The sequence below is a fragment of the Cibotium barometz genome, chromosome 32 (genome assembly GCF_041138505.1).
Source record: "Cibotium barometz isolate CiBa-2024 chromosome 32, ASM4113850v1, whole genome shotgun sequence".
Lineage (NCBI taxonomy): Eukaryota > Viridiplantae > Streptophyta > Polypodiopsida > Cyatheales > Cibotiaceae > Cibotium > Cibotium barometz.
This window is the reverse complement of record NC_141077.1, coordinates 35,365,692-35,509,870: the sequence shown is the minus strand read 5'-3', so window position 1 is coordinate 35,509,870 and position 144,179 is coordinate 35,365,692. Positions and strand designations below refer to the sequence as shown.

The 144,179-nt window shown below is 43.1% G+C and overlaps 1 protein-coding gene across 1 annotated transcript; it reads left to right on the top strand.

Annotated features, from left to right (window-relative positions):
- Positions 1-27,145: 27,145 nt before the first annotated feature.
- On the top strand, positions 27,146-105,886 carry PUM23 (pumilio 23). Its single transcript, XM_086772328.1, has 10 exons — positions 27,146-27,756; positions 47,841-48,222; positions 48,326-48,622; positions 49,589-49,759; positions 50,005-50,148; positions 103,296-103,415; positions 103,499-103,681; positions 104,513-104,661; positions 104,808-104,990; positions 105,259-105,886. Exons 1-10 carry the CDS (start codon positions 27,338-27,340, stop codon positions 105,497-105,499), a joined length of 2,289 nt encoding a protein of 762 aa, XP_086628454.1. The 5' UTR covers positions 27,146-27,337; the 3' UTR covers positions 105,500-105,886.
- The last annotated feature ends 38,293 nt before the right edge of the window (positions 105,887-144,179 follow it).

Here is a 144,179-nt window from a genome sequence, read left to right as displayed (position 1 = left end):
TCAAAAAGGAGCATTTAGGTGCCTATTTTATCTTGGTAGGCTATTCTCCATAAATTAATACTAATATTAAGTTGGTTTCAAGAATTTTTCGTACTTGTTTGACCCCCCCTCCCCAAATTTTTTTTATCTTTTGGAGCATAAACCCTAGGGTTTTTTAATTTAAGGAAATGTGCTTGCTCTCTCTCTCTCTCTCTCTCTCTCTCTCTCTCTCTCTCTCTCTCTCTCTCTCTCTCTCTCTCTCACACACACACACACACACGAATTCACACACATCCATTCTCATTTGTGATGTCAAGGAGATGGAGGGTGCCCTTCCTGTTGATGGGACGAAGGGGTGGTATTGTGGGAGATGCCCAAGGGGCACGGGCTATAGAGAGGAGGATGGTTGTAAAGGGGGTGTCATAAATTTCAAATCTTATATAGAAAAACTTTTAGTATTTAATGCCATTTAGTTACTTGGAAGTTTATTGTCTTATCATAGTAAAAATTTCAAAACTTAAATTTTTTAGAATTTATTTCCATTTAGTTACTTGGAAGTTTATTATGTTTTAAATCTCACTTGCAGTCCCTAGATTTAAAGGTTGGGACGGCCTTCAAAGACATTTTTACCTTCAAGCCAAGGCCACCATGAAAAATTCGGTTTGGATCGAAGGTCATTCAAGTAAAATTTATTAAGCCATTGGGTTTCAAATGGGTATAAATCAAGGTCAAGGTCCTTTCTAGGCTTGAATTTTCAAAAATATTATGTATTAATTTAGCTTATGGACATAGGCACGAAGTTGTTTAAGTGATTATGTTAATGAGAAACCTAGGAGGATATTGTCTTATCAAAAATTTAGAGAAGGTAGTGTTTATGAATTAACAATGAAAGTAATATTAACTCGATTTATGATTAGATAAATATAAAACAATTATATTAGGCATATGTGTGTGTAAGAGAGAGTGTGTGTTTGTAAAACACACATACATATCTATATCTATATATATATATATATATATATATATATATATCTTATGTGTGTGCATACATAGAAACGCGATATGTAAAAGACATTAAGAAATGAAACGCAAGCCCAAATACAAAGGGTCAATTGCGAGGAGAGACATAAGCTGCAAGAAAATGAGTTTCTATTTATGTGCATACACATAAGATATCTCTATATCTCTATATTATCTTAAAGAAATATTGAAAAAGCACATAAGAAGTTTCACAAAGCTACCAACCACTACGGCCCCCACCGCGCCGCGGCCAAGTGAAGGCTCGACACCAACAGGCCGTTCCGAGTACGGCGATGGCGGCCTTTATGGCATGTCGGTGTTGAGTTCGTCTGCGGGGTCCGCTGTGTCGAGCGCGGCCGCCACGCGGGAATCCACCCTACCCTTGTTTCGCACGCTCGGGCGCCCATGATGGCTGGTGAGTGGATGCAGGGATCCCTTGCTTTTGGGCAGTCATCACAAGGCCCCCGGCTGGGGCGCCACCTGATTGCCGCCGCCGCCTCCGCCTCCGCCGCCCCCCGGGGTTATTTTACCTTTTAGAAGAAGAAAATTAAGTAAACGCTCTTATGCCACCACATAGAACCTTGCACTTACCCATTTAAATTCTCATAACGACCTTGAATCCTTTCAAGTCTTTTCCAAAGCTCTACCCTTTCAAGTGCCATGTATTAATGAGTTCACACTTACGTTTAACTCTCAATTGACAATACTACTACATCTTCTTATGGAAAATTGGTAATTTTTGTAAGTAGCTTTGGTTTATCCTATTTAAGAGTGTGACATTAATTGTTTGATGGACTATGAGACTAATTGTTGGGCTCTTTCACTTTTCAATGCTTTGTTGGTTTCTTTCACTTTTCAATGCTTTGTTGGTTTGAAAGTGGACAGTTGAAAAAGTTACCATGGCCAGATTTTTATTTAATTATGCGAGATAGTTAAATATTTATTAGTGATGGAGTTCAGTTTTATAATTCCATGGTCAAAAGTGAGCCATAAAGTTTCCATGTGGACAAGATGGTCAAAAAGTTGAAAGGGCCTGAAAGAAGCCCAAAAAGTCTCACGTCTCCATCTTTAAGTCAAATCTTAAATCTAAGTATATGAGAATTTTTTACTCTTTTTTATGGGAATGTAGGGTATTATTTTATTTTGTTCAAGGCCTTCAAGGTTGAAAACACCCCCCACCCCCCCTCGTGGACATACTCCTAAATCTTGGATTTTCTTAATCAATGAGAAGATGCTACCAAAACAGATATTTGTGCTCATAAACTAAGATTTTACTATGAAATGGTTAGAGCTTTGGTGGGGAGGTTGGCATGCAACAATGACCATATATACTAATGTGGCCAAGGCTAAGTGTGTACCTTAGTATGTTGTCCAAAGTCTCTTAACGTTGTAAGTTTCTAACATTAAAAAACTTACAGACTTGTATTTGAACGTTCGTTGCTTAAAGTCTCAAGAAAAAGACTCCTTGCACCCCTTTAGTCCATGAAGATGCTCTTTTCCAAAGAAGCAAAAAGTTTTCAATAAAATGCTTTTCTTTTCTTTTTTGCATATTTTAATAGCAAAATTAAGAATTTAGCAGCTCCACACTTAAGTTGCTCTACTTTGTATAGAACCAAAATTCATCAGAAGTAGCTACCTTCCCTCTCTTATCATGCCCAATTTCTTGCCTCTAGCCATGGGTGATGACTTATTTATTGTTGATAGCTTGCAAACATAATTAGAAAGCAAGATGCACTTCCGTGACATTGTGTTTTGCATGAGTGGCTATGGGGCTTGATGAGTGAAAGGCTTCTTCGAACGCGCCCAATCATAGTTGCTTTTTGATGTGCGTCATGCCCATTTTTTTAACATTTTGGTTGTAAAATCCTTGCAAAAATTTAAAATTCTCTTCAAAAATTACACTAATATACCAAAAAACTTGATATGTTTCACCAAAACCATCAATTTTTGAAGGGTAAGGGTGCTCGCAAAAAAATCAAGCTTGCCCTAAGGAAAGAACAACTATTCTTATGAAGGAAAATGCACCAAAAGGATAAAGATGCCAAAAAAGTCATGGACTTTCTGGATTTTCAAAGATCAACATCAAAAAAATACATATTTATAAAACATGCTCATTGCTATTGTTAAGACTAAAGTATTATTTGTGTGTAAAATAATGAATGCATTTACAGAGTTTTGCATATTTCCCAAAGAAAGGAGGATATAATCGGTGGAATTTGAAATTAAAATTAGACACATACTTTCATAGATGGATACACTCCAAAAGCAAGTGAAAATTGTGCTTTTGTTAGGAAGTACATGTATATTTCTATGAGAAGCCTCTGTTTGAGATTCATTTTTATACGTTTTTTGGAGTCCTTGAATTGTATTTTAAGAGTTCTCATGTCTCTTTCTATGTATCCCACTTGCTAAGTCTGATGCTTGTTTTATGTGCGTCCGTAATGGTGTGACGAAGTATTTATAGCGATTCCCGCCTTCAAGAGCATGTGGTAGCAAGATAGGATGAGGTCCTAAGTGATGTACTTCATGGATATATTATGAGAGTAGTCATTGTAATAGCATTAGGCCTCTTATGCGCCTAAAGTGCCCGGTCGGCCGTCACAGTTTAAGTGAGTGTGAACACTTATGGCCATGTATATAAGTGAATTTATCTCATAATACAACATACTCTCTCATTGTGCAATTGAGTCTTGCTCTTGCTAATCTATCTCCCTAATGTATGCTAGTGAGTGTGTGTGAGTGAAGTGAGGTGAGAGGAGGGACAAGGATCCATAGTGCAACGCGACGGCGGTGTGACAACGCTCGTGGCACGGGAGGCGCAGTGGAATTGCTTCTCAAGGAGTTGTAGAGCTTGGAGACCTCAAGGGTTACGAGCTACGAGCTTGGAAACCTCAAGGGTTATGAGCTCGGCCATTGGAAAGATCCTCACGACAATTGAGGTTCACCAGAGGTAATCTCTTTTTGGATGTGTTTCAAGGAGGGTTAGGGTGAGCCATAACATTTTTGGCATCGCGCTGCGCCGGGGAGCCATCCCTTGGCTTTTTTCATCGTTTTGCCTCTAATCTACGTATAACTCATTGCCCATTATCTTAATTAATGGTTTCCCATGAAAAAGATGTGGGTTTGATGGTAATTTGTGTGAGATTTGGTGTAGAATAGCTCTCTTTTTTGTTTTTTGAAAAGATTGTTTTTTGTTTAATTTTTAGATTAATTTGTTGTTTTTGTTGTTGCTTTTATGGTTTTTCATGTTCTTAGGGTTTGCACATAGTTTGTATTAGGCTTAGTTTGTATCCATTGCATCAAACAATGCAATAGAATGTAATTTTTAGTGAATGTTAGCTCTCTTTAGTGTTAAACATAGAACTAAGATCATTAATTTTAGTTTAATTGTGTGTTTGTTGTTGAAATTATTTGGATTAGAGTGTTAGCAAGCATAGGAGTAGGTTAATCTTTCAAAAAATTTCTTAAAACCATCAAAAAATCCTTGAATTTGACTAATTTCTTTTAATGGATTGGTTTTTGTCATTAAAGGTGATTAATCTTCTTCAAGAGGCCAAAAATTTAGATAATGTGTTAATTGGGGTCTAAATTGATCATATGAGTAGTCGAAATTGGTGATTTTGAGTGTTTTGAGAGCATCTAGATGCATCAAAACACCTAATCACATCAATGTTTTCATCAATTGGAGAAATTTGCCTCTCTTTGCTTAATTTTACCTTAAAAGATGAGACCATAATTAAGAGTCTAATTAATCTCCTATTTTAGATTAATTTACACAATTATTGATGCACAAAGATTAGCATTCCTTTGCTCTATCCAATGATGTGCTCAATTGTGGGAATTAATTAGAGATTAGTGATGGTTAATTAGAGTCCTTGATTAGTGTAAAAGAGGGATTGATTAGTGAAAAGATTAATCTTAGATTAATTCTTAATCACTTTTTTACATAACTCATTAAGGCTAATGAGCATTCATCAATGAGTAGATGCTCATGAGTTGTCAAATTGTCCATTTTGGGAGTCATTTATAAAGGGTGTAAGGGGTGTCATTAAAAGGTTGACTTTTTGATTCCCACTTACCTTTTTGTAAAAATGCCCATATCCCTTTTATTTTAAATTCAAAAAATATTCCCTCCCAAAAAGGAAAATTCGTATTTTCCACTAGACTCCAAAAAACCCCCAAAAAAATCGAATCTAATATTCTGTGAAGTCTGGTTTACGGCATGAAAATTTTTTCACGCCCAGATTTTTCACGGCCTAACTTTTCATAGCTTGATTTTTAATGGCCGGATTATTCACGGCCTGACTTTTCATGGCCTGACTTTCACGGCTGGACTTTTCACGACTCACCTTTTTTTACAGCCTGCTGACTTTTCACGGTCGCGCCAAGCTAATTAGGGCGAACGGACACCCGTTTGATCCAACAAAGAGTACACCAAGCCTCTTGAGGCTGGGTTATGGGAGAATATAAAAAGCAAAAAAAAAACTGTGATTACTCATTAAGGAGCATTTAGGCACTCTAACATAGCCACGATAGAGATATTGCCAAGGATTACACAAGGATTGAACCCAATGGCTAACATCTTTGAGCCATTGAGATCTATGCCACAAATTCACCTCCCAATACCATTGGCCATGCCTATAACAAGCGTGTCATTAGGATTTACACCCCCTATCCCTTCGATTCCACCGGGCTTTGGTCCCTTACCTAACATTCCCCCGCAAATCCTATAAGTACCAACCCTTTCCTAGATGCCCACACCCTGGACATATACTGACTAGTCTAGGAAGAGGGTGGCCCAAGGACTCAGTGAATCTCTTCCAACAAGAGCACTTACATACGGCCTCAGTGATTCGTACAAAAATACGGCCGTAAAAATTTCTAAAATTATGGGCAAATATGACGGAACAACAGACCCTGTTCAATTCATTTAAATGTTTGAACAGAGATGTGAAGTCTTTGGAAATCCCAACTTCCCGACTAAGTTACATGCATTGAACTTATGCTTATAGGGAAAAACTAGTCGCGATGGTTCATCGCATTTGATACCGGCAATCAAAACCTTGAAATCAGCCTTTATACAGGGCTTTTCCAGACAAGGCGATCGGTGGAGTGCAGTAACAGAACTCTATTCAACGTCAACCAAATGAATCCATTAAAGATTTTATCCTAAGGATAAAACTCTTGGACTCACATTGTGAGTCAAGGGAAAAATTAAACGATGTTCAATTGAAGAGATGTTTCATGATGGACTTGAAGAATAACAGCTTACACAACTTGATCATTGTATCCAATTTGAAAACATTTGATCAATGTTGTAAAGAAGCAATACGTTTAGATGACAACATGCTAGAAGATGATCATGCTACGAGGTGTTCCTCATCTAAACCAAGTGAAGCAATGGCAAAAGAAAGATTAATCTCAGAATTGACATTCCCATAATTTTATGCAGCCTTGCTTAAAACCTTACAGCCAACATCTCTAAGAGAGGATGAAAACCTTCAAAACCAGACATCCTTAATGCCTCTAAAAGTGAGGAATGAAATGCCTTGTGCTGAGTGCAATTACTACGACCATCCCAATCCTCATTGTGCATACAAGACACCTATTCTTTTATATTGCATATATTGTAAAACCGTTGACCATGATACTAAAAAGTGTCCTGCTTCATCACAATGGACTCAAAACCTACATCTCTTGTGTACCAAACAGAAACAGTCCAAAGGGTAGAAACTCCTCATGAAGTAGTTAATTGAACACTTCGGTGTTTCTATTGTCGTGGACCTCACAAGGTGGCAAATTACACAGTTTGGAATACTTCCATGCCCATAGTCACTGACACCTTGCGACCAATGTGGCATTAAACACATGTTCCAAGATTGCCCAAGAAGACGAGTTGCTTCAATGTAACTTGTCTCACAAAATACAACTCTTAACATCTTAAGTATACAAAATGGGCAACTGGCCATAGTGCCATTGAAATGTGCTTACACATTTACAAGCCAAGGCACGACAAACAGTCAAAAAGAATGTAAAAGACAACACCTCAACATGGGTAGAAGAACATGCTGTAAAACAGAACCCCAAAGAAGGAGCAAAACCTTCTAAAACCAAGAAAAACAAAGGACAACAAACTGTCGAAGCCAAGGTTGAATTAAAAGACAGGGAAAAGGAGTCTGTAGAGGACATAAACCCAAAAGGGGACATAAACGCAAAAGAGCCAAAAGCTATACATGATGCAGAAGCATCCACCTTAAAGACCACCACACAAACCTCGGCACCCATATGTGCGGCACAGGATACCAGAACCCAAAAGAAAATTCGATCTCGTCACATGGATAAACATAATGAAAAACTGACAAACCAAAGAAAGTCAGAGAATGAAACAAGTTCTAGTACATCACTAAGTGAGAATAAAACAAGTTCTTACTCTTCGCTCAGTGCACCACATAGACCAATCAAGAAACTAGAACCCACCCAACCACCCCAAATGGATAATAATGATCACACGACATATGCGGAATGCAAAAAGCAAGCTCAGGAGAGCATGCTTAGCTTGGTTGAATGTCTTACTTTTACAGGGTCACCGATTGTGATTTGTGCCTCATAATGCCAATCCTAAAACAACAAAGCCCAAAGGAGTATCACTTCCCCTTTCAAGAGGAAGACATACTCTCTACATATGAGTCATTTGAAATAGATTGTACAAATTATACGCTTGAGAAAGCATGTAAGGAATTTGATAATTCTCTTATAAAATTAAAACAGTCTCAAAACCTCATTTGGAGGAATGCTCTTCTCTCATGATAAAGCCAGCATCACATCAGCATTTGCACCTTTAAGGGCTCAACCTGAGTTATACAAGGACATAACAAACTCCATAAAACAGGACTGTGAGGATTCGCAAGTTTCCAAACAGAGCTCATTAAGAATTGTCAGAGGGCCAAGTGTGCCAGTGTACACATTAGGTACTTTTGAAAAAGCCGAAAGCCAAAATGAGGATGAAAGTGAATGGGAGTATGAAACAGAAACAGGATCTGAAGCTGAGTCAATAACCGAAACATCCATGGTTCCTTTGGAAGATTTTATTATGGTCTCGTTGGATTTCCCTATAGGGAATGATGTTAAGTGCAAACGCGCATTGATTAGTCCTCGAGCTAGTCATAACATCGTGACAATAGACACTTGGGTGTCATTGGGACAACCTAAACTCATTCCTACAAGTAATAGTCTTGCAAGAAGAGCTAATGGACAAAACATTGAAGTTCTAGGTTACCTTAGATACACAACTCAAACAATCGATGGCAATATGGAATTTACATTCCATGTTACCCTAGATTCCCTTTAGTATGATGTTGTCCTTGGTGGCGGAACTTGGGTAGGTGAATCGTTGTATTCACTAGATGAATCCATGCAAACAGTCACCTTGAACACTTCTGCACAAGCAATTTAAATTTGCTATTACGGGAGGAAGAAACCTTGTAGGAGCTGGAACTTCCAATATATCTTTACTAAAAAGATCCCTAGGATTTTAGTTGGATTGGAAATTGTAAGTAAAATCACCACAGCTCAAGCACAACTTTATCCAACACGAGAACACAATCTCATGACCCTCAAGCTATGGGATTTGTTAGGTCAACCAACACTCACGGCACATCCTGAAAGGATTACCTTTACACAAGACTTGAACATGCCATGTCTAGGGTACTTTGAACATACAATGTATATTGAAACTAACCCCCTCACTTGCAAGTTTTTTGTGGTTGAGTATGTGTTAGAAGCAGATTTGATCTTGGGGCATAAATGGACTATTGCTGCCCAAGCACCACGGTGCTTTGCTAGCGATAGAGTCATCATGATGGCCAACGATAAAAGTTGACAATACCATACTGCAAGGAAGAGGATCTAACTTTAATGGATATCTATGATGCTGAACGCAAAAGGATACAAGCCTCTTCCACAAAAGCCCCTCTACATAATGACCTACCATCTGCACCAATGACCGACTTCGATAAAGCAGCTACTCCTTTAACTCCATCCTCACCTACGAAGTTTGATGCCAAAACCACGCAATTAGCAGCTATTCCTGAAGAAGTTCCCAGAGCCAAACCATCTATCTCTAACAAGGAAATCAAAGGAAAGACCTCAGAGCCTATGCATCTTCATCGACAAACCTCACCAAAGGAGACAACCACATGCCGTTGATCGACAGCCACTCCACAAGAGACTCTAACCTCATCATCATCAACAATGCCCATGAGTCTCAAACTTACAGCCTCAGTGCCAACCAAAGTCAAGGAGGGCCCCAAACCTTCCACATCAACCCAAAAGAAAACTCCACCAAGACTACCACAATCACGATATCTTAATAGTATCAAAATGTGGGTGGAGAAGTAGCTACTTGTAGCTCAAGGTGTCATGTGCATGGATATGCCATGGACATTCTCAGAGATTATCCAAAAGAGGGCAGCCAGAAAAAGACAGTAAGAACTAGAATTTTGGAGCACAAGGCAAAATTTTGGACTTGGAGCATGGCATGGAAGAGGCTGTCGGCTGCAAGACCAAGGTGTCGGCTGTACCAGAAGAAAGGGCTGCAGGTGTTTCACCGTTTGTGGAGAACCAACATAGTGAAGATGGTCGACCAGCATTTATGGAGAAAATAGGCCCAGTTGACTGACCTACTATAGTACTCTTATAATCCAAGAGCCTATAAAAGGCATAGGGTGCTCATTGTGTTAGGCATTCAACTCATTAGGGGTTGGGTCTTTAGGGTCCATATCAGGACTAGAATTTTGGTGATGTTCACCCTTTTACGAGGCAGCCTAGGGCTATGGACTGAGTACCTTTTTGTACTATATTGTACTATATTAATATACTGAATTTCCAGCATCTCTCTCTCTCTCTCTCTACTCTCTCTTCATATCTACATTTTGCATCAGCATGTTTCCAGGAGTGTTTAGGGTTGAAAGAAGACCCCCCAGAGCTTCTGTGTGTTACATTGGTAGTATCAGAGCATCAAGCTCAGTAAAGCTAAACACTGATTCAGTCCCATGTGATGGTGTATAGGTCCAAGGTACAGGAAAGTACACGGATGCGAAGCCCAAGGCAAGGAACACAGAATCGAGAAGAGGTCCTAGTAGGTTTGTTGGTGGTGTTCCACAAAGCCAGAGGGGATGGCAATCCTGTGAGCCAGATAGGTTCTTGGGCAACGGTCCCAAGGGAGGATTATCCTCCAAGGGGTGATGTGAGAGTGCCAGACTCATTTCTCAGGAATGAAGACCAAGACAGTGTTCAGAGTCCGGGCAAGAATGGATTGGGGACTAGATGGAACAGATGCACAGATCTCAATTTGAGACAAAGTGGTTTTGGAGACCGGGCCGGGCTTTCAGAGAAAAGGGTTGCCACCAGGGATGGATGGATGGATGGATGACAGAGGGACTCTAGGAATAGAGTGGAATGATAACAGTCATCCAAGAACAGGTTGGATTCCCGTCATCAAGTTTAGCAGAGGGGGATGTCATGTGCATGGATATGCCATGGACATTCTCAGAGATTATCCAGAAGAGGGAAGCTAGAAAAAGACAGTAAGAACTAGAATTTTGGAGCACAAGGCATAATTTTGGACTTGGAGCAGGGCATGGAAGAGGCTGTCGGCTGCCAGGAGTGGTGCTGTCAGCTGCAAGACCAGAGTGTCGGCTGTACCAAAAGAAAGGGCTGCAGGAATTTCAGCGTTTGTGGAGAACTAGCATAGTCAAGATGGCCGACCAGCATTTATGGATTAATTGAATGTCACTCAACATCAGCACCATCGACAAATCATAACAAAGATGGAGAATAATATTGAACTACAAATGTGATACATGACAAAGCCCCACAACCATGTGCTTCCCACACAAAGGTCTTCAACGCGATCACGCAGACATGATCGCCATCAAGAGGGGGGGGGATGCTAATCCAATTCTAGGAATAACAAGAGCTACTGCCATTATCTTACATCAAAGAGTCACGAAAGATACACCAACAAGGGTCATACATTCAAGATATGAAGCAATAGTGTCCAAAGCTACAACTTGGAAGGGCACCCATAATAGTGTGATGGAGTATTTATAGGGGTGATTCCCGCTTCAAGAGCATGTGGTAGCAAGATAGGATGAAGTCCTAAGTGATATACCTCATGGATATATTATGAGAGTCGTCATTGTAATAGCATTAGGTCTTTTATGAGCCTAAAGTGCCCGGTCAGCCACAGTTTAAGTGAGTGTGAACACTTATGGCCATGTATATAAGTGAATTTCTCTCATAATATAACATACTCTCCCATTGTGCAATTGAGTCTTGCTCTTGCTAATCTCTCTCCCTAATGCATGCTAGTGAGTGTGTGCGTGAAGTGAGGTGAGAGGAGGGATGAGGATCCATAGTGCAACGCGGCAGTGTGACAACGCTCACAAGAGGCGTGGTGGAATTGCTTCTCAAAGAGTTGTAGAGCTTAGCAACCTCAAGGGTTACGAGCTCGGCCATTGGAAAGATCCTCACAACAGTTGCAGTTCACCAGGTAATCTCTTTTTGGATGTGTTTCAAGGAGGGTTAGGGTGAGCCATAACAATGCACTTCCAACCTTTATGCAAGCCCCACTATTTGGGGAACTTATTTTAGGAAACATATGCACATCCTTTTCACTCTTTCAAAAATCTAGAAAAAAAATATAACTCTACTTTTGGATAATTTATAGCATTATTGCATTTTTCTATAGTTGTCTCAATTGCTTTTTCTCAACTGGCTTTTATCCATCATTTTTTCAAAGTGAGGCACCTATTTCCCTAACACTTGTGAGCCCCCTTGTGCAACATGAATGTTGGACGGCCACATCACATTGGTTTGTGCTTATGAACAACTGGAAAATCGTGGAATTAATAGTAAAAAATGATTTGTCTAAGAAAACAAGCTAAGATATTAAAATACAATTGTAAAGCATTGTAAAGCTCAAAATGATTTTATAAAATTATTTCAAAAAGGAGCATTTAGGTGCCTATTTTATCTTGGCAGGCCATTCTCCATAAATTCATATTAATATTAAGTTGGTTTCAAGAATTTTTCGTACTTGTTAAAAATCCCCCCCCCAAAAAAAAGCCAACCTTTTTTTTCTTTCGGAGCATAAACCCTTAGGTTTCTTGATTTGAGGAAATTTGCCGGCTCTCTCTCTCTCTCTCTCTCTCTCTCTCTCTCTCTCTCTCTCTCTCTCTCTCTCTCTCACACACACACACACACACACACACACACACATGCTCACAATCTCGGTGTCTCTCATGCTATTATAATGAGTCTCTCTCATTCACACACACACATATATGCTTGCAACTTTGATCTCTCTCTCTCTCTCTCTCTCTCTCTCTCTCTCTCTCTCACACACACACACACACACACACACATGAATTCACACACATCCATTCTCATTTGAGATGACAAGGAGATGGAGGGACGAAGGGGTGGTATTGTGGGAGATGCCCAAGGGGCAGGGGCTATAGAGGGGGATGGTTGTGAAGGGTGTGTCATGCGTGAATAGGGAGGGATTCACATGTTGAGGGCAGTGCGAAGAGGGATTTTAGGATTATTTTTAAATCTTATCGTAGTTAATTGGAAGTTTATTATCTTATTATATTAAATTTTTTAAAACTTAAAATTTTTAGTATTTATTTCCATTTCGTTACTTGGAAGTTTATTATCTTTTAAATCTCACTTGCAATCTCTAGATTTGAAGGCTACCTTCAAAGACATTTTTACCTGCTGCTGCAAGCCAAGGCCACCATGAAAAATTAGGCTTGGATAGAAGGTCATTCAAGTAAAAGTTATTAAGCCATGGGTTTCAAATGGGTATAAATCAAGGTCAAGGTCATTTCTAGGCCTTGAATTTTAAAAAATATTATGGCCATCATAGACAAAGAAGTTATTTAAGTCATTATGTTAATGAGAAACCTAGGAGGATATTGTCTTATCAAAAATTTAGAGAAGGTAGTGTTTATGAATTAACAGTGAAAGTAATATTAATGTGTGTGTGTGTGTGTGTGTGTGTGTGAGAGAGAGAGAGAGAGAGAGAGAGAGAGAGAGAGAGAGAGAGAGAGAGAGAGAGAGGGAGGGAGGGAGTGTGTGTGTGTGTAAAACATAAACGCACCCACATATATATATATATATATATATATATATATATATATATATATATATATATATATCTATCTATGTGTGTATGTGTGTGTGTGTGTGTGTGTGTGTGTGTACACATTTATATAAACTAGAAATATGAGTGAAGGGACATTGATTAGCTAGAGAAGGTTGAAAGTAATATGAGAGTGAAGGGACATTGATTAGCTAGAGGAGGTTGAAAGTAATATGAGAGTGAATGGACATTGATTAGCTAAAGGAGGTTGAAAGTAATATGAGAGTGAAGGGAAATTGATTAGCTAGAGAAGGTTGAAAGCATCAAAAGTCGTAAACTTGGGTGAAAGTTCTGAATAAAAAATAAAATCATAATTATATCAAGATGAGTGGGTAAAAGGACATGGCCAATAGAAGAAGGAAGTGTTAAGCATTTTGGACCATAATAGAAGTGCAAAAATGAATGGCCACTCTATAATCAAAAACCAAGAAGGGAGAGAGGGGTTACAGATTAGGGGAGGGGTGACATTAAATTAAAGTCATATAGGGCATAGAGGGATGGCTTAATTCAATCTCATTACTTTTGAAGAAGGGGATTTAAAGCAATCATCATTACTTTTTGGAGAAGGGGATTTGAAGCAATCACCCCCATGAACATTCTCTTTGTTCTAAATTTAACAAAGGATCTGTTATATTGGTGGCAGAGCCATCACTGACCATGAGATGGAAGTTTGAAATTCTTTAAGAGGAGCAATTATAATGGACAAGAATGGCAAGGATATTGACTATGCAACCTCTTTGAGACTTTTTCTTTCATCACATAAACTGACTTTCCATTCAATAGTTAAGAATGGCAAGGAGATTGACTACACAACCTCTTTGAGATTTTTTCTTTCATTACATAGACTGACTTTCCATTCAATAGGCCTTGGCACAAAAGATTAGCCACTTATACACACACGCACACACACACACACACATATACATATTGTTAAGCTAAACTCACAGGACTAATGGATAATCTAAACCATTGTACACACAAAGAAGTATGTCAACCACAACCAAAACCAGTGAGAATTATGTCAAGTGCAATGCATGTGCATGGATCAAAAACATTATATATTAATTTATCTTATGGCCATGGGCAAAGAAGTTGTTTAAGTGATTATTTAATGAGAAACCTAGGACGATATTGTCTTATCAAAAATTTAGAGAAGGTCGTGTTTATGAATTAATAGTGAAAGTAATATGAATTCGATTTATGATTGGATAAATATAAGACAATTATATTAGGCAAAGGTAGAGAGGATGTGTGTGTGTGTGTGTGTGTGTGTGTGTGTGTGTGTGTGTGTGCATGTGTGTGTGTGTGTGTGTGTGTGTGTGTGCACACACACACACACACACATATCTATATATATCTATACACACACACACACATGTCTATACATATATCTATCTATCTATCTACACACACACACACACACACACACACACATCTATATAAATTCGTAATATGAGAGTGAAGGGACATCGATTAGCTAGAGGAGGTTGAAAGTATCAAAAGGCATAAAATTGGGTTAAAGTTCTAAATAAAAAATATAAAATCATAATTATGTTAATATGAGTGGGGAAAAGGACATGGCCGATAGGAGAAGTGTTAAGCATTTTGGACTATACTTGGAATGGCCACTCTACATTGAAAAATCAAGAAGGGAGAGAGGGGTTAGAATCCATAGTTTAATACACGAAAAATTGGGGGAGGGGTGACATTATATTGAACCCACATGAGAAGGGTATTTGAAGCAATCATCGTTACTTTTTAGAGAAGCGGATTTGAAGCCATCTCATAACTTTTAAAGAAGGGGATTTGAAGCAATCATCATTACTTTTTAAAGAAGGGGATTTGAAGCAATCACCATAACATTATCTTTGTTCTAAATCTAGAGAAGGATCTCTTATTGGTAGCACAACCATCACAAACCATGAGATGGAAGTTTGGAATAGTTCAAGAGGATCAATTATGCTGGACAAGAATGGCAAGGAGATTGACTACACAACTCCTTTTTGAGATTTTTGCTTTCATTGCATAGACTAACTTGCCATTCTATAGGCCATGGCACAAAAGATTAGTCCCTTACATAGAAACACAAATACATACATATTGTTAAGCTAAACTCATAGGACTAAGGGATAAGTTAAACCATTGTACACATAGAGAAGTATGTCAACCAAAACCAAAACCAGTGAGAAGTATGTCAAGTGCAATGCATATGCATGGGTCAAAACAAGAAAAGAGTGCCTAAATGTATGCAAGTGCTAGAAAGGTGCAAATGCCTATATGCTTCACATAAAAGAGCAACATGATGTGCAAGAAAAGCATATAACAATGTTATCTAAGTAATAGGTCATACCTTGGACCAATGTTACCACTGCCAAATTATCCCCATGCTTTAATGTACCTAGATGGCTTTTGATGTCAAGGCTTCTATCCTAATAGGATGTGTGCATAGTGCAAGTGTGGAGTAGCCATTGGTGAAAATTTCTAATAGTTTTTCTTCTTTTTTTTCCCCTTTTTTTTTCTTTTTTAGAAGAGTACAGAAGCATGAATGCTTATGCAAGACTCAATGCACGACTATGCTGTTGTGACCAAAAAATCTCAAAAGACTTTAGACTCATATGCCAATGCTTAGATCGACGACTTTTTCATGCCTTTAGAAAGACAAGACTATACCAATGGTCAGAAAACCAAAGAGAAACTATGTGTGCAAAAAATGGAATTTTTTGAGAAAAAGACTATGCCTTTAGCCCAAGAAGACTGACGGCGATGACACACTTTTAACTCTTATACTGGCCAACTTTAGGCAAGGCAACATGGACTAGGACATTGATCCAAGAAATTTTACAAGAAAGAGGTTACACATCCTAATAATCATTACATGGAATGAACACAAGGGTGGACTACCACCATGGATCCTTGAGCCATAGGCTTCAAGTGAATGTTCAATACAAAAAAAAGTCATTAAAAAATTATACAAGCTGTCCCATAAGTGACTTATATAGTCACTTACTCCCAATACTACTCACACATGGGCTCCCCATAAACCCAAGTCCTATGTACCAAATTATATGCCTAAGCCCTCATCCCACATATACATGGGTATTACATCCAAGCACATAATTTCCTACATTGACCATCCTCTCCTACAATGATTTTTTCCTCGAAGTCAAAGGGTAGTCGTGCAAAAAAATAAAAGCCAAAATTGGTTTCATCCTTGAAACCCATACGATAGATCCATGGACATCTTCTTGAGTGTAGGAATTCTTACACAAGATCATGAAGCCGTAAATCATCCCATAGATTATTGCATCTTCGGAAGATATCAAATATCTAGGAATGGTATCCACAATAACATGGCTATATGAGAGCGAAACTTTTCCATGAGAGCATGGGAATAATACATGGATGAAAATTGTATATAATGTTGTCACTCAATCTTAAATGCATGTCCCATGTATGCACATACTCCTTAGGAAGCTTCAAAATGAAAGGTATCCAAAACCACCAACCATAAGGTCTTCAAAACTATGAATCCAAGAATTTCCAGCAACAAGTAATCACTTCACATTTGCCTCCCAAATTCACCATAGAGGCTTCCACAAAATCCTCATAGTTTTTCTTTCATCATGAGTGGTTACCAAGTAATCTTGCATGGATTGCATAGCCTCCAGGATCAAAATGGAAATTGGGCATTACCATCATAAAAATTATAACCACCACTGGAATCAAATGGATACCCCCTACGTGCACAATGCTCCCATAAATGTGTAACCACTTAGATCAATTACATATACAAGTAGATCCATGCTTGCATCTTATATCGCAATGCTACTTGGGTCAAAGGGAAAACTCAAAAGCCCATCCTTGCAACCATAGTACTGATCCTCATCAACATCCACAATGTCATGAGCATCCATATTAACCACATCAATGTCATGGTCCAAGTAATTCTCAACATCAAGACCACTATCATGATGATCCCCATATACATAAGCATCATCAAATGTTTCATGATCATCATGTACATATGCATCATCCAATGCTTCATGAGATCATTATGTGAATGTTATCCAATCCATGAAATGCCTCCATATCACCAAAAGTAACATCTCCAAGAGTGTAAATAGATAAAGAACCTAAACTCACTTCATTCGGTAATCCATAAGATGAGTCCATGGATGTAGGCCTAAATGAATCCATGGATGTAGGCATTATCATAGATGTTTCACAAGATCTGCATGACAATTCAATATGGCAACCCAATAAAGATCACATCAAGGCAAGTAACTCCATATAATGCAAAGATGATAGCTCCTTACAAAAATTACACCACTCATATTCTTACCTTGTAAGTCATCACCACAAAAGTCATGATTGTCAGCATCCATCTCAACAATCCCATGAATTGTACTATTATTTGGCACCAAGTTATGATAGTTGAACGTGCATCTACAATGGTCCGATCAGCCCCACTAATGCACTATGATCTTGAGATTTTTCTCCACAATCAATCATATGGGAATAGTGTCCATAAGTGATGATAAAGGGTTTGATTAATTTTCAACACATGCATCATTTTAGTCTTGGATTAAAGTGAACTCCCATTTTCACATCCTCATTGAAGATATGCCCATCACATGATGTAAAGGTTCTAGCATGATCTTCACTTGCATAATCTTCACATGATGTAGATACATGGCATTCCATCCCATCCTTAAGGTTCCAGAATTTGTGCAACATAAAATCCCTACCAAGAGTCCAAACCTTTGGCTCTTTTGCATCAACACCACAATCAATGTCATCATATTCATCCCCCTAATGGTAAGCAAATAGGCCATCCACATTTAATGACCACTGGCGATGTGAAAATCTATGGCATTTAGACTTCATAGAAATCTTAGACTTTGGGTTAGCCTCTAGGCTTGATGTAGTGGTGGTGAAGTATATGCATCAAACTCACCATCATCCTCCTCATGGATGTTATTACCATATGAATGAGTCTTCAACTCTACCATGTGTACATTAACTTTAGTCACCTTTACTTCTTTCTTGGCATCCAAAAAATGCTCATAGTTATAAGTGGACCATCCATGTATGCTCTTCTCCCTTTTGGCCCTTTTGTAATAAGTAACCGGCATGAAACCCAATTCCTTTTCCAAAACATGTACAATAGGTTTCTCAAAGACCAAAAGTAGACTGGACCTCGCACCATTTGCATCATCCTCATCATCACACAAGTACCCTTGAGTATTTCTTACTTGAGTTTTATGTTGTCCACTATTCCGGCAAATAGCAGGACTTGTCTAAGTGTATAGTTGTTAACTTCACCAACCATACTTTGCACTACATGATGGAGATTCTCATGAAAGGAAAGATACCACAACTTTTTAACATAGTCTTGGAGATTCCCACTTTTCACAAGCTTCATACATTGATCCTCCAAAACTCTTCCTTCATACAATTGAACAAAATGTTGCACTATGTAGTATGATAAATTCTCCCAATCCTCTATCTCTTTCACATCAACAAACTCTGTGCCACAATACTTTGTCCCAGCATATCTTTGCATGACCATGAAGATACCTAATTTGACATTTTTGGATTCCTCATTCCATTGTAAATGGTCAAGGAAGAAAATCTTATCCCGCTTCATTATCCAATCTTCAACAACTTTTGATGAGACTCCTTCACCACCATCAAACCACATTTGTTCCTTTGAAATTACCACATGACATGGTAGCTCCTTTTGCATCCACCTTGAGCATACATTTTCATACTTCAAAATGTCTATGAAATATTAAAATTTCATAGGTATTTGCACCCACAAAAGCATGTGCTTATATGCCCCCTCATACTCATGGAAGATGTCATCATCCAAACCATAAATATTGAGATAGTTTCAACCCTCATCAACACCTTGCATGCTTGTAGAAACATAAGATAGATACATATATTGGTTTTCTTTAATTGCATCCATTCTAGGAATAGAGGTACCCACATCCTTATCCACCTTGATGAGACCCTTATGCATCAAAAAGGGAACAAGCTTTCTATCATTGGAAGATACCAATTGCTTTCCTCCATACCCACTTCGAGAAAAAAGAGTTTTTGACACTTTAAACCATTGATAGGAAACAATGATGGATGTAGCCACCAAGTCTCCTCATGTGCATGGTTATTTTTCAAAGGAATATCTTTATGCAATTTCTCTTGAAAACCAACATCCCAATGGTTATTTGACAAAGGAATATCTTTATGCAATTGCTCTTGAACACCAACATCCCAATGGTTATTTGCCAAAGAAATATCTTTATGCAATTTCTCTTGAACACCAACATCCCAATGATCACATGTGGGCTCCTCTTGGACCTTGAATGTCGATTGTTCCTTCAATTGATGCGCCTGGTTTGCCATGATTTAGTGCTTTTGCACTTTGAAGATGTTCCCAAACTCCAAATAAAGTGTTTTATAGCTCTTTGGAATGGTATTGAAGTGTACTATCTATGTGTGCAATCATTTTTGATTGGGTCAAAATTGTAATACTGGTTTGTTTATAAAAGTCTATACAATGGCCATGCAATCTCTCCACTTGATGTGTCCCATAAACTTTTGTACTCCCTAAAAATTTATGTGGGTGGAGGTGATTCCTCAATCAACTTAACATAATGGAGATACCATTTTTATACATAATGTGTCCTAGTATAACACCATGCTTGACCCAAAATTGGCATTTCAATGGATTCATGGATATTTGATACAATCAACACTTTTGGAAAACCTTTCTCATGTAGGCTAGGTGGTCTCTCCACTTGGAGTGAGCACACAAATCTTCAAGGAAAACTTTTAACCTCTTCTGTAGATAGTCTCTATACAAATTAGCCACACTGGAACATTATAAGGGAATTAGGTAGTCCAAAGGGCATAACCCAATAAGCAAATGTGCTTTCCATCGTTGTTAATATAGTCTTCTGTTGGTTCTCATTAGGTGCAATAGACACTTAGTTATAACCTGAGAAGCCATAAGCTTCTTTGCTAGTTACTCTTTGCCATATATGTTTAGTATATGGTGATGGGTAGTGATCTTTTTGCATGGCCACATTGACTTTCTTTAGGTCTACACACACTCATAGCTTTCCATTTTTCTTCAGCAAAATGATAATGGGTGATACCTAGTCAGTGTGCTCGATTTGTATGAATCCTATAGTAATAAGTTTGTCTCTTCTTGCACAATAGCAGAGCACAATAACGAAATACTTGGGGTTCATTTGCTAAGGCCTTTGCTTGGTTGGTCTTCATCCCTAAATGATAGGGATCATGTGATGTACCACTTTTAGCGATACTCCCTTCATATCCATGTACTTCCAGATGAAACAATCCTTAAATTCCTTTAATAACTCAACCAATTCCCTTTCTTCTTTAGGAGTTTAGTAATGAACAATGGTTTTGGCTTTGGCGGTCTGACATATGAGATTCCTTCTTACAACTACCTAGTGCATTAAGCTCTAAGGCAAAAAACTACCCACTCGTTGTTGTAAGTTTATCATGTCATACTCCTTTTGGGCTAATATCCTCTTAGCTTCTTGCTCTACGTCTGCCAATCTATTTCCCTTATGCCTTTGTGATTTAGAAAATCGTAGTTCAACTTTCATTTCAACTTTTTTTGGGGTTTGGGGTTCCTCTTGTGCCTTACAAAAGGTAGTAATCTTTTCTAGCTCTTTGCCCTAATTTTCCCAAAAAAAATCATGCACTTTTGTATCCTTGACATATCTTAGCCACTATGCATCTATCCATTGGCTCTATAACATGCTGTTATGTCTAGCTTAGTAGCACTTTCAACTTAACCATCTTCTTACGTGCTTTCCTCTTGGTGATGCTTCACTGCTAGAGTTTCTTTGACAACTTGGTTTCTATCATTTCAACAACATTCCCAACTTTCATCATCATGAGAGAAGTTAAAGGTATGTGCATTATTGCATCTAAATCTATGTACTTGGTTCCCCAACTAGGGAATACATAGATTGTTGACAATACGTGCATCCAATTTTTGCTAAAATTTGGAGCTGGGAGTGATGCATAAATCAAGTCCTCCTTCTCAACCTTGTTTGGCATAATGTCTAGTTTGTACACTTGCACTGACATAGTGCCATCAGTTGGTGACAAACTCATTTCCAAAGAGGTTACACTCCATAGGATGAGTCTTCTAAGATTGTAAATCCACCTTTCGAATTTGGGCATCTTTTCATAAATAGATTTGATCTAAGGCCTAATCATGCACCAATCTGGCCTCCCTCATGAAAGGTATGCCAATTATGACATCATAGGAATATGGTTAGCACAAGAAGTTAATCACTACAAATGTATGATGACAGTGGAACAAAAAGATTTTCAATTTGGTTCTTTGCAAACCTCCCATGGATCTTGCAAATGTTATATCGACCAGTTTTATGATAAGATCCATCCATTCTAGAGTGGGTTTTTCCCATTTTTCCTAGTATTTCTTGGTGATAATACTCACTCCTACTCCATTATCGAGGATTACAGTTTCTTAATACCCGCGTTATGGTAGATAGGAATGGTTGTCTTCCCTCGGATGATGTGGGGTTTGGACTATTAGTTCACGTCCTAGTTTAGCATGTGGTTAAAGTTCCTTAACCCATTCTTTTACGTCTCTCCACATGGTAGGATTACTATGAAGCAGGGGTCCAATAGGAATTTTCACCTTTGATGACAAGAACATTCGATCCCATTTTAAGATTTAGGACTACAAACCTCTTTCATTATTTCAAACATTTTATTCATAAGGTAGGATTGCTACGAAGCAAGGGTCCAATAGGAATTTTCACCTTGATGATAAGAACATTTGACCCCATTTTTTGATTTAGGACTATACACCTCTTTCATTATTTCAAACATTCTATTCATAAGGTGCTCGTTCTTGAAGCTAAGCATTTTCTTATCCCCTTGTTCTTGAATTAGCACTGGAATGTACAATTCTCTTTTTTGTCTCAAATCTTCTCCAAGGTATACTATATTAAGGATTTAATTGCTTTTTAGCTTTTGCTCATTTTTTTCTTGGGCTTCTATAATCAACCCCTTGGTTGTTTTGAGTTTTTTATTGTCTTTTTCTATATTCTCCCATGCCCTTTGGGGTTGCTAGCCTTTCCAAGTCCATTTGTTTATATAGGGATGCTCTCTTGACTTGACCCTAGTAACCCTATCTCTATTGTCCCTTTGTTGAAAGCATCCTGGATTAGAACCATTGATTCACCCTTGCCTACCCTTTTTTGTCGTCTCCTCCTACCTTTTTTAGAGGCAAAAATCAACAACTAGTAAACATCCACCTTGTCTTTGTTCATCTAGTGGGCTTGGGCACCCGTTTTAGCACATTTGATGGTGCTACAATATGTCTTGATTGTACACTAATCAAGCAGAGGCTTGTTGTAGGATTGGTGGAAGTTGTCACTTCCATGCTTGTTTTGTATAAGCAGTCCTTAATTAGGTGGTCCACTCCACACTTCATGCATATAAATGTTAGAGATGTTACTGATTGTTGTAAAGCTTGCTATTGAGTAGGAGCACCTAATTTATGTAGGCACCCAATTCATGCATATAAATGTTGGAGATGTTACTGCTTGTTGTAAAGCTTGCTATTGAGTAGGAGCATCTAATTTATGTGGGCACTCTGCTACCCTCTATAAGGTCCTTAACAATGAAAACATTGTATTGGGGGGCCCTCCAAGTTGTTGTGTTCATGTCTCTTCCCTTCCATTCGACAAAGGTTTGAAACACGGGCATTGGCATTGCTCCTTGAATAACATAGAAATCGAGCACAATATCATGTGGCTCCTCATAATAGTCATGATTAAGTTCAGACTCATGTGAATATTCATTTTTTTCGAGTGGTTATTCGAATAAAACTTGATTGATTGGGGTAATCTTTGGTGAAGGTGGTTGTAGTGGCAGGACATGTGGTGGTAAGTGCACGTTGGGTACCCTATAAATTCCCAGTGTATATCCTTATCTTGGTGTCGATGTAGGTCTAGTATTACCATTTTGGGGGGTTGGTGGTGTGCTAGTAGATCTAGGGTCCGATACTTGTGCTAGTGGGTTGAGCACCATATCTGCACGGATGTTTCATGATTCTCAAGGCATATGCAATGTGCACAATAGAGCAATGGTATTCATTGCTTATATGATTCTTTCTACATATTATTGAGCACCAGACTAACTCTCTCCTTGGATAAAGCATGCATTGCTAGGAGGTTCCCTTGTTCCCTTACTTCTTTAGGCTTGCCCTTTTCAAGAATTACTCATGTTAGTTCATTGACCGTTGTTTTTTTAACCTACCTGTCCCTAATGTCAAAGACTTCAGGATAGTGAAGTTGAAGATGGAGTCTTGTTTTCCTCAAGATGGGGTAATTTTAACATGTTATCCTCAAATTCTATGGCCAATTTGTAGCATGCATCCAATGTTGCATGTTTTAACAAGAGCAGATAGTCATGTATTCTAGGGTCTCGTACTCAATGCACTGCAATAACTATTCATCGGTGAGCCTCTCTTGAAGCTTACATTGAGAGTTCACGTGCTTAAGATAAGAGACATAATCCCTCATCGATTCTCATGCTCTTGCTACTTGATGTTGTAGAGCTATGCCATTGGGCTTCATTTGTCACCACTTCTAGCAAATCTTAGCACAAAGACATTCTTAAGCTAAGTCAAATTGATTTTATGCTATGGCTTAAGCATTCTATACCATTGATGTGCCTTCCCTCCTAACGTTAGGGAAAAAGAGTGGATTTTGGTGAGATCATGATGTGTGCACATGTTTCACAAATGGACTCAAAGATTTCCAAATGTTGGATGGAATTCCCATTTTTGTGTTAAAGCTTTACATTAGTTTAGCTATGTGATACGGCTTCATGTGGAATTTTGCCTTGGGGTATGAGCTTGGGCAATCCACAACTCCCTTGCCATCCACCTGCCTATTTCAATTGCCATTTGTAACAAATCAGCTAGGGTAGTTGTAGTTTAGACCGAAACTCGGTAGTTTAGACCGAAACTCGCTCATAGGTTGGTTCAATGAAATGTACATTCCCTCTCCCTCTTCCCCTCCCCCTTCTTGGATGGACTTCTCTGCAATATTCCTTTCCACTCAAGGTTATGGGAAAGAATGGGATTTCAACATTGACTACTTCTCCCCCTCGGAAAAATCTCTCTTGCTCTTGCAATAGCATTGTTTGCATGTAAGTGAGGAACTTAGGATTGGTTATCATCTTGTTAATGTCCTCCTTAGTGTGTACAATTGTTCTTTGGGTTCTTCCCTTTTTTTTGAGTTGGGTTTTACTAGCCCATAAGGGGTTCACCCACTCAACCTTTGGTTCCTCCTGGATTGGCTCTAGAGAGGGTATCCCCTTTACCAATGCTTGCACTAGGGCTTGGGCCTATGCAGTAGCCTCTAATCTTTCCTTCTATGGAGCATTTGGCTAGGATTGGCCCTCTTTTATTCTGCTAGGGCCCTTCTAGCATCTAATTCTTGTTTTCGGTGGTTGTAGATTTGTAATTATTTTTGGGCCTCCCTGAACTTCATTTCTACTTCCATGTCTTCATTCTAGGAAAAAAGGTTTCCCTTTTCCTGTTAATCTTTGGAGTGTAAGAGATTGGATCTTGAGAATGGTTAAAGGTTTTTCTTTGCACAAAAGTTTGAAGAGGAGGTGCTGCCTGCCCAATTCCTCTGCCTATTGGGAACCTTGAAATATTTCTCATTGCATCTAACTGCATACCAAATAACCTTTTAGGAATGTGGGAGAGTTGGAAAATCTCTTCTTCTCTCGCTCACATCAACCATGGACTCTTCTGGCTATTGGTCTCCCTTGAATGCAAACTTCTCTAGACAAACACACCTTGATGTGTGCTAGCCAAAGGGTTGGGGATCTAACACTTCTAGTAGGAATATCCTTGGTAATTTGATACATTATCTCACGACTCCATCTTTGGAAAAAAAAACAGTACATGAAAGGGTATTTCACAATTATTAAGTATACGAAAGGGTATTTCACAATTATCAAGTACATGAAAGGGTATTTTGAGCATCTTCCATGGACTCTTCTCGCTCTACTCGTCTCCCTTGAATGCAAATTTCTCTAGACAAACACACTTTGATGTATGCTAGCCAAAGGGCTGGAGATCCAACATTCCTATGGTAGGAAGATCCTTACTAATTTGATGCACTATCACGACTTTGTCTCTTAAAAAAATTCAGATCTTAAGCACATGAAAGGGTATTTCACAATTATCAATTTTTGGACCCAAATTTTTATTTGTGAACCTTTAGTTACCCCAAGGTTGAGTTATTCACGACGTGAATAACTTGTCCAACTTTTTCACTTATCCCTCAAGATCAAGGTTACTCTTTTGATCAGCATTGTTTCCTTAGTTAGATAGATTTTTTGTTTTTGTTTTTCGAGCCGGGGTCAATTAGACTAGGCATCATTAATAAATAGGTTATCTCAAAAGACTTAGTTAGATAGACTAGGCATCATTAACAAAGACTTAGTTAGATAGACTAGGCGTCATTATTAAACAGGTTATCTCAAAAGATAATCATAGTGTGAAAATCAAAAGATAGTCACGCGTGAATAACCTGAGATAGTCACGGTTACAAAAAGATTTGGTTTTTCGCGTCAAGATTTTTTCGATGCCAAATCACTGCCAATAAAGTCCCACAACCTGTTTACAATGACCTTAGAAGGCCAAATACATGAAGTAATTTTTGCATGAATTTCTCAAGAAATTCACGGTTGTTAAAAACCTTGGTTTTTCATGCTATAAATTTTATATCCTTTTGTATCAAAATCACGTGGTGAATTTGGATGATCAAAATATTTCCTATGGACCTCTCAATATCCTCAATTGATTATAATATTCTGATGTGAATTTCTTAAGAAATTCATGGCGTGATTATCTAGAGGTTTTTCACACGTGAAAAACTTAGGATCTTCAACCGGTGAAAAAACTTTGGTTTTTCATGCTAGAATCTTTTATTTATAAGAGGATAAGATTCTCATGATAACATTATCAAATTTTGGCTAGATAATCTCACATTTTATGGTGTAATTTTTTGTGACTTTTTGCTGGCGCAATACAAAACACAATAACACTACATCATACGAAACATGCTAGAAGGGCCATCAATGGTATATGGTACCACAAGTCCACATTCCCATTAACAATTAACATATGCCATAACATGACACAAGGCACAAGGAGCAACACTCTCAACAAAAGTCATCCTCATTTGATAAAAGAAGTATTCGTACCAGGACTAGCGTATGTGATATTCTCACATATCACAAGACATTTGAAGATCTTACAACTGCCCATGCTCAAAATGTTCATTCCCATGCCAAAACCCTTTTCCATTACGAGACTCGAATGACTCTAAATTCAAGTACAATGTAAGCATTGTATATCATTTTTCTTTGTTTGAAATTAAATAGCGCATGCTAGAAAACTGTCGAGAAGAATAAAGAAAGATGTTGAAGTCTACAAATCCTTCCACGAGAATTTCACATTCTCCATTTTGCATTCAACTACGAGCATAGTTATAGCTATAGCATTAGAGCAACAACAGATAGCATTAGAAGCAACAATAACTCACAAAGGGTATAACAACTTGAAAGGACATCCAACACATTACACCAAACACTATTAGATGAAGTGTCATAGAAAAATATAGAATTTAAATTTCTGTATGTACTCAGATGTTTCTGCAACACTTAATACGTAAGTTTGTCTTGGCAACATGATTAATCAACAACAAATAGAACATCCGTTTACATCTTCTATTTCACAAGATATCTTGACATTTCAAAATTTAAGAAAAAATTTATTGATTTCGAATAACGCTTTAGGATAAAATGTTCTGTGTTAGTATGAATTCTACTGCATGTTTGTTCGAGGATGCACTTGTAAAGGCGGATAAAGCTACCCAAGCATTCTAGTTTTTTTTTTGGTTTTTTTTGGAAGAGGGTACTGAAATTACATGGCATGGGTAGCGTATAGAGAGCTCAAGGAAATGAATTAAATCAGTCGCATGCTGAATGCTTGGCTACCTTTGCCCTAGTGAATGTTGAATGCTTGGCTACCTCTGCCTTCCTGAACTTGCCAGTGTCATGGGTTCTTCCAAGAAGCCTCTCCTTGCTATGGGCGCACGGAAGCAGCTGGGCATCATGAGAAAACGTCACACGAAGAAACGCCCAGACCTCAAAGAAGAAACCCTCCGTCCTAGCAGTGCATCAGAGGAGAAAACTCTTTTTTCTAGCTTGGAGGAGGAGAATAAAGAACAGAAGGGTAAACCCCCTCCCAGAAGAGAGAAAGACCAGAAGAGAAAACCCTTTCCCCGTGCAGAGAAAGACCAGAAGAGGAAACCCTACCTTCAGACAGAACATGACCGCAAGCACAGAGACAATAAATTTGCCACTGAGAAAAGAAAACAACACGATGCAGCTGCAGGGCATGGACAGTCCTCCAATGCTGGCCTTTATCCTATCAGGTTTACATCCTTTTTCTTTTGCCCTAGAAGACACATTGATGCTTCTTATTCCCTTCGTTTTGGCAGTTCATAATGTGTCAGTATGTATGACTGTTGACATGTATATATGTATGCACATGCACTTGAATGGTTTGGAAGGCCATAAAGTGTATCCATTTATGTTTATATGTGTGTACATTATTATGTATGTATGTGTATGATGCATGAATGAAGAGGAGAGCCTTACATGATATAATTTTCTCCACTGCTTACATATGTGTATGATGCATGAATGAAGAGGAGAGCCTCACATGATATAATTTTCTCCACTACTTACATATGTACATCCATTTACACACATTCATGTTTAGTTGTCCATATACATTTTCCAATGCCAATGTTTTATTAGTAGAAGCAGTCCCTGCAGCCGAACAAGATGGGATCAAGGTTGGATCTCAATGGCACTTGTGTCTTAAAGTACTCCGATGCTACTTTGGGATATCAATGGCTAGAAGATTTTCTAGTTTTAAAAAAGGGGATCAAATATTGCAAGCAGTAGCTTCTAGTAGCTAATCTGAGGGGCAGCTTTTACCACTTGACAAAGGGTCCACTGTTCCACAAGGCTGCTGCGCCTTGCTTGGCCATGGCAGAGGTACTGGATGGTGAAACATTATTGTTGGCCAGTTGAGGCCTTGATTTCCATATAGCATCCCAACTATTACATTGTGGTATACTAGGGTGGGGAGAAGACATATATTCCCCTTCGTGACCAGCATCAAGGAGTGCCTTGCAGCCTCAGATGCATGTGCCAAGACAACTGAGGATATGCACAGTTTAGACTAGTTGAGTACTAGGGTTTAGTAGACCATTGTGATTCCTCTTTGAAGGGATGGGGTTGATGAATGATAGTGAAGTAATGTCAGTGGTTTGCATAGTTGTAGTCGCGTGGAGGCACAATAAAGGAGCGAAATTTTGAAAAAATGATTCATCTAATAAATAGCTTCACTTAAAGGCCTATGTAAAAATTTGGGGAGAAGAGAGAAAAACTCCAGGAGGGATGTGTATGATGATAAGACAGCCCAAACCTGCGTTAATAGAGTCGACTAGCTCTATTTTTGAAGTGCTTTTCCACTTTTTGACTAAAAGTGGTTGAACTAGCCCAAAATATCCACTCTATGCTTTCCTTGGCTTATACTCCAAGTTTTGGCCCAAAAATGAGAGCTGGTCGATTGGTTTTCAGTTTCCTAGTAGCCAAATACAACCATCTACTATCACCTGTCGTGACGAAAGTCACCCAAGGGTGTGGCCAAGGCTGGTCGACTTCATCTGGTGGCTGTTTTGAAGCTGGGCGAGTGTTTTACAGCAAAAGGAAGCTGCTGATCAGAAGAACGGGAAACAGAAAAGCTGGCCGATTTGAGGGAGAGACATCCTCTGCTGATCAGAGACCATCCGACTTGTGTGCTGGTGCTGGTTGACTCCTTTTGTGGCTACTGAGAGCTGGTTGACTGCTGCAAACAGCCCTTCAAGGCTGGTCGACTTGTTCTATGAGCCAGACAGGAGGATGATGAAGATGCAGGGTTGTCCCGGGCTCATGTGGGAGTGCTATGGGCTGTCCGTGGTTGTCCTACATGTGCTTTATGTCGGGAATGCTCTCTTGTGCTGAGGAACGACATCCAATTCAGTATATGTTTTTGTTTTGCATTCCTATTGTACTGGAAGAGATAGGTGCTAGCCAGTGGAGAATCCCTGGGCACCTGTGAAGTTGTATTTGGAAAGACTCCTTTTTGGTAATCTAACCATAAAGGGGGGGTGTCAGGCCCCTAGTGTGGTGTACTGTGCAGAGTTGTCATCTTCTTTTATCTGGCATGCTTATGTGTATTTTCAGTTTTCATGATTGATAAGATTTCCGTGTTACAGTTGCCCTTTTGTTTACATTGGTGTCAGAGCTTGGCTTTCTACAAAGCTTGTGCCTTATATGATGCTGGATATGGTTGTAAGGAGTCATTATTTGTGAGAGGAGGTTGGGATTTTGAGGTAGCCCTTGTCTTACTGTCGCGACTCGAAAGAGTTTACTTTTGGTTTAAGCTGCAGCGAGCGTGTGGAAAGACTTCGTGGCGCTCTTATCTGAGTAGGAGCACTGTTGCACCCTTGCAGTCTCTTCTGTATCATACTTGGGAAGCTGATAGAGAGTGATTCCGGGGCACGGAAATTCTTTTCTTTTTGAAAATATGGCAGATACATTATGGCCAGCCAGTCAAATCATTATGTGGAGGACTCTATCACTCGTATTCGCCGCATGCTGGAACAGGATAGAGACAGGGACCATGTTGGGGCTTTGGCAGATAACGATCCACCATTGTCTGCTAGGGCTAAGGATCAGTAGGATATTGATGCTTTGATGAATGAGCTTGAAGAGCTCTGTGCTTTGCAAAGGGACCCAAATGTACAGAGGGTTATTGAATCGAAGTCTCATGTCAAGGCTGATGTGGTCACTTTTGATGCAATTGTCCAACAGATGGGAATTGACAAACCTCGAGAGTTGGCTGTTGCCTATTTGAAAAGCCGTGGCGATGTTGTTTCCGATGATGAGGGCAAGTGGGTCTTCACACGGCAACCTCGCAGGCTATCCCGTGAAGGGAATTCCAATGATGATGTGAGAGGGCATGTAGCCCACACCAGTGATGTGAGGGCATGTAGCCCACACTTGTGATGTGAGAGGGCACGCAGCCCGAACTAGTGATGCAAGTGGGCATGTAGCCGAACAGATGTTCTGAGGGGGCTTGCAACCCATGCAACAGATATGAGGGGGCATGCAGCCCGAGGAGATGATTGCACAGCGAAAATGAAGACAACTGTTGTAGAGAGCAATACACAGATGAAAGAGAGAGAGAAGCTATGTAACTCTGTTATATACACCAATAAAATCCCTAAAAAATACAAGATGGAGTGTGGAGGCAAGGGGCCATTTTATGCCCCTGGCTGCTGGTCGCCCAGCCCATAAATAGCCGACAGTAGCCCTAGCTACCCACGACCAACAAAATACTCAGTCGGCCAGCACTGAGGGAGAGTCAGGCAGCCCCAAAATAGTTGGGCAGCAAAAACACAGTCGGCCAGCATTTGGGGGCAGCCGACAGCCTACCAACTCCTCCAGAAAAATAGGAAAAATATACGGAGAGTGAGGAAAAATGGGAAGACACTAAAACGGGCGGGCACACCCACAATAGAGGCCCTGACATAGTGTATAGACAGGAGATGACTGCTAACACCCCCTCTCAGCTCCTGGATGTGGAACCAGCCCCAGTGAGCTGGAGTGCGGTCGGAGCATAGCCTGAGGTAGAGACTTCATGAAGAGGTCTGTCGCATTGTCCTTCGTCGAACAACAAAGAAGCAAGTGTCACCAGCCAAGATCTTCTCACGAACAAAGTGATATTGTATCTCTATGTGCTTGGTTCGGGCATTGAAAGATTGGGTTCCGAGCAATAGCGATACAGCTCCTTCTGTGGAAACCCAATCTCGCCAAGCAACCTCTGCAGCCACACAACCTTGCAAGCAGCACCACAAGCAGCCTGGTACTCTGCCTCTGTAGATGACAAGGCAATAGTTGGTTGCCACTTGCTGCTCCAGGAAACAGCTCTTGAGCCGAGGGAAAAATTGTAGCTTGATGTAGATCTCCTCGTGTCTGGATCTCCTCCCTATTCTGAGTCACTCCAACCTTGGAGTCGAACTCAATCCTGCGTTTCACCTCCAGTGGTGTAGAAGAGTCCAAGATCCTTCACATAGTTGTTACGAGGCGCGCCTCTAGCAGTTAGAGGCGTACGACTGCCTAATCGAGGCGTCCACAAATATATATATATATATTTTTTGCTGGTTTGAGTCTTTAGATGGGGGCTTTAAGGGCCCAAGGCAGCCCCTCTCACACACACTCTCTCTCAGCTGCATCTTCAGGCGTATGCTTTTTCAAGAGGAGACTGGCGGGCTGGTTCGGCTGCAGCATAGGGAGGTGCGCTTTTCTCTTGGATGGTTGGTCAGCAGGGCGCACAGGACTGAAGCGCGCTCTCTCTCTCTCCTCTGTTCGCTACTGTCGCCGCCGCCTTCTCCCTGGGCCGCCCTTGCTCACCGCCGCCTTCGCTGTTCCTCTGTTCACTTCCGCCCTCTTCGCCACTGACGGCCAGTACTGCTGGCAGTATGCTGGGTCGCCTCCCTCTCCGCTAGGGTGTGTGGCCCCCTTTCCCCACCCACCCTTGCTCAGGCCCCCAAGGCAGCAACATAACTCTTTCTTGTTGGGGTAAAGGCGTTATGCCCACCCTTATAGTGTGTACAAGCCCATAAGTTATAGTACATAGTACACTTAGTACTTTTAATGTACTAAGTGCACTATGTGTACTAGTGCAATATACATGTGTGATAGGGGAGTCACACACTCATGCCTCATGAGTTGACTTATCCCCACAACTCTCTCTCTCTCTCTCTCCCTTGCTTCTCTGTGTATGTCTCCCATGAATGAACTCTAAACCCTAATTCAGTTTTCTCCCATCAACTGGTATCAGAGCCTGCAGGTCGACTAGGGGTTGACGCTGAGTTTCTTCAGAATCGCGTAGCTGAAGCTGAAGCTGGAGCAGGCTCGTCCTCTCTGTTTGATCGAGCAAAGAAAACTTGTGTTAGCTCAGTGCTGGGCGTGAACGAAAGCAGCATCACCAACCCCCTGCGTGTAGCGCCAGCGCTAGGCGGCAGCAGCAAGTAGCCTACGCTGCCCAACAGGCCAGCCCAAGTTGCGTGTAGCACCAGCGCTTGGCGAAGGCAGCAGTACAAGGCGAAGCTAGGCGAAGGCAAGGCGTGTAGCGCTGGGCGTAGAAGAAGCGATAGGCAAAGCGTGAGCGTTGGCTGGCGCTAGGCGAAACTGAAGCGAGCGAAGCGCTGGATCCGACGTGAGCGAAGTAGCGAGCACTAAGCGAAGGCTCCGTTCCAATTCAATCCATATTCGCCGGAAGCGTAGCCCCCTCCTTAGGCCCTTCGCCCTTGACCTTGGCTGCCCAGGACAACCCACGCAGCCAGCCCACGTGGCTGCCCAGGCTGCCCAACCAGCACAACTGGCTGCCCACAGCCAGGTGGGGCTGCCCAGCTGCTTCAGAAACTGCCCAGCATCGAAGTCGCCGCCACCACCGCCTCCGTCTCAACCTGCAAGTCAAGAAACTCAGAAAAATCAGAAATTTCAGAGGTATTTGCCTTCAATATTTTGGGAATTTCTTATCAATTCAAGCAATTGAGCAGGTACAGGTGCCCAATTGCTCAATTTTTGAGCAAAATTGGCAAAATTGGGTGACATTGGTCACAATCAGGATCAATTTGCAGGAAATTGGATGTCGAAATTTGGGGCTTTTGATGTAATTGTGCAATTAAGCACTCATACATGCTGTATGATGTGAAAAATCGCACATTTGGGCAAAATTGCAGCAAATTGCAGTGCAAATTAAGGGGCTTTTGTGTCGATTTGGTTGATTTGCATGCAGGCAATCGCATTTGATGCTGTGGATAATGTGTTGATGCCTTACAAGCACTCAATGTGCCTGTAAATCAAGGGGCTTTCATGTATTGGATGTATATGTGGCCAGGGGAAAGCATCGTGAACACTCTGGATGCCTTCATGTGCGTCAATGTACCATGTATGATCAGCAATTGATCTTAAATCAAGGGGCTTTTCAAGTTTGTATGCTTGTTGAGCTTGGCAAAGCAACAGGTGAGACTTTTATGCCTTGAATCCTCAAAAATCAGCTTGCAGTCAAGGGGCTTTTGCCCAATTTCTGTTCGGGACTGTTGTATGCAGTGTACACGACTGTAAAAGTCTGATTTTCACTCATTTGGACAGCCAGGAGAGCATTTATTGCTATTGTACTTGCTGGTACAGATTTGGCACAGCTTTGTGCATGTTTTGGCATGGCTGTACACTATTTTGAGTGACCAAAAGGTTCAATTTCAGCTGCTGAAATTGCCGGTACAGGTTTGGTACATCATTGGTGAGCACTTGGTACTGCTGTACAGTACTTTGGAAGGGCAAAAGAGCACATTTAAGGTGCTGTCCAAAATCTGCAGCAACCAGATTTTGGTGTTTTCATCACATAAAGTGGGAGAAAAGTTGCATTCTTGCTTCCGCAGTGGGAGATAAAGCTTGGGAGAACATTTGTGAGCACTTTGTGTGCTCTGGGTGCAGTGTTTGCACATCTTGGGTACAGTGTTTGCACATTTGCAGGGAGTCAGGCATTAAAGGTTGCATATTGCTATGGCAACCACAGGTGAGAGCTCTTCATTGCTTCACATCAAGAAGCTTGAAGGCTCGCAGAATTATGACATTTGGCAAACCCAGTGCTACAATGTGTTGCTTCAGAAAAAGCAGCACAAGCCTATCAAAGAAAGGGGTGTGATGCCCGCTTCTCTTACTGCTGAAGAGTGGGAAGATATGGATGAGCTGGCAAGATCTACTATCATGTTGTCTGTGTGTCAGACTCATTACTTTTCAGCATTCGTGAAGAGAAGACAGCTTGGGGAATGTGGCAAAGATTGCAGGACTTGTATGCCCAACAAAGTGCCTCAAGCAAAGTGTATTGGTTGAAGAAACTCATAGGCCTTCAGATGAAGGAAGGGGCGTCTATGACAGCCCATCTAAATGAGTTTAATGGTATTGTCAGCCAGGTCATTAATCAAAAGTTGGCGATGGACGATGAGTTCAAAGCCACTTTTTTGTTATGCACTTTGCCAGAGAGTTGGGACACATTCAGGACAGCCACTAGCAATTCGAATGCTATGCTGTCATATGCAGATGTTGAGGGTGCTCTTCTTCAAGAAGAGATGAACAGGAAAAACAACTCTGTTGGAAAGTCCAATGCAATGAATGCACGTGGGAGATCCCAGCAAAGGGGGAAAAGCCAAGAAAGGGGAAGGAGCAAGTCTCGCTCCAAAAAGGATTTGGAATGCCATTATTGTGGCAAGAAGGGACACATTAAAAAGCAATGCTACAAATGGAAAAATGATCAAAAAGAAAAGGGAAAAGGCAAAGACAAAGAGAAGGATGAAGCCAAAGATGTAAAGCCAAAGGGCAAAAGTGGAGTCAAGATCGAAGAAATCAATGTGTCACATGCAGGTGACAGTGAGGATGAGGTCCTATTTACTTCTTCACTTGATGCCCATTCACTTCTTACAGGTGGTCATGGTATGCACTCATGGATCATTGATTCAGGTGCCTCCTTTCATGTCACAGGTTGCAGAGACTTGTTTGTCAGGTACACTGCTGGCAATGAAGGAGTGGTTTATTTGGGTGATAACCATGCATGCAAAATTCTTGGCAGAGGTGATGTGAGGCTTGTGTTTTCAGATGGCTCACAGCTTATGCTCCATGATGTCAGGCATGTGCCTGAGATCAAGAAGAACCTGCTTTCTACTGGACAGCTTGATGATGCTGATTATGTTACCACATTTGGTAGTGGAAAGTGGAAAATTAGTAAGGGCTCACTGATTGTTGCCAGAGGCTCTAAGGTGGACACTCTTTACTTTATGCATGCAGGTGTTTGTCACCATGCTAATGTAAATGCAACCGAGCTGCCGGAAATTTCTATGTGGCATAGCTGGTTGGGACACATGAGTGTCAAGGGAATGGAGCAATTGTCTCGTTTGGGTTACTTGCCTTCTCTAAAGTTTTCAAGTTTTCAGTTTTGTGAGCATTGTATATATGGTAGGCAACTACAGTGCCCCCACAAGAAAGCTCTTGGACAGAAAGATGCTCAGTTAGAGCTTGTGCATACAGATGTATGTGAGATGCCTCAGCTTTCTTTGGGAGGGGCAAAATATTTTGTGTCTTTTATAGATGATGCCACACGCAAGGTGTGGGTTTATCCTCTTCGCTTGAAGAGTGATACATTCTCAGTGTTTCAGAAGTTTGTTGCTCTTGTTGAGAATCAAACTGGCAAAACACTGAAGGCTTTGCGTTCCGACAATGGTGGAGAGTATACGTCCAAACAGTTTCAGGACTTTTGTGATGCTAAAGGCATCAAGAGGGAGCTCTCTACTCCTTATGATCCTCCACAAAACGGGACAGCAGAGAGGATGAACAGGACCATACAGGAGAAGGTCCGTTCTATGTTGTCACATGCTGCATTACCTCATGGTTTTTGGGCTGAAGCTGTTATGACAGCCGTTCACCTTATAAACAGGTCACCTAACACGAGGCTTGGTGGGAAAGTGCCAGAAGAAGTATGGACAGGGAAGCCTCCGTCATACAAGCACTTGAGAGTGTTTGGTTGCGTTGCGTACGTGCACATACGCAGGGAAATGCGCACCAAACTTGATCCTAAGTCTCACAAATGCATATTCCTAGGATATGGTGACAGAGGTGAAATGGGGTATAGACTTTGGGATCCCATGAATAGAAAGATCATACGCAGCAATGATGTCATTTTTGATGAAACATGCATGTATAAGGAGCCTGCAAGGCAACAGGAGCCTGGCAGAGTCATCTTTGATGATGATGGACATCATGGACAACAACAAAGGGCTGTAAATTAGCCATTACAGCAGGAAAACCAGCCCTTAAATGGTGCTGAAAATGGTCCAAATGGACAGCCAGATATGGCAGAAGATATCCCTATGGATATACCACAGTTGGAGGAGATACCGGGCATGATTTTTCAGCCTTATGGCATGGAACAGGAGCCACCAATGGGTGATATGCAGGCTGGACAGCAACCTGCAAATGATGGTCATTGGGTACTGAGGTCCACAAGACCCTCCAGAGCCCCTGACAGGTTTGTTCCAGGGGTTGACTACTTGATGCTCACTGACTGTGGGGAGCCCTCATGTTATAAGGAGGCTTTACAGAGGGCAGACAAAGCTCTTTGGGAGCGTGCCATGAAGTCAGAGATGGATTCTCTGCATAAAAATGGAACTTGGATGTTGGTGCCTTAGCCTGCAGGGAAGAAGGTTTTGCCATGCAAGTGGGTATACAGGCTCAAAGTTGCATCAGATGCAAAGCCAAGATACAAAGCCAGATTAGTGGCTAAGGGCTTCAAGCAGGAATATGGTGTGGACTTTGAGGAGATCTTCTCTCCAGTGGTCAAAATGACCACACTTAGAGCTGTGTTAGCTTTGGTTGCACATGATGATCTGGACTTGATTCAGATGGATGTGAAGACTGCTTTTCTTCACGGTGATCTCCATGAGGAGATATATATGCAGCAGCCAGAGGGTTATGCAGTGAGTGGAAAGGAGAAGCTTGTATGCAAGCTGAAAAAGAGTCTTTATGGGCTCAAACAGGCACCAAGAGAATGGTATCATAAATTTGATACATTCATGAAATCTCAGAAATTCAAGAGAAGTGACATAGATCACTGCTTGTACACCAAGAAAGCTTTGGATGGCAGTCTATTGATTCTCATTTTGTATGTTGATGATATGTTGATTGCCGGGAAATCTCGTAAAGAGATGGATGCTTTGAAGAAGAGGCTACATGAAACCTTTGATATGAAGGATTTGGGTGATGCAAATCACATCTTGGGTATGCGGATACTTCGGGACAGAAATCAGCATGTGTTGTATTTGTCTCAGAAGGAATACATTGGCAAAGTCTTGCAGAGGTTCAATATGGACGGGGGGAAGAAGGCTAGTACTCCTTTGCCTCCATATGTGAAACTCAGTGCTATGGACAGCCCACAGTCAGATAGAGACAGGGCTGATATGGCCAAGATTCCGTATGCTTCAGCTTGTGGCAGTCTCATGTATGCCATGGTTGCTACTAGGCCGGACATTGCATTTGCAGTGGGAGTGGTTTCTAGATACATGGCCAACCCTGGCAAGAAGCATTGGGAAGCAGTGAAAGGTGTCATGAGATACCTGAAGGGCACACAGGATTTGTGCATTTGCTTTGGCAAACAGGATGCATTAGTGCATGGTTACACGGATTCGGATTATGCCGGTCATCCAGATAACCGGAAGTCTACTACCGGTTATGTATTTACATTCACAGGAGGTGCTGTGTCATGGATATCCAGGATGCAGAAGTGCACAGCCTTATCTACTACAGAGGCCGAGTATATTGCAGCCACAGAGGCTTGCAAGGAGGCATTATGGCTATCTCGGTTAGTGGTTGATTTGGGCTATACAGGGGATATTCCATTGTTGCATTGTGACAGTCAGAGTGCCATCCAGTTGGCAAAGAACCCTGTCTTTCATGCAAAGACGAAGCATGTGGATGTGAAGTATCACTTCATCAGAGAGGTGATAGAGAACAAGCAAATTCAGCTTGTTAAGATTCACACGGATGACAACCCGGCTGATCTGTTGACGAAGAGTTTGCCTCCGGAGCAGTTTGCTCATTGCAGACACTTGATGGGCATTGGATGAGGCCAGTTTCAGCCTTGATATGGCCTTGTATATTATCATGTACATGCTGATTTTTCTTTTCCTTTACTTAAGGGCACTTTGCCTTTAAGTGGGAGGTTGTTGGGGTAAAGGCGTTATGCCCACCCTTATAGTGTGTACAAGCCCATAAGTTATAGTACATAGTACACTTAGTACTTTTAATGTACTAAGTGCACTATGTGTACTAGTGCAATATACATGTGTGATAGGGGAGTCACACACTCATGCCTCATGAGTTGACTTATCCCCACAACTCTCTCTCTCTCTCTCCCTTGCTTCTCTGTGTATGTCTCCCATGAATGAACTCTAAACCCTAATTCAGTTTTCTCCCATCATTTCTCTCTCCTCAATCTCGAGGAATGGCCCTTAGTCTCCAAGAGAAACTCGAGGCCCTCGAGACGGCAATGAAGGCACTAATCAAGGAGAATAAGAAGACATCCGATTCCAACCTCAATGAGGTGGAGAACAAACTACATCGGCACATCATGGCCCTCGAAGCACGGGTTACGGGCCTTGAACAAGAGAACACAGCACTCAAGGAGGAGGTGAGTGCATTGAAAGTGGAACTGGTAGCCGTCAAGAACACCGAGAAGGAAGAAGGGGAGATCAATGAGAACACTCTCACGGCCATCAAAGAAGAGATCTCCAAGGAGATCACAAAGGACATGGAGGGAAAACTCGAAGCCAAGCAGTCAGGATGGGTTGAGGTGGTGAAGAAGAATATCTGCAAAGAAGTGAGGGAGGAGACTCAAAGGGAAGAACATCAAATCATTCACACCACCATTGAGGAGGAGAAGATGAGGCATGCCTGCCGCCTCAACATTCGAAGGTATAGCCGAGACACCCAACTCCACTCCCGAGAAAGATGGACAGCTTCTATGCATGAAGCTAGGCTACAGGGAAGAGGACCCTCTCCCCTTCACCAAAGCATGGAGAGCCGGGAAAGACTCAACACGCAAGCGAGCCCTCATCCTACAGTTTGCAGGAGAGACGGAGAGGGTCACCTTCATGAGGAAGAGGGTCATACTACGAGGCTTAGAGGGAGCTCCTATTTTCTTGGATGATGATCTCACGAGGATGCAGCTAGAGCATAGGAGAGCTTGCATGCCACGAGTCTTACACGCGAGGAGAGAAGGCAAGAAGGCCTTCTATCGAGATGGTCGGGTCATCATTGATGGCCGGCCCATGGATTAGCGGTTTGGCGCCTATGGGACACAGACCAGGCCACTGACAGAGATACACATGGGAGTATGGAACTGTAATGGTTCACTATGGGTGCAGCCTGGACAATTGGAGCATGTTATGGTGGGGAGAGACATCATACTTCTGCCAGAGAGAGGGCTACCTTGAGTAGAGGGATTCCAGTGGGAGTCAGCATACAGGAGGACCACACGCCAGGGTACCTTGAGAGGGTCGGGGGGGGGATAGTAGTTCTATTCAGACAGGAGCTACAGGGGAGAGTGAGAGTGGTAGCACAGGATCCAGAGGCCAGATACATGTGGATCAGCTTACAGCTCTCACAGGACAGGGTTATATACATAGCCCTATGTTACTTTCCTCCATCAGGATCCTCCTATGTCATTACAGAGCACATGCCACAGGAGGAGGAGACAGGAGCCTCGCCATACACTTGTCTGTCAGAGGAGATTATGCATTATTCTACACTAGGGGAAGTATTTCTTACGGGTGACTTCAATGCCCACACACAGAGCAGACAGTGTGAGGTGTATGACTATGATGACATGGAGATCCTCCACCCTGTGGATCCAGAGGAGATAGGGGCTAGTCGGGCATCAGAGGACATTGGACCATACAGAGGACATTATGGGGATCACTTACTAGAGTTGGGAGCTAGGCATCGTCTCATTATTTATAACGGGATGCTACAGTGGCTGGGATCAGGAGGGCTGACATGCTTCCCACATGGGGGTCATACACGGACCGGAGGCACGGTGGTGGACTACATTATGGGATCTTTGGAGGCATCACAGCTTGTCACCTCATTCTCCATCCCACCTCATCCTATTGGGGCAGATCATACATACTTGGCATTTTCACTAGCCGGATCACCAGTATCACCAGCCCCCCACATACCGACGCCACACACTACCATCTACTTCACACATGACATGGCAAACATATACACTGGCAGAGTAGAGGATGGGCTCCTACTCATGGATCCCCTGGCACCTATGGATACTATTACAGCCCAGCTGGCATCACTCCTACACACGGCTGCATTACAGAGCTTCCCACATCGTGTCCACTCAGGAGAGCCTGCGAGATCTGGGACTATGCCCCAGAACAGATGGTATGATGACGAGTGCAGAGCCCTATACTCACGGCTCCGCATACAGCGAGCCTTGGGAGCCATCACAGAGCAGGAGTCGAGGACAGAGATGAGGAGACTTACTCGCCGCAAAAGGCAGGCCTTCGCAGAGATACATGAGCTAGAGATCTTTCATTTCTTCATGAGTAGAGATAGCACTATCTCATGGCGGGACTTCAGAGAGCCCTGGACACTGACACCCATTGCAGACCCACAGACATGGCACACATGCAGAGGGCCTATACCACGCCCCACAGCAGCCACCTATACCTCAGCCACAGGAGCCTCGACCTACCACAGCTAGCTTCTTTACCCACTCGATGGTAAAGGAAGCTATCCGTCGCCTACAGCATGGACGGGCCGCCGACCATATGGGCCTACAGGGTGAGCATCTCATATATGCACTAGATTCTTTGGCTCCTTTTCTTGCACACTTGTTTAACAGGGCACTAGTAGAGGGTTTGCCTGCGGAGTGGACGATGCACACCATTGTGCCGATCCACAAAACAGGGGATATGCTCGATCCGAGCAACTACACGACGGTTATGGTTGGCCACGTGTTGGCCAAACTCTATGGTGCAGTGTTGGAGTAAGAGCGTAGCTTATACGCTGAGCGAGCAGGTTTACGCTCATCAGGGCAGGCAGGCTTCAGGAGAGCTTTCTCTACCATTGACCATGTATTCACTTTGAGATGTATGATTGATCAGGCCAGAGTGAGGAAGAGAAAGCTCTATTGCTGCTTTGTGGATTTCCGCAAGGCATTTGACACAGTACCACGAGAGAGGCTCTTTCAGCGCTTGCAGTCTCTTGGCATACCCCCAGATATGACATGGGGCATCTATGCATTATATAAGCAGGTTTTTGGGCGAGTCAGATGCCTAGGAGGTATGTCCGAGACTATTGCTAGCACCATTGGTGTGAAGCAAGGTTGCCCACTTTCCCCCACGCTATTTGGGTGTCATGACCCTGTGAAAGTGGAACAGCACAAGTGTGGGCATGGTGGTTGGTGAGCAAGATAAATATTAAATGATTCATATTTTGGGGTGCCCGGATAAATGGTATGATGTGTGGACATCTTCAAGTGTGAAGGGGGACCAAGGACATTAATATTTTTAATGTTTTAACCTTGGGTGGCTCCTAGGCATAAGTGGCCCTTAGGAACTTTAATGAATATTAAAAAAAGGGGGCACTCCAAATCTGATGAAGATCTGTGTTCTGCTCCACCTTGTCTCCTTTCCCTTCATGCCCTGTTCTTGAAGTCTTTCTTTGGTCTTCTTTTCCTAAGTATCGAGTTTGGCACTCTCACTTCACCCCTTGGAGGATCATCCTCCCTTGGAACCATTGCCTGAAAGCCTTTCGTGGTATGCGCCAATTGGCATTTGACTCACAAGATTGCCATTCCCCTTGGGTCTTGTGGAACACCACCAAACAACCTCTTGGGAACTTCTTCCATGTCTCGTGTTACTCTCCTTGGACTGTGCACCTTCATTTGGGACTGAATCAGTGTTTAGCCTTACTGAGCTTGATGCTCTGATACCAATGTAACATGCGGAAGCCATGGGAGTCTTCTTTCAGCCCTAAACACCTTCGTGGAACATGCTTACGCAAAACACAAGCAAGAGAGAGAGAGAGAGAGAGAGAGAGAGAGAGAGAGAGAGAGAGAGAGAGCTGTATTTTTAGTATATTCTATATAGTATAAAAGGTACATTCATGGCAAGCCATAGGCTTGATAGTACTCATCTCCTGTCCCTACATATTACTCAGTAGGGAGTGAGGGCCTTTGTTGTGGATGTGCCCGCCCTGTGTGAAGGGGGGGGTGTATTTTTTCTGTTCATGTTTTGGTCGGCTGTAGTTAGTGACTAACCAGGAGGGGCCCAATGAGGGGATGGCCGACCAGGTGGCACTGGTTGTGGCTAGCCGACTGGGCCTAGCCTGGTCGTGGGCATCTCATGGGACTATCGGCCTATTTTAGGCTGGCCGACCAGCAGCCCCTTCTTGTATATATTGCATCCTTGCCCCCCCACACCAATTTTGTACCGGATCTCTTGTGTATATAGTAGAGTTTATACAGCTTCTCTTTCTTGCAGTTCTACGTTTTATTTCTCAGAGTAGTTTGTCTCATTTCCGTTGTCCATTTTGACATGGTATAAGAGCCCCAGGTGACTTGAAGCTTGGAGACGGTGAGAGCGTGAGGGTTTGCTGTTTTTTGGTGATTGGAGAATTTATGGGCTGTTTGGGACCTAGAGAAGGAGGTAGAAGGCAGCCATCATTACTAGACAGCCACCTTGCAAAGCAGTTGCAACCTCTTCTTCATTTTTTTCCCCACCCACGCTCCCTTTACAAGACCTTGTGAACCCCTAAGATGGCAGATTTGCTCGAGATGGCTGAGAAGCATGTGAAGAACCCCACCCTCCCGACATTCTCATTGGATCGACAGTTGGACGGGACCAACTATGGCATCTAGAAGGTAATGATGGAGTCTGTCTTGGATTCTTATGATTTAGCTGATGTCATTGTGGTTAGAGTTCCAAGGCCAGAGTTGGAGGAGGAGGAGCTTTCACTTTCTACCATAGTTGTTTGAAAACGCGTTTTTTTTATGGAATAAAAAATGTGAATGTTTAGAAACGTTTTTTTTTGGAACGCGTTTTTTTGCAAATGATTTTTTTTTTGGTAAAAAAAACCTTGGATAACGTGTGTCGCCTATCCTACGTTTTTTTTTTGGCTTCTTCGAAGTTGCTGCTGCCACCCTCCACCGTACACAACCTGCTATTCGCGCGCAACCTGGTGCTGACATTGCTCTGCCTGCTGCTCCAGGCCTGCTCTCGCATGCTCACTTCTACTCCACTGTCCACACCCTTGCTCCCGCTGCAGCAGCCTCCGCCTCTCTACTGCTCCCACTGGCCACCTCAAGGGCCAAGGCTGAGACCTGCTTCAGTCTCTGGAGTTTGCACTGTGCAGGCTGCACCCTGGTCCCTCCTATCTGCTGCAGGCAGTAACCTGCTCAGTGCTCCTGCCTCTCTATTGCTCCCACAGGCCACGGTCCACCTCAAGGCTCAGACTTGCTTCAAAGTTCAGTCTCTGCACTGTGCAGGCTGCACCTTGGTCCCTCCTATCTACTGCAGGCAGCAACCTGCTCAGTGCTCCCACCTCCCTACTGGGCTCTAGGTAGATTTCGGGGTGCCTCAATACATGGCACCCCGTTGACCCTGGTAGCCGGTCACCCGGCTTTGGGACTTAGAAATTTTTCTAAGTCCCAGTGCCATGTCCAAACATTGGTCCGTGCAAAATGTTACGAACATATGTACAGATACATGTCTAGACGTCACGTGTATAGGCATGTGGGAGGTGGGATTCGAACCCAGTACCTCCCTCGTCCCAAGCACGTGCCTTACCCACTCCACTATGGCACAATCGTGACCAACCCATGTTTGCGCATGTATATAGCCCGGTGTTTATACATAGACGCCTACATCCGCAGGTGGAGACCGGCTACCGGCTGTGGGCCCGGTCAAATGGGGTGCCACGTATTGAGGCACCCCGAAATCTACCTAAAACATAGTCACATGCGACGCGAAATGGGGACGGAAAAGATTGAGAATGGCCATTCCCTGTGACTAGAGAGTGACATGGGACGGGAATGGGAACGGGAAGATGCTGCCATCCCCAACATTCCCCCGTCTAAAAATGCCCGTTCCCTGTGACTATGACCTAAAACCTCTCTACTGCTCCCACAGGCCACCTCAGACCTACCCCTTCTGCTTAGTGCTCCCGCCTCTGCCATTTGAAGCTCTGCTCCCGCCTTTTGCACCCGGCTTTGCCCCATTTGCTCCTGAGTCTTGAAAAGGGCCGAACTCTCGATCCAGTGAATGCACATGACTTCTATGTGATGGATGGTCAGATGTACGCAAAAGATGTAACATTTTGGTGTCCTCCTGCAAGGGCACTATGTTCTTAAAGGCTATCGATGCCTCTTTGCCAGGTACAGTGGTGACAGGGGAGTTCATTTGGAGACACATGCGTGAGGCTGTGATGGAAATAGGCCCAGAGAACATAGTGCAAGTTATTACAGATAATGGCTCTAATTGTGTTAGTATGGACCGTATGTTGCATGAGGAGTTCCCAAAAATTGTTTGGACTCCTTGTGCATCACATAGCTTGGATTTGTTGATGGAGGATGTGGGAAAGATGCCGTGGGTTGCCAAAGTGTTGGCCACTTCAAAGTTCATTGTCAAATTTGTCTCAAAGAGGCCAAAGGTGCTAAACATCTTTAGAGTAGAGAGTGAGCTGCAGCTCCAAAAACCCTCCTCCGCTAGATCTGCCTACATGTTTATTCTAGTTGAGAGGGTACTACGAGTTCGGGCCGGACTCTTGCGCACAGTTGTTTCACGTGCATGGTTTGAGATGAATGAGGTGAAAGAAAGAAGGGCCACATATGTGAAGTTTGAAACCATTGTAATGGGAGATGAAGCCTTTTGGAAGAAGGCTGAAGTGTTGGTGAGGATTCTACAGCCATTCTACAGTGTCTTACGCATCACCGATATGGAGGGCAGCACACTTGGCTTATTGTATGAGTATATGGACAAGATCAGCGAATGCATTAACAAGGTAGAAGTCTTGGAAGAAGAGGAGTAAGTACATTACTACATTGACTAGGAAGTTGTATCATTTATGCATAACATACCTAATGAATTTTAATGTTTTATGTATAATGTTATTATGTTTTAATGAATCAATTAGGGTGACGGATCTTCGCAATGTGTGGCTCACTCGATGGGATTGGTTTCATGGACCAATTCATGCTGTTGCACACATCCTTCATCCTCTATGGAGAAATGACAAGCAATTCTTATGTGAGGAGTTGGAGGATGGCTGGAGGGAGTACATTGATGATTTGACTGGTGGAGATGTGCCGCAGTCGAGGATACTAGAGCAGGAGCGCCTACACTTTCGGAATGGCAAGGAAAACACTTTGGATCCCCCACTGCTCGCCTACAAGAGTGCCAACTTGAGCATGTGTCATGGTGGGAGAAATATGGCATTGGTGCTCCCCATCTCGTAAGAACTTTGTTGCAACTTGCCTGTGATCCTAATTTATTGTAGTAGCTTCTAAGTTCTTCTAATTTTTGAATTGAAGAGAAGCATTGCCATGAGAGTTCTCTCACAGGTCTGTAGCTCGGGTCCTTATGAGAGAAATTGGAGTACTTGGATCCTCTTTCACACAAAGAAGAGAAACAGATTATCGATCGCTCAGCTGTACTATTTGGTGTATTGCCACTGCAACCTTCGTCTTCTTGAGGAGAAAGGCAATCCCATTGAGCCTTGCCAGGTGAATGTCGACTTGATCGACATCGAGAAGGTGAAGGAAATTCCAGAGATCCCACCAGATGAGTGAGACATTTATGCTATGCTCTACGAGGAGGCCATGCAGCCGATTCGCACCACGCGGAGCCATTCGAGAGTAAGAGCGTGAGTTCAGGCCATGACTAGTTCATCAATAGCGAGATCTAGTGCTCGAGTTGGCATGAGTCGAGATGTTGCAGCACAGATAGAGAAGGCAGATCTGGATGATTCAGATGATTCGGATGATTCATCTACTTACACTACAGATTTAGAGGCTGAGGCATCTGATCATGATGTTGAGATGAATCAAGATGTGTAGACTCTAGAGTGTCAGTCTTCAGTCTTGACATTATTTTTATTTCATTTGTACTTGGCACTTGCGATTGAAATTTGGCATTTCGATCCGACTTTGATCATGGATCATGGATGGTGGATTATGTTACTTGTCTCTTAGCTCTAGCCTCTGGAGTCTGAATTCTTTAGTTATCATTCTTTCGAATCTCGATTTTTAAACTTTACAATGTATATGAATGGTTAGTGTTGAATGGTCATTGGTAAATCGTTCCTTAGTCATTGTTTTCATGCACAAGGTTAACTTTTATACATGAAATCTGTGGTTCCAACATCCTAGGCTTAAAAACTATAGGTACAGGCCATAATTACAGCTTTAAAAAATTAATGAATAAAAAACTTATTTAAAAAACTTCTCCAAAAATAAAAAAACGTTTTTAAAAGTATAAAACTCGTATAAAACTTCCCATTTTAAAAACGTTTGGCAACCATGCTTTCTACTAGGAAAGAGTGGGAGGCTCAGGCAGAACTGTGGGATCGTGTCAATGCCGGTGTGCATTCTTTCATCTTCCTTAATTGCACACCCCAAGTGATCGATCACATTAAACACATGACGCTGGCCCAAGGGATTCGGCAGCACTTGGCTTCTTTGGAAAACAAGGTATCACCCATGAAGAGAATGTCCTTGGAAGTGCAGTGCAAGTGATGAATCCTGGAAAGTCTTTGACGATGCGAGAGCACATCAACAAACTCTAGGCTCTTCAGCAGGAGGCTCTTCAGGCTGGGAAGGAGATATCTTTAGAGGATATGGCCATCACACGTTGCTGTCTCATCTTACCTCTCAGTACTCAGCTTTCTATTCTTCTTTGATCACTTGTGGGTGTGCCCGCCTGGTGTGAGTATCCCTCCATTTTTATGTCCATTCCCAGTTTTGTAGGACCGGAGGGGTGCCTATTTTTTCTGTTCATGTTCTGGTCGGCTGTAGTTAGTGGCTGGCCAGGAGGGGCCCATTGAGGGGCCACGGACCAAGTGGCATTGGTCGTGGGCTAGCTGACTAGGCCTATTGCTGGCCAACTAGGCCTGGCCTGATCATGGGCATCTCATGGGGCTGTCGGCCTGTTTTAGGCTGGCCAACCAGCAGCCCCTTCTTGTACATGTTGCGCCCCCCACACTAGTTTTGTACCGGATCTCTTGTGTATATAGTAGAGTTTATACAGCTTCTCTCTCCTACAGTTCTGCGTTTTCTTTCTTACAGCAGTTTGTCTCATTTCTGCTGCCCATTCCAACAAGGTTGCCCCATAAAAGGAGATCTGACTCGAGTCCTATTCTACTGATCCTACTCCCTAAAAGAGTGAATCCATGACCAAGAGCCTAGCTAGTGCTATATATAGGCCTTTGAAGGAATTATGAGCTGGCCGGCTCGAGGAAAGGGACAGAAAACTGTGCTTTGTTAACCTGCACTTTGCATGGTTTGAAGCAAATAAAATCTAATTCCCAATCATCGTCACTAATGTTAGGCGCATTTATTTTCCCCAACCAGATAAGATGCTCTTTTGGAGTTTTTGTCCATTTCTCTCAAACTTATTGGATTTAAGGGTCCCGGTAATTGTCGAAAGTCCTTTGAAAGCTGTGATTTTGTTTACAAATTTCTGTCACTTAAAATTTGAAAAAGTTGCGGAGGTATACAATTTTTGTGCTGAGAGTTAAAGTTGATGTTGAACAAGTACAATGACGTACATTACAGGAAAAAGGTGGATGCAGAGACTATGCAGTACTTTGCGGAGATCTCCTCTCTTCTAGGCACTGGCAGCTTGATCATAGATACCGAAGAGCGAGCTACGTTAATTGCAAATGCTTTAGAGGAGACACATGGAAAAGAACTTGAACTTGCTTGTGAAAAGTCTTGCAGCAGGGTGTTAGAGATGCTTGTTCTCTCCAGTGATGCAATACAGGTTGCATCATTTCTTCATAGAGCAAGTCCATTTTTTCCTTCCATATCTATTGATGCAGCAGGTTCGCATGTTGCAGAGGCTCTTCTGAAGTCTGCTGCAGCACTACTTCGTGATTATGATCGCGAGGCTATATGGTTCAAGACACTTAACCAAGCTCTTAACTTAATCTGTCAGGTGATTTGCAAAAGCAATACTGTTTGTGCCTCTTCAACTTGTTTGAAAAATCTGGTATAACTTTCCAATTGATCTACTGTTTATATCTAGCTGCTTTTTGCAGGTTGTTGGTGAAAGAGCAACAGATATGATGAGAAATTGCTATGGTTCACATGTGATACGCAGCCTCTTGTCTCTCTTGTCGGGTGTGACATTTGAGGCTTTAGATAAAAGAACTGGAGGACATTCAGGTGGTCTTCTGGGAAGACTGTCTAATACACGGAACCCAGCAGACATCCCAAAGCAGGATGACACTATTTTTCCACACCTGCTGCAGTCCCTAGTTGAGAGACTGCTAGAGGCAGCAAAGAGGAACACACTTCAGTTATGCAGAGACCCTTTTGCTGGTCCTGTGCTGCAAGTAAGTTTGCTTTTATAGAAGATACTAGGTGTGTTATGAGTGACTTGGTAGAAACTTGGCATGTTGATCTATGAACAAAGACGCAGACATCAAAATGGACTTGTTTAATATGACTCCAAACATGAAGCTCATTCATCCAGTATTGATGCATAATAATCTTAGAGAGAGGAGTATCTGTTGTCCACTATGGGGGCCTAGTGTTTACCCAAAAGGGCTTCAACAAATATTTTTCTCTCTCTTTAGGATATCCAAACAATCACAGAATGGGAGAAGTTCATCTGCCCTGAAATGGGGTTAAAGCATGTAAATTAGCTTAAGTTTCTAGTTAAGGTTAGTGATTGCCAAGATTCAAAGCAATGATGGAAATCTTAGTGTGTTCTATAAAATGGTTTCAGCCATTTCACCAAAACAGGCTCCAGCAGAAGTGAAACGTGTTGCTTGGTCACATTTATGAACTCTACCGTCTACCATTAAGGACATTACCTTGAGAAGTTGAGTGAATAATTAGGCAGGAGGTTTATTGAAAATTGAGGCAGCAGTTTCTTCTCCACAGCTTCTTGTTCTTCTTGTGAGGAGGAGGAGGAGCAGAGGAGGAAGGAAAAAGGGGTATGAAGAAAGAAGACCCATATCTTTTCGTAATAGTGAGCTGCACTCCACAAGTTCTTTGTGTGAGTTTTTGGGGCTGAAAAAGTGGCAAAAACCATTGTATTCCCTTAGGCCGTGGTTGGACTTTCTTTGGAAACCACATTATATATGGTGCAATATTGTGATTCAACTTTTATGAAGTCATAATTATATATTTTTTATTTTTTAAAGTTGATAATGACCTAATGATTATTATTATTTTTGAATTATCTTCCCCTTATGATCTACAATAAGATAAGGTCTTTAAATCAATAATTTTTTGCATTCCACCTTTTTTTTTTGGGTGGAGTGCTAACGTTTTCAGAATGCCTTTTTTGACAGGCTATACTGAAGATTCTGGCGGGAGATGCTAGCAGAGTTGCAAAAGCAATCAGGATTCTTTTGGGTTGTAATACTGACAAGATTAACAAACAAGAAAATACTTTAGAAGGTGTTCCTTCGGAAAACCTTAAGCAGCTTATGTTTGACAACAGCAGTAGCCATCTTGTTGAGGCAAGCCCTCTCGTTCCTCCTTCCTCTTACTTAAACCTCTTTTTTTTTTGGAGTGTATCATGTTAAAGCACTACTTGCACTAGTGAATTGGTAGTGTAGTTGGCGGGCTGAGTATGCTGAGTCAGCAAGGCATCTGTTGCTCATTACAACTCGTGTGCTTTTCCTATGGACTCCAAATGCTGACAAGTCTTGATGATGATTTGGCTAGTGATTCTCTTTGTTTTTGGGTGATTCTGTGGCAGCAGGTGATGTTGGAAGTAGCTCCAGATGCTGTTTACATGGAAATGTTTCAACAGATCTTGACTCATCATATTCTTGAGTATGCACTCCATCAGTCAGCCAATTTTGTGGTGCAAGCACTCGTTATGTCAGTGCGAAATCACAATCAGGTATTTCACAAAGTTTTGGCTATTTTACCTGTTGCTTGAGGTGTGTTTGTTTAGTAGTTATTGTTTTCACATTGACTAGGTCTGAGCAGTGTATGCAGTGGTTGTTTTTAAGGTTTGAAAGAATTCAAGGTTAGGGTTTGAGATGGGAAGAATTAGCGCAGCAGCAGGTGTGTCCCCGCTTAAGTTATTAGAGAAGTGTGGAAGAAGAGCAGGTATTTTCGGAATTAGGTTTTGTGCGGAGAATTAGGGTAATGGTTTGGCTGGAACATCCACAAAATCCTAGCTGCTCTAATTAATGATTTAATCTACTCATTTACACACTAATTCTATTAAAAGAAGTCTCACTTTTACAAAGAAACCTACACAACGTCATATGAACAACATATTCAAAATATCTATCTCCCAACTCTGTGACCACAAAAACGTACAAAATGTGAAATTTCCATAGAGGCATTTTATTGTCCTCCCTCTTCTTTTTTCAATTGCGCCCTTGCAAGCGGATGTAACCACTGACTGGTTCTACCATGGTCAAAAGATATGCTGGGGTCAATAAAAAGAAGTATCACTTAAAAACAAAGAAAACTACACAATATGACCAACATATTCAAAATATCTTTCACCCGACTCTATGAACAAAATATATAAAATGTGAAATATACATAAGGAGAATTTTATTGTCCTCCCTCTTCTTTTTTCACCTGTGCCCTCGCAAGTGGATGTGACCACCGATTGGTTCCACCATGGCCAAAAGATATGCCGGGGTCAAACGAGGAATGGCGGAAGTCAAAGATGAGCACCAAGAAAGATGATAGCCTCAGATCACCTAGAGAATCTCCCGGTCCACAAAATAGCATCCATGTGAGTGTGACTCCAAGTCGTGGCATTCCATGTGAGTGTGACTCCAAGTCGTGGCATTCCATTAAGCACATAGATCTCCATTGTCTTCACAGAGATTTTCACACACGATCTTCCTTGAATCTTCATCTATCTTCTTTCTTCATTGATCTTCATAGGTTGCCTTTTTGTGTCTTCCCAATGGGCATGCCTCCAAAGAACATTCATGAAGAATAAACACATGATGAACAATGTACATAACCGTCAAGAAGGGGTCCGAGCGCCATGTAAAGCAAAGGTTCCTCCTTTAGAAGATGAAAAATCTTCATGAATAGAATCACTAAGACAAGGCTTTGTAAAGATCTTCATGCTTAGGCTCTTGGAGAATGTGACGAGTCCATGAGCATCCTCCAAACTTTCACTATGAGATATGAATGTACCCTCAAAAAGTATATATGCCATGTGCATCACAAACATGTGAAATCCCTCATGGTGAAGATACATCATAGCAACTGTCCTCAAACAATGAATTGACAGCATCACTCTTGTCATCAATCTCATTAAAAGGAATCTTATGCCTATGACCTGTCCCAAAAGCCTAGGGACCAGATGAATACAAGTGGGATTCAATATTCCTATTTATAGGCTCTCAACATCACATAAAATGCAGTCGATCAGGTTGCTTTTCTTGCTCCTGTACTGTTGACTTTATCCTAGTCGACAGCAGCATATCTCCACTGACCAGCAGCCCCTCACTCATATATAAGCAGCCTACAATCCTTTGCATAAATCATCTCATTCCCAAAGTGTTCGAGCATCCTAGCATCTAGTGCTTCATCAATTGTGCTCAGCCTCAAGCAACCTGAAGGAAGTCCACATTCTCAGCCAGCATATGTGCTACTACTCAGCATCTTGGAGTTGCATACGTGGGTACATCGGGCTCTCTTCCATCGTCTTGGACAGCATATGGTTGAGCCTGTGTTCAGTCTTCCTCGTCCTTGCGTTGGGCAGTCATCAGTCATAATTCATTGTCATTGGTAGTCAAGTCAAGCTATTGCATGCTACATTGGTATCAGAGTTGCAGGTTGTAACCCAACTTAGCTACACAAAATTGAGAGCATTCCATGGATGGTAAAATTGTGGTCAGGAAAAACCACCCAGGCCTCCGCAATGTCGGGAGAGACTTCTCCAGAAAGCTACAAAGAAGATATGGAAGGAGAGATCAACAAAGAAGACACCACCACCACAGAAATGCTTCCGCAATTCAGTGAATATTTCCTCAAAGAAATCTTGGAACAAAACAGATTGCTCATGCAACAAATTTAGGCTAAAGAAGTAGCAACGAAAAAAGCCGAAGAAACAAATCTTGGAACAAAACAGATTGCTCATGCAACAAATTTAGGCTAAAGAAGTAGCAACAAAAAAAGCCGAAGAAACAAAGCTAAAGAGGAGGCTGAAAAAGCCAAAGAAGTAGTTGAAAAGCCAAAAGAACTCTTAGAACTTGAAAGGTTGTTCCTCATCATGGAGCAACAAAGGTGAAAAGAAGAAGCCAAAAAGGCTGAAGAACGAAGGGCCAAAGAAGCTCGATGTGATGATGAACAAAGGACCGAGGATGCCAAACACATGGTTGAAGAAGACCTATGAGACAAGCAAACCAAGCAGCTCGATAACACCAACAAAGGCTTGATCGTGATGCTATGCAATTCCAGAACCAACAGTTGATAGCAGCTATGCAGGCAAACATGCTGTCAATGCTCCCTACCCTGGTGCAACAAGGTTCGAGTTTCTCTACCACCCAAACCACCATCGTTATACGAGCTTAACTAAATTCTAGTTAAGTATGATGGTAAGTGTGATCATGCTGCAGTTATGCAATTTATATACCAATTTGTGGTATATTTTCCTTTGGCTAAGCTTTTAGATCCTCAAGACCAAGTCCACCAATTTATATACCAATTTGTGGTATATTTCCCTTTGGCTAAGCTTTTAGATCCTCAAGACGGAGTCCACCTGGCAGTACCTTACCACTCCAACGAAACGGCAACATTGGTCTAGTCTACATGTAGACCTGATCACACCTTCGTGTCCGACCTCAAGAAATGGTTTCTACCTCCTCAATACATGACCAACCTTGAGGATGAGTTCTACAAACTCTCCTAAAATGGGTCTCCAGTATTGACATACTCTAATAGAGTTATCACGTTAGCGCAATAGTTGGGGATATCTGAGGAGGATAAATTGAAACCGCTTATTAGAGGGTTGGATAAGTGTGATCATGTTGCAATTATGCAATTTATTTACCATTTTGTGGTATATTTTCCTTTGGCTAAGCTTTCAAATCCTTAGGACCGAGTCCACCTCACCTCTCTGATAAAGCAGTTACCTAGTGGCAACATTGGTCTAGTCTACGTGTAGACCCGATCACACCTTTGTGTCCGACCTTAGAAAGCGGTTTCTACCTCCCCAATACATGACCAACCTTGAGGATGAGTTCTACAAACTCTCCCAAAATGGGTCTCTAGTATTGACATACTCTAATAGAGTTATCACGTCAGCGCAACAGTTGCGGATATCCGAGGAGGATAAATTGAAAAAGTTTATTAGAGGATTGGATACCATCATTAGGTTTACTGTGCATAATTTTGACCCACAGTCATATGATAGGGCTCTTACTCTCGCGCAGAAGAATCAAGAAATGATGCTGTAGGCTAGCACCAAACCCCAGCTGGCAGCAACAGTCATCCACCACCCAACAGTCATCATTCCAATCAGGGAAGGGAAATCAGAATAGCAAGGATACAAAGAAAGATTCTGAGAGCACCTGAGGAGGCAAGAAAGATAGGGGATTCAAGCTGTAACTGTCTCCTATTTTTTTGGGATTAGATCACTAATCTTTTTACATGCATGGACATGGGTGTACGACACCGCATGCAGCCATGGCATGTGTTTGCCATGCTTCCCTAGAGAGTGCCAGTTGCATATTGGAGACCTTGGTCATGAAGGATGTCACATGCACTCTACACTCAATGCATGGTGACAAACTGGCTCATCATTAGAAGTGCAACAGTTGTACAGTATTAGAACCCAGTAGGATGATAATTGTCGTACGCCGTGACCCCATTGTACATCCTCAGTCCAGGATAAGTCAGGCACGAGCTACGTAGGTCATTCCTCAGCCTTAGTGGGTCAGTCAGTCAGTCAAGTCCCTTAACCCACTTGGAGAGAATCATTCATGCATGTAGAGTCAATAGAAGCCTTAGGGTTTGCATCGGAAAGCACTCTGCATCCTGCATAATATGCATTCATATGCCTGTGCATCATTTAGAACATCCCAGAAGCCTTAGGGAATTTACTAGGATTTATCTGGTATTTTTTCCATATTTTTTGGTATTTATTTAGCATTTATTGTCATTTATAAATATAAACTTTATTAAATAAATGACCAGCCAACTTGACCAACCTCTACTTAGTATAAATAGGCTTGCATAGGGCTTAGTTTCTCATTCAGTCTTCAGTGTGCTAAGAGCTTTCCTCCTCAGCCCTAGGAGTTCCCTTGCCTTCAGCACTAGACTAGTCTCATCCAGCCCTTGGAGAGCTTGAGTTTGCTTCAGCCAACCTTGGTTCTCCAACGCATGCTATTCAGCAGACCCTACAGCCATAAGCGCATCGGATCAGCCCCAAATCAGCATAAGATACCTGCGTTTTCTGCATGTGAACAGTCGCCCGCTTTCAGCATCTATTCAGGCCAGAATTCAGTCTACAACCCTGCGTTTTCTGTCCAGCATCAGCATTCAGCTTGCGTTTTCTGTTCAGCATCAGCATTCAGCCTGCGTTTTAGTCCAGCATCATCCCTACAGGTCTGCGTTTCAGTCTACAGCAGTTCTCAGCCCTGAATCATCAGTTTACATCAGTATCCAGCCTTCAGTACATCATCCAGTCATACACCAGCCCGGTGAAGGTAACTGTCATGGCCCTGTGAAAATGGAGCAGTACAAGTGTGGGCATGGTGGTTGCAGAGTCAGAATATTTTATGATTCACATGGGGGGTGCCCGGACAGAGTTTAAGATGTGTGGACATCCCTAGGTGTGAAGGGGGGAACTAGAAACATTAAACTTTAATGTTTATTAAAGTTTGCCCCTAGGCCTTAGTGGTCCTAGGAACTTATTAAAGTTTGGGGCCCTAGGGATTAATTTGGGGGAGAGTCACTCCACTTTTGGAGTTTTCTCTCTCTTCTCTCTCTCTCTCTCTCTTCTTTCTTTGGGAGTCGTGGAGCAAAAGAGAGAATTCAAGCGTGGAAAAGCTGAAGAAGCTCCAGGCGGCTGCTGAAGACTGGTCTAGCTGCTGTTTTTCTGTGAACTGTATGTAGAAGAAGCTGTACAACAGCCGTACAGTACTGTACGACTGCAGGGATTGCTGTGGACAGAGAAGCGCAGGTCTGTGGGGCTGGTACAGGCGCCTGCAAACTGCAGGATACAGGCTGTACAGTGCTGTACGACTGCAAGTACAGCCGTGTACTTTCTGCAGGTACACTGTACGGCCAGTTCTAGGGCAAGTACAGGTGTTGGACAGTACTGTAGCAGGACGGCGCAGGTAACCAGTAGCAAAATCCAACAGGCGGCTACCTCTGATTCTTTGCAGAAAGACCGTACCAGTGAAGTACAATCAAGTACAGTGCTGATTTTCAGATCTGTACTTGTACAGATTGGTGCTGTTGCTTCCTCCAGTGCTGTTTCACGAGCTGAACTTGGTAAGCTTTGTTTCTGTTCATCTATCTCTCTTTCTACTGCTTGATGTCTGTTGCAGATATGTGTTATCTGGCCCCCTGTGAGAGGAGGGGTATGGCAGATTGACAAGGGTTGAGACAGAGATTGGACAGCACATGTATGTTTGAGCTGAGAAGATGTATCATGCACTTGAGTTATGCCAGATGTATGCCCATGGCTGGCCTGCTTAGTGATCTTGGCTGATCAGAGGGAGGCACAGTGTGTTATTTGGAGACACAGATCTGTGTGCATAGATCCTCTGTGCTGAGAAGGATTTGTGGGCCGTCAGATTGGACTTACAGGTGTAAACTCTTGGCTGGTCTTTGTGTTGTACTCAGCCATTCATTTTATTATAATTGAATAAAGAAATACCGCAAGGGGCGCCAAGCTTTGGGGCCAATAGGTGTCGCTGTGTTTTCAGATTTGGGCACTCTAGCTCCAATCTGTGTTTTGTTTCTCATCTAGACTACAAGTGGACGGGTGATTGCTTCTACCGCACTCTGGTTTTCTATCAGAGGCCGGTTTCAAGGTTCCGTCCCCGGGACCAATCATCAACTTTCTGAAGGGGGTGAGCTCGTGGTTGCTTTGAAGAAAGCCATCGCTGAAAATTCAGCAAACATGTCTGATACAGAGGAAGAGTACTTCTATCATGAAGAAGAAGAGCAAGAGACTTCTCCTGAAAGAGATGTATCTGAGGATATTTTTGCAGGAGAACAGGCTGCAGATGTTGAGCCTTATGAGGATGTGACACAGCCAGAAGATGTGCATGGTAAAGAGGATGATGATGCTCGGTTCAAAGATCGCTTGGCTAGTGTTATGGATACTTTTATGCAGCTCACTCAGAGCGAGAGATTTGCTGAATTTATGAGATCTCGCACAGAGCCCCGCACAGAGCCCGAGAAAAAGAAGAAGAAGGTTCGTTCAAAGAATCTTCCTCAAGGTCATAGTGGTACCACTTCACAGGATCCATCTCTTGGACAGTTTCCGAATATGCAGCATGCTTTTGGTGCTAACCCACAGAGTTCCTTCTATGGACAGCCACCTATTCCTCAGCAGAATTTGCATCCAGGTTATTTTGGTGGTGGCTCGGTGTTTCAATCCATGACTGGGGGTTATCCTCAGGGAGGCATGGGTATGTATAGGCCTTTTGGAGCCAATTTTCAGCCTGGCATGCAAGGGAATATGTATGGTGGTATGCAGTCCGCTATGCAAGGAAATGTGTTTGGAAGCATGCAACCTGGGATGCAAGGCAATATGTTTGGTGGTATGCAGCCAGGTATACATAATGGAATGTTTGGAAACATGGCTGGGATGTATGGTATGCCTGGTGTTGGAATGGGAAATGTTGACCCAATGTTGGGTATGAATGTTGGGGGCAGCAATCTTACGAAACCACTTCCATATGATAATCTAACGCCTGTGGGAAAGGCGAAGGATTACAAGGAAGGGGGAGCTGCAGTGAAGTTTGACACTTTCAGTGGAGCCAAGGATAAATTGAAGGCACTTACCTTTTTACAGCAGTTTGATGCTGCTTTTTCTGGTGGGAATTACACAGAGTCCTCTAAGGTGAGGAAAGCTGCCACTTTTCTCAAGGGCAATGCTTTGCAGTGGTGGTCTACTCTTCTTTTGCAGGGCATAGCACCCACCACATGGGTCCAATTCAAACAGGTTTTCTCTTCCGTATGGCTCACATCTACATGAGGTGGATGTTATGACCACATGGCACAAGCTGGATGCTTCAAAGTGTGATAGTTTGGAGGATTATAACAAGAAGTTTTGGGAAGCTTTACTCCCAGTGACTTCTTATCGTGCCGTGCCGTTATCTGAGCAGGTAGAGAAGTATTGTTGTGGGCTGCCCAAAGAGGTACGAGATTATTGTATAAAGACGAGTAACAAACATGTCACAGATGATTGAAAATGCTATGACAGCTAATGCGTTACTCACAAGTGGTTCATCTGGATTTAAAGGCAGTAAGAAATTGAGCAAGAAAGCTGAAAAATTTGGGCATGCTTCTCGTGATACTAAAGGGTCTTCAGAGACAAAGTATAAGAAGTTGCCAATGCCCAAGAGGACTTCTGAGGAAAGACAGGCTTTGAGAGATGCTCAAAAGTGTTTTTACTGTACTGAAGAGGGGCATATGTCATTCAATTGTCCCAAAAGAAAGTCCCAAAAGGACCCTGACAATAAAGGAGAGCCCAAGCCAAAGAAACCAAAGCCTTCTGCAGGCTTAGTTCCTGATCTTGTGGGGGAGCAGCTAGGTGGTGAAGCTACAAAGTTGTGCAGGGCATGGGGCAAAGTGAGAGATCAGAATGCTTTGATCTTCTTTGACACAGGTGCTAGAGCCAACTTCATTTCACCAGATTTGGCTGGCCGATTGGGGATTCGCGCAGAGGAGATGGGGCCGTTACATGAGGCAAATATGGCTTGTCCAGGGTATGCAGAACCCGTTACTCCTATCATTGGAAAGCTTCGGCTTCATTTGCAGGGTTATGTGGACAGCGAGGAGTTCTTCATCATGCCTTTGGATGGCTGTGATGTTTTGTTGGGGATGCCATGGTGCCACAGGGTACATGCGGTGGTGGATACTTACAATAGGAAAATCACTTTGACTCATAGAGGGAAAGAGCATGTATTGGATGTAAAACTCAAAGGGGAATCTGTTCCTATTGTATCCGCTTCGGCGATTTCATCAGTAATGGAAAAGCATCTTTCCGCGTACTTGATTTATGTAAAGGATGCACAGGATGATGAGTCTAAGTCTAATTTGTCAATGTTAGATAAGGACAGGGCTGATTTCTTAAGTGGGTTTCAAGACTGTTTTTCCGAGTCATTGCCAGGAGAATTACCTCCTGAGAGGCCAGAAGATCATGCCATAGATCTGATTCCTGGTAGTACTCCACCGAATAGACCGCCGTACCGTGCTAGTGCAGCCCAACAGGAAGAGATTATGAGTCAGGTGCAGGAGCTTTTGAATAAGGGGTTGATACAGCCTAGCTCATCACCCTTTTGCTCACCTGTGCTCTTAGTGCAGAAGAAGGATGGTTCTTGGCGCATGTGTATTGATTACAGGGCGCTGAACAAGAATACCATCAAGAATCGATTCCCCATACCGAGGATCGATGACATCTTGGACCGTTTACAGGGCTCCACAGTTTTTAGTCGTATTGACTTGAAAAGCGGGTATCATCAGATACGCATTAGACCCGAGGATGTGCATAAGACAGCATTCCGAACCACGTTTGGGTTGTATGAGTTCTTGGTTATGCCCTTTGGTTTGACAAATGCGCCTGCCACATTTAACAGAATGATGGACAGGATTTTCAGCCCTCATAGAGAGTTTGTGGGCACATTCTTTGATGATATGATTGTGCATTCACGAATTGAGGAAGAGCATAGAAGGCATTTGGCCATTGTGTTTGCAGAACTCAGAAACCATAGATTGGTGGTTAATGGCAAGAAGAGTGAGTTTTTCTTGCAGGAGATGCATTTCTTGGGGCATATTGTGTCTGGTCATGGAGTCCATATGGATCCAGCAAAGGTGGAAGCAATACTTAATTGGCCAGCTTTGAGGACCGTGCATGATGTACGCAGCTTTCTAGGATTGTGTTCCTATTACAGGCGGTACATACGGCACTTCGCTGAAATTGCTTCGCCTCTTCATGCTTTGACGAAGAAAGCAACTCCGTTTAGATGGGCTGATCGGGAAATTACAGCATTCAAAAAGCTCACAGAAAAGCTTACTTCGGACCCAGTATTGGTGTTACCGGACCTCCGAAAGGCTTTTGTTGTCCAGTGTGATGCATGTGGAAGTAGCATTGGTGCAGTTCTCATGCAAGAGGGACATGTTATAGCCTATGAGAGAGTTTTGCAAGATGCTGAGAAGCATTTACAAGTGTATGAGAAAGAGATGTTGGCTGTAATTCACGCTCTTTCTACATGGAAACACTACTTGCTTGGGGCTGATTTCACTGTACAGACAGATCATCAGACCTTGTGTTATTTCCTCACGCAGACTAAGCTTTCAGAGAAGCATATGCGTTGGGCAAACTTTTTGTCAATGTTTCACTTTCAAATTGTGCATGTGGAAGGCAAAAAGAATGTAGTGGCAGATGCTTTGTCACGCAAGCCACAGGTCTCTGCAGTTTCACTTGCTTATCATCATGAGCTTGATGAAATGAAAGAGCAGTATGCCCATGATGAGGATTTTGAAAGGTTGTATGATCAGATGTCTGACGGTCAGCGGCATGAGCATTACACTCTCAGAGATGGGTTTTTATTGATGCATGGCAGACTGTGTGTTACCAGGCCATTGCGACTCAAGGTTATGATTGAAAGTCATGCTCCACTGTATGCAGGTCATAGAGGAATTGACGCCACGGTCAAAGCAGTGGAGACTTTCTTTTATTGGCCAACCTTGAGAAGAGATGTTGATGCCTTTGTGAGGCAATGCATCGTATGTCAGAAGGTAAAGTTTGACCGTCAGAAAACACCAGGGTTATTACAGCCTTTACCTATTCCGGATAGACCTTGGGAGAGCATTGCCATGGATTTTGTATTTGATCTTTCACGGACACAAACGGGAAATGATGGCATCTGGACTATCATATGCAGGTTCAGTAAGCAGGCTCATTTCATTCCCGTGAGGAAGACAATTAAAGTGGATCATATGGTGAAGTTGTTCATGGCGAACATCTTCAAGTATCATGGCTTGCCTACGTCTATCATTAGTGACCGTGATCCACGGATGACGAGTTTGTTTTGGAGAGGGTTGTTTGACAACATGGGTACAACTCTCAAGTTTTCATCGTCATTTCATCTACAGACAGATGGTCAGTCAGAAGAGGCTAACTCTACAGTGTTGGATCTTCTCCAAGTGTTATGTGTCAGAGCACAAGCAACAATGGGAAAAGTATCTTTCTTTGGTGGAGTTTGCATATAACAACACTGTACATAGCTCGACAGGCAAGGTGCCTTTTGAGATTGTAGAAGGAGGGAAGAAAGTAGCACCCATTTTGCATACAAAGGATAAGATCTTTGAGGCTGATCAGTATGTGGAGAGCTTGGATGAAGCTTATCGGAGAGTTAAGTTGGCCCTCCAGAAAACTCAGCAAAAGCAAAAGAAAACCGCAGACCGTCACAGACGTGATTTACAGTTTGCATTGGGTGATTGGGTTCTTTTGCGCTTTGAAAAGGCTAGACTCAAGAAGATGAAGGGTAAAGAGCGCTTATTCCCTAAGTTGAGTATGCGATATTATGGGCCTTTTCAGGTTTTGGAAAAGATTGGTGAGGTAACCTATCGTTTGAAGTTACCAGATCACTGGAGGATTCACAATGCTTTTCATGTGAGTCTTCTTAGACCTTTCCGTGGGGATGTGCCTGAGGATGTATCAGATGAGGCTCAGCCGGAAGTTGAGGAACTTGATGAGGTTCTGATTCCAGAGCAGATACTGGCACATAAAGAAAGGAAGGTACGAGGTAAAGTTTCCCGTCGCTATCTTGTGAAGTTCAAGAACTATTCACCGATGGATGCGAAGTGGATGGAGGAAGGTGACTTAACAGATTCACCTCAGGTTTTGCAGCTTTATCTCGATGCCTTTGAGTTAGAGCCGACTCTTATTGTGGCTCATTCAGGTTCAGGAGAGCATGGGTCTGGAGCATTACCTGATGCTCAAGAGGGGGGTAGCACCTCCACTCCCTTGATACAGACAGGCTCAGATGACATCTAGAGGTCGCTTGGTGCAGTTTTTTATCTCACCTGAAGGTCTTGAGGCTGACAGGATATCTGTTTATGGGACTTCTATGATATATGTGTACTAGTCACATGAGATTTTTTTGTGGATATGTATGGTTCACAGTGGTATACAACTTGGACTATTACTATGCCATTGGTTTGCAGTGAATGATGATACATGTGTATGGCTTAGAGAGATTGGGACGCTGATCTTGCCATATTGTATATTTCACTTTGGATATTTTGATGCATCACCAGAATGCAATCGAGGACGCTTGCCATTTTTCAAGAGGGGGGTATGTCATGGCCCTGTGAAAATGGAGCAGTACAAGTGTGGGCATGGTGGTTGCAGAGTCAGAATATTTTATGATTCACTTGTAAACCGGCCTTCAGATAGCAAAGGGCGGTGAAACAAACACTCGCACATAAAACACTTCAACACCATTGAGGACCTAGAAAAGGAAAACAAACAGGGGGAGCTAGAGTGCTCCTGCAAATAGTACACGGACACCGATTGGCCTCAAATCACAGTGGCGCCCCTTGCGGTATTTCTTTAATTGATTAAGAGAGCTTTGATTACAATATAAGGCTGGTAATTCGGCCGTCCCAGTAGAACTCCTGAAGCCTGCAAAGAACCTGCATCTGGCTTCTTGTCCACATGGCATCCACAAATAAATCCAGCCATTGTTCACATCAAAAGACTCTTCTCACATTGAGTCTGCATACAGAAGCTTTCTCCCATGATCAAGGCTGCCACAACCATCCATAGCCTCTCACACTATGAACAGCATCACACCCTGACACATCCAGTGCTTCTGCATCACAACACAGACTCCCAAACTGTCTCTCAAAAGAGAACTCGCATCCCAGCACAGCATACCATACAGTTGACACACCTGTACAAACCCTCTCTACCTTCCAAGGGTACTATCCATCTCTGTCATGGATTCCCTGTCCCTTGTCCTATCAGTAGCAAGGCTGTACCAAACATGTGTCCACTCCTGTACCTTCTGCCTGCATGTGACCTATCTCCTGGAGAAACCCAAAATGTCTCTTCGAGAAAACCTACGGCCTATTTCCACATGAAAACCCTTAGGCCTGTTTCCCTTTGAAACTCCTGTTCTGTTTCCATATATCTAGTTACTTGTTCCCTCATGAAACATCTGGCAACATAGAGATGCCCATAACTGTAGGTCCCACTGTTCCTTTCTAGCAGGAAGAAAACAATCTGCTCCATGAGCACACAGCCATGCGAGCGTGCATCACTCCCATGCCAAGAAACATAACCACAAGACCTGTACTTGCAGTCAAAAACCCAAGCACATAGCTGAATTTGCGACCAAACAAAAACAGCCCATAAACTGTCCCAAAACAGTCCCGAATCAAAGCATAGAAAGGCTGAAAGTTCCATCAGTTGAACGCCATCGACATGATGTCTATGTTCATGGAAAAACAGCCCTTGTCCACCTTTGTGTCAAGAGAGAACCAACCCTTGTCTACTCTTCAGCAGAGGGAGAGAGAGAGAGAGAGAGAGAGAAAGGAGGCCTGTGTCTCTGTTCTGAAGCACAGCACAGCAGCCAGCCCTTTAGTCTCCAAAAAGCATGCGCCTGAAGCTTCTGTAGCATAGCCCGCCTGCAGCCCTTCCAAAAAGCATGATATGACCAGCAGCGCAGACTTCCTGTAGCTATACCTGACTGCGCCACCTGTACTTGCATCGCCTGAATCTGCACCTGCAGCAGTCAGACCTGCCACGTGGGCTGTACCTGCAGATAGCAGCCGTACACAGACCTGCCACGTGGGCTGTACCTGCAGACAGCAGCCGTACACTACCTGCATAGGCCTATCCATGCGCAGCCAGCATGCAGTCCACCTCTTCCCAGAAAAGCACACGCTTCCTCTTCAGATAGGCGCCTGAATATCCAGATGAGCAGCCCCCCTGATTGGAAAAGCACACCCACACAAAAGATAGGCGCCTCCTTGCTTTTTCTGCCCAACAGCCCCTCTTTTACCAAAAAGCTCACACGTGGCCCCAAAAATAGCATAAGGGCCACGTTTCCTTAATGAAAGGCTTAATAAATGATTTTAAAGGTTTTTAAACCTTCAAAGCTAAAATCTCTTTGCCCCCTTTCACACATGGGGTTATCCACACATGGGCTTCCATCTTCACTCCCACTTGATGCCATTCACACTGTCCACCATGTCCCCGTGCACATCCGCATCTTGTCCAGAGAAAAACACAGGGTCGTGACATACCCCCCTCTTGAAAAATGGCAAGCGTCCTCGATTGCACTCAATGGCACAGTAAAGCATCTTATGAGCAAAGACACCCCATATGGCAAAAACAATGGCCTTCCAATGCATCTGGGTGATAAAATAATCATCCTGCACAATAAGCCACACTGTCACACCAAAATGACAAACACCTCTTGCTTGTTCCTTCAGAACCTACAGCAAAAGTCTAAAACCAAATGGAAACACGTTACCTGTGTTAGCCAAAAACAAAACCATGCATCATTCTACATATGACACACATATGCATGACACACATATGCATTCGCAAACAATATGCTCCTCAAAATGCTCTACCTACTCCAAAGTAACAGTCTAAGGGCTGCTCGCAAGCCTTACGCCCATGGGCATCCCGCAGGACCCACGACTGATGGTACAACATGAGCATATGAAAGCACTCAATGCATCCAAACACTACATCCACGAAGTACTTTCCCGCATATGTCTGATGGCCATCCCAGAGGAGTTTAAGATGTGTGGACATCCCTAGGTGTGAAGGGGGGAACTAGAAACATTAAACTTTAATGTTTATTAAAGTTTGCCCCTAGGCCTTAGTGGTCCTAGGAACTTATTAAAGTTTAGGGCCCTAGGGATTAATTTGGGGGAGAGTCACTCCACTTTTGGAGTTTTCTCTCTCTTCTCTCTCTCTCTCTTCTTTTTTTGGGAGTCGTGGAGCAAAAGAGAGAATTCAAGCGTGGAAAAGCTGAAGAAGCTCCAGGCGGCTGCTGAAGACTGGTCTAGCTGCTGTTTTTCTGTGAACTGTGTGTAGAAGAAGCTGTACAACAGCCGTACAGTACTGTATGACTGCAGGGATTGCTGTAGACAGAGAAGCGCAGGTCTGTGGGGCTGGTACAGGCGCCTGCAACTGCAGGATACAGGCTGTACAGTGCTGTACGACTGCAAGTACAGCCCTGTACTTTCTGCAGGTACAGTGTACGGCCAGTTCTAGGGCAAGTACAGGTGCTGGACAGTACTGTAGCAGGACGGCGCAGGTAACCAGTAGCAAAATCTAGCAGGCGGCTACCTCTGATTCTCTGCAGAAAGACTGTACCAGTCAAGTACAATCAAGTACAGTGCTGATTTTCAGATCTGTACTTTCAAGGACAGCATAAGAGTGAACATCAGGAGGAGGATATAGGCAAGTACAAGCACATGTGTGAAGCAGGGTTGTGGATACAAGTGCCTGCAAGTACAGATTGGTGCTGTTGCTTCCTCCAGTGCTGTTTCACGAGCTGAACTTGGTAAGCTTTGTTTCTGTTCATCTATCTCTCTTTCTACTGCTTGATGTCTGTTGCAGATATGTGTTATCTGGCCCCTTGTGAGAGGAGGGGTATGGCAGATTGACAAGGGTTGAGACAGAGATTGGACAGCACATGTATGTTTGAGCTGAGAAGATGTATCATGCACTTGAGTTATGCCAGATGTATGCCCATGGCTGGCCTGCTTAGTGATCTTGGCTGATCAGAGGGAGGCACAGTGTGTTATTTGGAGACACAGATCTGTGTGCATAGATCCTCTGTGCTGAGAAGGATTTGTGGGCCGTCAGATTGGACTTACAGGTGTAAACTCTTGGCTGGTCTTTGTGTTGTACTCAGCCATTCATTTTATTATAATTGAATAAAGAAATACCGCAAGGGACGCCAAGCTTTGGGGCCAACAGGTGTCGCTGTGTTTTCAGATTTGGGCACTCTAGCTCCAATCTGTGTTTTGTTTCTCATCTAGACTACAAGTGGACGGGTGATTGCTTCTACCGCACTCTGGTTTTCTATCAGAGGCCGGTTTCAGTAACACAGCATTCATAAGCATTTACAGCATTCTAACATGGCTTAGAACAGTCCACCATCTCCTTTTATCAGCCTCAGGTGTGCAGTTCTTCCTCATGCCCTTGGAAAGAGTGCTTAGGCGCGAGATCAGTTCATCGAGGTGTTTCTACAGCCGTGTACAGTTCAGCCAAGCTTCCGATCCTCCGAGATCTTGCGTTTGGCTTATCTACAGTCCACAGTCATTCTCTCTAAAGAAAGAAAGCAAATACTATCTCTTTATCGGGATAGGGGGCCCTTCAGTGGGTAATTCGGGACCCAATCTGGTGTACAGTTCTCATATCCCTCTCTCTCTCATATCTCTTTAAAGTTTGAAGTATTAAAGTGGATTGCTAAACTCACGAAACTTAGGATACAGAAGACGGTGTAAGCATTTGTGTGACAGGATCTTCCAATACAAAGACTTCCGCTGCACATCACATTGGTATCAGATTCAGATTGTCCACACACACCGTATCCTAGCGTGGGGGATAGCTTAGAACAGTCCACCATCTCCTTTTCTCAGCCTCAGGTGTGCAGCCCTTCCTCATGCCCTTGGGAAGAGTGCATAGGCTCGAGATCAGTTCATCGAGGTGTTTCTACAGCCGTGTACAGTTCAGCCAAGCTTCCGATCCTCCGAGATCTTGCGTTTGGCTTATCTACAGTCCACAATCATTATCTCTAAAGAAATAAAGCAAACACTATCTCGTTATTGGGATAGGGGCCCTTCAGTGGGTAATTCGGGACCCAATCTGGTGTACAGTTCTCATATCCCTCTCTCTCTCTCTTATATCTCTTTAAAGTTTGAAGTATTAAAGTGGATTGCTAAACCCACGAAACTCAGGATACAGAAGACGGTGTGAGCATTTGTGTGACAGGATCTTCCAATACAAAGACTTCCGCTGCATATCACAAAGGAGAATGTGAACATGGCTGCCAATTGCATCTTGGAGACCTTGGCCATAAAGGTGTATTTGAAAGCAGCTATGGGCATTTGATGGATCTTCGAGTGCCAAATGCCATAGTCGTTAAGGATTTCAAGTACATGTGAATAGATGGGGTTTCTTCTAAAATATGTATTAAGATGCATACGTTGAGATGCATACAACGTATGCATGGTTTTTTTTAATTTGTGTGTAGTGTTTTCTATGCTTGAACAATGCCTGGATTTCATCGCATGTGGGGCCCATGGATCCTGGGACGTCTGGATTGCACACATGGGTCAGTGTGCTGCACAAACTATCTTCTTTTCACTTGTAGTGTGGATTTGTGCAAAAGAAACAGGTATAAGCAAAGGTGTTTACATTCATTAATAATGAGGCCGGGCATTCACACTCATTAAAATGAGGCCGGGCACCTTTGTTGAAGTGTGGGGCCCTTCATGGAGCTGGTTGCCCTCTTCTATGAAGCATATGAGCCATCAGAAGAACTTGTGGAGATTAGAGGAGGAGGGGCTATCCACTGTACTTTCAGGGCTTTCCACTCTTTGCTTATGCATGTGCATGCCTACCTACATGCATGCATGCCACATGCAAGCTCACCTACATGCATGCATGCCACTTGCAAGCTCACCTACATGAATGCATGCTACATGCAAAGTTATCTATATGCATGCATGCAACATGCAAAGCTACCTACATGCAAAGTAATCTACATGCATGCATGCCACATGCAAAGCTACCTACATGCATGCATGCCGCATGCAAGCTCACCTACATGCATGCATGCATGCATGCTACATGCAAAGCTACCTACATGCATGCAACATGCAAAACTACCTTCATGCATGCATGCCACATGCAAGCCTACCTACTTGCATGCATGCTACATGCAAGCCCATGCAACCATGCAAGTTCATGAAAGCCCATGCAACCATACAAGCAATACAAGCTCATGTAACCTCATCTTTTTGCATGTAATCTCATCCACTAGTATGTAAAGCTTTCTGCCCCACCCAAGTCTATAAAAGAGCACCTACCAACTAAGAGAAGCAATCCTCATTCCATTTTCCTCATGCCTACTTGATGCCTAAAGCTGGGCACCCCACTTCAGTCCTCTCCTGGCACTTCTCTCAGCTAGGAGACTTGTTTTCAGCCCCTTCTGGTATAGCTATTACTGTACGACCTGTTTTCAGCCCTTCTCAAGCAGCCCAAAGCTGTGTGGCGTTCTCATTCTCATGCCCATACCCGTACTTGAAATCATTCTCATCAAATCGCAATTCTTCAACTCACTTCCGTTCTCATTCTCATGCTCACACCCGTACTCAAAATCATTCCCCCTCACCCAATTTCAATTCTTCTACTCATAGAAGCCATTCACATCACCACATTCTAAACGCCATGTTATAGCCAAAGCCCGTTCTCCTTCTCGCCTTGGAAAACCCTCGAAGAAATTGAAGACATTCAAGGTTGGGGATAAGGATATCAAGCTCGAAGCATATAATGGTAAACGGGATATCAATAAAGCTTTATCTTTTATTAGACAATTAGAAATTGCAGTTGTGAATGGGAGTTTTCTAGAAAAATCTAAGGTTCATTATGTGGGGATGTATTTGAAAGATATAACTAGCAATCGGTGGCTAGCTAGATACTTGAGAGGAGAGATGCTAAGACTTGGGAAGATTTCAAATCCCAGTTTTATGAGCGATTCCTCCCTCCTCATTTTGAGAAGGATGTGAAGAAAGAGTTGGATTGGTTGTCTCAGAAAGAGCATGAAAATGTGTTTGCTTATGTGGTGTGCGGCATGATCGTCGACCAACTTTGGCGCCAATTCTTTCTACATCGACCAACAATGATTCATCATTGACACACCCAACTCGAGGTAAAGAACCTAAAGTGGTATGCTCCTAGGCCTAATTTTGAGCCATTGCACATGTGCAATGTGACATTGCACCAAGCACCCCACTGGATTTCATGCTTGCTTGTGCACCCACCCTATGCATGCCTAGCCACATCACTTCTCTTAAAAAAAAAAAAAACGCACAAACACACACACGGGCAATGGCACAACCACCAAACCTCTCAACCAACATCCCACGGTGCAACCCATTGCCTTGGTTAATGGACATGCTCAACTCTATGAAGCTGCAGCCATAATCTTGCGGCGTGTTTTGCTTAAGGTAACTCCTTTTATGAAGATGTCTAATGAAGAAAAGATGCAAAAGTTTGAGTATGGTTTTTACAACCCATTGTTAGGATGAGCCTTAAACTTTATCCTAATAGTACTTTACAACATATGATGGAGTCAGCTATGACAATTGAAAACTTGCATAACTAAGGGCACCCCTAGAAAGCAAGAGTTTAGCTCATTCAAAGTTGAACAGCGAGCTAAAGGAGGAGAGAGAAAGAAAGAAAGAAAGAAAGATATATTAAGTGTCTACTAAAGACCCAATGGGCCTATGAGACCAAAGTGATACAATGATGTCCATGGCATATCTCATCATGGAATGGAAAATAAAACAGAAAGAAAACATAAATATAGCTCTCTCACTGGGGTGATACAAAACTGTCCATGGAAACTTGTCATGGAATACTAAGAACATAAAAACATGGGAGCAATATCAGCTCCGAGTAGATGGTATACCACTCTCCAAAATGTCAAGCATGGGGCTGATGAGTATGGCCGAAAGGTCTCCCTCAGCTATGCCACGTGGAAAGGTAGCTCGATGGCGGCAGAGCATGTCTTGGATCTGGAGTTGATGAGGTAATCGTGGTCGACGAGGGGGTCGATGGAGTCGGGCACGCTGGAGTGCAGAGGCTTGGTCCGAGGTAACTCCTCTCGGGCGAGGTAGGTCCAAAGCAGCTCGTTGAGGGTCCACAAGATCCACTATGTCGGTATCCTCCACCTCCTGGGTCCGGAAGAAATTGGTGATGGTTGGTTGCCGAGGGAGGGGGCAGGGTGGCTGGGGCTTGTGTCTCAAGAAGGTGTCCCTGTGTCTGCGGAGCTCAAGCAAGAAGAGGCCCAGGCAACGCTGGTCTTGGAAGTCAATGATCCTGGAGAGTGGATCGAATCTCTCACGAAATAGACAGTGAAACCTCCCGCAGATCTCATAGTATACTGGGCAGCGGCATATGCAATGCTCCTCGTCTCAACCTCTGTGTGGGGTGGGTAGGCGGTCCATGCAGAGCCCATATACTGAGAACCAAGTGGAAACTAGTGCATACCATACTCTAGAGTGCCCCTCAAGTGCTAGCTGTCTGGAGGACTCCAGGGCAAGCCTCGGGTACCTGTGGGGATCCATGTGATTGATGCGATGGAGGTATGTGACTGTCTGGAAGAGTGCCTCCACTACCATCGGGGTTGCAGCAAACTCTGCCTAGATAATCTGGTGTGGGACTGATGGTTTGCTGTGGATCATACGGGAGAACATCATGACCTGGGGCCTCTCAACTTGCTGCCAATCCTCATCGGATAAATCTGGCCCCCAGAAAGCTGCTCCATACATCAAGGTTGGTGTGACGAGGGTGTCAAAAAGCCAGCCCTTCGTCCTGGCCTCTTGGAAATGTGCCTGGAAGCACTGCCGCTCAAGTAAGCTCAAGGCTGCATATCCCCGCGTCACTCTGGCATGTGCTGTGGGAAGCATGGTAAAGCGTGGGCCACTGAAAGTGACGCGAAGGTAGACATAGGATGAGACAATCTCCACAGGATCCCCTCTATATGTGAAGCTCAAGTCCCTAGTTTTGTTTGGTTTTTGAGGTTCCAAATCCCTTTCTTGTGGTTGCGATTTTGGTTGGTTTGAGACTTTTTTGTCTCTGTTTTGTTTCTGTTTTGATCTTTGGGATTCATCCTTTAACTTTGGATCCTTAGTGGTCTGATGGGTTATAACATTTTCCTCAACCCATTTTGAAGTTTCAGTATTGGCAAAAAAAAAACTAGTTCGCACCTTGCCTTACAACCATGTTTGCACATTCAGTGGTATAGTGGTTAATCGTCCATTATGCACACTAACAATGCTGAGTTGTGTAGCTTCTATTGTGTTTGGCATTGCAATGTTTAGTTTCAAACAATATTTAATCAAGTGGTGTAATGCACAATGTTAACATAGGGGTGGTTTCAAAGTGTTGGCAGAGCTAATGCTGGTGATGGAGTGTTCCTGACTCTAGATGTGACGGGGCGAGAGGTATTGAAGACCATTACCTTGGTTTTACCAAGGTTAACAGAGAGGTCCCGCTGAGTGCAAAAGTCGGATCAATATGCCTGCCAGTCTGGGACCAGCCCCGCCTAATCCATCAATGAAGCTCGAGATCTAATCAATGTAGAGGCCGAAAAGAGTGGGTGATAGAGGGCAGCCTTGTTTTACCCCAATAGTGCTAGAAATCTCCTGTGATGTACCTCTTGGGGCTCTCACTCGTCCAGTGACGGACTCATAGAGGGCGATGATGCTCCAAACCATGTCAGATGGGACTCCGATCTCCTGTGGACGGTGTAAGAGGCGGGCTCGGGGTACAGTATCAAAAGCTTTGCGGAAATCCACAAAGCAGCAGTAAATCCTCTGGTGTCGTGCTCTACCCTCCTCGATGATGGCACGGAGGGTGAAGATGTGGTCAAGGGTAGAGTAGGACCTTTGGAAGCCAGCCTGTCGTGAGGCTTTGCATCCCTGGCTCTTTGCAAATGAAATGAGCTCTGCCTCGAGCACTGATCCATAGAGTTTGGCCAATGTGTGGCCAATCATGATCGTCCTGTAGTTATTAGGATCAAGTGGAGCCCCGGCTTTGAGGATGGGGATGATGGTGTTGGTGGACCAAGAGGGTGGAAATCCTTCACAAAGGGCTCTATTGAACATGTAGGCTAGTAGGGGCGCTAGGGTATCATGGGCATGCGAGATGTACTCGGCAATGAGTCCCTCATGATCTTGGGCTCGCCCATTGCATAGTCTACGAATGGCCTTGAGGACCATGCCCTTTGTGAAGAAGGTGGAGGTGGTGGGGGTAGGGGTGGCTGATGGGGGATATGATAGAGGGAGCGTGCATAGGAGTGCCATGTGTCCGGGCAAGTGATAGGTGTGGGATGGCGATGTTCTCGGAGTTTCCTCCATGCCTCTTTGTAGTTTGGCCCTAAGAAAAGTCGGTATAACTTATCCCTTTCCGAGCATAGAACTCCCGTTTCTTGTGTTGGGTGAGCCGTTGAGAAATCCGTTGCGCTTGGTGCTTTGTGATTTGCCCAATCCGTACCTCATGCTTAAGACGGGAGCGTGTGGCCCGACATTCATCATCATACCAACAATTCTGGGGCATGGAACCGCAAGGTGGCTTGGCGGTAGACCGCCGTGTGCAGATGAAAGAAGCTGTGGCGGATGTGTGGAGTATGGTGGTGAGTTGTGTTGTGAGGGTGGATAGGGGGACAGTAGGTTGCACATCCTGGAGTTGGCGGTAGATGTGGTTGGAGTAAACAAGGTTAAGCTCGTGATCAAAGAGGACCTGAGTGTAATGTGAGATGGGGGGGGGGTGGTGGAGGGATGGGTGGTGTGCAGGCAAGAGTGAAAGAGAGGTAGGCATGGTCAGCTTCAAAAGGGGGTGGCGGAATGGAGAAGTGGTGTGTGTGTGTGTGTGAGAGGAAGAGTGTGTGTGTGCTTGTTCTTGTATAGATAGGCAAGAGAGAGAGGCAAGAGCCAAGCCTCAAAGGCCAAGGCAAGTGCCAAGGCCCAAGAGGAGACGGTGTCCCCAAACAGCCACTTAAACAGTTGAAAAACGGCCAAAAAACCGACCGTTGAAGAGCGCAACGGCTCTCTGCCATGTCCCCCCACAGGGCCATCCCCCGCAACATCCCTAGCCAGTAACTGTCCCCGTCCCTTGTGAGGGACGCCTCCAAGGGGACGTCCGTCTGTCCCCGTCCGTCCCCGTTGTTGCCGTGTCCTAGGATAGCTTCCCCACGTCCCAAGCTCCCATCCCCTGCGTCCCCTGACTATGGTACAACTCATCTTTTTAGCCAACTAAGGAGAAATAGCATCCTCAGAGCTGCCCATATCGAAGAGGACAACGAATTGTTGTCCCTTCGCTATGCCGCCATAACCATGAATGAGGGCTTTCTTTTGCCCCTCTCCTGCTTATCATCAAATACCATTGTGGGTACTGTGTTTAAGCCACGTGGGCGTTAGCAGCCGATGTTGGAGGTGTGGATGCAGTTGTAGCCGTGGCGACCATGAAGGCAGAGGTCTTGGAGGCTTCTGCAACCTGCCACTTGGTACAACCCTTCTTACCATGCCTCGTAGTGTGGCAGAAGAAACATCAGTTCTCCCCCTTGTACCACCTTTGCTCTTCTGGTTGGAAATATCCAACAACAATGCCCTCCTTGGCCATTTGCTCAAGGTTTTCTTGGGCTAGACGAAAGTTTGCTTACACTAATTAAAGTTTGAATTCTTCATCAGCATGGCTAAGTTACCATATACATAGCCATGAATCAAGAAACACATCTTTGATATAACATAGCAAGGCATCCACAAGAAAACTCTTCACAAAATTGTAGTGATGGCACAACATTAGGGACCAGAAGATGGGTTGTACAACCCCCCCCCCCCCCCCCCCCCCCCCCCCCCCCCCCCCCCTCCCTCCTTCCTTTTCTTGAAGGTAAGTTCTACTGCCTTGAGGGAGTATTCTTATACAAGTACATTAAACGGATAGCCTGGCCCAGTCATGCACCACCGTTTCTTCCAAAAAAACTTTGAATGAAAACAAATCAATCAATCAACTAGCTTGCAAGTAGCCCAGCTACAACAAGCAACAAGGTGCCCAACACCACCCTCAAAGATTGCCCAGTAATCCTCAAGAGATGGAAGCCCAGCTTCCCAAGATCCAACTATCCACCAATAGCTGATTACCACCTTAGGCAATTGTCCACTTCGCAAGAGTCTCCCCGCTTGATTCTTCACAGTAAACACTAGCGGCAAGTACAAGACTTGTTCTTCTTCACCTCCAGGATTCGATAATACCCTTCTCTTGTGGTTTCATGCTAGAAAGGGGCACAAATCAGGTTCAGCAGCAGTCTAGCAGCAATAGAGAGCTCCCATACATAGCCAACGTGCAGAGAAATGGCTGAAAAGCTTTGGGCTGCCTGAGAAGGGCTGAAAACAGGTTGTACAGCAGTAGCTATGCCAAGAGGGGGCTGAAAACAGGTCAAACAAGAGTAGCTATGCCAGGAGGCGACTGAAAACAGGTCGCCTAGCTGAGAGAAGTGCTAGGAGAGGGCTGAAGTGGGGTGCACAGCTCTAGGCATCAAGTAGGCATAAGGAAAATGGAATGAGGGTTGCTTCTTTTAGTTGGTAGGTGATCGTTTATTGACTTGGGTGGGGTAGATAGCTTTACATGCTAGTGGATGAGATTACATGCAAAAAGGTGAGGTTGCGTGAGCTTGTATTGTTTGTATGGTTGCATGAGCTTGCATGAACTTGCATGCCTGCAGGTAGGTAGGTTTGCATGTGACATGCATGCATGAAGGTAGCTTTGCATGTTGCATGTAGCATGCATGCATGTAGGTGGGCTTGCATGTGACATGCATGCATGTAGGTAGCTTTGTATGTTCCATGCATGTAGGTAGCTTTGCATGTTGCATGCATGCACATAGATAACTTTGCATGTAGCATGCATGCATGTAGGTGGGCTTGCATGTGACATGCATGCATGTAGATAGCTTTGCATGTAGCATGCATGTATGCAGGTAGGCATGCACATGCATGAGCAAAGAGTGGAAAGCCCCTCCTCCTCTATTCTCCACAAATTCTTCTGATGGCTCATATGCTTCATAGAGGAGGCCGACCAGCTCCATGAAGGGCCCCACACTTCAACAAAGGTGCCCGGCCTCATTTTGATGAGTGTGAATGCCCGGCCTTATTATTAATCAATGTGAACACCTTTGGTTATAGTTCTTCATCGGCCTTCAAATACATGTTTCTTCTACACAAATCCACACACTCCAGGTGAACAAAAGACAATTTGTGTAGCACACTGGCCCACAAGTGCAATCCAGGCATCCATGGATCGCCCCACATGCGATGAAATCTAGCACTGGAAGCAGACGAAAATGCCAAGGCATGCCAAGTAAAACATCATATCCTGAAGAGGTAGGACCTATGAGGAGCTCCTCATGATCACCATACTTGCCAATTTGTATGCAAAGCTTGCCAACCCTTGGAAAGTGGGCTCTGCATGCATACTCTCCCATCTGCTCGGGATGTAACTTAAGTGATTCTGCCATCTCAATAGAAATGAAATTGTCAATAGAACCAAGATCAAATAGAAACAAAGCATTTTTATTTTGCAATTTACCCGAAGCCTTAAGCAATGCATGGCTGTTCGGATCAGCTAAGGTAATTGCCTTGTACATCTGGCACCACCGAGAGATAAACACACACAGGAGGTTGCAAGAAAGAATAACCACAACTGAGCGCCGTCCCAAACAGGGAAACGGGTCTATGAGACCAAACACCTGGAGTTGGCAGTATGGAACTGTAATGGCATGTTGTGGTCGAATCCAAGAGGCTTGAGCAAGATTCTCACGGGCAGGGATGCCACTTTTTATACAGAGACTCATCAGAGCCCTGAGAGGGGCTTACCATATATAGCTGGGTATGAGTGGGAGTCAGCTTTTTGAGGCGAGACCCGCACATCAGGAGGAGTACGTGGCTCTGGGGGGTAGCTGTCCTTTTTAGATCCCATCTCCGACAGATTCTCAGCATCGTCCGGAAGGACGAGGATGCACGATATCTTTGGGTGCGGCTACAGCTTAGCAATGACAGAGTCATCCACATTGCTGTGTGTTATTTTCCACCACGCCACTCCCCTTACACCGCACAGCATGGCCAGTCACCGTACTTACCATTATATGAGGATATCATGGAGTTCTCACAATTGGGGGAAGTCCTCCTACTCGGGGATTTCAACGCCACGACGGGAAGTCAACAAGTCCCACTACTCGATCTAGACGACCCTATCAGACTATAGGAGCTGGACATCACTGACACAAGGCTGCAGCGATCATCACAAGACCGTGAGGAGGTCACAGTGTACGGGAGAGATTTCTTAGAGCTGGGAGCTGCACATGGTCTCGTTATCTATAACAGGGTGTCCCGATGGCCCTCCTCCAGCGCCGTCACCTCCTTCCCTCGCTCAGGAGGTACTAGCACTCTAGACTACCTTATGGGATCTCCGGCTTTGACACCTTCTCAGCGACGAGTTTGTCGACATGCAAGAGTCCCATACAAACACCGGCCAAGAGTAAGTTACGGGCGGATGATGCCTCTTGTGGGCGAGTGTGAAGACCACGGATGCTATGGTGAGGCCCATAGTCCACCTATTGAGGATTGTAGACGCTATGCAACCATGCATAGGCAAGGTCTACAAGGCCATGGATCGCATGATAGAGAAGTTGAAAGACTTTGTGCCTGACGAAGACAAATACGAGGAGATCCATGCCTTATGTCTAGGAAGGTGGAATTCCTACTACTCAGCATTGCATGCAGCAGCTTATGTAATGGACCTAGAATTCTAAGGCAACAAGAAGGAGAGCGACTGGGAGGTGAGTGCTGGATGGAGGGTCATCTTGGACTGTCTTGTGACTGATGCATTGGTTAGGCGCAAGATTAGGGACCAGCTTTCCATGTATAGGTCATTTCATGGCTCCTATGGTTGTCATGATGCACAGATCGACCGCTCCAAAGTTGGTGCTGCTCTATGGTGGGAGGACTTTGTTTTGAGATGGACCGGAGCTACAGTAGCTGGCCATCCGCATACTTAGCCAGGCGGTTAGCTCCTCTTGCTTGGAGCAACTTTGGAGCACCTACAGCCACATTGCCTCTAGGAAGAGGAACCGACTCGGGGTAGAGTGTGCCAATGACCTTGTTTTCGTCAGCGCGAACTTGCGAATGCTTTGCAAGAGCGTGACCAAGAAGGCAGATCCCTTCACCGAGTGGGGGATGAGTCAACAAGAGGATGAGGTGCAACAGCAGCATGCCAGTGAGGGTGAGAGTGAGGATGAGCTTGATGCTCCTTTGGCACAAGCTACCCATGACCATGAGGTGAGCACTTCAAGTGGATGATCATTCATGGATCATGATTCATGGGCCTTACTACTTAGCTCTAGCCTCTAGGCTTTAGCACTTTTTGTCGTTGACTAATTTGAGTCCTTCCATGTATTGTGCCTCCTTAAGGCTTAGTCCTAACTCTTGAGTCATGACTCATTTTGTATCTACTTAATTATTAATACAATCAACCGTCAACGCCTTCACTCTTTGATTGGCGTATTTTGGTGATATGACTCAAAAGCTTACCATTTTAGTATAAATTTGTGCTCATTTTGATGTACTTCCAAAGTAGAATAAGTATAGAGTAGAAAAACTTTAAAAAAAAAGTATTTTTTGAGTGCCGTTCCCTCCCCTGTCCCTGTTCCCTACTTATGACCGTCCCTCGTCGCATCGCGTCTCGGGCCCCATCCCCCGTTACCGTCCCCCGTCCCTTGTGACTATGAGTTGTACACTTGTACCCCATCATTTGGACATAGACGGACTCACACCCAGTCTTCGCTCTCACATTTCCCATAATGCTCAATAGTTTGAATTTAAGGTTCAAAAGGCCACATTTCAACGAGACTATATTGTCTCACCTCTTTTGTTGTGTGATATGATTCTCGACATTCAGTGGTTTCGAGATTATGCACCCATTCTCGATTGGAGGCGGGACACTTTCACAATTGTTGATAGTGTTCTTGAGCGTGTCTTCATTCGTAGGGATCGCAAGATTCCTAGCATTCCACTCATCTCACGTAGCGAGGCCCAAAGAGCCATTAGAAAAGGAGCCGAATGTGCTTTGATTTGTGTCTGTAGCCTGTAGTTTGCAAAAGCTGCATGGTCTCCTTGCACAGTTTCAAGATATTATGCTAAAGGAAGATCTCTCGCCTCAGCTCCCACCCAATATCCTTGAGAATCATTGCATTGAGTTGGTCCCCGGGATAGAACCGTCCAATAAGGTCACCTATCGCCTTTCTGAGGCATTGGAGGGCGAATGGGAGCAGCAGCTTTCTAGTTACTTCAAGCTGGATTTATCATGCCCTCATCCTCGCTCTTTGTTGCACCTATCTTATTTGTGCAAAAGAAAGACAAGTCCACATGATTATGCGTGGACTATAGGGCATTTAATAAGCTCATAGCTGAAAACAGGTTCCCAATGCCGAGGATTAAGTATATTCTTGAGCAACTCAATGGTGCGAAGTTCTTTTTGAAGATAGATCTCAAGAGTGGCTATCATCAGGTGCGGATCTTTATGGCTGTTGACATTCCAAAAACAGCCTTTAATATTGAATGCGGCTACTACGAGTTTGTGTTGATGCCATTTAGACTCACCAATGCACCAACGACATTTAACAAGATGATGTCTCGGGTTTTTGTGGATTTCATAAGAAAGTATGTTTGCTTATCTTTTTAGATGATATACTCATTTTTTCTACTATTGCAGTGTAGCATGAGCGGAATATAGAAAAGGTCTTGCAACTATTGCGAGACAATGAGCTCTATTTCAATGCGAAAAAGAGTGACCTTGGAGTAGAAGAAATCCACTATCTGGGATATGTCATCTGTGCAGACAGCTCAGCTTGGACCCTGAAAAGGTAAGGGTAATTCTTGAATGGGATGTTTGCAAAAATGATCAAGCGATGCGCTCTTTTGGAGATCTCTGTCAAGCACATAGTTCCCACATGGATAAATTTTTGACCTTGCAGCATCTCTCACAGATTTGATCAAAGGCATGAAGACGCGTTGGCAAAAAGTGTCCGTCATGGGCAAAGCACTCGAGGCATTCCATGCAATGAAGAAAGTTGCCTCCGAGTCTTTGGTTCTCAAGTTGGCTTCATGAGATGATCCTTTTGAGGTAATCACCGATGCCATTAATTTAGCCATAAGAGTTGTCCTCCAACAAGAAAGATGCCTGGTGGCTTATTATAGCCGGAAGTTAAATAACACAGAGAAGAATTATTCAGTGTATGATAAAGAGTTATTGGGGGTGTTGAGCTGTCACCATTTAGCCACCCAATTGGTCCACCCGTGTTTTCTCATTTTATGTATGTACATTGGACTAACGTCCATGGCAGTTGCATATGCCAGGGAGTAATGCCACTCATGTGATTCTGTGGACTTGGCTTTTCGTTGGGACTTGTGCGTGTGTGTACATGTCCAAAAATTCCTGGAGGATTATTCTATTGGGTCTGGTACCTTGTGTACTTGCTTGGAGCACGTATATTTTGGTATAGTTTCATGAACAGGGATTGTCCATACCAATGCTACATTGCATAGCATCTTTATATACTTGCTTGCAATTGAAATTGCATACTGTTTTCATGCTTGTGTGACCAATGTGTAGTTTCAGGTAAGGGGACGTCTACTCGTGAACCATGCGTGTAACTGTCTGTTGACATGGTTATGTGGCATGTGACAGGTGGTAAGTATTGATCATAAACCTAGCTTTAGGAATTAGCACTAATTTATAAGTCAGCGTGTACACACTTCATTAAGTTTTGGGCGACCAAAACTCACTTATAAGTTATGACCAGCCTTGGGTTCGCACACATTGATGTCTCGAGGTAGACAAAATGCAATGCCCACCGCCCAGACCTTATTTCCTTTGTACAGAGGGAATAATCAGCCATGTGTCTATTCTAGCTTGCACCACAAGGCACATAGAGTGGACAACTCACTATCTCTCTTCCCTCTCTCTCTAGAAGTAGGCATTCCTTTCATGAGGCCTCTTTGGCTATATTTTGTGCACTTTCTCCTCCCCAACTCCATATCCAAGCTTGCTAGTATGTTTTTTAAGCTTCCAAGAGTATTTCCAAGTGATGTTCACTCTTCCACACACTCCCAATGACTAAAATTCAGCAAAACAGCTCTTATTTTTGCTGTAATTTTTGGTCTTTTTTCTCAAAACCCTAATTTCAGTCCTCCTTTCTCAAGTTGAACCATAGGGGAAGCTTTCCCAGGGTTCCCTTCATCGTCTTGAAGACTTTTGTCGCAAAGGATTACGATAAATCGAAGATTTCAACACTCCAGGCGCTTCCATCGCGAGGACTTCAGTTGTCATCGACTCTACTTGCAGTTGGTAAGCTTTGATGCTTAAATATGGAAGCAAGTAGCAGGAGGAAGGAACAGGACTCCATGATTACATACCCTGTGTAGTGTTCTCTTGTTCTATGTGCTCTCTTGCAGATTGTTGCTAAAATGTGTTGGTGGAACAATAGAGAGCAGATGGTAAGGAACATGACACTTGAGAGGGCAGTGTGAGCTGTAAGTCTACACCAACAACACATTGTTTGCAATATTGTCCTTAGTCATCATTCATTTTCATTGTACAAAGTTCTCCAAAGAAATACAAGCAAATAGTCCTTCTTGACATGCCGGCGGGGCCGGGGCGGGGGGGGGGGGGGGGGGGAGTGTAATTGGGACCCAATTTGGAGTGGATTCCTCTCTCTCAAAGTAAAGTGGATTGCATGAACACACAAGTTTAAAGAAGGCATTGTTGTGCGTTACGACAGTCAACCTATTGCATGCTACAAGCCTCAACTCTAGTCATACTATAGTGCCAAGTACCAATCATACCACATCAAAGAGCACCCTGGCTAGTCATACTAGCACTACGAGATGTCGTGCATCATACATAGGTTTTAGATACCCAAGATGTCCTACTTCTTAATGTGCATGATTAGGAGGCCAAACGCTGACATCTCTCCCCTCTTCTAAACAATTGCTGCAACAAAAAAGCTTTGAGGCAAGTCTTCAAAAGTTGAGGGTACTCTTGAGTGTCTAATCATCCAACCACTTTGCAACTATGGTAGGGTAATTGCGGAATTTCACCAAATATACTTGGTCTATCTTTATCAAAGTTCAGCAGTACCATTCTCCTATGGTTGTCGAAAGTTCTTTTCTGCTTTTCTTGAGACCTTCCAATGATTGTCTGCACCCTTAGCAAAAGCATCCTACAAGTCTCTAACATACTCATCCCTTGTAAAGGTCTCATCTTTTGTGGGGAGTACGAGTGGCAACACCACCTTACCATAAACTATCTCAAAAGATATCTTGCCAGTGGAAGAGTGCATGGTATTGTTGTATTCAAACTCCACTAAAGGCAAGTACTTTTCCCACATGCTCTTTTGATTAGCCACATAACATTTGAGCAAGTTGTGCACCCAGCTGAATTTGCAACCTCACTGTGGCCATTAGTTTCTAGATGATTGGCTAAGGAAAATTTCAGCTTTCTGTCTAGTGGTCGTGGGATCTCTATCTCCCACAATGGTATTAGGCATTCCATGAATGCTTGAATACGTGTGAGAGAAAGATTCTAACCATGTGTTAATGGTCTTTCTCACCAGGGAATCTACCATAGTCCATATTGCATCATTGTTGAATTGTGTGTGAGGCATATCCATGATAAAATCCATGGCAATGCTTTCCCAAGGCTCATAGGGCACTTGCAATGGCTGTAGCAAGCCCGGTGTTGTGTGCCTAATAAACTCCAGTTTCTAAGAAGTGAGGCATTGATGCACATTTTGCATGGTTAGCCAATAATACTTCTCAATTACTTGAGTAGTGGGCATAATTCCCCTATGACCAGTATATGATGGAACATCAGATGACTTCATCATTGTAGCCCTAAAATCCTTCACCACACATAACCTGTTGGCGTACAAAAAGGTATCCATCCTTGCATACATAGGGCATATGTGCTGTCCTCCGAGTCTGCAAATCAGCCCATATGGCTGCAAAATCCCCATAGGTGGCATACATATCACGCATTCCCAACATGTTCTCGTGTGACCCCACTGAAATAGCCACTAGAAAGGGCTATTGGGAGAGTGCTTCCGCCACTACATTCCTCTTGCCACGGTGTGTATGAAATGAAGATGAGTTTGAGTCAAAAAGTATCTCAAACTTGATGGTCCTTCTTAATAGTAAATTCACCCCTTTCTAAGAGGCAATGTTTACTCACTTTTAAGGCATTAATTACAGCCATGAACTCTTGCTCATAAACACTTATATGCTTCTTAGCTCCTTGCAACCTTCTGCTTTCAAATGCAATATCATGTCCTTCTTAGTTCAGGACAACTCCTATGCAATCCACTGAAAAGCGCTTGTGAAGATCAGGTACAATGAGTACCGGTCCTATCTTTTAATGCAATGAAAGCATCATTTTCAGCTTTGCCCCATTTGTAGACAGCCTTGTTCTTTGTCAATGCATGGGAAGTTGAGGCCAAATGAGCAATATGCTAGATTAACCTTATGTAGTACGAGCATAACCAAGGAACCTACACATCTCATGTACATTGTTTTGTTGAAGCCAATCTCTCACAGCCTGTACCTCTTTAGGATCCATGTGCACACCCTCTTTGGAGACTATGTGAAGAAGATACTGGATCTCCGAGTGTCACCATTTGGCCACCCAATTGGTCCACCCGTGCTTTCTCATCATGTATGTACATTGGACTGGTGTCCATGGCAGTTGTATATGCCGGGGATTGATGCCACTCATGTGATACTGTGGACTTGTGCCTCTGTGTACATTCCCGGAAATGCCTGGTGGATTGGTGTTCCATTGGGTCTGGTACCTCGTGTACTTGCGTGGAGTACGTCTATTTTGGTATAGTTTCATGAACGGGGATTGTCCATACCAATGCTGCATCGCATAGCATCTTTATGTGCTTGCTTGCAATTGAAATTGCATGCTGTTTTCATGCTTGCTTGACCAATGTGCAGTTTCGGGCAAGGGGATGCTCGCCCGTGAACCGTGCGTGTGAAACTGTCTGCTGACATGGTTATGTGGCATGTGACAGGTGGTAAGTATTGGTCATAAACCTAGCCTTAGAAGTTAGCACTAATTTATAAGTGAGTGTACACACTTTATTAAGTTTTGGGCAACCAAAACTTACTTATAAATTATGACCAGCTCGGTGTTCACACACACTGATGTCCTGAGGTGGACAAAACCCAATGTCCACCGCCTAGACTTTATCCCCTTTGTACAAAGGGAGTAACCAGTCCTGTGTCCACTCTAGCTTGGTCCACAAAGCACCTGCCTACCACCTACACTCAACAACTCACCACCTCACTACTACTCTCTCTAGAGATTGGCACCTCCTTCATGAGGGCTATTGGGTTGCATTTTCTGCACTTTTTCCTTCCCAACTCCATTTCCAAGCTTGCTAAGGTGTTTCTCAAGCTTCCAAGAGTGTGTCCGGATGCTAATCACTCTCCTACACACTCCCAATGATTAAAATTCAGCAAAACAGCTCTCTTTATTGCTTTAATTTCTAGTCTTTTTGCTGAAAACCCTAATTTCAGCCCTCCTTTCTCAAGTTGAACCATAGGGGAAGCTTTTCCAAGGTTCCCTTCATCCTCTTGAAGACTTTTGTTGCGAAGAAATGCGACAAATCGAAGATCTCATCACTCCAAGGACTTCCATCGGAAAGACTTCCGCTGTCATCGACTCTACTTGCAATTGGTAAGCTTTTATGCTTAAATATGGAAGCAAGTAGCAGGAGGAGGAACCGGATTACAAGATCACATACCCTATGTAGTGTTCTCTTGTCCTACGTTCTCTCTTGCAGATTGTTGCTACCATGTGTTGGTGGAACAATAGAGAGCAGATGGTAGGGAACATGGGCACTTGAGAGGGTAGCAAGGTTGTTAGAGACGTCAAAGGCGTTTGTACGAGGCGTCTCTTATATATATATATACATACATACATACACAATGAATCATGATAGATATATATATATATATCATATAGATAGTGATGGGGAGAAACCTGAATTAGGGTTAGGTTAGAGTTCATTCATGGGAGACATACACAGAGAAGCAAGGGAGAGAGAGAGAGTTGTGGGGATAAGTCAACTCATCAAGTGAGTGTGTGACTCCCCTATCACACATGTATATTGCACTAGTACACATAGTGCACTTAGTACATTAAAAGTACTAAGTGTACTATGTACTATAACTTATGGGCTTGTACACACTATAAGGGTGGGCATAACGCCTTTACCCCAACAACCTCCCACTTAAAGGCAAAGTGCCCTTAAATGAAGGAAAAGAAAAAATCAGCATGTACATGATAATATACAAGGCCATATCAAGGCTGAAACTGGCCTCATCCAATGCCCATCAAGTGTCTGCAATGAGCAAACCGCTCCGGAGGCAAACTCTTCGTCAACAGATCAGCCGGGTTGTCATCCGTATGAATCTTAACAAGCTGAATTTGCTTGTTCTCTATCACCTCTCTGATGAAGTGATACTTCACATCCACATGCTTCGTCTTTGCATGAAAAACAGGGTTCTTTGCCAACTGAATGGCACTCTGACTGTCATAATGCAACAATGGAATATCCCCTGTATAACCCAAATCAACCACTAACCGAGATAGCCATAATGCCTCCTTGCAAGCCTCTGTGGCTGCAATATACTCGGCCTCTGGAGTAGATAAGGCTGTGCACTTCTGCACCCTGGATATCCATGACACAGCACCTCCTGTGAATGTAAATACATAACGAGTAGTAGACTTCCGGTTATCTGGATGACCGGCATAATCCGAATCCGTGTAACCATGCACTAATGCATCCTGTTTGCCAAAGCAAATGCACAAATCCTGTGTGCCCTTCAGGTATCTCATGACACCTTTCACTGCTTCCCAATGCTTCTTGCCAGGGTTGGCCATGTATCTAGAAACCACTCCCACTGCAAATGCAATGTCCGGCCTAGTAGCAACCATGGCATACATGAGACTGCCACAAGCTGAAGCATACGGAATCTTGGCCATATCAGCCCTGTCTGTATCTGACTGTGGGCTGTCCATAGCACTGAGTTTCACATATGGAGGCAAAGGAGTACTAGCTTTCTTCCCCCCGTCCATATTGAACCTCTGCAAGACTTTGTCAATGTATTCCTTCTGAGACAAATACAACACATGCTGATTTCTGTCCCGAAGTATCCGCATACCCAAGATGTGATTTGCATCACCCAAATCCTTCATATCAAAGGTTTGATGCAACCTCTGCTTCAAGGCATCCATCTCTTTACGAGATTTCCCGGCAATCAACATATCATCAACATACAAGATGAGAATCAATAGACTGCCATCCAAAGCTTTCTTGGTGTACAAGCAGTGATCTATGTCACTTCTCCTGAATTTCTGTGATTTCATGAATGTATCAAATTTATGATACCATTCTCTTGGTGCCTGTTTGAGCCCATAAAGACTCTTTTTCAGCTTGCATACAAGCTTTTCCTTTCCACTCACTGCATAACCCTCTGGCTGCTGCATATATATCTCCTCATGGAGATCACCGTGAAGAAAAGCAGTCTTCACATCCATCTGAATCAAGTCCAGATCATCATGCGCAACCAAAGCCAACACAGCTCTAAGTGTGGTCATTTTGACCACTGGAGAGAAGATCTCCTCAAAGTCCACACCATATTCCTGCTTAAAGCCCTTAGCCACTAACCTGGCTTTGTATCTTGGCTTTGCATCTGGTGCAACTTTGAGCCTGTATACCCACTTGCATGGCAAAACCTTCTTGCCTGCAGGCAAATGCACCAACTTCCATGTTCCATTTTTGTGCAGAGAATCCATCTCTGACTTCATGGCACGCTCCCATAGAGCTTTGTCTGCCCTTTGTAAAGCCTCCTTGTAACATGAGGGCTCCCCACAGTCAGTGAGCATCAAGTAGTCAACCCCTGGAACAAACCTGTCAGGGGCTCTGGAGGGTCTAGTGGACCTCCGTACCCAATGACCATCATTTGCAGGTTGCTGTCCAGCCTGCATATCACCCATTGGTGGCTCCTGTTCCATGCCATAAGGCTGAAATATCATGCCCGGTATCTCCTCCAACTGTGGTATATCCATAGGGATATCTTCTGCCATCTCTGGCTGTCCATTTGGACCATTTTCAGCACCATTTAAGGGCTGGTTTTCCTGCTGTAATGGCTGATTTACAGCCCTTTGTTGTTGTCCATGATGTCCATCATCATCAAAGATGACTCTGCCAGGCTCCTGTTGCCTTGCAGGCTCCTTATACATGCATGTTTTATCAAAAATGACATCATTGCTGCGTATGATCTTTCTATTTATGGGATCCCAAAGTCTATACCCCATTTCACCTCTGTCACCATATCCTAGGAATATGCATTTGTGAGACTTAGGATCAAGTTTGGTGCGCATTTCCCTGCGTATGTGCACGTACGCAACGCAACCAAACACTCTCAAGTGCTTGTATGACGGAGGCTTCCCTGTCCATACTTCTTCTGGCACTTTCCCACCAAGCCTCGTGTTAGGTGACCTGTTTATAAGGTGAACGGCTGTCATAACAGCTTCAGCCCAAAAACCATGAGGTAATGCAGCATGTGACAACATAGAACGGACCTTCTCCTGAATGGTCCTGTTCATCCTCTCTGCTGTCCCGTTTTGTGGAGGATCATAAGGAGTAGAGAGCTCCCTCTTGATGCCTTTAGCATCACAAAAGTCCTGAAACTGTTTGGACATGTACTCTCCACCATTGTCGGAACGCAAAGCCTTCAGTGTTTTACCAGTTTGATTCTCAACAAGAGCAACAAACTTCTCAAACACTGAGAATGTATCACTCTTCAAACGAAGAGGATAGACCCACACCTTACGTGTGGCATCATCAATGAAAGACACAAAGTATTTTGCCCCTCCCAAAGAAAGCTGAGGCATCTCACATACATCTGTATGCACAAGCTCTAACTGAGCATCTTTCTGTCCAAGAGCTTTCTTGTGGGGGCACTGGAGTTGCCTGCCATAAATACAATGCTCACAAAACTGAAAACTTGAAAACTTTAGAGAAGGCAAGTAACCCAAACGAGACAATTGCTCCATTCCTTTGACACTCATGTGTCCCAACCGGCTATGCCACATAGAGATTTCCGGCAGCTCGGTTGCATTTACATTAGCATGGTGACAAACACCTGCATGCATAAAGTAAAGAGTGTCCACCTTAGAGCCTCTGGCAACAACCAGTGAGCCCTTACTAATTTTCCACTTTCCACTACCAAATGTGGTAACATAATCAGCATCATCAAGCTGTCCAGTAGAAAGCAGATTCTTCTTGATCTCAGGCACATGCCTGACATCATGGAGCATAAGCTGTGAGCCATCTGAAAACACAAGCCTCACATCACCTCTGCCAAGTATCTTGCATGCATGGTTATCACCCAAATAAACCACTCCTTCATTGCCAGCAGTATACCTGACAAACAAGTCTCTGCAACGTGTGACATGAAAGGAGGCACCTGAATCAATGATCCATGAGTGCATACCATGACCACCTGTAAGAAGTGAATGGGCATCAAGTGAAGAAGTAAATAGGACCTCATCCTCACTGCCACCTGCATGTGACACATTGATTTCTTCGATCTTGACTCCACTTTTGCCCTTTGGCTTTACATCTTTGGCTTCATCCTTGTCTTTGTCTTTGCCTTTTCCCTTTTCTTTTTGATCATTTTTCCATTTGTAGCATTGCTTTTTAATGTGTCCTTTCTTGCCACAATAATGGCATTCCAAATCCTTTTTGGAGCGAGACTTGCTCCTTCCCCTTTCTTGGCTTTTCCCCCTTTGCTGGGATCTCCCACGTGCATTCATTGCATTGGACTTTCCAACAGAGTTGTTCTTCCTGTTCATCTCTTCTTGAAGAAGAGCACCCTCAACATCTGCATATGACAGCATAGCATTCGAATTGCTAGTGGCTGTCCTGAATGTGTCCCAACTCTCTGGCAAAGTGCATAACAAAAAAGTGGCTTTGAACTCATCGTCCATTGCCAACTTTTGATTAATGACTTGGCTGACAATACCATTAAACTCATTGAGATGGGCTGTCATAGAAGCCCCTTCCTTCATCTGAAGACCTATGAGTTTCTTCAACCAATACACTTTGCTTGAGGCACTTTGTTGGGCATACAAGTCCTGCAATCTCTGCCACATTCCCCAAGCTGTCTTCTCTTCACGAATGCTGAAAAGTAATGAGTCTGACACAGACAACATGATAGTAGATCTTGCCAGCTCATCCATATCTTCCCACTCTTCTGCAGTAAGAGAAGCGGGCATCACACCCCTTTCTTTGATAGGCTTGTGCTGCTTTTTCTGGAGCAACACATTGTAGCACTGGGTTTGCCAAATATCATAATTCTGCGAGCCTTCAAGCTTCTTGATGTGAAGCAATGAAGAGCTCTCACCTGTGGTTGCCATAGCAATATGCAACCTGTCAATGCCTGACTCCCTGCAAATGTGCAAACACTGCACCAAAAGATGTGCAAACACTGCACCCAAAGCACACAAAGTGCTCACAGTTTATCTCCCAAGCTTTATCTCCCACTGCGGAAGCAAGAATGCAACTTTTCTCCCACTTTTTGTGATGAAATCACCGAAATCTGGTTGCTGCAGATTTTGGACAGCACCTTAAATGTGCTCTTTTGCCCTTCCAAAGTACTCTACAGCAGTACTAAGTGCTCACCAATGATGTACCAAACCTGTACCGGCAATTTCAGCAGCTGAAATTGAATCTTTTGATCACTCTAAACAGTGTACAGCCATGCCAAAACATGCACAAAGCTGTGCCAAATCTGTACCAGCAGGTACAATAGCAATAAATGCTCTCCTGGCTGTCCAAATGAGTGAAAATCAGACTTTTACAGTCCTGTACACTGCATAAAACAGTCCCGAACAGAAATTGGGCAAAAGCCCCTTGACTGCAAGCTGATTTTTGAGGATTCAAGGCATAAATGTCTTGCCTGCTGCTTTGCCAAGCTCAACAAGCATACAAACTTGAAAAACCCCTTGATTTGAGATCAATTTCTGATCATGCATGGTACATTGGCGCACATGAAGGCATCCAGAGTGTTCACGATGCTTCCCCCTAGCCACATATACATCAAATACATGAAAGCCCCTTGATTTACAGGCACATTGAGTGCTTGTAAGGCATCAACACATTATCCACAGCATCAAATACGATTGCCTGCACGCAAATCAACTCAATCGGCACAAAAGCCCCTTGATTTGCACTGCAATTTGCTGCAATTTGCTGCGATTTTGCCCAAATGTGCGATTTTTCACATCATACAGCATGTATGAGTGCTTAATTGCACAATTACATCAAAAGCCCCAAATTTCGACATCCAATTTCCTGCAAATTGATCCTGATTTGACCAATTTCCTGCAAATTTATCCTGATTGTGACCAATGTCACCCAATTTTGCCAATTTTGCTCAAAAATTGAGCAATTGGGCACCTGTACCTGCTCAATTGATTACTGTACTTGCTCAATTGCAAATCCCAAAAAAAAAATTAAAGCAGAATACCTTGAAATTTTCTGATTTACTCTGATTTGCAGGAAAGGAGGGCGTCGATTTTGCTGTTGATGCTGATGCTGATGCTGATGCTGATGCTGATGCTGATGCTGATGCTCCTGCAGCTGTCGATGCCTAAGACTTCCTTGTTGCCAGTGGCCATGAAGACTTTTAGGACAGAATCGGTCAGCTTCCCAGAAGCTAAAGTTTTCTGGAAGGGGTCGGCTACAATGGCGTCTGGGATGGAGTTGAGGTTGGTGATGTGGTGCACGTTGCAGACAGCTGCGTTGATGGCAAGGTTGAGCAGAGAAGGCGGATCAGGTCGCTTCTGGCCTCTTCACCGAGTAGCAGCGCTACACCAGTTGATGAGTCGGGTGGCGCCTACACTTGCAGTCGACGAGTCGGGTGGCTGTCCGCCTGGGTTCGCATTCTACGCCAGTTGGCCAGCTCACGCTTCGCCTATCGCTTCTACCCCAGTTGGCCAGGCGTCTAGCGTGCAACACGCAGCCAGACAGCACACGCCTACAGCACACGCTTCACGCTGCCTTCGCCTAGCTTCGCCTAGTAGCACTGTGCTGATGACGCTTTGCAGTTCGCCTATCTTCTTCGCTCGCTTATGAGCGCAACCTGCTTTGGCTGCTGCGACTGTTGGGCAGCGTAGACTACCTGCTGGTTCTTCTCCTGTTGGGCGCAGCCTGTGTGGTGCTCTTGTCGTGTCCTTGCGACCAGTTGATGTAGGCGCCTCACCACATTCACACGAGCAAGCCTGCTTGCACAGAGATTCGACGGGCACCGGCTCTGATACCAGTTGATGGGGAGAAACCTGAATTAGGGTTAGGTTAGAGTTCATTCATGGGAGACATACACAGAGAAGCAAGGGAGAGAGAGAGAGTTGTGGGGATAAGTCAACTCATCAAGTGAGTGTGTGACTCCCCTATCACACATGTATATTGCACTAGTACACATAGTGCACTTAGTACATTAAAAGTACTAAGTGTACTATGTACTGTAACTTATGGGCTTGTACACACTATAAGGGTGGGCATAACGCCTTTACCCCAACAGATAGTGATAAATAAAAACATAGGTCGAGTTCGGCCTGGTTGCAAGCAAGACTGTCGATCTGCTCCCACGAGCTCCGCCTCATCCCCCTCCCGTCTACCTTCCCCCTGCTGCTTCTCGCCGTCGCGCGCCCGCCTGTCCCCCGCCATCTCCTCCGCCTCTCCCCCCCGCCTCCTTCCTCGCTTCCTCCCCCGCCATCTCTCCCCCCCGCCTTCTCCTCCCCCGCCTCCTTCCTCGCTTCCTCTCCCGCCATCTCTCTCCCCCCCGCCTCCTTCCTCGCTTCCTCCCCCGCCATCTCTCCCCCCCCGCCTTCTCCTCCCCTTCGCGGCTCTCCCCCCCGCCTTCTCCCTCATCTCCCCCTCCGTCTCGCCCCTCCTCCCACCGCTAGCTCCCCCGCCTCAGCTCCCCCCCCCCCCCCCCCCCCCCCCCCCCCCCGGCTCCGCCCCCGCTATCCTCTCTCCTTCTGCCTCTCCGTTTCCTCGTAGGGCTGTGTCCCTCCCGTTGGTGACCCCGGTCTCTGGCCTTTTCCCTCTGGAGGACTCCATGGAAGCCGCTCCGAGTACCCCTACCGATTCCGGTCTCCGTCTGGAGTTCACAGATGCAGATCATCAGTTGTTTGTTTCCACAGCATCCGCTCTTGAGGCCTCCTCCTTGGTCTGCAAGATAGTGGGTAGCCGTCCGATGCGGAGAGAGCTTCGCGACCTTCTGCAAGGCAGCCTCGTTGGCGTGCCTGCCAAGATCGTCAGCGTCGATTTTTTGGGACGTGGCTACTACCAGGTGGATTTCGAGTCCCCCCAGGTAGCTCAGACGGTGCTGGCTCGGAGCCCCATTGCCCTCCGCTCATCCCGGGCGTTCCTGGCGCGATGGACTCACGGTTTCGACCCCGCTTCTGACCCGCTAGCAGGCGCGACAGGTTTCCCCATCACTATCTGCTTTCCTGGACTCCGTAGGGAGTACTTGCCCCTCTTGTCATCCATTGGCAAGGCGTTCGGGCAGGTGGTGGAGACGCCTCAGACAGCGGCCTCAGTGATAGCTCGGGCAGCAGGACTCCCGGCCATTCGTGTTGTGGTTCCGTCACCGGAGTCCCTCCCGAAGACGATCCTCCTCCCTTGTCTTTCTGGAGGACATCTGATACAGCGCGGGGAGTATTCGGGCCTCCCCAGCCAGTGCTACATCTGTCGGGAGATGGGCCACCTCGCACGTGCTTGTCCCCGCAAGGGGGTTCATCCTTCACGCTCTGCCGCCTCTGGACCCCCTTCAGGAGGCCCGAGGGGTGGCCATCCACCTCAGAGACCGGACATCCCTGGCTCGTCTCAGCAGGCGCCATCATCTGACGAGCAGGCCCCGGCGGAGGATGCCGCGCAGACCCAGGAGGCTGGCGGATGGCAGGAGGTTCGCCGGCGGAAACGCCTGGCCCGCAAGGCCCGTCGCAGACGCCAGCAGGCAGCACAGGCTGGCGGACAGGCGACTCGGGCTGGCGTCCAGGCACCTACCCGCACTTATGCTCCAGTCAGGGATAGGCGGCCAGCAGGTCCCACCCCGATGGACGAGGATTCAGTCTCAGTGCCCGTTGAGGCCGCCGGTGGAGCCCCCCACGTGGAGACCCCGCTCCCGCCTCCCCCCGCGAGGGGCCTCGCCCCCTCCATGGAGCAGATTCCTGAGGATCCTGGGCCGCACTCTGCGACCCCCGGCCCCTCTTCCCCTCACTCGGAGAGCACTCCTTCCACCCTCCCCTCCCCCCCCCCCCCCAGCCCCCCCCCCTCCCGCCTCCCCCGGCGGCCCCCCCTGACACCTCTCCTCTGGCAGATGCCTCTCCATCCTCTCCTCGCTCTCCCCCCTCCTCTCCGCGAGCCACCATCCCTCCCTCGGCCTCTCCAGGATACTCCTCCAGACCACCCACTGCCCCGGGGCAGCACAGCTGGGTAGGCCAGAGTTCAGTTCAGCGGCTGTTCCACCGCCACTCCGGGCCGGTGGAGATGGCGATCCTAGCTTCGCCGGCCACAGAGTTCTCTCCAGCCTCCCCTGGGGGCCCCCGCGAGTGATGGGGCTCCCAGTGGACTACGGTTTTTTCAGGTGTCTTCGGCTGGATGCTGGCCCGTTCGAGACACTGGTCGCGCCCTTGCGAGTTTGCGTGGTGTGCCATCCCTCTTGTTCTCCTTCAGTGGTGAGCAGCATGGTGGCCTTCTCCTTTCCTCTCAGTGTTGCCCCAGACACAGCATGGGATTGCAACTCTGTAGAGGAAGTTTTGCGTGATCAGATACTGGAGTTTTCTCACCACTTCAGTGACTTGGGGCTCACGGACCTATTGCACACCCGATTACACTCAGCCCGCATGAGCTTGTTTGGTATAGGAGATTGGCGGGCGGATCCGGTCCACACCTCAGTTGAGGCGGTGCTACTGATTCTCCTCCACGCCGCCCCGAGGATGCAGCCTACATTTAGATACATATATGCAGAGGATTGGTCTCACGCCTATGCCCTGGACAGGGCGAAGGTGGAGTGGGGCTGGACACAGAGACAGGTCACCCTCTTTTTGGAGAGACTCCGCACCCGGACAGACAGTGACTATTCTCCCTCCAAGCCGGTGCCCAAGACTCACAGAGTGGAGGGCAGCTCATCCGGGCCGGCTGAGAGGGGTGAGCCAGTGGCGGCTGCTTCACTTGCCATAGCTCATCCATGAGGATCCTCTCATGGAACATCCAGGGTCTTGGTGGACCTCGCTGCTACATTGGTCGGGGCAGACTTCGCCAGGAGATCCAGAGGGCTCTCGTTGGAGGACCCATAGATATCCTTTTCATCCAGGAGCACCACCTTTCTGCCGGGCATACCCGCACTTGCGGGAAGATCTTGCCAGGCAGGAGTCACACTTTTTGGTCACCGGCATATGGCTCCTAGGGGAACCAGGGTGGAGTATGCATCTCAGTCAGCGAGCAGCTTCTATCCGAGGTTGTGGATTCTGGCACTCTGGTCCAGGGTCGAGCGCAGTGGATCATCCTTCGGGTTGGGGAAGACCGCATTGGCTTCCTCAACTTCTATGCCCCTAATGGGGCGACCGGGAGAGCTGAGTTCTGGAGCACCATTAGGCAGTCCCTCCCCATGGCAGACCATTGGTGCCTAGGGGGGGATTGCAACATGCTGGAGGATGCAGAGGACAGGATGGGGGGCAGCCAGGAGACCATTCATGGGCCGGAGCTCGCTGCTTGGGAGGAACTAGTGCTGCAGGTGAGAGGCCAGGATCCGTGGACTCTCTCGGAGTTTGGCAGGTTGCAGGGGAGTTTATCTTTCTCGTGCTCGGATAGACGGGCCACAGGAGTTAACCTTTCCCGCATCGACAGGTTTTACATTGATGAGTGGGCTTGCGATAGAGGTGGCAGTGTGGGTATACTTGCAGGCTCTTCGTTTTCAGACCACTTTCCAGTGCTTCTCCAGATCGAGGACCCTACGAGAGGAGAGCGAGGCCAGAGCGTCCGGATTCCAGATTGTCTCATAGAGGAGCCCGAGATTGCGACCAAAGTTGAGCAGGTCTGGCAGGAGGTTCAGTTCAGGAGAGGATCAGTAGCCAGCGATCTTGACAGGGGTTTGCAGGAGATCAGTAGGATGCTCAGACAGGCTGCCCTGGACCGTCTGGAGGCTTTCAGAGAGCAGGAGAGGAGCCTGCGGAGGAGTCTAGCTTCCCTTCAGAGACTTCAGGAGAGGGATCCTACGAGCCCTTGGATTTCAGAGCAGTTGGAGTGAGCTCGCACAGAGATCAGATCCATCGAGGAGAGGAGGGTGGAGTTCCGATTCCATGCTCGGGCTTCTTTTTGGACACAGGCTGGAGACAGAGTGACTCGAGATTTCTTTGAGGCGACAGGGCCTCGCTTCAGACGAGAGGGTCTCAGGCGTCTTCGGCAGGCTCATGGCCAGGTAGTGGTGGATCCCCCCAGGGTTCGGGCGATCGCCACAGATTTTTACAGGGATCTGCTCTCTGCTGAGCCAGCAGATGACAGGGTGAGAGAGGCTCGGGAGGTAGTGTGGAGCTTCACGAGACCGGTTGTGCCGGCCCATTTGCAGCACTCCCTTCTCTCCCCCTTCTCGGATACGGAACTGGAGGCGGCTCTTCTGGCACTTCCTCGGGGCAAATGCCCAGGAGAGGACGGTCTCTCAGTGGCTTTCTTCCAGAGGTACTGGGGTCTCTTGCATAGGGGTTTCAGATTGGCATTCCAGGAGATCATGGAGTCGGGAGACATGCCGGACAGCATGGCAGAGGGGTTGATTCACTTGATCCCCAAAGAGGGAGGAGACAGACTGGAGATTAGACAGTGGAGACCGATCACCTTGCTAGGCACGGCCTACAAGGTCCTAGCTAAGGCGATCAGCAGGCGGCTTCAGCCTCACCTTCCAGACATCATCCACTCCACGCAGACAGGCTTCATCCAGGATAGGAGCATCCTGGATAACATCTTCTCTTTCTGGGAGGCTACGGCTTTGGCTAGATTTGGCAGGAGGATCTGGCAGTGCTCCTTCTCGATTTCGAGAAGGCATATAATCGGGTGGACTGGGCCTTCTTGGAAGGCACTATGGAGAGGATGGGCTTCCCCCCTCAGTGGATCCGTGGGGTCTCTGCACTCTACACATCGGCTCATAGCCAGGTGCTGATACATGGCGTGCGCGGAGAGAGGTTCCAGCTCTCGCGCTCGGTGCGGCAGGGGTGCCCCTTGGCGCCCTTTCTTTTTCTTTTTGTGGCGGAGGCCATGAGCACTTTCTTGACGGCATAGGATACAGGTTTGCGGGGCCTCCAGCTCCCCATTCGCACCTCGGAGGAGCTCCTAGACTCGGAGTTTGTGGATGACACTGCTGTCTATCTTCAGGGAGGGGAGGAGAACCTCCGCCGCTTCGCCTCAGCCATGGACAGGTTTTGCAGAGCTTCGGGCGCTTTGATCAACTGGCACAAGTCGTGTGGGTTGTGGGTCAGTTCTGTGCCCCCCCCGACTTGGAGGCCAGTTGATGGGTTTCAGTGGCTGCCCCCGGCACTACAGTGCGCTATTTGGGATGCTATGTGGGCATTGACATATCTCCGGAGCAGCAGATAGCCCCCCTTCTTCTGAGCATTCGGAAGAAGCTTCTGTATAGGAGTACCGCTCGTTTATCTCTGGCTGGCCGAGTGGTTGTGGCCAACCAGGTTATGCTTGCTACCATGTGGTACATCACTTCTTGCTGGGCCTTCTCTCGGGCGTGCATTGGCTAGGTGCAGAGGCTCATCAGGAACTTTCTTTGGTCCGGTGGCGACGGGCGGCCCGCCAGGGCCAAGGTGGCATGGGCTGTGATCACTCAGCCGAGGGAGAGAGGCGGCCTGGGCATAGTTGATCCTATTTGTCAGAGCCGAGCTTTGCTTGGCAAGTTGGTGGTTCGTGGCCTCCTACCAGGCGCTGAGCCGTGGAAGGAGTTTCTTGTTTCCAGGATTCTCAGCCGCACTCCTTCTCTTAGCGGCCCCTGGACCCCCAGCATATCAGGTGGATCTTTATAGAGCAGCGATCCAGAGGAGTGGGCCTTGGCTTCGAGGAGCGTTTTGTAGCTAGCCTTCTGAGGGCCTGGGAGCATTTGAGGCCGTCACTCTTCCAGACTCCCCCGGGCACCGATGAGGAGCGCCTGAGGCAGCCATTGATCTGGAACCCCTTGATCCGACTTCCCAGTGGTCATACAGTTGGATCGCGATCTCACGTGTCGTGGGGCCCGTTGAGCTCCGGCCCAGCCCAGTCCCTAGACGACTGGATATGTTTTCAGCAGCTGCCTCTAGAGGTTCAGGAGAGGAGACTCAGCGGGATGAGGGGCAGAGAGTTGATGAGGCAGGACATTGAGGCGGCCATCCCCCGGGAGTGGCGGACTCCAGTACAGGACCCTCCACCTCCACAGTGGATGGGCGTCTTTACTCGGCATGAGATCCTTCTAGCGGTCTGCGGCTCAGCAGAGAGAGTCGCCCCACTCACCTTCGAGGTGGGAGAGGGAGGCCAGCTTCATAGGACCCGACTAGATTTGGATGAGTTCCAAGGTTGTATCTTTCAAAGGGTGCGGGTGGTCGGCTTTCATCAGAGACAGTGGCATGTAGACCCCTCACCGGCCTCGATAGGGGAGGACTATTCTTGGAGATTATGGGCTTGGGACAACAGGCCTCTTATTCGCCTTCAGTGGGATCCAGGCGAGTGGCTTTGGCGAGATCCCTACTCGGCCCCTACCAGCCCAGGCACCCCCTTTTTTCAGTACACAGCGAGGCTGGGGCGGCGGATCCAGAGGCACAGGATAGCGGGCACCCCGGCGGCGGCCGAGCATTGGCGGCGACAGGGGCTCTCCCCTGCCTTCCTTAGGGACTTCTGGCAGCGCCTTTGGGCCAGCTTCCGGCCCCGGAAGGTGACGCTTTTTCTCTGGCTTACAGCGCATAGAGGACTGGCTGTGGGGGCTTGGCTAGCTTTTGGCAGACACCCAGCGTCCTGCCCTCGGTGCGGCCATGCGCAGGAGTCGCAGCGGCACTGCTTATGGGATTGCCCACAGGCACAGCAGGTCTGGCAGCGCGCTCTCAGGATGGTTTTTGCAGGCTCGCCAGGTGAGATGATGGTGACGTGGGGTGCGGTGGCTTGGGCCACGGACAGCGGCCCGGCCCTTGGATACGAGGACGTCCCTGGCAGTGTGACCATCCAGGTCTCTGACAGGGCGATGGCGGTGGTTCCGACGCCAGACTTCTCTTCGGCAGTCTCCCAGGAGGGGGACGGGCACAGATGGGAGATGATCAGCAGCATGACGGCTTGGCACATATGGAGAGCCCGATGCAGGGAGGTCATAGACCGCCAGGCGACTCCATCGGCGGAGGTCATATAGGCCCTCTGGGTGGACATCATTCACACCTTGAGAGGACACTGGGGGAAACTTCAGGGCGACTCAGATCGCATGAGAGATCGCCGCAAGGCGTTTCTCCGCACTTGGCAGCCTGGCCCTTTCCTCATCGCGAGGGGCGAGGATGTCACTTGGCACTACAGGCCTCCAGTTTGGCTCTTCTCACCTCCCGCATGTACTACTAGGTAGCCCCCCCCCAGAGAGCGGCCAGCCACGGGGGTGGAGCTCCGGTGTTCACTGTGTTTATTATCCCTCCTTGTGAGGTGAGCTTTGTAGCCTTATGGCGTTTTCTCATTAACTAATAGAAGGATCGTAAAAAAAAAAAAAAAAGATAGTGATAAATAGATAGATTATGAGAGAGAGAGAGAAACTAGAGTCAACTTTCAAGACTTAGACGGTAGAGTCTAGACTGTAGAGTGACGAGTCTAGACGATATCACCATTTAATTTTACAAATATTAAGAATGATTGAACACTCAAAGAGTCAAAGACAATAGATTAAGAATGCATACATCAAAAAGATTCATACATATTACATGCCATCATCAATGATCATCATAAAGATTCACTCAGAGTCTCAGACTCCAGAGTCTAAACTATCGGATCTACCACTAGCAGTCTCACTCGAGGCATTAGATCATCACTACTAGGAGAAGGCTCCTCACTAGATTCTAAATGAAAATCCTCATCTGAGATGAGATTGCCATCATCATCATACTCGGGGCTCCAAAGTCTGAACTATCGGATCTACCACTAGCAGCCTTACTCGAGGCATTAGATCATCACTACTAGGAGAAGGCTCCTCACTAGATTCTAAATGAAAATCCCCATTTGAGATGAGATTGCCATCATTATCATACTCGGGGCTCCGAGCATCTACATCCTCAAGGGCTCCATCCTGACCAAGTGATGCATCCTCATCTGCAGCATAAGTAGAAGAGCTAGTAGAGCCCCGTCATCGCCGATATGTTTGGATTGGTGGTCAAGCTCCTCCCCGTCTAATCTGGTAGCCTCGACTCGCTACACTAATGGCTCCTTTGCTTGTGGTGGTGGAATGAGAACCACTAGTAGCAAGGCGCTCACAACCTCGAGTACGGGTGAATCTATCTCCTCTAGCTCTCTATGGAGCTCAGCATAGATGGCATCTTCCGGTGTCTCTTGCCTTGGTTGAATGCTCCTAAGGTTCTCTGCAGTGAGTTGGATGTCATCGGGATTTACCTACATTCAAGTTGACAGAATAATAACTTGTAAGTTGTAACTTCTAGGTTACAAGATAGTCGAGACTAAATAGAACGCATTAAAATTACAAATTTTGATTATTAGAGAATCTAGATGCCTACTTACTTCGGGATGTGAAGCTCTTGAAGATTTTGTACCATCCGCAAGTTAGCTACGCGACAATGCTCTAACTGGGATGTGTTAAGCTTGTTCCTAATCTTCGTGTGCACGAGGGAGTATGCACTCCAATTCCTCTTGCATGCACCCGCATAGCAATCCTAAGAGCAAAAAAAAATTAAATTAAATTTTAATAATATGAATAAATAGAATTAGAAGAGGTAATGGCAAATGACCGTCACTTGGGCAAGGATCCTCATGGCAAAAGCTTCTAGAGATGGGGTGGAATAGCCATACGTCTCCCACCATCACCATTACCTCTCTTCTTCTAGAAGTAGGACGAGTGTACGATTGCACGGTCAAGTTGTTGTAGGCAATGAGCTCCTCGTCCATCTTGATTTGTGCTTCATCATCAAGCATACGACGCATGTAGACGTTTGCATTGGACCGGATCTCTTGATCCAAGAAGAGTTCCCTTGTATTGTAGAGAGAATGGAGGAATGCGGCCATACCATGAATAGGCCTACACATCCATTGCCATCTCATCTCCACAATGGTCTTGATCTCATCAAGCCTATTAAAGCATATGCCACATTATATATAGAAAAAATTAAAATCAAGCTTACAAGTTATAAGTACTATGTACACGAGTACATGAATTAAAATAACTTACTAACCTTCTTGCATCAAGTGTCGTGCAAGCTTGACGCTCCTCAATTGCATTTCTCATGAAATCTGTGAGAAGGCCCAAAGTGGATCCCTCCATGTTCGACATGCGAAGTACTCAGTACAATGGAGTCATCGCAACTACGACAGCCCGTGCATCATCCCAAAAAGAAGGATCCAAGCACTTGCGTTGCACCGCATAAGCCTCGGGGCTTAGATGATCATCCCATTCTTCCCACTCTTGGGACACCGCCATGCGTTGAATCTCGCTACGAACGGCATGTAGTTTCTCCAAAACAATCCACATGTAGGTAAACCTTGTTTTGGAGGGCTTCACGAGCTCCAATCGCGAATGAACACGGAAGATGGCCAAGGGTTTCACCTTCTTAGTGAAGAAGGTCACAATGGTGGTTGCTTGGGTCAAAATGCCCTTGACCCAAGCCAACTTGCCGATATCTTCCATGAGCAAGTCAATGCAATGGGATGCGCATGGAGTCCAAACAATTGTCGGGAACTCCTTCTCCACCATGCGACCCATTGCACGGCAATTGGATGCATTGTCGGTGATGACTTGCACCACATTTGCAAGGCCAACCCACAACCCAAAGTGCTCATGTAATTAGTACTATGTGACATGTACTATGTTACATAAACATGTAGACTTATAGTATGTACAATGAATAATTTACCTCGATGATTGCTTGGCGGATGTGTTGGAACATGAAACTCCCACTTGTCTTTTTACCGGCTTTCCTGGCATCCATCGCCCATAGGAAATACATGCCAAGAGGGCAAGACACGAGGATGTTGATGATGCTTCTTCTCTTCCGATCACTCCATCCATCAAAGAGGATGTTACATCCATACTTGGCCCATCCCAAATGAATAGGCTCAAGTGATCTACCAATCCTCTCCTTCTCCTTGGTGAGCTTCTTTGTCCTCATGTCGGCGTAGCTCACTCCTGTCCATCCATCGCAGCAATGGCCTTGATCATTCTCTTCCATTGCGGGGTTTGAAGAACATGAAAAGAGAGATTGCACTCAATGATGGTGCGTGCAATCTCGATCTCTGTCACTCGTTGCCGCTCTTTTACATAGGCCTTCGTGTTTTGAGTGGCTTGTAAAGTGGGTTGTACAAGCCCTCTAGCACCAGCATCATCAGAGGGATGTCGTGGTCGCTTTGATTGGGAGCTTGACCCCGATCCTTCTCCAATATTGACACTCGCGCTTCCTGATGCCGAAGAGGGCATGACTGTCTCTTCCTTGAGCTCTTGTTGTCGAAGAGGTGGGCTTGACCTTGTGTTATCCGCTTGCAAATGAGAGTTCTCCCTAATAACCTCATCGGCAATGGCTTGTGGAATGGATTGACATTCGGAGATTCCATCTCCTCCCAACTTTGCCATGTGATTGTGTGTGTTTAGACTCTAGAGAGAGGCCTTGAGAGAGAGAGAGAGAGAGAGAGAGAGAGAGAGAGAGGCCTTGAGGGCGGAAGAGAGAGGGTGTGTGTGAGAGGGGGAGAGAGAGAGTGTGTGTGACGTGTGTGTGAGAGAGAGAACCTTGAGAGAGGAAGAGGTAGGGTGTGTGTTAGAGAGGGAGAAATGAAATGTTATATTAACGTCTTCAAAAGGCCATAATGACCTATGAGACCAAAAAGTTACATCATGGTGGATCTGATACAATGTCTGGAGAGAGAGTGAGAGGGTGAGAGTGTTTGTGTGTGTGTGTGTGTGTGTGTGAGAGAGAGAGAGAGAGAGAGAGAGAGAGAGAAAGGGGCTGTCTTGAGGGGGAGAGAGTGAGAGAGTGGGTTGGGTACGAGTCTTGAGAGATTCGACAGGGGGAGACTCGAGAGAGAGATTGAGAGTGCTCACTGGATGCTTCTGTTGCCTACAGCCTGTGTGGCGGCTGTATCAAATAGCCCAGAGCTTGCTGCCTGCACAAGAGAGGGAGAGGCCAGTCGGGCGCAGTACCCAAACAGGTATAAACGGGCAATCTCAAGATTCGCCCAGGCTGCCACCTTTCCCAAACGAGCATAAATGGCCGACTATCCCAAATGGGCATAAACGGCGAAAACTGCACAAAACAAGCTACTCAGCAAAAACATGCGGAAAAAAATATAGAAGATCCGTACACGCCTCGAACCCGCGTCCGTACGCTTCGATCGCCTCTATTCGTTAGGTGCGCGCCTCGTAACAACCATGGAGGGTAGTGTGAGTTGCAAGTTTACATCGACAACCACTTGTTTGCAATATTGTATTCATAAGCATTGGTATGGAAATCTGGTCAAAAATGCCCATGACACTATGTACTTGATTCTCCCAAGATCAATTTACTTTATTTGAGGGAGGGGTCGGCCATTCCGGCTCATTGTGTTTCTCTTGTCAATTCAGCAAATTACTTCTTGTATTTGAGTAAGTGTCCATCAAATCTTAGTGTATTTAAGTGTATTGATTAGCATTGTGTTCAACCAAGTCACACCGAGAGAAAGAACTCACTCTTCTTGCCATTGATATAGAGCTTGTGCCTCGGAAGCTCCTCAAAGGCAATTGCCAAATGCTTTGCATGTTCTTCTTCATTCTTTGAGAAAAGACTAGAATGTCATCAAAGAATGTGCGAGTAAAATTTCAATGCTGTCTAAAGATGTGGTGCATCAATCTAGTGAAAGTGGCCAGGGTGTTTGTGAGGCCAAAAAGCATGACCATGAGGTGTGGAAAGCTGCCTTATGCACATCTTGAGGCGCTACCCTTACTTGGTGATACCCACTTTTCAAGTCAATCTTGCTAAAGCTTGGTGCTCCCTTTAGGCAGTCTCATCAATCCATGGTATGGGAAACCTATTCTTGATGGAAATCTTGTTCATGGCCATGTAATCTGAACACATCTTGAAATATCCATCCTTCTTTTGTGTGAGGATGACCGGATAGCAGTGACCTAGTAAGCTGTTCGGTTTGGAGGCGACCTACCTGGAATCAACTCTATGGTGTGGTCTTCCGTCCTTTCCAGAGGCAAGCTGATCGGCAAAGATTCTACAAATCAATTGCCGGAACTCATGTAGAAATTCAGCCGCATAACATCTGCCAATGCATCCACGTTTACATTACTATGTTCAAGCACATCTCTGATAAAAATCAAATACGAGGAACCATTTTTTTAATTACTTTTTTATTAATCTGAATATGGGATACAAGAGGGATTATTTCCTTGGCAATGCCTGCATCAATCACATGTTCTTTACGCTTATTACCAGCTTCTCAGTCTCGTAATCTGTTCTCGGATTACGATTTGCGTGCCCTGGCATTCCCAAAAGTAAATCACATCCAAGTACTAGCGCAATCAAGAAGTCCTCATGATCTACATAACCCTGCATGTGTGTGTGGATCTTCCCAACAATGGGAGTGACCTTCATGGTCCTATCTACAAAGGCAGAGCATGCATCTTTATCCAATCCCGGCATGAAGCCTTTTCCATGCAAGTGTGGTGGAGGCACGTCTAGCATCTCTTCATCATGCAATAAGGCATCTATGAGGGGAATTCGGGGTTCCAATAATTGTGGAGAGGGTGAATGTATAGACATGGTAGGAACCCCACTCTTGGCATTAACCCTGGTTGTCTGCCAGGCAGCCACACCATCAAGGTTTAAACGAGGGGGATTGACAAGATTCAAGTCCCCATGTACTCCCACGTCCACATCCTCTTCTTCATGACATAGGAAATTGCTAAATCTCTTGGTTTTGCCTACATCTGCCTAGCCAAATCTGATATTCTTGATCAATTTGAGTTTGGGAGACAATCTGAATCTAAGTGCTCGTTTCAGCTCGGGATTGTCTTTTAACTGCTTGTTGATGTCCTCTTGCTGAAGTAGTTGTCTTCAGAGCCTCTCAACCTCCTCTTCCTTATGCTTCAATTCTTCTTTTGGGCCAATCTCCAAATAGACAGCGATGAGACATTGTCATGTGCAGCTTCTGTGTGGGTTATCTTTTTGCAAGTGGATTGTTCATATGTGGATCGTTGTCAACACTCTTCTAATAGGTGAGATGCTTTCTTTTTGGTGGTCATTAATTAATATGCAGAGATGGTCCTCAAATAGTATTGGATATTACCTTTCATCTCACTTTGTTTTGGCATGAAGTTATAGACTATAGTATGCTTGTAAGAATCAATGTATTGGCTTGGGTAAGGCATGGTATTCCAATTTTTTGTTGCCTTCTTGGGGTTGAGGGGAGGTGTTCTCAATCCTGGAAGCACTTTCCAAGTAATCATGTGAATTCCATCAAGATGCTATTGTTGGATAAGTTGGATATTATATGGTTGGAACCATTGTCCAATCTCATGCATTTATTTTTAGGATATTTTAGACAAAATAAGAAGCTGTTCTATTTCTAGCTTCAAGATGTAGTCCTTCGTGTGTAGTAAGGTAAATTGCTTGGTCTTTTTCAACGCGGAGGAGAGAGAGAGAGAGAGAGAGAGAGAGATTAATGTATCTTGCTTTAGGTGGATTTGTTATTTGCAGAGCTGAGACCTAATTTTTGGACATTAATCAAGGAAATGCGTTCAGGCGTCATCACTAGTATTTTGCACGCTTGCAAAAGGTTTCACTCCAATGAGCAGGAGGTATGCCTATGTGGCACATGCATTCATTTTGAATGTGCTTAGCCAATGCCAACTCTTATCTCACATGCAAAATGTGACTTCAGGTGTGTAGGTCACTTGCCAAGGCCATAAACTCGGAAACTGCCGCTCCTGGTTTGGTGCCACGATTGCTGTTTCTTGAGAGTTATGCCAGAAGTAATGGCTTGAAGGATTGGAATCCGGTCTTTGGAAAGAAAATGTCGGTGCTTGGATGTACCATGCTGCAGTTAGTTTTCAGTTATCCTAAGGCCAGCATTTGATACCTGTCCTTTTTGGCCAAGTTTATGTTTTTCTTTATAATGCATATGGCTGCAGCTAGAGTGATAAGATTCCTAGTGTGCAAGCATTTATGTGTGGACCTCTGTGAGTGTTCAATAGTCTGCAAATGTTGTTATCTTCAAATACCATGGTTTCAGGACACACATTTCAGCACAGCCATGGGTTTATCTGAAGGTGTAGATTTTATGTTGATGGTGGACTGCGAAGAAAGACATTCACTCCAGAGCAAATAAGTAACCTTAACGTCCCTGAAGGGTTTGTCTTTGGTTGCCCTTGACCTGAGACTGCAGTCATAAAGTTCTTGGAGTGTATGGATGAAATTAAGAGTCCCTGGAACGTGTGTAACTGTGCCATTGTGTTTGATGAGAAACCTTCTTATGCATGTGCACACATGCTCTGCAGAGCTAGGTTCTATCATGCGGCTCCTGGCATGGGTGACCACATCCTATCCTCCCTTTTCTGTAATGATAATGGGTGGACCCCTTCCCTTATCCATTCTATCTTAGGTGCACATAATATAGTCTTCCTGCTGCGTTCTTTTCTAAAAACTGTTGGCTCATTAAGTCGCTTGTTAGCAATGCCTAACATGCTTCGAGGACTCAGCTTTGCTGTATTGTTGGGTCCCCTTTGCTTAAGTGGTTACTTGATTGATGGCTTAGAATACATAGGGTTCTGTGGTCTGATGTTATGATGTAATTTTTGGTCAGAAAACTATTTACTCTCATGACTTAAGAATACTAAAGGTTTTGCAAGTGTTTGTGTTGGAATCACATAATTTTATTTCTATTTGAGGTTTGCAGGAGTGCAACCAGCAGTTTTGGTTAAGCTTGGTCAGCATGGAGTCAGTGGAGATTCTAGCAACTATCAAAGATCCAGGGGGATGCCATGTGGTTGAAAGCTTCTTATCTTCAGATGTTCCATGGAAACACAAAAATCGGTTTCTCTCAAAGTAAAGTTACTGGGCACATCTTTGCCATCATGCTCTCCTTTTTTAAATGCTTTGACAAAATGATATTTATCTGAAGTATATTCACTTTCAGTGGACTTACTACATTAACTTTGTTTTTCTTTCTGGCTGAAATGGTGGATGCTCAGGTTAAAAGGACATTTTGCAGAGTTAGCATCACACATGCTCAGCTCTTTTACACTGGAAAAGTTTTTCTCTGTAGGAGACATAGACATAAAAGAAGCAATCGCTTCAGAGCTGGCTACAGTGCAAACTGAACTTGCAAAGACCAAGCATGGGCCGCATCTTATTAATAAATTCAACATAATGGGGTAATTATCTGAGCACTTAGAATAGTCAGCCTTCTCTGCGCGCGTGCATGGAGTGCTGGCATAGTGGTTCACACTTCAGGCTCCTATTCCAGGGATCCCATGTTCAAGTCCCATGTCCTGCACTTCAGTGTGACCATATGGATTATATGTGGTCTGCTGGGTTGGCTGTGACTTGATAAGGGTCAAGACTCATCACTCTCTCTCTCTCACCCCTTCTCTTGCTTTTTCCCCTTTCCTTCTAAGGGAGTTCACTGTTTACTATGTACAGATACTCCATGATGCCTGACCAATGGCGAACGAGAATAATTGCCAAGCAAGGGACCTTGAAAGCATTTGCTGATGTGTTCAACCTAGGCAGCAGCTTTGAAAGGAATGGACAAATTGATGCAAGCAGCGCTCAAAGTTTGGATTCCACAAGATCTGGACACAAAGTGAAAAGGAAATCTGCAGGGTTGGAATTGAAACCTGAATTAAGTATGCAAGGCAAAAAGAAGAAGGGGATGCTATAGAGACTTTTCTTTGTTGTGAGGAATGCTCCTGCCATTGAAAACAAGTTAGGGGATCAAGGAAACAAGGGCTGTCATGGATGCCAATGTAACATGGGTCTCATCTTCTTCCTTGGTAGGGTCCTTAATAGTATCATTTCCCCCCTTAATATGAGTGTAATTTAGTCAATCAAGTTATGAAGGCTCTTTTGGCCCGCACTCGAAGTCAAATTCAAACACATACATTTATCTACACATGAATGATTGTATGCACCATACATACACTTAATTATCCACATGCGCCCCCCAAGCCCTCCATCCACAGTGCATGTGAAATACTCAATAGTGGAACAATTTCTTTTGACCACATCCGGAATAATGAGTAAAAAAGGGCCTAAAGTGTTTCCTATGCTTGTTTTGTGTTTTATACTAGTAGATAGTAAGGTCTAGTAGAGGTCAACATAACTGCATAAAGAGCTGTAACTACTACAGAAGTTGCCTTTCAGAATTGCATTTGCTTTTAGTCACGGAATGTTTGAAGGTATCAAACAAAAGTGCATGGAAGCTAGTGACAAAATCCTATCATTGGAGACAGGTATCACTAGGCCACCTCATTCTAATGCCTTTTGCATGAGTGGACTATATGTAGAAAGTCAGAGGCTTACATGTTTTGCTCAAATTGGTTAATGCTATATGTAATCCTTTTGCCAGTTTCATGCTGTCCTTGCAAGTATCATCAAAGAAGTCATTCTTGGAGCAAGTTTGCTGAGTAAAGCTCAATGCATGATTGTTGCTGTCAATGGAAAATGATGTTGCTTCTTTGACAAGAAGAGATTATAGCAAAGCCCACTCCTTGATTCACCAACATGTTAAGACCTCAATGCTAGAAGTTGGTAAGGCTCTTGTTACTCTTCTTCAACTTGGAAATGGCCTACAAGAAATTGCACCCTGACCTTGAAGATTGTGGCTTTGATTTCCCACCAAGAACAAAAAAAATATAGTGCCGTTAAAACAAAAAAATAGAATCTCTAGCAAGGTTGCACAGAGGCAAGGGAAAAGGATCACATTTGTCTTTTCACACCCCTACCCCATCAGTAGCTCATTTGATGTCTGTGCATTCAACGCTAAGGACCTAATTCAACATATGATTTTGAGAAAACATGGAGAGGTCATCTCGATCTCTAAAACTTCTCACCAACCTCACACATGCACCTTTTACCAACACACCCTCTATGGTCGTTGTTGCAAGTTCACACAGAGTTCACAAGCACTTGCACGGTGTGGACTATTCATTTGACTTGTTGGGGACTAACTAGTTTGTGACCTAGTACTCGCCTTGTGCCTCAAACGGCCAAATTTAAAAATTTCCCAAATTTGGTGTCCTTGCTCTTTTTCTTGTTTATGCTTGGCTAGAGATAGCACGTGGACAATTGGAAATAGGACATGAGGTGCTAGGACTGAAGATTAGTAGTTGGCTATACATGGCATATCGAACCTTGTCTCATTTAGACAAATCTAGACCTGGTTGTGGACCGCTCCAAAAAAGGGAAAAAGAATGGGTCCTTGGTTGAAAATTCGCTTTATGCTTGGCCCTAGCTTTCAAATAATAAGTTCAAACTGCATGAGACTTTGCTAGGGCGAGGTACAACTAGTGTTCTCCTAGAGCTTAACCTGGTTGCGTGTTGGCTATTCCTAGCAACTTTATGGACCAAGACCATGACTAAGTGACTAGTCCATGCTCAACTTTAATTAGTGGCCTATTTGTCCACGTAAGGCAAGCCCATATCTAGGTGGTTCTCTCTCATTGTACTTATTGAGATCCAACCGGGTTTTGATCTTTTAAGGTCTTATTCTCATTCAGAGATCCCTAGAAGGTGAGGTTAGCTTTGGAACAATAGAGCTTAAAGAGTAAGAACAAGTCGACCCAGTAGCAAGCGTAGTCGCAACGTGTTTCACTCACTAAGTGAACCCGAAGCCTTGTTGAATGCATGTTTGTGCTCCACATAGTCATATCTAAGCATTCAAACACACAAAGAACCATTAAGAAGTGACAGACAAAAAGGGGTACAAAGTTGAAACCAGGCAAAAGCTACATTTCCTTGAACTGCAATAACTTTTGATGTGCAATTCAAAATTGCACAGAACTTGCAAAAGCTGAAAGCTTGCAATCTAGAATTGCATAGAACGTGCATAAGGAAAAAGCTTTCTTTATGTAGATAACTTTGACTATTGATCACCCCGATCCTACTTACGGATCTCAAGATATGAGTCTCACAAGTTGACCCAGTTTGGGAAAGTTATCAATGCTTGGCCAGAATTTGTCAATGTAAGGTAATAATTTTCACATTAGATACTCAATTTCAGATTTTGACTTTTGCATTTTTCATGATGATACTCGAGACTAGTTCTACCCTGATGCCAAATATCACCAAAAAATGCTAAACATAGCAATTGGTGTGCCTTGAGCTTAACTCCTATCCATGCCTGGCTAAAAATAACATACGGGAGGCCAGAAACATGACCTAAGGTGCTAGGCTTGTTGATCATTGGTGGGATGTGCTGCGTATTCGATCTTGTGCTGTTTTGACACAGTTAGGCCTTGTTTCGGATATCTCCAAAAACCCCAATTAGTAATCTTTCACAGGGGTTTTTTTTTCCTTACTTTGTCTCTTTAGGACCTTGTTGATGCCTGGATCTAAACATCAACATAATCCTAGTTTTGGACAAGCACTTGCACAATGAAGATCTTCGATGGGCTCTACAAACTTGTCTTGTCAGATCTCTATTCCGACCACCACTTTGGAAATAGCAACCGAGTGTAAATGAAGTAGGATTCTTCCTACTTGTCCAGGCTTGTCTCTAATTGCCTATTCGAGAGGGATTCACCAAAACAAACCATACACAATCAAAGATGGTACCTTGTACTACCCTCATACCAAATCTGGTCTCGTTCAGACACCGTAGGGTTATAACTTTTTTTAGCAAATTAGCAAAAATTCTTGGTAGGCATAAATTGAAGCATCCAAAGTGTGCAATACACTCTAAGCATACCATCTATCAATTTTGGGACATATTGGTTAAGTTTCAGATGTGTTAGAGATCTTTTTCGACATGTTAGTGTTAGAGATCTTTTTCCACATGTTAGAGATCTTTTTAGAAAAAAAGGTTGAAATCTCACTAATTTTGGAACTTGGTTTTTGTGGAAAAGGACGGTTTTTGGTGTAGCCATAACTTATAAATGGAGAATTCTATTGAGACATGGTTTAACATGGTGATAATCTATTAATTGGATTCATGTCACTTTGGTGAGACTATGCTCTATGAGCTAGTGAGGACTTAACAAACTAGCTGAAGCGTTGGGTCAATTTTTTTTTTCAAGAAAAAGATTGTTCTATTAGTTACCAAGAAAAACAACCATTATGGCTAAGTACAAACTCCTCTCCACATGGGGAGCGGGAATTAAGAAGCATAAAAGGGGGAAAGACTTCTCCTTCAGCTAGCCGCTCTAAGAGGAGAAGGCTATCTCATACAATGGGGGGAACCACATAGTTGCTCTACAGTGCCAAGTGGGCTTGCCACCACTATCAGTGAGAAAGGGACCATGACGCCAGATCCTAAGAAAGGCCTCTCAGTGCTTTCGCATCATGTGGTCTGAGCTACCCTAAAGCTTCCCCCCCTGACCACTACAAAGGGTATGAATGATATCGAGCCAGATGCTTTGGATGGCTCCACTGGTGGGGTGAGGGTCCCTTCAATGGCTTCGCTACATCATCAAGATCTCTAGATATGCCACGCAACAATTTTGCTACAAATCTTCCATCTCTGGCTAGAACCTAGAGTCCAGTGACCAATAAGTGGAGCTAGAACAACTCACACTGCAGAAATACAAAGGTGAGAGACCTGAAGGGCCACTACCCCACCCTCCTCATTTGACATGACAGACGTGGCCTCGGTGGCCCAAGCAATTGCGTCCCCACGTAATAGTGTGGGAGGGGGGCCAATCCATAGTGAATATGCAAAGGATACACTACCAAACCTACTTAGATTTTCTTTGGGACTCTTGGGGATGGCCAAACCTTAAACATAATGTTGATCTACCTCCAAGTGCCAATTGCCAAGCTCCTATGTGCTATAGCTGTGCCACATAAAGAGAGTGATCTTCCATGGCCAAAAACTTTCGACAACCTCTTCCAAAAATCTGAGAGAAAGTGTGGCGAGAGGCCCTAGGACTGCTAATGTCTGCTACCCTCAATCTCTAGCAGTGTATGTAAAAAAGGGGGTACCAGAAGTCCGCTAGACCCACTAATTTGAACTCCAATGTCCACTTAAATCTTTCTCAACCATACTACTTCAAAAGCAATAAAAAAAGCTACCTTGTACTCAGCTTCTATAGAAGAAAATGCCACTGTAGGAGGCTTCTTGCTTGTCCAAGAGAAATCACCGGAATCAAGAGAAAAACAATACCCAGAAACTAATTTCTTGGAATCACAATCTCGTGTCCAATCTAAATCATAGTAACCCACAAGAGAGTCATCTATACTATAGGTGATGCCATACACAAGAGTACCTCTGATGTACCTAAGTTCTCACATCCCTTGCTTTCCAATGACTCTCCCGTGGCTTATTGGAAAACCTACTCAAAACACCAACTATAAAGTTGTTATCAAGTCTAGTGTTAGTGAGAAAGTTAAACTACCCACACTTTATGTACTTCTTAATGTCTACTAATGGTGAAGAATCTTCTACATAAAGCTTCACATTCACCTCCATAGGTGTTGACACAAGTCTACAGTTGGTCATCCCAAATGCTACGTGAATCTCCCAAGCATTCGTTTGCTATGATATGAAGATCATACCTGACTCATGCCATACCTCAATCTCCAAACAAAAATGCATAAGACCCAAGTCTGTTATCTCAAACTCCCGGCTCAACATATTCATTTTCTATTGGATCATTTCTTTTTTCTTTTTTCTTTTTTTTTCCCTGAGAAAAGATCCTTTCATTAGTTATATAAAAAATGCCCGTATTAGTTATATAAAAGATCCTTTCATTAGGGCTACAAAAGACCCTCTCCTACTCATAAGAAAACAGAGCAGAGATCCAAGCAAGGCAGCTAGGGAGACTCTCCCTAGGTGCAGAAAAGTACAAATATCAGTACAAAGAACGGAGGGCTATATCATACAATAGGAGGGGCTATATCATACAATAGGAGGGGGGAAAAGCCAAACAGGTGGCCTGTAGTGCCAGCGGGGGGAACCCGCATGTAGGGTATAGAAGGGGCCGCTGCGCCAAGTGGTGTGAAAGGCCTGGCGCTGCAAGATCGCCTCATCCGAGTCGCCCCGGATGTGGTAATACTGTCCTCACAAGGTGTGGATCAACTCCTGTCAGATCCCCCAAACAGTATCTGCTGTGGCTCCAGTCTCCCCTCAAAGGCCCTGAAACACCGGGCTCTCCAGGTGAGCCAGATGGTGAGCCTGCTAAGGAGCTCCCATCGTAAATCCCTCTCATGTGTCCAGCCGTCGACGGACGAGAAATCTGGTGAAGGAACAAGGCGAGGCTGGCCCCTAATGAATCTGATGGCCTGGCTGTCCTGCTCCGTCTCATAGCCCATAGCAGGCCCTGTGATGACGAAGTCGACCAAGCAGCGGCACCCCACGTATACATGCCCTCTGGAGAGAGGGGGCCAGAATGTGCAACATCCGCAACCAAATCTGCTACGCCTAAGGACAGTCCCATAGGCAATGTCTCTGTGTCTCCAAAGGGTGGCCGCATATCGGACGCCGCCGGAAGACCACTGTAGACAAGCCAGGTGCCAACTGCAGAGCCCCTGTGGGCAACCAGCCACCACTGGAAAGTCGAGATCCTGCGTGCCTGTCGACTAGCCTAGAGCTTGGTCCAAAAATCCTCGAGGAACTCCTGTGAGAGTCCCTGTAGCCGCCAATGCTCCGATGCACCTGGAGAGACCATCCTCCTCGTCGTCAAAATATGTCTCCCCAACCGAATAGTGTACTGGAAAAAGGTGATCTCTGTGGCCTCAGGGGATGCATAAGGATCATGCCGCTCATACTCGCTAGGGTCCCACTAGAGCCGGGCCAAGGGGCACGCTGCATATGCCCATATGCGCCAATCAGAGTCCACATCTGCAGGGTCTGGATCAATATGCCACTTCCGGGAAGCGGCGGCCACTACCCGTATCCTTTGAAAGATGCACTTTGCAACCAAAGGTGACTCCGCCTCCACTCTCTGAAGTCTGCCCTCATCCTGGATCTCATAGTAGAGGCATCTTCCATCCTCAATGCAAGCTCTGACAGCAATCAGGATCTCCAACTGTGTAAAGGCTCCCATCCACCGTGGGGCCACTGGCTCGAGAGGCGTGAACCACTCCTCTGTGAGAGTGCCTCCTGAATGTCATCCCTCATAATCAGCCCCCTCTGAAGTAACTCAGCCTCTCCACCTGGATCTCCTCTGGGAGACTGTAGAAGGCTTGCCAGTCTCCAAAACTACGTGCTGGGCCTGCCACCACCAATGGTCCCCAGGCCAGACAAGGCCGAGAACCAGCATATGTCCCTGCTCTGTGCGTACCACTGGGCTCCAGATGAGCGGCTGTCTGGCCCGCTCCTCATCACAAGAAGGAGGTCTCTGAGAGAGTCCCGGTCTCAGCAACTCCCAAGCTCGCAGGATGCTCAAGCTGTCCTCCCATCCTCTACTGAGGCCTGTCCTCCTCATCTCTATGAAGATCCATCGTATCTCTGGTGCCCAAGTGCCCCCTGCTGGGGGAGCCCTAGCCTACAGCCGTCGCTGAAAAAGAAGCTCTTTCCAAGGCTCAGCGCCTGGAAGCAGCCCCCGAACAATAAGCTTCCCCAATAAGGCTCTACTCTGATCAACTAGATCTATAATGCCCAAGCTCCCCTGGACCAGCGGGAGTGTAATAACTGCCCAAGCAACCTTAGCCCGAGCTGGCTGACCATCCCGCCCAGACCAAAGAAAGTTCCTGATCAGTCTCTGTACCTAGCTGATGCAAGAGCTCGAGAAGATCCAGCAAGATGTGATGTACCACATGGTCACTTAAAAGCACCTGATTTGCCACACCACCACCCTCCCAGCCAAGGATAGCCGAGTTGTACTCCAATACAAAAGCTTCTTCCGAATGCTCAGAAGAAGCGGGGTAATCTACTGCTCAGGTGACAAATCTAGTTCAATCTGGCATCCCAATTACCACACTGCTTTGCCAGAAGGAATCCATCTAAAACCCGAGTCTGGGCTCCATGCTGGAGTGGGAGCGCTACTGATCCAAAAGGCCACTGTCTTGCGCCAATTGATCAATGCTCCCGAAGCTGCACTAAAAACCTGAAGCGACTGCTCTGCCCCCGCTGAAGATTGGCCTCCTGGCCATGCAAAAATAAACCCGTGTCATCAGCAAATTCAGCATCAAGCAGGTCCTCCCCCCGGACTGGGAGCTGGAGTCCTCTCAAACCAACCTCCTCAGTCGCGTCAAATACATGCTCATAGCCTCAGCAAAGAAGAGAAAAAGAAAAGGGGCGAGAGGACACCCTTGACGGATTGATCTGGCCAACTCAAAACTCGGCCCCCGTCCTCCTGCCACCATCAACACCTGGCTATGAGCTGTGGAATATAGAGCTGCCACTCCTTGAATCCAAACTGGCTCTCAAAGCCCAGGCGAAGCATAGTGCCCTCTAAGAAACCCCAATCGACTCTATCGTATGCCTTCTCAAAATCGAGAAGCATCACGACCAGGTCCTCATCGAGAAATCTAGCTCGAGCTGTCGCCTCCCAGAAGGTGAAAATGTTGTCAAGGATACTGCGCTCCTTGACGAATCCTGTCTGGGTAGCATGAGTCAACTCCCCCAGGAAGGGCTGTTGGATCCTCAAACTCAAGGCCTTTGCTAAGACCTTGTAGACAGTATTGAGGATCGTAATAGGTCTCCAATGCCGAATATCATCTAATACTCCCTCCCCCTTGGGGATAAGAAAAATCCCCCGGTATCAAAGAAAAAATGAGCCAACTCCCATGGCCTATCACATCTGTCACCTCCAAATCGCTCACATGGTGAGAAAACTCAACTGCCTGAGTCTTCAAAATGCTAAGAGCATGATCCAGAGTCCACTCCGGGTCGCTAGGGCCACAGAGAGGGAATGAGAAGGCCACCGCTGAATCATGTGCCTCTTCCCCTCGGGCCGGAGGTATCACTACATGAACTCTGATGGGTGCTGGCTCATGGGGGCCCTCTGCTCCAAAAAGCCGTGTGAAGGAGTAATCAAAAGCCTCCGAGCGCTGTCTAGTGTCGAGACGACTCAGCCAACTGCGGATAGAGGATATCCGTGAAGCCCGAATCGGCATGGTAAGTCTCCTCTGCGGTGCTTGAGCAAGGTCGGTGCTCAATGTCCGGCCGGACTGCAGGTGATCGCCAGGGAACTGCCAGGGCCTCTCGGGGAGCTGAGGCGAGCGGGGGGGAGGAGGGGGGAGAAGGGGGTGGAGAAGGAGCCGCTGCCAAAACCGGAGCGGGAACGGGAGGAGGCGAAGGTGGAAGCGAGGCGAGAGGGGGGGACAGGGGAGGGGGGTGGGGGCGAAGGAGGGGGTGGTGGCATCTCCTGGTCCTCAATCGGCACTGGGGTCTCCTCCTGGAGGGGAGCAAAGCTGTTCCTCACACGGGAACCCAGTGATGCTGAGACTGTGGTTGTTGGCTGCATCGGTCTCTGGGTGTGCTGCTGTGGCTGTCTCCCTCGACGACGCCCCTATCCAGGCTGCCACTCCGAGGTCTCTATGGGCTGAGCAGGTGTCCCAGAGACTGCCTACCGAGCCGCATCTGTGGGCGGGCCATCGGGGACCTGCTGCTGCGGTGAAGGTCGGGGTCTCCTGCGAGAGCAGGCCTTGGCCATGTGGCCGACCTGCCTGCAGATAAAACACTGGTTTGGGAGCCCCGAAAACTCCACTCTCTGATCAATCCATCCCCCCTATCCTAGGTAGATGAATGACCTTCGGAAGGGAGGAGATGTCAAGAACCAAAACTCTGACCGAAGGTAGCCCAGCTGCTCTAGCCACCACTGAAGCTGCTGTGGGGCCAGTCTCAAGCACCAAGCCCACCAATGCTCCTAGCCTAGAAAGGAGCGAAAGGTACTCATGGCGGAGTCCAGGGAAGCAAACTGTAACATGAAATAGGTGCTCTCCCTGCTCGACCGGCTGCTGCTGGGTTTAAGCCATGCTGCCAAGGTCTGAAGAATGCTCGAGCACCCCTGATGTCAAGGGGACTCATGGCTAGGACCTGGGCCACGCTTTGGGCTGTCTCGAACTCAATCTAGTAGTGTCCACGGCCCAGTAAACTGAACGTCCAGGATCTTGCCCCACATCTGCAAGAAGGCGCGGGCCTGGAGAAGATCCCGGATCTCCCCTCTGCTGGGGCGAGTGCCGACTATCCGGCAGATGGTGGAGTGTGCGTGGAGGCGTTCCACCTCTGCGGCGAGGCTCGCTTCCTCTTTTGGCAAAAGAGAAAGCCTGATGGGGGTATCCTCAGGGGCGGCGGGTGAGGGGGCTGCGGAAGAGTCCCTCTGAGGTGGGGCTCGCTTCCTCTTCTGGCGAAAGAGAAAGCCTGATGGGGGGGTATCCTCAGGGGCGGGCGAGGGGGTTGCGGAAGAGTCCCTCCATCAGAGTCTGAAGCTATGTCGAAGGCGGAGCGAATGCGGAGAGTCCTGTAAGAACCGAGCTGCACACAAAGGGCGGAGGGGGGAGGCGGAAGGCGGAAGGCCAAAAAAAAAACCAGGGGGGACGGAAAAAAGCAGAAAGAAGGGGAGGGGGGGTAAGGCGGGGGCGAAGAAAAAACCCAGGGGGGGCGGAAGCAGCGCAAAAGGGGGGTGGGGGGAGGAGAGGGCGGAGGGAGGGCGGGGCGCTGAAGAAGGGAGGGGGTGCGAAGGAGAGGAGCAGGGGGCGGCAGGGACTACAGTGCTGGGGCGGGGGGCGCAAGAAAACCAGGTGGGGGGGGGAGCAAACGCGAGGGCAGCAGAAGCACAGGGCAGGCAGGGGGGGACAGACGCGATGGCGGGAAGGGGGGAGGGCGTGCAGGCAGCAGCGCAAGCAGAGAGGGAGCGGAAGCTTCAGCGAGCTCGTCCTTTTTCAATGCTATTGGATCATTTCTTCATTGTCATCTGTAATGTTTAAGTGATCTATATACAAGACAACCAAAGCAATCTTGCCATTCCTTTATAGAACATAAAAGTTAGCATCAAAAGTACTTCTGGTAAACCTAATATTTTTGAAAAATTGGTCTATCCTATTATATCATGCCCTTGGGGCTTGTTTTAGCCCATATAGTGTCTTCTTCAGCCTCCAAACTTTGTTTTTTGATCCAAGAATCTCAAAGTCTTGTTGTTAAGCTACATATACCTCCTCCTTGAGATGTCCATTCAGAAATGCTGATTTGGCATTCATGTGAAAAACTGGCCATGAGCAAACAAGGCAAGTATCACCCCGATAGTTGTCATGTGAGCTATGGGAGCAAAGGTTTTAGCAAAATTAAAACCCTCCACCTATGAAAATCCATGTGCTCCAACAAACCTAGCTTTGTATTTTTCAAGTGATTCATGAGCCTTATACTTAGCTTTCCAAACCTATTCAGTACCAATCACCTTTCTATTTAATGGGTTGATCAACTAGCTCCTAGATGTTGTTCATTATGGTATTGTCATACTCAGATTGCATCACGGCCTTTCACTTTAGATGTGTTAAGGCTTTGTCCAAGGTGGTTGGCTCCTTCACTGCTCCCATTATATTAGCCATCAAGGCCATGTTGACAATGAGAGATCAAATGCTCTCCTTTTCTCCTCTACTCTCGTTGATCTGCATAGTCCATCCATCGTCGAAGATTTAGTTACCTTATGTAATGGGTTAAGTTCATTAAAGAGCTCTTGGTCCACTTTGGAAGTGACTTCCTGTGTAGCATAGCAAACAGATTGGTGTGGTGTGTGAGAGTCTTTGTCCTCTGAAAACTCCTCCTCCTTAAGAGGAAATATGGCTGGTGGGTTGGACATGGCAAATTATTTCTCTGGCTGATGATAGAGTGGATGGAGCCGTCTCCTCCACCCCTGAGTGTGGCTGCTCTTCTACAAACACCACATCTCGGGCTAGTGATTATCTTCTTCACCTATGGAGGATGAGAGTCAATAATTATGCCTTTGACTCTTGACTGTATCCAAGAAAGATACACTTCTTGCTTTTGGCATGAAGCTTCTTTCTGGATTCATGTAGTATATGCACATAACATTCACAACAAAATGTTTTGAAATGAGACACTGAAGGTTTCTTACCAAAGTAATCTCCTTACGTGTTATGATACCCTTGCAAAACTTTGTGTAGCTTTAATTGAGGATGTAAACTATTGTGCTTACTACTTCAACTTGGAAAGTGTCTTGTAACACTCCCTTTTAGCATGCATCGAGCCATCTCCATGATAGTCCGATTATGACATTCTATAACACCATTTTACTAAGGTGTGTGAGCAATTGTGAATTGGTGCTTAATGCCATTCTCCTTGAGCAGTAGATATCAAATTTTATTGAAAGGAATTCTTCTCCTTGATTTGTATTGTACGAAAATTTTTCACCTTCTTTCTTGTGTCATTCTCTACAACCTTATGCCATTGTTTAAAGTTGCCAAAAGCTTTAGCCTTACCTTGAAGGAAATAAATCCACATATCTTACTGTAGTCATCGACTAATAGCAAAAAGTGAGATATTGTGCCAATGCAGTAGTACGCATCTTACCACACAAATTAGCATGTACTAGCTTTAGAGGAGTCTTTTTCCTATTATTGCTCTCGTGTGGAAATGCCTTGCGTTGTTGGTTACCCATCATGCAAGCCTCACATGGTTCCTGCGACGATTGTGAAATTCTACATATTCTTCAATATTGCAAATTCGATGTGACTAAATTACTCTTGCCAAATCCTGCTTGTGCTCTTATCTGTAGTTCCTATAAAGATAGCTCATATAAATTATTGTGCCTTACTCCTTTGCTAGCTAACTTTCCAGCAACATCTAGAATTTTAGCTTTAGTTTTCTTGAAGTGTACTTCAAACCTAGGATCTATCATAGCAACAAATTCCTCTTAATTTAAGGTACATAGAGCACATCGGAGATCTTCTTCTCTTCACTTATATAGCTACCATAAAAGAGATGATTCCATACCCTTTGATTGGAAATTTAGCATTATTCCCAATAACAACAGTGATTGGTTCCTATAGAGGCTTCCAGAAACTATACCTGCCCTTTTTTAATGTTCATGTGTGTTAGAATGCTCCAGTTCTCCTTCAGCAAACTTCTTAGCAGCAAGTTTATTCTCTAAGTTCTTGGTCTCTGATTTCGGGTCACATACCCAATTCTCAATATGAGGTATGGCCCATGCCTCCAATGCCTTAGTTATGTGTTGAATCAGAGTAATAACACAATCACTTACGCTAGTGATAATGGCACAAAGCACATTACCATTGCACCTCTTCCATGCCCAAAGAAGCATAGCATTTGGTGGAAGTGTGTTCGCACTGTTGGGGTCAGAGGTTCCCAGTTCTGCATCCATTCTCAAAAGTATTTTCTAGAAGCTCATAAGAGTCTAGAATGACATTGATTTTGAATTTTTGGAGAGTGTTTTTTTTTCCCATCAAGCTTGTCTTTTGGAATGCATAGGATTGTTGCAACAGAGATAGAAGCCATCACTTCTCATAGTATTCTATGTAAAGAAAGACTAGAATTTATGCTCTATTTCTTTTAAAAGTATCTAATCTCTACTACTATATAAGAATATCACACAACGGAAAGCTCTGCTACCTTATAAGAATATCTCAGCAGAGTAGCAGCTGAGGTAGAAGCCATCTCTCCTGGTATTCTATGTAAAGAAATACCAGACTTTATGCTCTATTTCTACTAAAAACACCTAAGCTCGGCTACCATATAAGAATATTACACAATAGAAAGATAGATAGCAAAAAAAAGTGCAACGGATAGAGAGTTTAAAATTCTGAGATAGGTACAATGTGATGGTATTGTCCACCCACGTGCTCTCAAGTAGAGCCTAGATGGCAGTCTAGACAGACTCTAGATGAAGGAAGTACTTGGTGTAGAGGGTATAGATACTCACAAGCATTGGATGCCTTAGCTTGTGATAACTATGCCCATATATAGTGTTGCAACCAAGTGGTGTGGTAGATGCATATACACAATGCGGGCAGTCACGCGGCATAAATACGCTGACACCACCCTCAAAACATGGCCAACCGACCATCGCCCACTAATAATGAACCCATACCATCAAGTTTGGTGGCCCCTCTTGGGACCCCCCATTCGAGGTGTTGTCCTATGAACACTTGAACCCTTGACCATCTCGTATATCAATGGTCATAATAACGACCCCATTAGTGTCTAAGCCAAGGTTCCCGCAAAGACAAATACACCAATGGCTTCTCCTCATCATAATTTTCCCTTTACAAATGTGCACCAAACATAGATGTGAGATACATGCTGAGAGGAGACAGGCATAGTATGTACTAATAAACTTTGTGAGGCCAATCATACCTGAAGTGAAAACTACTAGGAGCAAGGTAAATCATAATTGCTACTTGCTACTGTTTAAAATTGGTGGAAGCGAATGCCAATGTCAAGGCCTATTGAATACAACCAAGTTTGTTTAAAGTCCATATTATGAAAATTGAAAAAATCCCAATTTCCATTTTCATATGTTTAGTTAGCCAATAATTGGTCAATAAAATGTATTAACTTTTCTCCAAAGTGCATATTTGTGATAGTGAGGCTTACAATACTCAAAGTATATTATATTTAAGGACAATCTTATAGGAATGCTTTATTTAAAATGCACATTGTATACCACGAATTTTGTGATCACATTCATTATGTTGCCTCAACACAATACTTCAAAATATAGAAAATGACTTTTTTGATTAATTCATCGGTCATTAATTAACGATAAACCCTTTGCAAGGATAACGTGTCTTACTCCAAACTCAAAGTTCTCAAATATCTTCATTTCCATGAACTCAACATTACATCCATGACTATTACTCAATCATTGAGTGTGTCAATTTGATGATATCCTTATGTCTACTTATATAACTACCAATATCCGTAGTTCACAAATATCTTTACTTCCATGAACTCAACATTACATCCACGAACATTACTCATCATTGAATGTGTCAACTTTTGATGACATTATTATGTCCATTTATATAACTACCAGTATGGTATCAATTATCATATTTATTTGTAAGTTAGCCAAAGATAATAATGGAGATAGAATAAATGGTGTTTGCAAATCTAAGAAAAATACAGTTATAGACAGACTGATCATTAAAGATAAGGCCTTAACAATGATACTTACAAATTTCCATATGACTATAAAGGATCGATGCTCATAAAAATACAGTTGTAGATAGACTAATCATTAAAGATAACGCATTAACAATGACACTTACAAATCACCATAACTATAAAGGACCAATGCTCATTTTACAAAACAATTTGAGTGAAATATAATGACAAATGATGGAAACTTAATTTTGATAACACATTGCAATCAAAACTCATAGTTAGCAAAAAGCTCATCTCTTGCCTTGAGGTTACATACAGATTCAACATAAACGTATCCATATTCAAGATTATTGATTTGACGTGTGAGTTTATTTATGCGAAGGTGGCAAAGATGGAGAAAACACATATCTCACATTTCCTTTCTCATTGAAATCCGTACAACTATTTATGTAACCCACCACATTTCTATCTCGAACATCACCCACTATATAAACTCAATCCTCTTCGATGTCGTTGAGTCCTCAAGAATGGAGTACCTCCTTGATCTAGGGTACATGGAACACAACAAATTCCAGCCATCATCATGAAGAAATTTAGATCCACAATAGTGCAACAAAGCTCGATCAAGAGGAACACTTGTTGAAAACAATAAAAATTCATGATCATTAGTATTTGTACTAGGCTAAACAATATAAAAGAACCCAATTAGTGTTCGCACTTGTGGTATGCTTGGAGTTGTGATATGAAACCCTTAGCTGCAGCTCTTGTGATGAACCTTTTCTTATAACCTAGCTATTTAGCATAGTGCATTAAAACAATTGTTCAGTACTTAGAGTCGATGGAGGAAAGTGTATTGTTGTTGAAAATGTAACTTCAAAATCACATGTTGTATGTTTGATAACGCCTTGGCATGAACTGAATACGTCATTTTCATCACATGCTAAGGCTACATATCCCTTAGATTCATCCTTGTACATCTCCTCCCACTCTATAATCACACGTCAAAAGTATTCATACTAGGTATGTCCTTGTTGGACTGGCAACAACTGTCCATATCTATCAAAAGAAATCATTGTACATATGTCACCAGCCATATCCAAATGGCACAAGTATTTTTATAAGTCTTCCAATGTGTTGTCATATGCATTAATATCAAACTTAGGTAGAAAAATACAATTCTCTGGTGGACTTGCACATCCTTTGTATGGACTCTCATCAATGAGAATTGTCCTTGTTATATAGCATTGTGCATTACATTGGTGCCAAACCTTTTTGAGTGATTTAAACATGGCCTCCACACCCATCTTTTCTGGCCTAAATATCTTCTCACAATCATACACAAAACATTGCTCTTGCCCCCACACAATAAAAAATGGTAATTGTCTCTCTACATGAAATTCTAAAGTTTCCACTATATGTGCCACATTTATGTACATACCCAAACCATCAACTATATGTGAGGATTAGATTTGAATAATTGTCCAAATCTTTGTTTGGGGGGTGTCAATAAAAAAATCATAAACACATGGTCTAATTGATCTAATGAGCATGGCATATGTTTTACTTTATAACAATGAACAAATTATGATGTAGTCACTTTGTCATTATGAACAAATTATGATGCAGTCAAGTTAGCTCAATAATAGTGTCTTTGAATTTGACAAAACGAAATATAAGTTCTTCTACTAAGTCAAGATCATAAGTACCACACATACAAATCTAACTGATGATATTTGTAGAGCATTTACTTACATATCACAATGGAAAAAACTATCCTATCAATAAAATGGGAACTAAATATGCTTTTTAAACACCTATTGTGTCTGGCTCATCAGGAAGAAGTTGATCAACAAAGTCTAACATTGCCCCCTCATGCTCCTTTGTAAGTGTAGATACATGCTCTAGTATGGGGCCTTCTATCATAAGCTTCTCATTTTTAAACATAGAATCATCTCCTCGCTTTGTGATTCCAGCCCATGAACAAATTTCAAGATTCTCGTCAACAAAGCTTTAACACATTGATTAGATCTCACGTAATTCATGTAAACTTGGAACCATTGCCACTGTCTTCCGTTTGTTTGCGAGAGCCATTTTACATGCACTCCCCAATGTGAATTCATAAAAAACATACTCATCCTTCCTACAAAAAGATCGTATAGGTGAAGAAATAACATCTTCCATTTTTAGTAATAGTCTATGTGCACTGGCTTGCTCTTCATGTGCATCTAAGTCACCACTATCACTATCACTATCACTATCACTATCACTATCACTATCACTATCACTATCACTATTGTCAGCAATATCCAAAAAATATATGGTCTATGCTCCAAATTTTGGTAGTGACGATTTTCCATGAATTTCTTCTCTTTGCTCACTAATACATGAGCCAAAAAAAGTATTGATTGACCCATCCACATGATCTATATTGAGAGAGTTAATATCCACGCTACTAATCGCCATCTTGTATTTCCCACTTACCTTCTCTAAAGCAATCTCCAAGGCTACAAGCTACTTGAATGTTAGAAATGCGATGAGGATGAGTTTTGCAGGTTCAACAGCTGGTTTTAACAATCCATGCAACATCATCTCAAACCTTTTTGAGCTCCATGTCATGGTATGAACCCCATGAACTACATCAATCACCAATGTGCTAATGGTAATTGGTTCCTTGAATGTGTTGCACATGAACTTCATCCCTTCCATGTCTCGTCCAACCTGGTATACACTCTAAGGATACTTATCAGAATGCAAACTAGTTCTCTCCTTTTGGTTTATGATCCATTGAATGTATGCTTGTGCTAATGGAGAAAATGCATCTTTATGATCTCTACTACGAGAAAGCTTCTTTTTTAGTCATATTTGAATTGATCCAACACTATCTTGTCATAGTATTCTGGCTGGATGTTGTAGTAAGTCACACACTGCTCCCAACTTTTCCTTGAACTCCTCACAAGCTCTTCCTACAACACCTTATCTTCCTTCATTTGACATGCTCTTTTTGCCATATCCATCTTGTCTATATCATGCTTTCCCCTAACTAGAATAATCTTGGAATCCAATATTTCTTCTTGAATGATCATAATATTCTCCTCATCTAAACCTTGTAAAAACCTGAACATGCCAGTAGTCGGTTGTCTCCCACCCTTATTGATATCATTACTAGGCTCCATAGGGTAGTGAACCATCTCTGTATGCATCCATAATCCCCATCCATGTCTCAAACATGTCATCTCGGCAGATTATCATGTGTGCATCCTTGGTTGCAACACTATCACTAAATGCAACTCGTACTAGCACGATAAATTTTTGCACAACATTCTCAACATTAGGCAATGTTACAAACTACTTTATCAATGATAACCAAGAATATATTGAGGTATTTCTAAAAAAACCAAATATTGAAAGGTTGATAATTACTTAATCCCATTCTACATGTTGTTCACTTCCCTTTACAACTGCTTGCTAAGACTTCACAGCTCTATTGAATGCAATCCATTGATCCCTTACTTGCTTTAGACTATCATAATATGGAGATTGTCGCATATATTTTGAGATTTTAGGTTTTCCATTCGAGATAACTCCACACTCTCCTTTAGAGGGCAATTTTGCACTATCCTCGCCACCCTTTCCATATAATACTTCTTTCTTTGATTCATGGCTTCATCGGTCACACTTTGTGAAAACCCTAGTTACATAAATGGAGTGTTGACTAGAAAGTATCCAATACTTGTATTTATGAAGACGGTCTCTCCTCACCGTCTCCAAGTTTGGTCGGTGGCCTCATCAAAAGGCATTAGATTAGTACATGATGCAGGTGGTCTAGAATTCAATCCAAAGTCGAGAGCTAATTTTTTGACATGCTTCTTGCTCAATTTTCTGTAGACATATATTGCAAGAGCTTGGACACAATTTCTCACTAGGATGTGAAAAGTCTCTTGTAGTCCAAATGGATAGTATTGCTTATCATAAGTGACCAACCTAAAACGGGCTTTACTACTCTTTTTTGCAAGCTTCTTCTTTGTTTGATCATAGTCCACCACATTAGTAGTATCACTAAGGAACAATGGCAAAACCTTCGGCTATATTTGTCACCAAAGTAGATGATGTTTGTGGTTTCTGATTCACTGTTTTTGTTTTACCTCTAGCCTCATCCTTTGAAATATTGGCTTGGACCTTGTAAAGTCCATCTTCCATCTATGTATTGTTTTATCATAGGCTCATCATCCTCCTCTTCTATACACCAACCCTAACATAGACCGACCATCGGTCTTCATCTTTACATCATCATAAGTAAATGCATCCAGCAAGTATGATTTATTGGAGTCTCTAACATCCACTTGAATGCATGGAACTCCTTCTTTTCCTACAATCCCCTTAGATAAGTCTTGTACTACACCAAGCTTTTTGTATGCCTCTTTCTTGGGCTATAATGCAAAAAATTGCACATGTTTTATTGGCTTCTCCTCTTCATTGTAGAAGTCAAGGTACCAAGTCCATGCCTTATCATCTCATTAACACCATCAAAAATCTCAAGGCTTGAGCTTCTCTTGGAACTTTTAGTGTGAGCTATGAATTGTAGTTAGATTTGGACAATTATCCAAATCTATATTGAATGCTTGGCCAAATATGGTGATATGAGCATTAGGCAAGTCCCCAAAAAGAGTTAGTGTTAGGCAAGTCCAATAGAGGTGATTTGTAGCGAGAGGAGCATTATGGAAGTCCCCACAATAGAAGTGAGCTATAAATTATAGATAGATTTAGATAATTGTCCAAATCTATATTAAATGGTTGGCCACATCTAGTGAGAAAAGCATTAGGCAAGTCCCCAATTAGGGTGATCTATGAATTAAAAATGGTGAGAAAAGCATTAGGCAAATCCTCAATAAGGGTTAGTATAGGCAAGCCCTCAATAGAGACGTGAGGTCTAGTGAGAGGAGCATTAGGCAAGTCCCCAATAGGAGTGAGCTATAAATTGAAATAATAAGAGAAGCATTAGGCGAATCTCCGATAAGGGTTAGTATTAGGCAAGTCCCAAATAGGAGTGAACTATAAATTATAGATAGATTTGGATTGTCCAAATCTGTATTGAATGATTGGCCAAATATTGTGATAGGAGCATTAGGCAAGTCCCTAATAGGGGTGATGTATGTTTTGTGGGTATGCTTGGACATTTATCCAAATCTACATTTAATGGATGGGCCAAAATTGTTGATAAGAGCATTAATAGGAGTGGGCCTTAAGCAAGTCTCCAAAAAGGGGTGATGTGAAGTGAGAGGAGCATTATGGAAGTCCCCAATAGAAGTGAGCTATGAATTATAGATAGATATGGAAGTCCCCAATAGTAGAAGTGAGCTATGAATTATAGATAAATATGGACAATTGTCTAAGTCTATATTGAATGGTTGGCCACATATAGTGAGATGAGCATTAGGCAAGTCCCCAATTGGGGTGAGCTATGGATTGAAAATAGTGAGAGAAGAATTAGTAAAAACCCTAATGGGGGTTAGCATTAAGCAAGCCCCTAGGGTTAGTATTAGGCAAGTCCCCACCCCAATGGGGGTGAGATATTGATTGAAAATAGTGAGAGAAGAATTAGGGAAATTCCTAATAAGGGTTACCATTAAGCAAGCCCCCAATAGGGACATGAGGTCTAGCGAGAGGACCATTAGGAGAGTCTCCAATAGGAGTGAGCTACGAATTGTAGATAGATTTGAATTGTCCAAATTTGTATTTAATGGTTGGCCAAATATAGTGATAGGAGCATTAGGAAAATCCCCAAAAGGAGTTAGGTATGGATTGTAGGTAGATTTGGAGAATTGTCCAAATCTACATTTAATGGTTGACCAAATCTATTGAGAAGAGCATTAGGAAAGTCTCTAATAAGAGTGAGCTATGAATTATATGGGTGAAAGCATGATAAGGTGGAGTGAAAACATGTGTCCTAGACAATGGTTTACAACTGGTTGTGAAATACTTTTATGCAGAGTTAGAGAATTGAAACATGGTTTTTTAATCTTATTTCACATTTATTATATCTAAAAGGTACTAGATAAATTGCTAAATACATATTATGATGATATTAAATCCACTAATATTAGTTTTCTTCAAGTGTGGTAGCAACCAATGCAACTCGTAGAAAGTGTACCACCTTATCATACTTTCACCCATATATAGATTTGGATAATTGTCCGAATATAAATGGAGTGGTTAGTTAAATATAGTGACAGAGGAGCATTAACCAAATTTGTGAACAATGTTAGTATTAAGAAATTCTTTAATGGGGGTGAGGTCTAGTTAAAGGAGCATTATATTATGAGTAAGCTATGAATTATAAATAGATTTAGATAATTGTCTAAATCTGTATTGAATGGTTGACCAAATCTATTGAGAAGAGCATCAGTAACTCCGTTAATATGAGTGAGATATTAATTGTTTATAGATTTTGAGAATTGTATAAATCTATATTGAACAGTTGGTCAAATATAGTGAGAGGAGCATTATGTGAGTCCCCAGTAGGAGTGAGCTATGAATTGTAGATAGATTTGGGAAATTGTCCAAATATATATTGAATGGGTGGTCAAATCAAGTGAGAGGATCATTTAAAAAATCCCCAATAAGGGTTAGCCTTAGACCAGTCTCCAATAGGGGGGGTGAGGTCTAGTGAGAGGAGAATTTTGGAAGTTCCCAATCGGAGTGAGCCATGAATTGCAATTAGATTTGGACAATTATCCTCCCCAATTTGGGTGAGCTATGAATTGAAAATAGTGAGGGAAGCATTAGGCAAATCCCCAATACGAGTGAGCTATAAATTGAAAATAATAAGAGACACATTAGGTAAATCCCCAATAAGGGTTAATATTTGGCAAGCCCCTAACAGGAGTGAGCTATAAATTGTAGATAGATTTGGATTGTCCAAATCTGTATTGAATGATTGGCCACATTTGTGGTTAGGATTAGTATTAGGAAATCATTTAATGGGGGTGAGGTCTAGTCTCCAATAGGAGTAAGCTATGAATTATAAATAGATTTGGACAATTGTCTAAATCTATATTGAATGGTTAGCCAAATCTATTGAGAAGACCATTAGGTAAGTCCTTATAGGAGTGAGATATGAATTGTTTATAGATTTGGAGAATTATCTAAATCTATATTGAATGATTGGACAAATTTAGTGAGAGGAGCATCACTAAATCTATTGAGAAGACCATTAGGTAAGTCCTTATAGGAGTGAGATATGAATTGTTTATGGATTTGGAGAATTATCTAAATCTATATTGAATGATTGGACAAATTTAGTGAGAGGAGCATCACGTGAGTCCCAGTAGTAGGATGAGCTATGAATTGTATATAGATTTGGAAAATCTTTCAGATATATATTTAATGGGTGGTCAAATCTAGTGAGATGAGCATTAAAAAATTCCCCAATAAGGGTTTGTAAGATTCCTCTCCCAACCCCTTTTTGATGTCTAGTATCTTCCCCTGTAATCAACCCCTCTTCAGAAATATAAAGGCCTTGTTTCTAACTAGAGAGAGAAAATATTCTAGAGAGAGAATATTCAGATTTTGAATATTTTTGGATAGAAAAATATCTCTTATAATTCAGATGAGTTCCCCTGAAACAGAAATTCAAAAAGAATTTTCCAATGTGCAATTGGAATTAATTGGAAATAGGTATAAAGAACCTTAGTCTAAGGGTCTAGATTTTCAGAAATCTTTAGACTATGGTCCAATTAAGGTTCCTATGGGCCAATAGCATCAATCCATGTGTAGGGAGTAGATAAATCCAATTTGTAAAAAAGAAGATACCCAAAAATGAGTAAATGCTCACATAAGGTGAAGAGTTGAAAATGTACAAGGTTTATTAGTAAAAAACTATGAGCAATATTAAAAATATGAGATATTTTGGGAATAATGATTTTATTATGACACATATGTAAGGAAGGGGAGTCCCTTAAATGCTCACATAAGATGAAGAGTTGAAAATGTACAAGGTTTATTAGTAAAAAACTATGAGCAATATTAAAATGATTCCATTATGACACATATGTAAGGAAGGGGAGTTCTTTAAAGGATGTGCATATTTCACATAAGATGAAGAGTTGAAAATGTACAAGATTTATTAGTAAAAAACTATGAGCAATATTAAAATGATTCCATTATGACACATATGTAAGGAAAGAGAGTTCTTTAAAGGAGGTGCATATTTCACATGCTTGAATGAGTTTTAAACTCATAAAAATTGAGATATTTCATCTCTCCTCTCTCCTCATTTAAGTCTAGTTCCAAAAAGTTAGCTTAACTGACCTAAAAATGGTCAAATATTGACCAAACTGATTTAGAAAATTCTAGAATCAGTTTGTTTGGTTAGGAGCTCAATTTCTCCTATAAATAGAAGCCTCCCCCTTGTTGAAAAATATATAGTGTTTATGCATCGTTACTCTACTCCACCTAAGCCAAGAACTGTGAATTCATTTAATAATTCACTAGTTTTTGGAGCTTCCCTCTTTCTTCAATCCCCATTAGTGGCTCCATCAACATACTTAACCAATTGATTGGTTGGGAGCCTCTACCGTGAACAAAGAATCAAGCAATTTGTAAGGTAATTAGTGAATATTGATCTTTCTATAATTTCTCAATGTTTCTCTCTTCTCAACCCCTCTCAAGCTTGAGAAGTTTAATTGGTATGGTTTTTTTTAAAATGCTAATGAAGTTTGAATAGTAGTGAAGAGTTACATAATGCTATTGAAGTTAATTTTCATTTATGTTTAAATTCTAATGATTTTTATGTAAATTCCCTCTCTCACTCAAGAAATGGTCATACTCATGACCCATTCTCAATCCAAATCAAGCTTTTCATAAAGCTTTTCCTTAACCCAAGATTAAGCTATGCTTGAGGCCAAATTATTGGCTTTTTTCTATGCTTTTAGTTTATGTATATTAATGATTCAATCCATTATGGATTAATAATCCAATTAGAGATTATTTTATCCCTTAGAAAAATTGAGATTTATCAGTCATAGCAGCGGAGCTATGGCAAAATTTTTATAAAAATTATGCATAAAATAATTTCATTTAAAGCATAAAAAGAGGACTTCCTACCATATTCTAGGAATTATCATCCTAGATTAATTGAAAAAATTTCATTACAATCATGGAGAAATTGAATTTTAATATCATGCATAAAGGATAAGTTTTTATATCAAAAGTGTTATTTTTACCATTTTTATTTCATGCATAGAAGTATGCATAATGGATAAATTTTTATATCAAAAGTGTTATTTTTATCATTTTTAATTTTCATGCATAGAAGTATGCATAAAAGAAATTTTTATATCAAAAGTGTTACTTTTATCATTTTTAATTTTCATGCATAGAAGTATGCATAAAGGAAAAATTTTTATATCAAAAGTGTTACTTTTATCATTTTTAATTTTCATGCATAGAAGTATGCATAAAGGAAAAATTTTTATATCAAAAGTGTTACTTTTATTATTTTTAATTTTCATGCATAGAAGTATGCATAAAGGAAAAAATTTTATATCAAAAGTGTTACTTTTATCATTTTTAATTTTCATGCATAGAAGTATGCATAAAGGAAAAAATTTTATATCAAAAGTGTTACTTTTATCATTTTTAATTTTCATGCATAGAAGTATGCATAAAAGAAAATTTTTATATCAAAAGTGTTACTTTTATCATTTTTAATTTTCATGCATAGAAGTATGCATAAAAGAAAATTTTTTATATCAAAAGTGTTACTTTTATCATTTTTAATTTTCATGCATAGAAGTATGCATAAAAGAAAAATTTTATATCAAAAGTGTTACTTTTATCATTTTTAGTTTTCATGCATAGAAGTATGCATAAAGGAAAATTTTTTATATCAAAAGTGTTACTTTTATCATTTTTAATTTTCATGCATAGAAGTATGCATAAAGGAAAAAAAATTTATATCAAAAGTGTTACTTTTATCATATTGGATTTCATGCATATAGGTATGCATAAAAGATATTCTTTTTATACTAAAAGTGTGATTTTCCTCATAAATGGATTTTATGCTTAACTTAGATACATAAGAGAAATTCTTTTATTCTAAAAGTGTAATTTCCTACCAAACTGAATTTATGCATAAGAAGATGCATAAAAGATTGATTTTAATTTCGAAAGTGTTAGTCTCCTTAAATGGAATTTATGTATAAATAAATGTGTAGAGAAATCTTATATTAAATATAAGAATTCTCTTTTTTTTTTTTTTTAAGATATGAAATGTGATAAGATGTGATAAGAGGTGTATGAGATGTGATAAGAATTGATAAGATGCGTATGGAAAGTGATAGGATGTGATAAGATGTGTATGGGATGAGGTAAGAAGTGTATGTGATAGAATAGGATGTATATGGGTTGTGATAGGGCGAGAAATGATGTGATGTAAAAGATTAGATGTGAAGACATATGGGGTTACATGAATGGGAATGTGGAAATGGATGTATGTATATGGATGTGTGGATGTGGAGATAGGAGTATGGATGTATGAATGTGAAAGTGGATGTATGAATGTGAAAATGGATGTATGCATGAAGATGTATATGCATAGATGTGAATGTGGATGTGTGGATGTGGAGATGTGAGTATGGATGTATGAATGTGAAAATGGATGTATGCATGAAGATGTATATGCATAGATGTGAATGTGGATGTAGATGTGGATGTATAGATGTGAATGGGAATGTGGATGTGGATGTATGTATGTATGTGGATGTAGATGTGAATGTATAGATGTGAATGGGAATGTGGATGTGGATGTATATGAATGTGGATGTAGATGTGGATGTATAGATGTGAATGGGAATGTGGATGTGGATGTATGTATGTATGTGGATGTAGATGTGGATGTATAGATGTGAATGGGAATGTGGATGTGGATGTATGTATGTATGTGGATGTGGATGTATGAATGAGGACGTGATAATGGATGTATGCATGTAGATGTGGATATATGGATGTGAATATGAATGTGGATGTGGATGTGGATGTATGGATGTGGATATGGATGTGTATGTATGAATGTGGATATGGGATGTGGATGTATAAATGAGGATGTGAAAATGGAGATAAGCATGTAGATGTGGATGTATGGATGTGAATGTGGATGTGGATGTGGATGTATGAATGTGGATGTATGGATGTGAATGAGGATGTGGATGTGGATGCATGGATGTAAATGTGGATGTGTATGTATGGATGTATGCATGTAGATGTGGATACATGAATGTGGATGTATGGATGTGAATGAGGATATAGATGTGGATGTATGGATGTGAATGTGCATGTAGATATGGATGTATAGATGTGAATGGGAATGTGGATGTGGATGTATGTATGTATGTGGATGTGGATGTATGAATGAGGACGTGATAATGAATGTATGCATGTGGATGTGGATATGGATGTGCATGTATGAATGCGGATATGGATGTGGATATGGATGTGTATGTATGAATGTGGATATGGGATGTGGATGTATAAATGAGGATGTGAAAATGGAGATAAGCATGTAGATGTGGATGTATGGATGTGAATGTGGATGTGGATGTGGATGTATGGATGTGGATATGGATGTGAATATATGATATGTGACGTGAAGGAATCTGAAGTGAAGAGATGGAAAATGATGTGATTGGATGAGTACACATATAAATGAAATGTGGAATAAGTAATGTGGATTGTATGAGGGATAATGTGGAAAAATGAGAGTTAACATAGAAATTGTATTTATAAACTGTTTGTAAATGCTGTTTGTAAATGGCTGTTTTATGTCAAGAATGCTGGGAAAGCATTTTGACCGTCTTGTGATTAAGGTCGTGGAGACCTAACTGATAAAGTTGCAACTGCTGACGGAGAGTCAATGGAGGACGTCTCACGTAGCAAGGTCGGCCGAGGTCTTGACCAGCCTCGGTTCGATTAAAATGGTGAGCTTCCGGTACGGTGGATGAGGGACCAAGGAAGCGGCCTATGAGTGAAGCGCTAGGTCACCTGCGAAGGATCCTAGAGGGTGCTGACCATACGGTGCTCGGGCTCTGGGTCGCCGAAGATACCTACACGTGCGTCGTGGAAGATATTGGAACAAGGAGTAAGAGTTGTTTTGTGAAACCGGGCATGGATCTGGTTGATTGACCTTGCTGGTCTTCAATGGATGAGTCCATGGCTCTTTATATGGATCTGTTGGTTGATCTTGCTGATCTTCAACGAGAGTCCATCTTGATTTTTATAAGTGATTATATTGCCGAGTATTATGGGCTAGGAACTATTGAAAAGGCCCCCTGTGTGGACAGGTGGTGAGCGTTCTAGTTGCCAATGATGCCATAGATACTCTGATGAAGGAATGATAGGAAATTATGAATCAACCGGATAAATTGGAAGATTATGATCAGTGGTACTATGGTTTCATTAAAGGATTGTTTTAAAGTTAGTTGATGCTACGAAAAAGGCAATTTCATATTGGGTGTGTAAGTGGTGTGGCTAGTTCTATGTTTGCATGAACTTCCGGCTAGGGGGCCTTGGAACTCTTTTCCTTGGTACCCGGGACAAAACCTAACCAAATTCCAAAATTGGATCCCATCACTACAGTGGTTGGGCGGTTGGCTAACCCATGGGATCGGATGGGGTTAGGCTGGACTGATGGATCCGTAAATCGAGATTTAATTTCTATTATTACGATAGATGAAGTAAATCCCGGATAGAAATTGTTCTATGGATAGGAATCAACGGCTGTGCCTCTTGATGGGGAAAAAAGCGTTGATCCCAATGATCCAAGTGCAAGTTCTTCCTTGATTTGACCAAGTACCGTTAAAGGTGCAGTCAGATCAGTTTGATCAGTAATGATCTTGACTACGTTAGAGTAAAGAGTTATCCTGGTGGAATCGCCCGTGCTTTCCGGGTAAAGGAAGTTTTTCCGGTTTCGGTTTTGGACAAACCGACGGATTAGTCTCTTGTCCGGATATCCGTGGGCGAGGCCCCGAGTGTGGGACCCCTGTCCCGCGCGAGAAGTGCTACTTCCGCTGCTAGTACCCCGAATCCGTTGCTCGGTGGGAACAGGGATCTCACAGTTGGTATCAGAGCCGTTTTGAAAGCTAATAAAGATAATTAAATTCTTATCTGAAATTGGTAATAAGAATTCAGAAACAGCATTTTCATAATGTATTTTCATTCCGTAAGCTTCTTTAATGAAGAAATTTTAATCAAAGAAATTGTTTTTATAGATGGAAGTTCCCCATTTATCTGGTATTCCCGACCTCACCCAGTCTCAAGATATGATTGCATTTGCCTTCGAGCATCTCATCTCTTCCGCTTCAACTCAAACAAGCCGAGCAAGACTCGCATGCCATTTCGCGGATTTATATTTCCCTACCCCAGCGGAGAGAATACAACATAAGTGGTTTGCAGGGCAATATGTCCACGCCCATTGCAACCACCATACAATGCTGTGGCAGAATCTCTCATTGACTATGATCCTGTTAAAGCTGAAAATGGTGCGTGGTGTCATTCTATATCATTCGACACCTCGAAATTTCAGACTTTCATGTCGAGTTTATAAACTCCTTAGTCGATTTATCCCTAAGGAGAAAATAATAGCTCCCTTCGCAGTTAGAGAACTTATGTAACAGGGCATGACTATGGCCCAGTACCGTCATCTTATGCGTCTCTCGAAGAGATTTTGAATTTTGGAGCCGAGCCACTCTATGTAATTATTGCAACTTGTATATAAATATACAAATGTTTTTTTTTTAACGGACGATCGGATAAAGAAAAATCTATTTATCAGACTTAAGTCATAGATCTCCAATAAGATCAACTGAGGAGCAAATTATGTCAAAAGTTTATCAAGATGCACAAAAAGGTTGTAATTGTTTGATATAATTCATACAAATTGTTAATTCAAATTGAAATTCGTAAATTAGTAATTGGGTCTTCAATTGGAAGTACCGTAATTGTATGGAACCCTGACTTGCTTGAGACCTAGACATGATGGTATTTACCTTATAGTTTCGAGTATCATGACTATCCGTATATACCGAGGGTATAACTGCAGCTCTTTACCAACAGTATATACGAGTAAATCTAAGACTTGAAATTATAAGCGTTAATGCTATCCAGATGATGATTTTGAATGTGGTTGATATGATTTTTAATTCTGTTTGGGAACTGATGAATTGATTTGGATTCTGATTGAAAAATGATGATCCTTGAAAATGGGTTGAAATGTAATAAGCTGAGCAAAACCACAATGTGGATGATTGGGACGAGTCCCTGTAATGATAAATGATAAAAATGATTCAGCAAATCACTATGAGATTAGTGGATTATGTTGTCAAATTGCTACTGTTAATACTTGAGACGGTAGATCAAGTTAAGGGATGACAAATTGAGAACTTGCTTAACTTAAATTCCATGGAGGAATGTTCAGAAGGAAATTTTCGGTCTAATGGACCAATATCGTGTTAAAGATATGAATGATATGATTTGAATGAATTGTTATTTAATGATGAATTCTATATAAGGGATATTTATCCCCATATTCTGTTGGGTTGACCGGAATATAAGGAACCCCAGAATAAATTGGATTTTAAGCAAAAAAGTTGTCCTCTACTTGCGAGATGAGGACATCTTGCACCTTTTAAGTGGGGTAGAATGTAAGATTCCTCCCCCAGTCTTAGAGGTATACAGGAGTAAGAATCTCCCTTTCTGATCTTATAATTATTCTCTCTCTAAAATAAAAGAAAGATTCTGTTTAAAAAAGGAAGAACCTTTTTCCTGAATACTTCTCAAGAGTCCCACCTGTTTTAAGGATTCAGAACAACGAGTTCAGAAGTGAGAATCGATGTTTTGGATATCAAGGTTTTGGTCTCGAGTACGGCCCAAAAGAAGTTCTTTATCTCTTGGGAAGTATAAGAAGTTATCTCCCAGATATTGTGGACCAAAGAAAGTAGGTGATTTAGCTTACGAACTTCTTTTATCTCCTCATCTCAAAGTTCTGAATGCCTTCTATAGAAAAATGTGCCAAACCCAAATCATGGAAAGACGGTAAAACTTCAGTGGTAAGTTACCGTTGGCTTCTAAGTTACGCTAGCTCCTTCCTTTATATAAGTCGCAACTTTTACTTGTCGTTCACAGTAATCTTACTTCCATCGATCTTCTTTCTTTCTTAATCTCCTTCATGGCTTGGCAACAAGAATTAGTTTTATCCATGATGATTTCTCACCTTCAAGACGCAAGGGAGTCTGTGAAGAAAGATTTTATAGAACAGTATGAGCGCTCACTTTTCCCTCACTTGGGAACTTCTGTAGCACAGACAAAATGGCGGACCTATCAAGACATAACTAGGGTAACACCCTGGGGTCAGCAGCACTTTCGTAACAATGTCCGCTTGGCCATGGTTATTGAAGCTTTGGGTTTGGGACCCCGATACTACTGCGTCATGAGATCAAGGCATCCTGGGTTTTCTGAGCGGGTCTTCTTACTGGCGTGTTTTCTTCCTCATGAGAAGATATGCCTTTACCCCGTTTTTGGCTTGCCTCTAAGAGGTCCTTTTGTTAGAACACCTCATACCACTGAGATAGGCGCAGCAATAACCCACAGAATCATTCCCATAGATGAGTTACCTTATACTTGTGCAGCTTGTGAGGACTGCTTTTGTGATCATATGATGGACGGACTTATGGAAGTGTAAAGAGTTCTTCTATCTTTACTGTATAAGTTCCGAGAATGAATAAAGTTTAAATCTTGTTCTTATCTTGAATCTTGCTCTCTTGAGACTTTTTTTTTTAATTGGTGGTTAATCTTAATTTAAAAAAAAAATTCTCTCAGTCTCATACTTGTGCATCTTGCGAAATTACCCCCAGTTTGCGAGATGAGGGCATCTCGCGTTTTTTAAGTGGGGTAGAATGTAAGATTCCTCTCCCAACCCCTTTTTGATGTCTAGTATCTTCCCCTGTAATGAACCCCTCTTCAGAAATATAAAGGCCTTGTTTCTAACTAGAGAGAGAAAATATTCTAGAGAGAGAATATTCAGATTTTGAATATTTTTGGATAGAAAAATATCTCTTATAATTCAGATGAGTTCCCCTGAAACAGAAATTCAAAAAGAATTTTCCAATGTGCAATTGGAATTAATTGGAAATAGGTATAAAGAACCTTAGTCTAAGGGTCTAGATTTTCAGAAATCTTTAGACTATGGTCCAATTAAGGTTCCTATGGGCCAATAGCATCAATCCATGTGTAGGGAGTAGATAAATCCAATTTGTAAAAAAGAAGATACCCAAAAATGAGTAAATGCTCACATAAGGTGAAGAGTTGAAAATGTACAAGGTTTATTAGTAAAAAACTATGAGCAATATTAAAAATATGAGATATTTTGGGAATAATGATTTTATTATGACACATATGTAAGGAAGGGGAGTCCCTTAAATGCTCACATAAGATGAAGAGTTGAAAATGTACAAGGTTTATTAGTAAAAAACTATGAGCAATATTAAAATGATTCCATTATGACACATATGTAAGGAAGGGGAGTTCTTTAAAGGATGTGCATATTTCACATAAGATGAAGAGTTGAAAATGTACAAGATTTATTAGTAAAAAACTATGAGCAATATTAAAATGATTCCATTATGACACATATGTAAGGAAAGAGAGTTCTTTAAAGGAGGTGCATATTTCACATGCTTGAATGAGTTTTAAACTCATAAAAATTGAGATATTTCATCTCTCCTCTCTCCTCATTTAAGTCTAGTTCCAAAAAGTTAGCTTAACTGACCTAAAAATGGTCAAATATTGACCAAACTGATTTAGAAAATTCTAGAATCAGTTTGTTTGGTTAGGAGCTCAATTTCTCCTATAAATAGAAGCCTCCCCCTTGTTGAAAAATATATAGTGTTTATGCATCGTTACTCTACTCCACCTAAGCCAAGAACTGTGAATTCATTTAATAATTCACTAGTTTTTGGAGCTTCCCTCTTTCTTCAATCCCCATTAGTGGCTCCATCAACATACTTAACCAATTGATTGGTTGGGGGCCTCTACCGTGAACAAAGAATCAAGCAATTTGTAAGGTAATTAGTGAATATTGATCTTTCTATAATTTCTCAATGTTTCTCTCTTCTCAACCCCTCTCAAGCTTGAGAAGTTTAATTGGTATGGTTTTTTTTAAAATGCTAATGAAGTTTGAATAGTAGTGAAGAGTTACATAATGCTATTGAAGTTAATTTTCATTTATGTTTAAATTCTAATGATTTTTATGTAAATTCTCTCTCTCACTCAAGAAATGGTCATACTCATGACCCATTCTCAATCCAAATCAAGCTTTTCATAAAGCTTTTCCTTAACCCAAGATTAAGCTATGCTTGAGGCCAAATTATTGGCTTTTTTCTATGCTTTTAGTTTATGTATATTAATGATTCAATCCATTATGGATTAATAATCCAATTAGAGATTATTTTATCCCTTAGAAAAATTGAGATTTATCAGTCATAGCAGCGGAGCTATGGCAAAATTTTTATAAAAATTATGCATAAAATAATTTCATTTAAAGCATAAAAAGAGGACTTCCTACCATATTCTAGGAATTATCATCCTAGATTAATTGAAAAAATTTCATTACAATCATGGAGAAATTGAATTTTAATATCATGCATAAAGGATAAGTTTTTATATCAAAAGTGTTATTTTTACCATTTTTATTTCATGCATAGAAGTATGCATAATGGATAAATTTTTATATCAAAAGTGTTATTTTTATCATTTTTAATTTTCATGCATAGAAGTATGCATAAAAGACATTTTTATATCAAAAGTGTTACTTTTATCATTTTTAATTTTCATGCATAGAAGTATGCATAAAGGAAAATTTTTTATATCAAAAGTGTTACTTTTATCATTTTTAATTTTCATGCATAGAAGTATGCATAAAGGAAAAATTTTTATATCAAAAGTGTTACTTTTATCATTTTTAATTTTCATGCATAGAAGTATGCATAAAGGAAAAATTTTTATATCAAAAGTGTTACTTTTATCATTTTTAATTTTCATGCATAGAAGTATGCATAAAGGAAAAAATTTTATATCAAAAGTGTTACTTTTATCATTTTTAATTTTCATGCATAGAAGTATGCATAAAAGAAAATTTTTATATCAAAAGTGTTACTTTTATCATTTTTAATTTTCATGCATAGAAGTATGCATAAAAGAAAATTTTTTATATCAAAAGTGTTACTTTTATCATTTTTAATTTTCATGCATAGAAGTATGCATAAAAGAAAAATTTTATATCAAAAGTGTTACTTTTATCATTTTTAGTTTTCATGCATAGAAGTATGCATAAAGGAAAAATTTTTATATCAAAAGTGTTACTTTTATCATTTTTAATTTTCATGCATAGAAGTATGCATAAAGAAAAAAAAATTTATATCAAAAGTGTTACTTTTATCATATTGGATTTCATGCATATAGGTATGCATAAAAGATATTCTTTTTATACTAAAAGTGTGATTTTCCTCATAAATGGATTTTATGCTTAACTTAGATACATAAGAGAAATTCTTTTATTCTAAAAGTGTAATTTCCTACCAAACTGAATTTATGCATAAGAAGATGCATAAAAGATTGATTTTAATTTCGAAAGTGTTAGTCTCCTTAAATGGAATTTATGTATAAATAAATGTGTAGAGAAATCTTATATTAAATATAAGAATTCTCTTTTTTTTTTTTTAAGATATGAAATGTGATAAGATGTGATAAGAGGTGTATGAGATGTGATAAGAATTGATAAGATGCGTATGGAAAGTGATAGGATGTGATAAGATGTGTATGGGATGAGGTAAGAAGTGTATGTGATAGAATAGGATGTATATGGGTTGTGATAGGGCGAGAAATGATGTGATGTAAAAGATTAGATGTGAAGACATATGGGGTTACATGAATGGGAATGTGGAAATGGATGTATGTATATGGATGTGTGGATGTGGAGATAGGAGTATGGATGTATGAATGTGAAAGTGGATGTATGAATGTGAAAATGGATGTATGCATGAAGATGTATATGCATAGATGTGAATGTGGATGTGTGGATGTGGAGATAGGAGTATGGATGTATGAATGTGAAAATGGATGTATGCATGAAGATGTATATGCATAGATGTGAATGTGGATGTAGATGTGGATGTATAGATGTGAATGGGAATGTGGATGTGGATGTATGTATGTATGTGGATGTAGATGTGAATGTATAGATGTGAATGGGAATGTGGATGTGGATGTATATGAATGTGGATGTAGATGTGGATGTATAGATGTGAATGGGAATGTGGATGTGGATGTATGTATGTATGTGGATGTAGATGTGGATGTATAGATGTGAATGGGAATGTGGATGTGGATGTATGTATGTATGTGGATGTGGATGTATGAATGAGGACGTGATAATGGATGTATGCATGTAGATGTGGATATATGGATGTGAATATGAATGTGGATGTGGATGTGGATGTATGGATGTGGATATGGATGTGTATGTATGAATGTGGATATGGGATGTGGATGTATAAATGAGGATGTGAAAATGGAGATAAGCATGTAGATGTGGATGTATGGATGTGAATGTGGATGTGGATGTGGATGTATGAATGTGGATGTATGGATGTGAATGAGGATGTGGATGTGGATGCATGGATGTAAATGTGGATGTGTATGTATGGATGTATGCATGTAGATGTGGATACATGAATGTGGATGTATGGATGTGAATGAGGATATAGATGTGGATGTATGGATGTGAATGTGCATGTAGATATGGATGTATAGATGTGAATGGGAATGTGGATGTGGATGTATGTATGTATGTGGATGTGGATGTATGAATGAGGACGTGATAATGAATGTATGCATGTGGATGTGGATATGGATGTGCATGTATGAATGCGGATATGGATGTGGATATGGATGTGTATGTATGAATGTGGATATGGGATGTGGATGTATAAATGAGGATGTGAAAATGGAGATAAGCATGTAGATGTGGATGTATGGATGTGAATGTGGATGTGGATGTGGATGTATGGATGTGGATATGGATGTGAATATATGATATGTGACGTGAAGGAATCTGAAGTGAAGAGATGGAAAATGATGTGATTGGATGAGTACACATATAAATGAAATGTGGAATAAGTAATGTGGATTGTATGAGGGATAATGTGGAAAAATGAGAGTTAACATAGAAATTGTATTTATAAACTGTTTGTAAATGCTGTTTGTAAATGGCTGTTTTATGTCAAGAATGCTGGGAAAGCATTTTGACCGTCTTGTGATTAAGGTCGTGGAGACCTAACTGATAAAGTTGCAACTGCTGACGGAGAGTCAATGGAGGACGTCTCACGTAGCAAGGTCGGCCGAGGTCTTGACCAGCCTCGGTTCGATTAAAATGGTGAGCTTCCGGTACGGTCGGATGAGGGACCAAGGAAGCGGCCTATGAGTGAAGCGCTAGGTCACCTGCGAAGGATCCTAGAGGGTGCTGACCATACGGTGCTCGGGCTCTGGGTCGCCGAAGATACCCACACGTGCGTCGTGGAAGATATTGGAACAAGGAGTAAGAGTTGTTTTGTGAAACCGGGCATGGATCTGGTTGATTGACCTTGCTGGTCTTCAATGGATGAGTCCATGGCTCTTTATATGGATCTGTTGGTTGATCTTGCTGATCTTCAACGAGAGTCCATCTTGATTTTTATAAGTGATTATATTGCCGAGTATTATGGGCTAGGAACTATTGAAAAGGCCCCCTGTGTGGACAGGTGGTGAGCGTTCTAGTTGCCAATGATGCCATAGATACTCTGATGAAGGAATGATAGGAAATTATGAATCAACCGGATAAATTGGAAGATTATGATCAGTGGTACTATGGTTTCATTAAAGGATTGTTTTAAAGTTAGTTGATGCTAAGAAAAAGGCAATTTCATATTGGGTGTGTAAGTGGTGTGGCTAGTTCTATGTTTGCATGAACTTCCGGCTAGGGGGCCTTGGAACTCTTTTCCTTGGTACCCGGGACAAAACCTAACCAAATTCCAAAATTGGATCCCATCACTACAGTGGTTGGGCGGTTGGCTAACCCATGGGATCGGATGGGGTTAGGCTGGACTGATGGATCCGTAAATCGAGATTTAATTTCTATTATTACGATAGATGAAGTAAATCCCGGATAGAAATTGTTCTATGGATAGGAATCAACGGCTGTGCCTCTTGATGGGGAAAAAAGCGTTGATCCCAATGATCCAAGTGCAAGTTCTTCCTTGATTTGACCAAGTACCGTTAAAGGTGCAGTCAGATCAGTTTGATCAGTAATGATCTTGACTACGTTAGAGTAAAGAGTTATCCTGGTGGAATCGCCCGTGCTTTCCGGGTAAAGGAAGTTTTTCCGGTTTCGGTTTTGGACAAACCGACGGATTAGTCTCTTGTCCGGATATCCGTGGGCGAGGCCCCGAGTGTGGGACCCCTGTCCCGCGCGAGAAGTGCTACTTCCGCTGCTAGTACCCCGAATCCGTTGCTCGGTGGGAACAGGGATCTCACAGGGTTAGCCTTAGACAAGTCTCCAATAGGAGTGAGGTCTAGTGAGAGGAGCATTTTGGAAGTCCCCATTCGAAGTGAGCTATGAATTACAGTTAGATTTGGACATTTGTCCTATGAATTGAAATAGTGAGAGAATCTTTAGGCATATCCACAACAAGTGTTAATATTAGGCAAGCCCCCAATAGGGACATAAGATACAGTGATAGGAGAATTAAGCAAGTCCCCAATAGGAATGAGCTACAAATTATAGATAGACTTGGATTATCCAAATCTATATTGAATGGTTGGCTAAATAGCATTAGACAAGTCCCCAATAGAGGTGACAGATTTGCATAATTATCTAAATCTACATTTAATGGTTGGCCAAAAGTATTGAAGAAGAGAATTAGGCAAGTCTCTAATAGGAGTGAGCTATGAATTGCATATAGATTTAGACAATTGTCCAAATCTATATTGAGTTGTTGGTCGAATATATTGAGAGGAGCATTAGTCAAGTCTATGGTAATGGTTAGCATAAGGGTGTAGTCAGAGGAGCATTAGGCAAGTCCCCAATAGGAGTGAACTATGAACTATAGATAAATTCTCCAAATCTGTATTAAATGGTTGGCCAAATCTAGTGAGATAAGCATAAGTCAAGAGTGAGCTATAAATTATAGATAGATTTGGATTGTCCAAATCTGTATTGAATGGTTGACCAAATGTAATTATAGGAGCAATAGGTAAGTCCCTAATAGGATTGAGGTATGGATTGTAGGTAGATTAAGACAATTATCAAAATCTATATTTAATGGTTGGCCAAATCTACATTTAATGGTTAGCCAAATGTGGTGAGAAGAGAATTAGGTAGACAAGTCCCTAATATGAGTGAACTATGAATTAAATATAGATTTGGGTAATTGTCCAAATCTACATTGAGCAGTTGGCCAAATCTAGTGAAGAGGAGAATTAGTCATGTCCATGGTTAAGATTAGCATTAGTCCAATCCCCATTAGGAGTGAGCTATGAACTATAGATAGATTTGGATCTATATATTGAATGGTTAGCCAGATCTTGTGAGAAGAGCATTAGTTACTTATATGAGTGAGCTATGCATTATATATAGATTTGGACAATTGTCCAAATCTACATTGAGCAGTTGGCCAAATCTAGTGAAGAGGAGAATTAGTCATGTCCATGGTTAAGATTAGCATTAGTCCAATCCCCATTAGGAGTGAGCTATGAACTATAGATAGATTTGGACAACAAATCTATATATTGAATGGTTAGCCACATCTTGTGAGAAAAGCATTAGTTACTAATATGAGTGAGCTATGCATTATATATAGATTTGGACAACTATCCAAATCTCTACCGAATGGCTCTAGCAAGAGGAGCATTAGACAAATCCCAATAGGAGCTATGTGTATATGTATATAGATTTGCCGAAATATATATCAATGAATGATTGGCTAAATCCAACAAGAAGAGCATTAGAAAAATCTGTATGAAGGGTTGGCTTAGGCAAGGTCTCCAATAGGGTTGAGGTCTAGTGAGAGAAGAATTATGGAAGTCCCCAATAGGGTTGAGGTATGGATTGTAGCTAGATTAAGACAATTATCAAAATCTATATTTAATGGTTGGCCAAATCTACATGTAATCGGTTAGACAAATGTGGTGAGAAGAGTATTAGGTAGGCAAGTCCCTAATAGGAGTGAACTATGAACTAAATATAGATTTGGGCAATTGTCCAAATCTACATCGAGAGCGGTTGGCCAAATCTAGTGAGAGGAGCCTTAGTCATGTCCATGGTTAGGGGGTTAGCATTACACCAATCCCTATTTTAACTATAAGAACACCCCAATTGGATATGTGGATCAAAAGTTATGGCATCAACAAGATACTGCTATTCTGGCCATATTTTTTCGAAATTTGTGAAGACTAGCTTAGTATGTGATATTTCAAGTTGTTCCAATATGTAGCCAGGCAGAGTCAAGTTTCCACTAAATGCATGACCTAGTAAAAAGTTGTTCATACCTTGTCCCTATTAATGTTAGATTCAAACATGGCTAAAAATGTATATTTACTCGAACATGGACTAGCCCTGTGTCGAATATCAACTTCATCAAAGATCATGGATTATGTGATGCACTAATAGGCCAACACATTAACTAACATTCAAATTTTGCAATATGAGTCTAAATTAGTGAGCATGTGGTTCTAAGCCATGCACATGTCTGATTCACATGAGTTTTCAAAGTGATGACCCCATATGCATGGATGGCACATATCAGTTCTTGTAAGATTTAGAGAAACATAGCTACTATTTTTAGCTACTGTCAACAAGTAAAAAGTTGTTCCCACCTGACAGTTTAATGCACTTAAAATAGCCTAATCCAGAAAACCCTTGCAAATAGGATTTAATACATAGAATCTTGGTACAAGAGCATGAGTAATTTAGACAAATGTAAGCTACTAAAAATAGAAAAAACTTGTTTTTATGTTTAATGAGGAGAATAATTATCTAAAAATAGATTATTGGATACATTCTCATGACAAATTTGATCGCTAGATGAATACAAGCCTTTGGGAGCATGTAGACTAAGCAAATTATCAAATCTTGTGCATTTCTGAGAACCCTAAGTATTTCAAATGATCACTAGCAAATAAACATGTGAAAACGGATTGATTTTGGCAAAGCATGTCCTCATGGTAAATCTATTGTCCATGCCTAGTAAAAATGCACCCTTTTGGACCTAAAATGCCTATATGGCTATAAACATAA

Bases quoted from the DNA above. Each gene is read 5' to 3' on its own strand.
- PUM23 (XM_086772328.1), top strand. From the start codon at position 27,338: ATGCTTGGCTACCTCTGCCTTCCTGAACTTGCCAGTGTCATGGGTTCT. The intron at 103,416-103,498 runs GTATGCCTATGT...ATGTGACTTCAG, and splicing joins TTCACTCCAATGAGCAGGAG to GTGTGTAGGTCACTTGCCAA. The intron at 104,991-105,258 runs GTAATTATCTGA...TACTATGTACAG, and splicing joins AATAAATTCAACATAATGGG to ATACTCCATGATGCCTGACC.